Source organism: Erythrolamprus reginae, chromosome 2 (genome assembly GCF_031021105.1).
Source record: "Erythrolamprus reginae isolate rEryReg1 chromosome 2, rEryReg1.hap1, whole genome shotgun sequence".
NCBI classification, from domain to species: Eukaryota; Metazoa; Chordata; class Lepidosauria; order Squamata; family Dipsadidae; genus Erythrolamprus; species Erythrolamprus reginae.
The window spans coordinates 154,056,738-154,200,916 of NC_091951.1; positions in this window are offsets into that span (position 1 = coordinate 154,056,738).

The following is a 144,179-nucleotide window of genomic DNA, read 5'->3' on the forward strand; positions in this document are numbered from 1 at the left end:
GAAGCTTCTGGTTCTTGGATACTTAGTTTGGGATATGCAGCATCTGGAAAGAAATTGACAAGTCCTCTCTATGTTTTCTGTCTAAATTGAGTGACAGATCATAGATGCAATGGAGGCTCATGGGTCATTCTGAAAAGAAATTGCCCTTCAGATTCCTATAGTGGACGGATTGGGCTATTTCTGAACATAAATCTACCAAAAGTCTGGTGCCCACCTTGTGGAGCATTCTCTTTCTCATCCCAAAATCAGGTGGGCTTCATTTCTCTTGTTGTTCTGGAAATTACTCGAGACTTGGTGGCAAAGCCAGATCTTGAGGGATTTCCAGAGCAAAAAGAGCAATGAAGTTAACCCATTTCCACCCCTGGAGACTGCAGGGAACCAGAGATATGTCTCAGCAATTCCCCTATTGAAGTAAATGTATTCATTCTCTCTCTGCCTGGAGTTTCTACATTTTTACATTTTAATTAATTTTTAATGTTTCACTTCCTATGCTTTTTGAATATTTGCTTTTTTAAATTTAATTATTGTATGCCAGCCAGAGTCACATCTTACAAGATGAGCCAGCTATATAAATTTGATTGATAAATAAATAAGAGTCCAGTTGGTATGACATTGGAAGAGAAGAAGTGCGTAGGATGAAACCAGAGTAAGAAATAGCCCAAATGACAGTCTGAGACAGGTAATTTCCATGCTGGTCACTTATCAAAGGTGACTAATGAATGTATGCTGGACTCCCACCTACAGTCATCCATGCTCACCCTACCACTTGTTAAGGACAGTGATGAGTGGTTGCCTTCCCCACCAGCAGGGGATATGAAGTCAGGGAATCCAACAATCTCTTTCCTTAATTTGTCCCACCTTCATACAATCTTACTAAGCTATCTTCACTACTGAACCTGTCAGGGCAGCTCAATTTATATTAATATGCTTATCTGCCAGACAAAGGACTAAAGGAATGAATGCTGACGCAAATGTGAGGAAGAGCCCTAAGATATTTTTGGATGATAATAAAAAACTTGGAGGCTAGAAAAGGTGATGAGAGTGACTGATCAACCTTCCTTTTAGTCAATGACATTTTGTGACAAGTTATGGGTACCACCAGGGGTGGGTTCTAACTTACCTCGCTGTCGGTTCAATTTCTCCCATGCCTCGTGGGTGCGTCTCGTGGGCGTGTGTGCCTGTGCAGTGGCAAACAATCTGAATTTTTTAAAAAAAGAAACATCGAAACATAGAAGATTGACGGCAGAAAAAGACCTCATGGTGCTACTTATACTATTTCCTGTATTTTATCTTAGGATGGATATATATTTATCCTAGACATGTTTAAATTCAGTTACTGTGGATTTACCAACCACATCTGCTGGAAGTTTATTCCAAGGATCTACTACTCTTTCAGTAAAATAATATTTTCTCATGTTGCTTTTGATCTTTCCCCCAACTAACTTCAGATTGTGTCTCCTTGTTCTTGTATTCACTTTCCTATTAAAAACACTTCCCTCCTGAACCTTATTTAACCATTTAACATATTTAAATGTTTCGATCATGTACCCCATTTCCCTTCTGTCCTCCAGACTATACAGATTGAGTTCATGAAGTCTTTCCTGATAAGTTTTATGCTTAAGACCTTCCACCATTCTTGTAGCCCGTCTTTGGACCTGTTCAATTTTGTCAATATCTTTTTGTAGGTGAGGTCTCCAGAACTGAACACAGTATTCCAAATGTGGTCTCACCGGTGCTCTATATAGTGGGATCACAATCTCCCTCTTCCCGTTTGTTATACCTCTAGCTATGCAGCCAAGCATCCTACTTGCTTTTCCTCCCGCCCGACCACACTGCTCACCCATTTTGAGACTGTCAGAAATCACTACTCCTAAATCCTTCTCTTCTGAAGTTTTTGCTAACACAGAATTGCCAATACAATATTCAGATTGAGGATTCCTTTTCCCCAAGTGCATTATTTTACATTTGGAAACATTAAACTGCAGTTTCCATTGCTTTGACCATTTATCTAGTAAAGCTAAATCATTTACCATATTACAGACGTCTCCAGGAATATCAACCCTATTGCACACTTTAGAGTCATCGAGCCAAAGAGTCATAGAGCCAAAAACAAGATGGCAACGTATATGCAATGCTAGAAACTCAGCTTCTATGCACGTGCAGAAGAAAAAAAAACTGGAAAAAATGTTAAAAAAAATCAAAAGAATAAAAATAAAAAATAAATGTTTTTTTTAAAAAAGTGTCTGCTTCCATGGATCGCCATTGACCGATCTGGTTCCGTGACATCATTGTGATACAACCACTCATTACCATCCTTAACAAGTGGTAGGGCGAGCATGGATGACTGTAGTTGGAAGTCCAGAATGCATTTACTAGTCACCTTTGATAAGAGACCAGCATCGTGATGTCACCAGTGGTTTGTGCCAGTTCATTTGAACCAGTGCAAAGCAGGAGGAACCTACCTCTGGCTATCATTTTGTGAACCCTGCCCCCTCCCTCCAGGAGTCCTCACACACTCTGTTTTGGCTCTCAGGTAAGTGTAGGAAGGCCTACTAGGGGGTCCAGGGGTCGTGGTACAGCATCCCCCCCAGCCTGTTCTTTCTCCCAGGAGGTTGCAGGAGGCCTATTAGGCCCCAAATGGGGCACGGGAGTGTGCTGTGGGGGCCCCTGCAGCCTGTTTTTGCTCCCAATGGGTACAGGAGGCCAAGTGCTGCCTGTTACACCCCCTGACCATGCCCACTATGGCCACACCCACCCAGCTGGTCATTAGGGCAGAGAGCTGGTTGTTAAATTATTTTAATCCCACCGCTGGTTATAAGTAAACCTGAAAAACCATGAGCTCAGCTGGCACTGAGACTGTCAGGTCAATAGTGACCCAATGACATATCTGATGTGTACATTTGGGAGCAAAGAACAATGATACTTGGTTACATTTGCTGGCCTAAGCCTTTCATCTTTTTGAAGGCCTAGGCAGAAACTGGACTGATCCTCTTGTTTTATCTCTGCAACCGTTTAGGCTACACAGGATATACAGGATGAATGAGAGAGGAAGACCTAATATAGCAATTGTATTTACGATCCCTGGAGTGCTCAGTAATAGGAGTATACAGGACATTTAAAGTTTCTGAACAAAGTCATGTTGATTCAGACTGATTGGGAGACTATCCACTTCAATTTAGAACCCAGACAGAGGCATGGTTCTGAATTTTTCATACCTACTATGGGTAAATTCACATCAAAACCAACACGAAGAGGGAGAACAAACTTTTGGTTCTGAGGGGAGGAATGAAAACACCCCCACCCAGTTCCCAGAACCCCTGACCAATCCAGAAGTTCCACTTGATTTACCTTCTTCTAACATTGGTGGTAAATAACACACCATTTTAAAGTATGCTTTAAAAAAGGAAGTAACACACACATAATATACTTCAAAAAATAAAAATTTGTATCCCAAAAATACAGTGAGGCAAAAGTGATACAATAATGAATTACTGACAACAGAAAAAAATAAAGCATTTTTCGCAAAATTGGGGGCATTTTTGCCATCCCTGGGAGCTCTCTGCAGGCTTCCTGGACCCTTTGCCCAACCCCAGTTTTGCAAATAAATGGGTGAAAAATGCCTTCTAATTACCCCATATAACATGAATGGACGAGGAATTCTGAGAAGTCGACAATTCTTAAAGCTGTCATGTTTGAAATTTGTAAAAAGTATACATGGTTTTAAAAAATATTCTGCTACACTGGTATTTTATTAAATGATATATTACTACACTATTTGGTTCAGAATACTTTTTGCCTTGTTTTCCTCCTCTAAAATCTATGTGTGTCTTATATTCTGGTGTGTCTTATACTCCAAAAAATACAATGTATCTATCTCTATCTAATCTGTCTGTCCGTCTGTCCGTCTGTCCGTCTGTCCGTCTGTCCGTCTGTCCGTCTGTCCGTCTGTCCGTCTGTCCGTCTGTCCGTCTGTCCGTCTGTCCGTCTGTCCGTCTGTCCGTCTGTCCGTCTGTCCGTCTGTCCGTCTGTCTGTCTGTATGTATGTATCTATGCATGCATGTATGGCTGTATGTATGGATGTATGGATGTTCCAGAAAAACAAACTTGGTACACACATGATTTACTATCTGGTGACAAATACTGTGGGGGTAAAACACTCCAGCACCCCTAGGGGTAGCCTTTTGGAAGAATGGTCATGTTCTGTACATTGAGCCTAGCTCAACATTTTTCTGAAGAAGCCTAGGCCTCCCTTACACAGTAGGCCTATGAAGGAAACCTGATTAGGCCAATACAGAGGCCTATGATTGAGCGTTGCCATGGCCTAAGCGGATAGCCTGCCCCATCTCACTGTGGCAGCCCAATCTCGCTGGGAACAGCTTCGGCCTGTGTTTCCAGGACCATCCTTCTCACCAATGCAGGCCGAGGCCTCCCACACACAGTAGGCCTAGAAAGTGAAAAGAGACTAATTAGGCCAGTACAGGGGCCTTTGATTGAGTGCGCCACAGCTTAAGCAGATTGTCCACTCCCACATTACAGCTTGGACCCATTTTCCTTGGATCATTGTGCGAAGGGTGGGATCACCCAAACCAAGGCGAAACAAGTACGGAGGCCAGAGAGGAGACCCAGCCTATTTCACCAGGGTTGGAGGAGGTGCAGCATGGGCCAGCTCAGGGATTTATGTTCCAGTCAGTTTGAGGAAATGGTAAAATGGGTGGTGGCAGAGGGAAGGAGGTGGCCCTTCTGAATTCCCCAGGTGTCCACAGGTTCGGTAGCTGGGATCTGAACAAAGTCCTTATGCTTTTAAAACCCTGAAAATAACATTGCTTTGATTTGACACTATAGATGTAATTCATTCCTTTATCTGTCTAAAACAAGATTGGGATAAATAAATGCCCTGGCAATGCCAGGTAATCAGCTAGTTCTAAATTAAAAGTAACTGATAAAATATTACTGTACAGTCAGGATAATAATTTGATTCTTGGCGACTGCATGGAAAAGTCAATTTTGTTTCTTGGCCACAAGTTGTGGGCCACAACACAAAAATGGTTTGCTATTACCTTTTTCCAAGATACGTTTCAGCTTCCAAATCAAGTCATAGACAGAAGATATTCTGGTAGTTTATTGTCAAAATAGTCAGGCCTAGTTTTTCCAAGTCAGTTGATGAGATTTTACTGTCTATTGGCACCAGCGCTCTCATCAAGATGGATTCTTCAAATGTATCTGTGATGTATTTAGAGAGTATGTGCTTCTTGTATTTTTCTAATTTGTGGTGCAGTGCTTAGAATGCAGCATTGCAGGATAACTGCATTTCACTGTCAGGAGTTCGATTCTGGCCAGCTCACGGTTGTCTCAGCATTCCATCCTTCTAAGGTCAGTAAAATGAAGACTCAGATTGTTGAGAAAAATATGCATATATTTTGGGATCAATTTTATTGTATTGTGTTGTGCTGTGCTGTGCTGTGTTGTGTTGTATTGTATTGTATTTTATTGTCAAGCATGTATAAGATAACAGATATAAGTATAAGCATTTTTATGAATAAATGAAATGAATACAAATAAATGGAGAGATTAGGACAGGGATGGTAGGCACAATGGTCCACTTATCCCTTACAGAACTCATAGGAATGGGGCGAGGTCAACAATAGAGAGTCTTAAAGTTAAAGTTTTGGGGGTTTGGGGAAGAAACCAAAGAGTCAGGTAGTGCATTCCAGGCATTGATCATTCTGTTGCTGAAGTTGTATTTTCTGCAGTCGAGTTTGGAGTTGTTCATCTTAAGTTTGTATCTATTGGAGTGGTTCACCTTAAATTTGTATCTATTATGTGCTCATGTATTGTCCTGCTTGAAGCTGAAGTAGTCATTGACATGTAGGACATCGTAGCAGATAATTTTATGTAATACACTTACATTAGACCGAAGGGGTTGTAGTTCTAAGCTGTCTAAGAGACCTATAAGAGCACACAAGAGTTGGCAATGCAGGCTGGCGGGACTGCGGGGGAGGGCCTTTTCTGTTGCCGCCCCGGCTCTATAGAATCAACTTCCCTCGTATGTCTGTACTGCTCCCACCCTACTGGCGTTCTGTAAGGCCACGAAGACCTGGCTTTGCCAACAGGCCTGGGGGCCATGAACCAACAACAAAAATGGCCAAATTGTATGAATGATTAGTATGCATGTTGGTTTAGTTATTATGTTATTAGGGTTTTAATTAATGGTTTTATAAATCAGTTTTATATTTGACTTCTTTTCATTGTTTTGTATTTTATACTGTTGTAAGCCACCTTGAGTCCTTCGGGATTGGGTGGCATAGAAGTTGAATTAATAAAATGAATAATAAAATAAAATAAAACATTGGTAAACCATCATGGATATTACCTACTTCAGAGCTGTCATTTTGGGTATTTTTCACTGGCTTCATCCTGTACCCTCTCTCTCTTCCACCATCATATCAATTGGGCTGTTATTGATTTGTCTATCAATCAACTTTATGTAGCCACCCAGCTCTCAAGAATTCAACTGAAATTCAGCAAAGATCTCTTACTTACACGGTGCTCATTGGATCATTCACCATACCATTATGCCACATCTACTTCAGCATAAGAGCTAGATTACTAATTCTTCTTTCTTGATAAAACCAGCCACATCCAAATAGAGAACTGATCCCCCTTTCAACATTTCTAAAGTGAGTTACCATTCTGCTCTCAGTCCATAGACCCACCTCAGTGACTCACAATCTAAAAGAGTTAGCAATGCACAATTGCATACTAGTGAGGCAAGGAAATGTGGTTATCAGTGAGATACAGAGTCACTAGGGTTTTATTGACGTCAGCAGTTAAACTCTCCATAGTATCAATATACTGAGAATTCTGTGAAGTCATCCGGGGATACTTAATGGCCTAAATCTTTTACACTTTTAGACTAACATCAAAAAGACTGAATGATTTGTATCCTTTTGCTCCTACAGTTGGGAGCAGATGAACATTTGATTAAGAATTCAGCCACTGAGTTGCCACTCAAGCAGGGAAAAATTCTCTCTGCCAATCAGCAGTGACCAAACTTCTCCAGAGTAAAAGATTCTTTGAACTCTGCATCAAATCTACACCAGTAGCTCTTTCCAAATGTTAAGTCAAAGCCAAACTACTCATGACATGATTTCATTTACCCAATCTCAGAGGGGCTTGACATTTACAATGTGTACTCAAAAGCAAGTCTTGAGAAGGGGAAGATGAAAGCAACCAACAGAACCATATCTGCAAGGAAGCAACCACATACACATTTTATCCTGTTGGGAAGAAAGCTTCATAGATGTTTCATTAATAGCTGAAGTTGACCCAGAGAATCTAAAGTAGCATTATTTAACACTTTTCTTGTATTAATTGTTTATTCTAAAAAAAATAATAATCTACCGATACTTGACTTTTTTCTTGCATTTATTGCCCATTCCTTTTTTTAAACGCACAACCTCTTAATTTCAAGGCAAATAGTTGTGAAGATATCATTTTTATATTCAGAAGGATACATGAAATATGGAAAAGGAAGCCCTTAAGTAACATTATGTGTTTCTTACAAATGCATTTCAAATGTTCTGTATAGAGTTTGAAGAAGTCTTTAATTCATTTAATTACTCTAAGAGGTATATCTCATGGAGACTTTATATAGTTATGTTTTTTTTTATTAATTATAAAGCACCAAATTATAGAATAGAACAGAACAGGACAGGGTAGGGTAGGATAGGATAGAATTTATTGGCCAAGTGTGATTGGATACACAAGGAATTTGTCTTGGTGCACATAAACAACACATGTTATACAACATGCTAAACCATAAGCCTTATGACTGCATTTGTATATCACAGAAAGCCAAACCATTCAATTGACAGCCATCTGAATTAGCAGTATTAAGAGAATGAGGTTTTGACTATTCTCTTTTATTATGTTTGATAGCTGGGGAAGGACGTCAAAGTAGTGGTTTCTTTGGAACCATTCCCAATAGCTTTGCCATTGCACTGTATGACTAACTTATGAATTTTAGGATTTGTTTTTAAATTCATCAAGTGTAGAATATTCTATAGCAGTGATGGTGAACCTATGGCACGGATGCCACAGATGGCACGCAGAGCCATATCTGCTGGCACACGAGCCTTTGCCAATCTCAGCTCCAATGTGAATGTGTGCGCTAGCCAGCTGATTTTTGGCTCACACAGAGGCTCTGGGAGGGCAATTTTGGCTTCCAGAGAGCCTCTGGGGGGATGGGGGAGGGCGTTTTTACCCTCCCCGACTCCAGGGAAGGATTTGGAGCCTAGGGAGGGTGAAACACGAGCCTACTGGGCCCACCAGAAGTTGGGAGACAGGCTATTTCTGGCTTCCAGAGGACTTCTGGGGGTGGGGGTAGCTGTTTTTGCTCTCACCAGGCATTGAATTATGGGTGTGGGCACTCGCGCATGCACGATAGCGTGCACACACACTCTTTTGGAACCCGAGAGAAAAAAGGTTCATCATCACTGGTCTATAGCATCCTATTGAAAGTCTAAACTGTACTACATTTTTAACTTTCTTTCTCAATTTTAGTTCAAGAAAGTTTCCGTTATAAGTTTTTATTGAGAGCAGAGTGGGGCTTTTACATTGTTATATGAATGTTTTATATTTTGATATAATCTGCCTTGGGGATTAACCCTTAATATTTCTCCAGTTTTCCAGGGTTTTGTAAGCCCGGAAGATCCATCTCAGGAATCACTTTCCAAATATTCCTGGGTTAGAGAATGCTGTGGAACATCTAAGTCAGAATGCCAAGAGGAGAAACTTTGGATGACGTTCCCAGGTGATTCTTTTAAATCAGAGGAATGACCAGCAGAAGTTTTTCTTCCATCATCCTTGATCCTTGGCTATGCTGGCTAAGGTTCATGAGATTTAAATGCTACACAGCAATCTCCCATTCCTTATTCTGATCTACACCACATGGTATAAATTGATGTTGCTTGATTTTCTATTCCCCTAACAGAAGCCAAATGCATGAAAAGTGCATAATAAGCTGATAAATTGGGATGTCAGAAAGGTGTCTACGGACAATGAACTATGTGTGATCGTATTTGTGGTAAAATAAGGAAGCAATCTGCCTGCCTCATTAAAGTAGGAAATATCTATCAGTTGGGGATTAGAAAGAGGACAAGGCTGTGATATGTTTCAGAATGAGGCAGAAATGTCTAGATCTTCATATCGTTTTCAAAATTTCTGAGGTCTCCTCCCTGTTGTGTTTCTGTAAAACAACCCACGTATTGCTACATAAAGGGCTTCTTCCCTCTTCAGTGGGATTTAGAGCCAGGCTGGCGCAGCAGGTAAAGTGCTGTACTGCAGGCCACTGAAGCTGACTGTAGATCTGAAGGTCAGCAGTTCAAATCTCATCACCAGCTCAAAGTTGACTCAGCCTTCCATCCTTCCGAGGTGGGTAAAATGAGGACCCGGATTGTGGGGGCAATATGCCAGCTCTGTTAAAAAGTGCTATTGCTAACATGTTGTAAGCCGCCCTGAGTCTAAGGAGAAGGGCAGCATAAAAATTGAATGAATGAATGAATAAATAAATAAATAAATAAATAAATAAATTTGCAGTGTGTACTCCAGTTTCCCGTTCTGTGTTCAGATAGTGTATACCTCAGACTGGATAATATTTCCACCACAATTTGGATCCTAAATGATAGCTAATATTCCACCTGCAAGTTGGATCCCTTCTGTTCTTTGGGGAAAGAGAAGTTCTAAAACTACCTAAATTCTGTTTTCTCACCTATTTCTTTTATCCTCTTTAATTCCTCTGGCTAAAAGTAAATGCCATTTCTCTCTTGTATCGGACTACTAGATGGATTAACTATAAATATTATCAGTGGTATTTTCCCAGATCCTCAAGTACCATAATTAGTTTCTTAGAGACTATTCTAAGGACAGTTTCGCACGAGATGTTTGTATTGCTTCATAATCAGTTCTGGGGTTTTTTAAGGGAGTGGGGTGTTGATTGTTCCCATGGCACTGGGTGCATTAGAGAGCTGAGCTAATTTATTTCTGGCTTTCTTTATAAACCAAACTGTGAAGAAAAACAATTTCACTTCTGTAATATTAAAGCTCTGCACTGTTTCCAAGTGATCTATCCCCCCTCCCCCCATTGCAAAGCAGTCTTACTTCGACCTTTCTCACAACTTATGGATTTCAGGCTGCGTTGCACTGAACAACCTACGAAGGGGGAAAGTGGCAGGACAACTTGACAGCTCTCCCTCATAACAAGCACACACATTTCCTTTTTTTTTTTGATGGGGATAAGACAAGCAGGTAAATGCACTCTTCCTCAATCAATTTTTTAAAGAACAGGACTGACTAAGGACTGTTTTAACCCTTTGCAGTTCTTTGAAGCCTTTGTACAGGTGAAAAGAGTGTGGAAGAGAAACTAACATGTAAAGATAGTGTGTCACGCACCAGCTGCTTGGCTTCCTGGATGTGAAGGGTTGCAGTTTTGTTTACCCTTGTGTGGAACGGGTGTGTATGTGTGTGTGTGAAGAATTTTTGTTTCTCCAAGACCATCTCTTCCCAGTATAGCCAAGCTTTAGATTTCTGTTTCTGGTACTTGACTACAAGCATTTGTTATTAACTGTTTCTATACAGGTAGTATAGATCGACTTACAACCACAATTTATTTTATTTTATTTATTTATTTATTTTGTCAAACAATTATAGGGTGATGATAATTTGTACAAATAAAACATTAGATAAGTAATGATAAAAAGTAACAAAAGAAGACAATAGGACAGGGACGGTAGGCACAGTGGTGCGCTTATGCGCCCAGAATTTATATAACAATAACAATAACAATAATAATAATAATAATTTATATTATGAGCCCAGAATTTATATTGCTAAGTGAGAAATTGATTAAGTGAGTTTTGCCCCATTTTACAACTTTTCTGGATGCAGTTCAGGGGCGGATTGCTCTTACCTGCACTGCGTGAGCAGCACGAGGATTGTCGCGTGCGGTCACGCTACGCGCAGATGCATCCATCCATTCCCAGAGTGATTTTGCTTCTGTGCATGCTCAGGAAGCAAAAAAATACAAAAAATTAAAGAAAAAAAAGATGGCGGCACTCAAAGGACTGGCACCGTAGCAGTCGCACTCAAATTGTGCAATCTGGCAGCCGCTACAGGTGCGCAGTCGCCAGTGATGGGCTACCAAATTTTTTACGATCACACTGTGGGCGTTGCTTATGCATTTTGTTTCAACATCTTTCAGTGCAAATTGGGTGCTCTGGGATGGAGCTCCAAATTTTGCTACCGGAATTGTGTTCCTGATAGTACCCGTAGGAGCCCATCATTGGCAGTCGCCTACCGCACCGGTAGCAACCCATCACTGATGCAGTTGCGAAGTAAATCACTGCAGTCATTCAATTAGTAACATGGTTAAGTGAACCTTACTTCCCCCATGACTTTCCTTGTCAGACGTTTGCGAAAGATGATCACCTGACCCTGGGACGCTGCATAAATGTGAGACAGTGTTGTCCAGCATCTGAATGTAAATTACATGACCATGGGGATGCTGCAATGGTCATAGCCGTGAAAAATGGTCATAAGTTGCTTTTTTCAATGCTGTTGTAACTTTGAACAGTTCCCGAATGAACTCTTGTAAGTCAAAGACTGCCTATTCTACTCTACTACTTCTGCAATTACTGCACTTTGCACTGAATAGTAATAGTGATTTGCAAACTATCTAGCTGCAATTTTGCCTTGGTGATATCTTAATAAGTTTTTTAAATGCAGCTGAGGAATGAAGGCTTAGCATTTCTGCAGTTGTCCTTTTAAAACGGTGGGTCAGTTTTCCTCTCTTTGTAGGGGAACAGATAAATGCACAAAGGTTGTACTGGAAATATTGATTGGGGTGGTTTCAAACTACTTCCTCCTGCCCCATTGCACATAATATTAGTTGAGATACTTTTTATTGCCCCGAGGTCTTGGATAGTTTGAGCAAGGCACAGACAAAATAAAGTTGTTTGAGTTACACTTGAATGCTTATTTTAAAAAGACCTTTATGCCATGTCAACCTGATTGACTGTAGGCGATGCAGATCACAATGTATGCAGGAGTAATGCACGCAATGCATTCAACTGACAGAATAGTATTATTGCATCCCTATTGGTAACCTGGAGGGAGATAATTGATGAGCTGATGGCATTTATTTTATTTATTTATTAATCAAATTTGTATGCCGCCCCTCTCCGCAGACTCGGGGCGGCTAACAACAGTAATAAAACAATATAAATAAATCTAATATTTAAGTTAATTTTAAAAAGAAACCCCAATTTAAGAGACCCATCATACATACAGACATACCATGCATAAGATCTTTTATAAGCCATGGGGAAGGGAATATCTCATGCCTTCCTTTTCTTTGCATTTCAGAGGAAAGTGAAAGTAATTGTGAGGTTCACACTGGATTCTGTGAGATTGGTAGAAATGGTCCTATGTGATCATGCACAACAATCCACTTCCTTATATGTTTGTTTTTAATCTTGGGTTAAATTAAATTTATCTAGCTCGTAAAGGCGGTTATGGATCATTGGGGGGAAAAAATCAAATAATTGTGGAGTTAACTGTACTTCTCTTTCCAAGGTCTTACTTTATGGATCCTTCAAGAAGCGAATATGCAGATCATACTGATCATTGATTTAGCAATAGCTATAGCACTTAGAATGATATACTGCTTCATGGAGCTTTATAGTCCTCTCTAAGCGAGCTGTATTTCATTTTACAGAGTTGGCATATTGCCACCAGCAATCTAGGTCTTCATTTTACCCACCTCAGAAGTACAGAATCAAGCTTGAACTAGTCAGAATTGAACTGCTGATAGTGAGCGGAATTAGCCTGCAATACTGCATTCTAACCACTGCATCACCATGGCCATAGATTATAGGAATGAGTTCAGCTGTATGGACCACAAGGTTCTAGGAAGGAAATAATTACTTTCTTGGCCATGGTGACTGGATACCTAATCCATCTCAAGATGCAAGTTCTTCTTATCTCTGAGTAGGAGGTTCACCTGCCTTTGCTAGCCTTTGGTGATTCTACTAAGCTGATCTTAAGTAGCTCGTTCTTTTTCTTCTGCGGCACAACATCTCGAGAAGCATCCGCTTTGTTGCAGAAAGCATGTATTCAGTCAACTGTAACAAAAATTGCTATTTTCTTGAGGAATTCATTCATTTAGGGATTAAGTCTGTGCAGAGTTAACGAGGATGGATTGGAATGTATTTTGACTCACCTTGAAGTGGCTTTATATTTTTTCCCAGCATTTTTGCAGGAAAAGTAAACCCAGAGCTCTTTTGTTTCGAGAATATCTTTCCCCTACTTCTGAAGTGCTTTGGGGTGGTGGTGGGGGGGTTTCAAATAATGTTTTCCTGTAAATATTTCATTGCAAGCCAGAATTGCCTTCATTGAAGAGCAAAAATGTCAGATATGTTTTACAGTGGCAGCAGCCTGAGTTTTCCCATGCTAAAAATGACTTTGTGTGTGTGTAGATGTATGTGTGTGTAACATATTTTGCTGATAATGAACAGGAAGGGAGACTGGTATAGATCCATTTCAAGCTATTATGCTCTCATCAACTAGCTATACCCTTACCAGGATTTGAACCTGGGCAGCTTGCTTATACGGCAGTAGCTTTAACCTCTAAGCCACAGGCTCTCCCCTATATCAGCAGTACCAGGGAAGAATTATAAGGGTTTTTTTCATCTGAAAAAAACCCCATACATAATTCATTATCAGCAAAAATATGTTTCACATATAGAAAATAGTTTGTCGCCTAAATCAACAGTATTGCTTGGATGGCCCTGGAGGGGCCAAGAGGCAAATGGGCAAAAAGGAAGCAACATGTTCCCTCCCATATTTGGGTATGCCAGGAAGATGCTACAGAGAAAATAAAACATTATACACACACACACACACACGTGTGCGCGCGTGTGTGTGTGTATAGATCTATACTAGTCTCCCATCCTTTTCATTATCAGCAAAAATATGTTTTACACACATACAAGATTGAGTTCATATCTGCAAAATTGAATTCATGGGATGAAAGATCTCCAAAGCCATACTCTATCCTCTATATCCAAACCCATCTCCTTAATATTTTAACTCTGCCACCTGCCTTGGTATACAGTTTGATAATCACTGTGGCCACCATTTACCTTTGAAGGTGATACCTTTACCTAGTATCATATTCCCCAACCGTAATGTATGTAAGAAGCCCACTGCCCGGGCTTCTTATTGGAGAGAGAGAGAGAGGGAGACAGAGAGAGAGAGTGATCAGGAAGGGAAAAATTATAAAAAGAAAGCAAAGTCTATAGCACCATTTCCTGGTCCTGTAATACTGAGGCAATATTATGACTAGGGTGATCTCTGTCCTTTTTTTAGGGGGAGAAAAGAGAACTTTAAAAACTTTTTAATTTTCACCAGCCGCGTACAAAATAGCCAGTAAAGCAATATAGAAATGCCCAAATTACAGGGTTTTTGTTTTTTCAAAGGAATTGCCAACTCCTGAACAATGTACAGGACACTACATACCGTAGCTCTGAGTAGATTCCAAGAGGAATTTGGTCTGCAACTTCTATTTAGAAACCAAGATGCCATTTTGCATAGAACAGAGGAGAGACAATAAGTATTGAAGATGATAAATTAGTCTCAAACACACAGAAAAATAAATTAAACCCAGGCCAATTTTGAGCAATGTTTTCCCTAGTCCTTTAAACAATAGATGACCCTGGGAGCAGAGGCTATCTCTGTACCAATTTCTTACTTGCAAATTGCCACTCTAATTAAGCTTAAGAAAGCATCCTAGTTCTTTCTTTCTTCCACTCTCTCTCCCCCGCCTCCCATGCAGAGAAGTTTGCTCCTCTTCTCCTGAAGTTTTTAAAGATAATAATTGCTCTCCAGCAGAGAAAGAAGCAGGGAGTGACTTTTTTGTGACCCGGAACTGGCAGCTCTCTCTGAGATGTGCCTGGCTGACAGGGTGAAAGCTTTTCTACCTATTCATTATAATATACCTTATCCATCCCCCTGTTTTTTTACATATAAAAGTTGCTTCTAGCACTCGGTTTCACCCCAAGGTATAGCAATAAATCTCTTTCAAGATTTATACAGTAAAATCTAACCAGCAGAACAGGAAAGGGCCATATCTATGTAGCCGTTTAGCTTGCTTTGGAATTCGCAAGAAATTATGCCATTTCAAAGCATGGCGTCCCCACAACACAACCTTATGCTGTACCCAGAATAGTCCGTGCTGGGCTGCTGCCCTGAGTGCTTTGATTTACAACATTCCAAGAACTGGGATTGGCAATTTTCTTAGCTGAAATCCGGAGTTGCTCAACATTATCTGCCATATGTAAAGCCTCCTCCAATTGGGTATCCATCCTGTTCTACTTACTCTGTAGGTTCCATTCCTCTCCTCTCCTCTCCCTCATCATATCATTGACTGGCTAAAACTTTAAAATATCATCCCTTATGGATCAGCCAGTTAAGTACTTGGCCTTTAGAACATTAAGTGGCAGCAAGGAGTTAGACATTCTTTGTAGCTCTTGATTGCCATCTGGTGGTTGACTGGATTGGTGCAGTTCAGAAGGAGCCATTGGATAAGGGCTGAATGGCTGACGTTCAGAAAGAGAATCTGGAGATTGGTGATTTATATGGGAGCTTTAGATCACTATGAGAACATAACATGAGGCTATGAAGTGAGGGGGTCAGAGCTTTCTTGGGAACAGGACACACTAGGCAGGGAATTCCCCATGGTGCAATTTAGAGAAGTAAAATAACTGAGTACTGTCACTTCAACTAATGGAGTAATCCTTTTCTGACTTCTGCATTTTCTAGCTGGTCAACCAGTTGACCAAACAATATAAAGAAAGAAAGAGAGAGAGAGAGAGAGAGAGAGAGAGAGAGAGAGAGAGAGAGAGAGAGAAAGAAAGAAAGAAAGAAAGAAAGAAAGAAAGAAAGAAAGAAAGAAAGAGTAGCTGCTAAAGGCAGAGTCTGGTCTTTCTTGCAACCAAACCAACTCCAAAGAACAAATATGAAATTCAGGAACTGGATGAAAAGTGTGTGGGGTGGGGGTGGGGGGTGGGGCGCAGGAGACCTGATGACTCTTGATGACTATCCCTAGCTGCTTCACCATAGATCTGCTTCTTTGTGAGTGGTGATTGTCCAAGTGGGAGGTTTTGAGGCAAGATAAGAAGCAAAACACCATTTCAGCCTGGAGCTCTTTGAGACATTTTTCAAGCTGCCTCTTCCATAGGCTCATAAATAGACAGGGACATGTTTGCTGCAAACAGAGTGGCATCTATGCCCTGGACAAAGAGGGTCTGTGGATATGACCAGAGGTGGTATTCAGCCATTTCGCACTGGTTTGCATGAACTGTTGGCGGAAATTTGGCCAAGGTTGCCAAACTGGTAGAGATGGCTGGCTGGCCATGCCCATGAACCAGTCCCCAGGTCACTGCTTGCTTGCCACACCCACCATGTTTATCTCCACCATGTCCTTTGTGCACACACATTCGTTTGTCTTGCAAATCCAATGGGATGTGCATACATGAAGAACATGGCGGTGACGTCACAGCAGCAGCTTTTTCTGCAACCTCTGGTATTTTTCAGCAGCCTTTGGCCAGCCACCACAACCACAAAGCAGCTTCTTTGCCAACTGCTTTCTAGCAGCAGTGACTGACTGGGGGCCACCAAAAACTCTGGTCAACTTGCCTTCTGGACTCTGGACCAGCTGCCGTGGAAGGTAAGCAGCCTGAAAAAAAGAGGCAGTGGTGGGGGAGAAAGTAGGGCTAAGTTCGGGGCTGCTAAAGAAGGGGAAATGGTGGCAACTGGCAAAGGGAGGGCCAGATAGGTGGAAATTCCAAACATTCACCTACATTTTCCTGTGGGTATGGCCAGATGGGAAGGTCATGTGACTGAGTGGGCATTGGCATGAGTGACATCAAGTTGGCCATGCCCACTCAGTCACATGCCCCCTAGACATACCCACCAAACCGGTAGCGGAAATGTTTGAAACCCACCACTGGATATGACCCAAGACCCAGCTCAGACATATAAGTTACTTTTAGTGCAGACACAAGAAGAGTGAGTAACAAAGAAGATCTGCTACTGCAGAATCTGACAATCCAACTTGCTATAGATAATAGCCGCAAAGCTTCAGTCTTAGATTTCTTCCTCCTGTCTTTATGTGATAACTTTTTACAGCTTATTTCTCAACTTTGGAGGAGAAAGGCACCCACTGTGTTTCGAGAAAGATCCTGTCTGATCTCATCATCAATTGTAGAAGGGGAAATAAAGGAGTCCCTACAGATTTTACTCCACTAGTCATTGCTGACTCTAGGGGGCAGTGTTCATCTCCATTTCAAGGACATTGAACTAGTGCTGTCTGAAGACATTTCCATGGCCATGTGGCTAGCAAGACATCACAGAGCATTGTGATCTTTCCACCATAGTGGTGCCTATTTATCTAGTTGCATTTGCATGCTTTCGAACTGCTAAGTTGGCAGGAGCTGGGACAAGTAACGGGAGTTCACCTGTCCTGTGGTGCTTGAAGTCTCGAACCTGGGCTTCCGGGTTTCTGGTTGACAAGCCCAGAGTCTTAACCACTGAGCCACAGGGCTGCCTCATCATTTGTAGAAAAAGGGGTCAAAAGTTAGCAAAACCAAAAGATGGAACATAAATCTATCCCCTCCCCCTACGTTCTTCTTGCCAATTTTGATGTATCCTTCTGTGGACACTAGTGGTGTCATTCCAGCTTAGCTGCTTCAACTCTCACATCAGCTATTTTTCACCATCTGTCCCACCTGCTAGGTCAGGGGTGTTAAATTCACATTGTCAGGGCAGTGTCACGAGATGTGCCACAACTCCCCCCCTTCATTAAACTGGGTGTGGGTGTGGCCAGCCTGTGACACATTCTGTTCTTCCCTCAGTTACGAACATATCAAAACTCACCATTTTGAACGAACTTAGTTTAATCAACAAACCACTGCTAATAACTGGCTGAGCAGTGGACACACACACACACAAATCAAAAAGCAATTCTTTCTTGCAAAAAAGTCAGTTGCTAATTAATCTTCATTTGCAGCTGGCGTAATATCAGACACTTAAAGCAATGCAATTAATTCTGGTTATCTCACGGAATGTCCAAGGGCTGGACAAAATGCCCAGGAGTCTTCCCTGATAGGAAATCCAAAGCAGAGAAACAGGGAATTCACAAGACAATCATGACAGATACACAAGTCTGAACTATTGTTTCCTGCAGTCTTTCAGCTGCCTCTACTTTTCTTAAGTAGATGAATAGGGGAGTGACCAATTTGCCCCAAGTCTTACTCCCGAGGAGACCTCCTCTGGAGTAAACACTCCTGTCTCTTGGCAGCTCTGCGTGTTCTTGCATTAAGAAGAGGAGAAGCCTCTTCTTCCTCATCACTGCTGTAAGGTGCTGGAGGTTCCGAAGGCCCTGGCTGAACCTCTGCCTCTAGCACCGAGTCCTTGCCAGCCTCCTCACTGTCTGACTCGGGTGCCAGCTGCACAGGCTGCTTGTGGATCATCTCATCGGCCTCATTTCAGATGGGATCCACTGTCAGCTGCATGGGCTGCTGGCGAGCCACAACACATCCGACCCACGAGTTTGACAGCCCTATGCCATGGTAGCCACATAAAACTTATTTATGTTAAGAAACAGCTCTTCACTAAATGATCAGGTACAAAAGAGCCTTTTTACTTTAGGTAAAGGTAGAGAGAAAGAATGTGAGCATCTTCAGGCTTTTTTTGCCCTCCCAGCATGACAAGCGACTTTATTTCCAAATGGCTGCCTGACCCGTGTGTTAAAGGTTCAGCAGCCATCTTCAGGAATCACGAAAGTGTTTTAAATATCAGTGGGGGGCTGGAGAGGAAAAGACTCAAGGCGAGTACAATATTAAATTTTCATTTAAGTAACATATTTGAAAAAAGGCTTCTAACTTATATCCAGCTGAGAAGGAAGAGTTCGTGGGAGGAAAAGCTGGAAAGGTTTCCATTGCTCACTGTTAGCGAAAACTCTCTACCTATTTAAGAGGCTTCCGGATTTGGTCAGCCACAAAAGAATCCCATGTGATCTGTAGGGTTTTTTTTTATTAGCCCTAATTTATACACTGTGGATTTCAATGGGTCTACTCTAAATGTTAATCCAACCCATTAATGTCATGATAGCATTTTCTTTTACAACTAAGGCAGAGGAGGGTTGTACTTATCTTCCCTACCGGTTCGCATTGCAATGGAAAGTGCACATTTTGCATGCATCACTTCCTGGGAATGACCCTCTGTGCATTCTCAGTACTAAAAAAAAAAAATGCTTCTGCACATGCACAGAAGCAAAAAACAAGATGGCTCAGGGACATGGCAGGCCTGGGCTATTGCCGGTTTCAGCGACCCAGGCCGCCATATTACTATCAGTTCTATAGAATCGGTGGGAACCAGGAGGAACCCACCTCTGAATTAAGTTCTATTTCCAGAATGAACCAAATAAGTTGTAATAATCAGGGTTTTAGGGTTTTTAGAGCTGGGGTGGGCGTAGTAGTTAGAGTGCAGCACTGCAGGCTACTTCAGTCTTCGGAGAGAGGCGGCATTCAAATCTAATAAATTATTATTATTATTATTATTATTATTATTATTATTATTATTATTATTACTACTACTACTACTACTAGCTGTGGTGCAGCAATTCAAATCTCACCACCGGCTCAAAAGTTGATTCAGCCTTCCATCCTTCCAAGGTGGGTAAAATGAGCACCCAGTTTTTGGGGGGCAATGTGCTGCGTCTGCAAACAGCTTAGAGAGGGCTGTAAAAGCATTAAGAAGCAGTATTTAAGTCTAAATGCTGTTGCTGTTTTTTTTTAAATGGGCAATATATCTTCTTAATTGTCTAGCCTAGCCTGTAACAGTTGTTTCTGTTGCATGATGATGAAATGAGCAGTCTCCACAATTTAATAGGATATATCCCTGGTGATTTTTGCTTCCCCTATTTAAATGAAGACTCAATCATTCAGTTCAAAAGTACTGTATCTCAAATATGGAAACATGTTTTAACCTTTTTACATATTCCCTTCTTTATAGTTCCTTTTGCTATCATTGCATCTGCTTCCACAGAACTAGCCCATCTGGGTATCTTTAGTCCATTGGTGGCAGGGATCACATGGGAGTAGTAACACCATCCCATCAAGTAGCGTTAGATGAAAGTAGAGTTTGGATAATGGAACAAGATTGTCTACAATAGGCGTCTCCAACCTTTGGCAACTTTATGACTTGTGGACTTCAATTCCCAGAATTCTTCAGCAAACCATGCTCAGCTTGTGAACTTAAACACCATGCTGATTGAGGAATTCTGGGAATTGAAGTCTACAAGTCATAAAGTTGTCAAGGTTAGAGACTCCTGGTCTATAGTAGTGGCCTTGCAGCAATAAATCCTTGAGCTACTTAACAAAAGGTTCAGCAACCTCTTCAGGCTATGGATATGATGGCCCAAGCAGCCATAATATTGGATCATTTGGAAGTTTGTAAATGTTGTTAAATTTCAGCCTAAAATCTCATAAATTTCAGCCTAAAATCTCATGAATTCTTTTTTAAATATTCTGAGATATTACACAAGATTGCAGAATCTCATAAATGAGCCTGGCCTGGGCAAATTTTGGATGTTCTTAACTCTTAATTTAATTTTGGGAGCATTACTTCTGGAGGCAAGGAGAAATTACTACTGATATTGACTGTTATATAAGGCTGCCCTCATCTTTATCTTTATCCTAGCACCTGTTTACTATTTTCCTTCTTTTAAAAGCATGTGATTCTCTCTGCCTGTCTTTTTCATCTTTCCTTCCTCTGATTCTCCAGAATATGTTTACCTTTTCTCAGGCTTCCATTATGCATGACCACCAGGGCTGAATTGAAATGTCCTTGTTCCCACGGATTGGAAAGCGTCAGCAAGCAACGCCGAAAGCCCAAAGTGCTTTTAAAATGATATGCTATAAAGAAGGGCCATCGTTCCACAATGCCGCTATGACACGCTCCATGGCAAAAAGAAAAAAAAAAGGCACACAGTCTCCAAATGCCTCTTTAAAAGGCAAATGTCAGGTAAGTCTATGAAATACTAACTAACCTATAAACAATGTCCACCTTGGTGTGTATGGCTGTGATTTAGAGATACTTTGCCAGCTTGAAATGGAAACAGCTGCTCTCTGCTGGAAAGAGAAGGAAATCTTCTCATTAGCATTAAATTTAAATCAGGCTTTCTTCATTTGCATCTTTCTGTGGTGTTCTATTTCCCTAGAAGGGTAACTTGGGAGTGGCAATTTAGATCAAGGTTCAGCAATCAGGCTCTCCTTGGCTTCATGTCTTTGAAACATAAAACAATACTTTCCCCCCCTGCCTCATCTTACTAACAGGTGAGAATCTTCTTTGTCTGCAAATACATCTTCATGCATTGTCAATGCCATGGAGGGCATGGTTGCAAATAGCTCTCTGAGATCTTGATCTTCCCTATGGCCAATGACACTGACTCTGAACGTTCCCCACGCTAATCCCCAAATGTAATTAGACACAACAACAGAGGGGGGAAAATGGTTGCCTGCATCTTGATCCCTTTGGTCCTAAAGTCAAGGTCTCTAGTTCCTCTGTATGTGGATTTATGGAATCCAATTATGGAGAAATGGAAAGCACCGAAGGGCACAAATGCAAACGGTGAAACTTTGCAGGCCAACATAAAGTGTAGATACATTTTTCAAGAAGTTAGACTGGTTGTGTTTTCTTATGGTATGTCTTCCTTGCTTACAAAAGGCTTCGCACAGCATCATGGTTGAAATATCAATCATGAAATGTAAAATCTGAATATGACTGTTGTGAGCCGCTCCAAGTCTCCGGAGAGGGGGCGGCATATAAATCTAATAAATAATAATAATAATAATAATAATAATAATAATAATAATAATAATAATAATAAATGACCTAATGCAACAGGTGGAAAATCACACCCACCTTAAAGTCATCAAGACTGGCTATACTGTAATTCTCTGCTAGTATTTACTTGGTGATAAAACTATCTTTCCTCCATATCACATATGTTTAAGCCTTCATCCAGAATATGTGCTTGAACAGTGATGAGAGGCTGCTAATGGTGCCCATGACAATTCCCATCTCTAAGAACATTAATAGGTAGTTGAGGAGCCTGTATCAATTCTACACTGAAGAGAAGGGGAACCTAAAAATCTAATTAAGTAATATTATTATTATTATTATTATTATTATTATTATTATTATTATTATTAACAATAACAACAATAAAACAACAACAACAACAACAATAATAATGTGTCAGGTCAGCTTCTTTTCTGATGTGCTGGTCTGCAACTCTAATAAACTCCCAACTATTGTTTTTCCTGGGAATTATGTAAACTGAAGCCCAATACTTCTGAAATACAGCAAGCTGGAGTAATGTGACCTAGAGAAAATCATATCAGGCAATGGATTTACAGTAACTTCAAATATTTGAATTGGGGAGGTGTATTTCACCATCTACAGAAGCTTGCTTCAGAGCTGGGGAGTAAGTGCTTTCAAGTAATGTTGGTATTTCTCAGTTTGCCTCTTTGTGGGGCGGGCTTGATCCAGAGAGTCAACATCCAAAATCTACAGCTGATGTTTGCTGTAGTGATTTGAGAGGGATCTTGGTACTCGGAGAATGCACTTCCTGTGTAAACCTTTGGGGTGTCTGCCTTATGCAGGTGCCTGGCTACATGCATGACCAAAAGGAGCGGAAGATAAAAAGAAACTTTGCACGAGGCTGGGCTCCCACGGACACGTTCTTTTGATTCAGAAACTGTATTAAACCAGGCCATAGAGTATGAACTAAAAAAAAGAGGGCACCGCTTTAAACACCGCTGACACAAGGAGATTTAAATCTAGCCTCGGGGTAAATGTAGGGTGGAAAAAAAGGATCAGAAGGAAATAAAAGTCCTATCTGCAAAATGCTGCAAACTGATGCAAGCAGGGTTAGGATGATACCCAATAATGAGAAAGAGCCGTTTCTTTCTTCCAAGGCCCTGAAGGGCCGGGAGAGAGGCTGCTTGCTACCTAGGATCATTATTGACTGTGCATTTTAGCAAAACCACTTGCTCAAGTAGAGAACAACCTCACATTTCTCCTTGACATCAAATTTTGTCCCTTACCAGGGACGAAGTTGCTAAGGCTCACCACAAGGAAACCAGATGAATTTGAACATGTGTCATCCTGTGAGACGGTCATCAAACTGATATCATGTAATCCTTTATGTGTGTGTGTGTGTGTGTGTGTGTCTTCAAGTCAGCCTTGATTCTTGGTGACTGTCTGGACGGGTCACTGCATTTTCTTGGCAAGGTTTTTCAGAAATGGTTTGTCTTTGCCTCCTTCTTTCCAAAGGCTGAGAGAGAGACAGGCCCAGGGGCACCAACTGGCTTTGTGCCTAAGAACAGGACTCACACTCTCCCAGTTTCTAGCCTGGTGCCTTCACTGCTACAGCAAACTGGCTCTTTTGTGATGTAATACTAATGTCATCTTATTCCTGAACTGGAGGGTCTTTCTCGTTCAACTATCTTAGGAAACATTGACAATAAATACCAGTTTAACATTACATCTACTTGTGCAGGAGGCAAAAAAGGTTCAGATGCATTACACAACTGAAGAAATGAATCTGAATCAAATAAATAATATGGGAATGATTTAGATTGATTGAAAAACCTCCCAAGTGACCAGCGGGAAGCTATATTGCAGAAATCCATCCTTCTGCAATGCAGCTGCTGGGAAACGGAGAGGCACAATCTGTGAATGTGCACTAATTAGAAAACAAAACATTTGGGGAATTTTTACTTGAAACTGTAAGGTGAGGAGAAGTTTTACTAAGACCTAAATCCATTGGACCATTTAAAAAGACATAAGATGAGTAGAATAGAATAGAATTCTTTATTGGCCAAGTGTGATTGGACACACAAGGAATTTGTCTTGGTGCACATGTTCTCAGTGTACATAAAAGAAAAAAGATACATTTGTCAAGAATCATGTGGTACAACACTTAACGATTGTCATAGGGGTCAAATAAGCAATGAAGAAACAATCAATATTAATAAAAATCTTAAGGATACAAGCAACAAGTTACAGTCATACAGTCATAAGTGGGAGGAAATGGGTGATCAGAATGATGAGAAAAAACTAGTAGTAATAGAAGTGCAGACTTAGTAAATAGTTTGACAATGTTGAGGGAATTATTTGTTTAGCAGAGTGATGGCATTTAGGGAAAAAAACTGTTCTTTTGTCTAGTTGTCTTGGTGTGCAGTGCTCTATAGCGACATTTTGAGGGTAGGAGTTGAAACAGTTTGTGTCCAGGATGCAAGCAGTCAGTAAATATTTTCATGGTCCTCTTTTTGACTCGTGCAGTATACAGGTACTTAGTGGAAGACAGGATACGACAATAGATGAGTAGTAATTGAGACTATTATGGATTGAAGAGAATTGAACTCATAGATGTTGGCTGAATGTTCCTCTCAGCTTCTTCCCACTCCATGGAAAGCTAAGTTCTCGACTGCAACCTGCAAATTGATATTAATGCGCTCTATATTATTTTAATGATGTTTTATTTCAAAAGACCATTCATTATTGAGATTTCCCAGAAGACACATTAAGAGAAATGCATTCTGCATTGAGAATGGGTTCAGCCAAGGAAGTCTGATTAGAGAGATGTTGATGCTCAGGCACATGGAAAGCTTTCCTTCTGCAGGGCTGAAAAAAAGTGGAGACGTGTTTTTTGTATGCATCTTTGTAGATAGAGAGAAAAGACAGGGATTCCATAGAAACACTAAGCTCTGATTCAGCAAAGCTTTTAAGCAGGCACCTAAGCTCGGAGCTGGTTGAAAAACAAGTTAATCTTGAGGACTTCCTTTGTACTTATGTCAGAATTAGGTATATTGATAGGTTAATAGCTGGAGTCCTAGATAAGTGGTTGAGTCCATGCTTTGCATGAACATTTTCCCGAAAGGAAGAGAATTCTGTCTTCTGTCTCCTATCATCTTTCAGTGTAGATGGGCCTGATGTGAGCTGTAAACAGCCAATTCCTACCACCTATTTGTTTGTTTGTTTATTTATTTATTAGAGATGGAAGGGACCTAGTAGGTCATCTAGTCCAGTGTTTCCCAACCTTGGCAAACTTAAAGGTATTTGGACTTCAACTTCCAGAATTCTCCAGCCAGCGAATGCTGGCTGGGGAATTCTGGGAGTTGAAGTCCAGATATCTTCAAATTGCCAAGGTTGGGAAACACTGATCTAGTCCAACCCTCTGCTTGAGCAGGACATACCACTCATTTTCCTCCCATCTATTCCTAGATTGGGGTGCCTATCGTGTAGACGAATGAGATATATCATTTCACAAATAGTTTGGGAAAGGCTGAGTTTGTGTGACATTTTTAATTATATCATTCTTAAGCAGCAGGTGCAAGTTAGCCAGCTCTCCCCACCCTCTTTCCCTGATGGGAGCCGATTCCAGCTATTTCTTCCGCTTTGCAATAGGGATAGTTTATGTCTTACAGGATTCCAGTGGCAATATTTATTTTATTTTATTTTATTTGTTTATTAGAATTGGAAGGGACCTTTTAGGTCACCTAGTCCACTCCCACCCCCACTTGAGCAAGAGTTCATACACCAATTGAGACAGGTGGCAATCTAATCTCCTCTTGAAGGTCCACATGTGTTGGGGCTCTCACAACCTCTGTTGGCAAGCTGTTCCACTGGTTGATCGCTCTCACCATCAGAGAGTTTCTCCTCACTTCCAGTTTGAATCTCTCCTTGGTCAGCTTCCATCCATTATTCCTTGTTTGGATTAGAAAGGAGGGGGTCATACTGTTTTCTATGCCACTAGAAAGCCAAGCAATAGATGGAAGCTGACCAAGGAGAGATTCTTGGATGACAGTGGCTATACTTTTACTCCTGCCCTGCTGTCTCACTTGAGGCCACATTCAAGACCCAGCTGGGCAAATCTCCCTGAATTATTTGGAAAAATAATAAAGGCAGGATATATATAAACAGCGGTGGGCCACTAGACGGAACGCTAAATTGCGTTTGCCACCGGGGCTCGTAAGTGCTTGCGAGGCCAGCGCGATTTTGCTTCTGCACCCTTGGAGGTAGCAAAATCGCACAACGAGCTGCAGGTGTGCCCGTGTTTTGGTGAGTTTGTTTTGCTTCCGTGCATGCCAAAATACGGGCACACCCGTAGCTCCATGTGCGATTTTGCTATCTCCATAGGTGCAGAAGCAAAATCACGCTGGCCTCGCAAGCACTTACGAGCTTTGGCAGCGAGTGCAATTTAGCATTCTGGCTAGTAGCCTACCGCTGCATATAAATAAGGTAAAATAAAAACAAAAATCCTGTAATTCAACTTCAGGAAAATCTTAATAATACATATTAGCTTGGCCCTCGATCAGATCCTGGCTAAGGATGGCCTTATTAGAGACCAACCTGGATTTAAGTAGCAACGATGTGTTCAGTTGCAACATATAGGAGAAAGAGATAATTTTCTTCCTACAGGGTCAGAGGCACTCAATATTTTGACAGCCAGAAGCATTACAGTCAGAGTTGAGATTTAATTTGATGGCCAAGGCTGTGACATGCACGTTACAAAATCAGATGGAACAAGGATATATATGGTGCCTGGGAAGGACTTCTTTAAAAAGTGTTTTAAGTTGATCTAATGGCTGACAAATCTTCCTTCTTTAATCAGATAGGGCAGCCTTAATGAGTTTAGGACCACAAAACAAGAATTGGAGGATGCCCTAAACCAGTGATGGCGAACCTTTTTTTCCTCGGGTGCTGAAAGAGTGTGTGTGTGCGCTATCGCACATGTGTGAGTGCCCACACCCATAATTCAATGCCTGGGGAGCATGAAAACAGCTTTCCCTGCCCTCTGGAGGCCCTCTGGAGGCCAGAAATGGCCTGTTTCCCAACTTGTGGTTGGCCCAGTAAGCTCATGTTTTGCCCTCTCCAGGCTCCAAAGGCTTCCTGGAGCCAGGAGAGGGTAAAAACGCCCTCCCACATCCCCTGGAGGCTCTCTGGAAGCCAAAAATGCCCTCCCAGAACCTCTGTGCAAGCCAAAAATCAGCTGGCCAGCGCACACATGCATATTGGAGTTAAGCTAGGGCAATGGCTTGCCTTCCAGCAGATATGGCTCCACGTGCCACCTGTGGCACCCGTGCCATAGGTTTGCAATCACTGCCCTAAACCATGGGTGTCAAACTCGCTTGCTCATGTAATGTACAGTATTGCAATATTTTTCACTGTGCGGAGCTGGGGTGGGCATGGCCAGTGTGTGATGCATCTGGCCCATGGACTGCCAGTTTGAACACCCCTGATGTGGCCTAAACCCTTGCCTGTCCATCTCTGTTCTAGGTGCAGTAAAATGTAAAGGGAAAGGAGGAAATGATTTTTTGGGGATAGACAAAACGAAGCATTTAAGTATCTGACAAATGTTGAGAATGTTAAAAAGATATAAGAGATAAATGAAAACAAAAGGAAAATGAATATCCAAACCATTGGCTATTTTTCAACAACACCAAAGAGCATCTTACTCATACCGGATAATGGTTGAGTGGCAGACCCCAGAGAGTAATTAGGCTGGCAAGTGATTAAGGTGGCTTAGAAACCTAGCAGGGATAAGTGTAATGTTGGATTGGGCCCCAGAAAACCAGATTCAAGTTCCCACTTGACCATGGGTGATTCTGAATCGATGGTAATTTCTTAGTTCAGCCTCTGGCAGGCCTGCGGTTATGGTGATTAAATTAAGGGGTTCCTCCTATATACGTGTACAGTATATCACCTTGTGCTCCTTACTGGGTGGAAGGAGAGAATATCAAGCCAGTAAAAAAAACCCAAAACAGGTTCATATTGAATAAATCAAGCTGAAGGAAGATGATTAGTTTGTCTCTCCTGATCACTAAAGTTAGCTCGCATCTACCAGTAGAATCCATTCCCCACTTTCTGCAGCCTAGGAGCTTTCATCACAAAAACTTCTTATCACCTTAGAGACCAAGAGGTAGGATTTAGGAAAGTGTTAATTACATAGCAAGAGAATTCATACCTGACAGCTGAGAAGCCTTTGAGACGAGAAGACACATGTTAGTCAATCACAGTATGACTGGGAGTGGTTGTGTTTTCATCAAGGGAAACCTGTTGTCTTAAAGAAACTAATTACCAGGGAGCTGTAGTCCCACTCTCATCTTTAATCCCTGATTATGAGGCACTGCTAATTAATGGGGAAACAGCAGAGCAAGATAAAACAAAGATCTAACTCAGTAACTTACTGCTATTGGGATTCTGATTACCAATGCACCCAATTATTATCATCAATATCATTAACGAAGATTTGTATTTTTTAGAAACATCCATACAGCTAATCCTCTTTTCTATCCCATACCAGTACATCAACAAACTCTTGGGATAAGGAAGGCCAGCACATTACAACCCATTGACTTATCTTTAATTCTTGGGAACTATAGGAATCAGTCTACACAATTTTCTTGGCCACATTTTTGCCAGCACCTTCTTCCTAGGAGGGAGGGGGGAGGGGGAAGAGAGAGAGAGAAGGAGGGAGGGAGGGAGAGAGGGAGAGATAGATACTACTCCAGAATCACCCACCTGGCTTTCTTGCCTAGGGGAGGATTAAAATTCAGTTTCTGAACTTCTAATCCAGGGCCTTTAATCAATACATCAAGGTGACTCTCTTCCATGTTCTTCTAAATTAGAACATCTAATTACCTGCAATTTGGCAATTCAAATCCCAATAGGCTGAAGGTTTACTCAGACTTCCATCCTTCCGGGGTGGGTAAAATGACGACTCAAATTGTTGGGGGGCAATATGCTGACTTTGTAAACATCTTACAAAGGGCTCTAAAGCACTACGAAGCCCTATATAAATCTAAGTGCAATTGCTATCTGCCTTCAGCTCAGAAGTCAGTAGGTTACATTCACATCTTGATTTGGCTCGATCATCGTGTAGCATAACAAGCGTGGAATAAAATGGATGAGATTTAATAGGTCTGATTACTTTATTCTATGGTTATATCAGAAGATGAGATGGGATGAAAGCAGAGGTGGGTTCCTTCTGGTTCGGACCAGTTCTATAGAACCAGTAGTAAGTTGGTGGCCTGGGTCACTGGAACCAGCAGCAACCCAAACCTGCCACATCCCTGAACCGGCTCTTTCTTGTTTTTTGCTTCTGTGCATGCACAGAAGCTGGCTATTTAGCACTCTGCATGCAGCACATCAAGGAGCGAACTGGCTGCAATGTAAGTCACAACCCGCACATGGATGAAAGAAATAGCTAGTATACTCGAAAGAAAGTAGTCTCATGAAATATCAAAACTCTAGCTAGTGTCCTTTGTTCCTACTAAAGGACACTAGCTAAAGCCTCTTTAATTTGTTCTGCTCTTTATTATAGAAAGGTGTTTTTTTGGCATAGCCAGAAGCCTTCTCTGCAGGTGGTCCTCAAGTTACAACCGTCTGTGTAATGACAGTTTGAAGTTACACTAGCACTGAAAAAAGTAATTTGCAATTGGTCCTTACAGTCGTTCAATAATGGGAACCAGCTTGTATTTATGGTGGTCGCAGCATCCTGTCTGATTAGATTACCATGTGATTGTCACTGGCAACCTTTCCAGCCTGCCTCTGACCAGCAAAATCAATGGAAGTATCTGAATTCATTTAATGACCACATGATTCACTTAACAATTGCCATGATTTGCTTAAGGGCTGTGACAAAAAAAAGATCCTAAAATCAGACATGACTCAGTTCTCAACCACTAGTTTAACTACAGATATTCTATGTAGCTGCCATAGCATGTTAGGATAGGATTTGATATCTGGACTTCTAACAACAAATGCCTTATACACTCCGATTCCATTAGCCAGGAACAGGACTGCACGTAGGTCACAAAGTGAGTCTGCATTTCTGGTAAAATCTGCTTAGGAAGTGACTGGCCATAAAACGATTCAGTGGCTCTCCTCGAATAACAAGAATGTGTCAACAGGAAAAGAACTGTGTGATCAAAAGACGCAATTTACATTCCCTGGGGTAAACAGGACGAAGACTGCGATAAAAGACCTTGCTTTGTGGTAAACAGGAGATAGCTGTATTAACAACAAAGGGGCCCAGGAAATTGGCCATGAGAGACATTTGTACAGTAGAAACTAGTTACGTGCCATATGGAGATAGGAAGGACTCGGAAGTTGTGTCATATCTTAGAGTTACATTATTGGATGTTTGTATATCACTTGACATGTACGTATAATCATTCCCAATTTGCATATTCCCCCAATAAAGGGGCGTGCACCACTCAATGCTGTGTCATTTCACCCGGAGAGAAATGTTTCCAAGTTTTCTTTCTAGGATTCGCATTCGTGAGTGACCCCCCCATGGCTGGGGTTGCTCTAAGTCCCTCTGAAGACCTTGTTCCCCTCGAGGACTTTGCAGCACCCTCAATTCTACTCCCATCTGGAGAGGATTACCCGTACATAAAATCCATGTTACTAATTTAAGTTTAATTTCACAATTTCATGATGATCTTTTTGCAAAAATATGTTGCTCAAATGAAACTAAGGATCCCATCAAACTCCCCAAATTTAGTAAGAAAATCAGTCAGTTTGAAATGGGGAGAGATTTTATGGTGCTTTCCCAAAATGGTTGCAAGAGAGATTACAACCAGGCAAAAAAGATCTATCTTGGGGGGAAAAGTTGAAGTTATTGCTGGTATCTCCCTTAACATCCCATGTATGTGTCCATTTATTTTCATTTTTTTTTGAGAAAAGATCTTGGTCTGCATACACAAACACACACACACACACACACACACACACACACACACACACACACACACACTTTTCATTGCTTAAGAAGGATTCTGGATGTTATGTGGTACCCACAATCATGATTGGCACCATATATTTTGCTTGAGGCTGGCATTTGGCTTCACAGCATGCCAGCCTACCATTTATTCATTTAAATTAGAATATTTAAAAGATCAGGTGGGGCATACAATCTGTCAGGTACCAGGGAGGATAACTGCAAGCATATGTTTTCAACTGCATCCCTTGGATAAGTTTTGGGTAGTCCACAATTTCCTATGACTTCAAATTTTATAAAATTAAAGCAAGTCTTCTCTCCCCTCCCCTCCCTCCCTCCCTCCCTCCCTCCCTTTTACCAAAATATTAGTGTTGCATTTTTGTACACTGTATAATGTATATTGTTCTCAAAATTCCTCCATCGTTTCTAAAAACAGACTTATATACAAAAGTGGATTTTCTCCCTATCTACTCTTTCATGGACTGATCCAAGCTGGGGCCTAGTTTTGAACTGATTTTCACCTCAGAGCAGTGGTGGGTTCCTTCCGATTCGCCCGAACTGGTAGCAACCCACTGGTGGCATCACGATGACATCACCAAATTGTATCGGTTGGTGCTGTTCTGCAGGCGCTGGCATCTATTTTTTTTAATCATTTTTTTTTAGAACTTGAGTTTCTGGCACTGTGGTTGCCATCTTATTTTCGGCGGTAGTTTTTTTCCCTCTGGGCTTTTTGCACTGTGCATGTGTGCGCGCAGCCACAAGGCATGGGCACGTGACGTGGGAGGAATCGAACTGGCAGCGAAGGAAGTTGGAACTCAACCCTGCCTCAGATGGTTCTATAAAGATATTTTATACACTGATTTCTGAAGATACTTGCTTTTCAGAGCTTCATTCTCTAAAAAAATTACTGCAGCTTCTCTCGGCAACATCTTAATCGTGTAATTAGAAACAGACAACAAGCTCCATTGAAATATATGGGAGTACCCTTTTGCCTAATGTTGAAATGATGTTAAACATAAGTTGATGTGTTAAACATGGCAAAAAGCTTTATTGACTATGGCGAGACAGGCACATGGTTACAATTTAGTGTAATATTTTAGCTAGAGTATCTATATATTTAAGACGGAATTGCCTTTCCCAGGATTGTTTGCATAATTGGACCTCTTAATGGACCACGTGATGCTCCAAAAATCATAAAAATCACCACAGGGATAGGAATCCTTAAGCAATATTTAATACCTTCAGCATTTACATTTCTGTGAAGAATTACACACACATATCCCACCTCCATTTATGGTTTTTCTGAGTTTATGGATATCTCTCTCAATGAATATTATTAGAACTATACAGTATGCAGGTCCATAAAGAAACATTAATGAACAATTAAACCAGTTTAATTTAGTGTTTCAAACACTAGACTAGAAACCATAAAATTGTGAGCTCTAGTGACTAGTCCTGACTCAAGCATTGAAGCTGGCTGGGTAACTTGGGCTGGTCACTGTCCCAACTCACCTCACAAGTTTGATTCTGTGGAGAAAAGTGGAAGAGGGAGAGCATTAGGTATGTTTGCTGCCTTGAGTAATTTATAAACATAATAAAGGCAGGATATTAATTAATTAATTAATTAATTTTCTGCCTTTATTATGTTTATAACTGCGCCCACTGCGCCACCTCGGCTTAATTAATTAATTAATTAATTAATTACCTGGTTTAATTGTTGCAGTCAGCTTTATAAACATAATAAAGGTAGGATATTATTTATTTATTTATTTATTTATTTATTTATTTATTCATTCATTCATTCATTCATTTATTTATTTATTTATTTATTTATTTATTTATTATTTAGATTTATATGCCGCCCCTCTCCGCAGACTCCTTTATTATGTTTATAACTGTGCCCACTGCGCCACCTTGGCTTAATTAATTAATTAATTAATTAATTAATTAATTAATTAATTAAGCCGAGGTGGCACAGTGGGCACAGTTATAAACACAATAAAGGCAGGAAATTAATTAATTAATTAATTAATTAATTAATTAGTATCCTGCCTTTATTATGTTTATCAAGTTGACTGCAAGATCTGCAGGTCAGCGGTTCCCATCTCATCACCGGCTCAAGTTTGACTCAGCCTTCCATCCTTCCGAGGTGGGTAAAATTAGGACCCAGATTGTGGGGGCAATATGCCAGCTCTGTTAAAAAGTGCTATTGCTAACATGTTGTAAGCCGCCCTGAGTCTAAGGAGAAGGGTGGCATTAAAAAAAATTGAATTAATTAATTAATTAAAAGTCAGCGTTTGTGCTTGTTTCATATATTTCGTAAAGAAACTCAACTACTCATAAGATGCCCAGAAATGATTGGCCAAGTAAGTGTTTTTGAATAAATAAATACATTTCAAGTGCCTATGTGAAAAAATTAATTACCTCCCTAGTTACAATAACAGGTCGTAGCCTCTTTAGCTGCAGTAACTGCAACTATGTGTGTTCTGCAATTGGTGATCGATGTTCCGTGTCATTATTTAAGACTCTTGATCCACTGCAAAATGCTTCAACTCACTAACAATCGGCGTTCTCTTTCAGCATGAATTTCTTGATTTAGATTCTGTGGGGTTGAGATCTGGACTTTGGTTTGGCCATTCCAAAACATTGAATTTGTTCTTCTAAATGTGTTTATATGTTTGAGAACATTGTCTTGCTGCACGACACACTTGTGTTTAGCTTTGACTGATAGACGGGTGGCCTGCTATTCTTTTGTATAATTCTCTGATATAAAGCAGAATTCATGTTACTTTAACTGATGCCATGTCATCTGTTCCTGGCAATAATGAGTCCTCAACCTATGACACTAATCCATGCTCCATGCTTGATTGTTGGAATGAGTTCCTCATTGTGGAATTTGATGTTTGGTTTCCCCCAGACATAAAGGCATTAGGTAGCCCCCAAAATTTTACTTTTAGAAACACAGAAACATAGAAGACTGATGGCAGAAAAAGACCACATGGTCCATCTAATCTGCCATTATACTATTTCCTGTATTTTATCTTAGGATGGATATTTTGGGCATCCTCCTCAATCCACAGCTGACTCTAGGACATCACCTTACATCTGTGGTGAGGGGGGCATTTGCCCAGAGTTGCCTGGTGCATCAGTTGCAGCCCTATCTGGATAGGGAGTCCTTGCTCACAGTCACTCATGCCCTCATCACCTCGAGGTTCGACTACTGCAATGCTCTCTACATGGGACTACCTTTGAGGAGTGTTCGGAAACTTCAAATCGTGCAGAATGGAGCCGCGCAAGTGGTCATGGCGATGTCTAGGAGTGAACTAGATAAAGAAAAGACAAAGTCTGTCTTCATTAATATTATATGGGTCAGTAATGGTGAACCTTTTTGTCCTTGTGTGCCAAAAGTGTGTGTGCGTGCACGTGACAGAACACGTGCATGCCAGCATTCATAATGCAATGCACACCCACCTGCACAAACATGCCCTCCACCCTTCACATGTGCCCCGCACTGTACATGCACATGCCCCCTGTGCATGGGCGGCCCTGCGCTATTTTGGGTCTCAAAACCTTCCTGCACCAGGCCAGTGCGCCTCTTACTGTTTCCTGGCCAGTGCGCCTCTTACCGCAACTGCTTCCTGGCCAGTGGGCCTCCATGAGTGAGGAGTTGCACTCTCCTCCTGTCCTGGGAAAGCTCACCTCCCTGCCATTGGCATCTCCAGCAGGGAGGGAGGAAAGCCTTGGCTCACTGCTCCTGCTGCTACTGGGGATATAGCAGTGTGAGAACTGCCATCACCAGGGGCAAGGGGATGGCGGCAACAAGGACAGGCAGGCAACACCCCACACCCACATCATCCCCTATGGCAGGGTTGTCTCCCCTACCTTGGAAAAATCCCCAGAGATGAACCCCCTGCTTCCACCCTCCAACACACCTGAAGTCCAGAAAAGTTCCTGGCCGGGGCAATGGGACCAGAGCCACACATGCTCCTCGGCTCATCAGTTCTCCAGTGGGAACTGGCGAAGCCAAAGGACCAATGGCCAAGGTAGATCTCCATCAGCAATTCCCTGCCTGTGAGGGGGCAACACTCCCCCAGATCCTCCCTCCCAGGCACCCCCTTCTTGGCTTGGAAACTAGCCAGAGCTAGTCTCCTCTCCCTCCAAATCTTTTGTAGCGGAACATCCCAGTGCCAGTGCCATCCCCCTTGGCAAGGCGGCAGGATGCTGTCCCCAGCAAGATGGCTTCCAGGCGGGCAAGGAAAAAGGAGGCGTCCTGACCTTTACATCCCCAAAACTCCCCAGCCCCAGAGATGAATCCAAAGTGAAGCCAAAGAGCCAACAGCCAAGGCAGATCCACACCAGCTCCATCAGAGAGGGAAGGAAGCTTCTTCTTTAAAAGTGGGGAAGTCCTCCTCCAAGCAGCCTCCCCCCTTGTCACCCTCCTCTTTTATAAGGACCACACATAACCAAGAGCAACTTTTCAAGCTGGAGGAGATGCTTTTCCAAGCCAGAAGTGACACCCTCACATTCACACACTCCCAGGCAGGAAAAGAGTCTCCCCTGGATTGCAAAGTTGCTCTTGGTTGTGTGCAGTCCTTTAAAAGAGGTGGGGGACAAGAGGGAGCCAAGGCTGCTTGGAGGAGGACTCCTGCTCTTTTAAAGAAGAAGCTACCTTCCCCCTCTGCAAGAGGCCTGGGACCATGCAACAAACCTGCTTGGGTGGGGAGGGAGAGAAGCCCTGGCCTGCCCATCCTTGCTACCATGCCCCTGCACACCCTGTTTTGGTGCTAGCAGAGTTCCCTAAAGCTTCCCGAAACTAAAAATGGGCCGTGGAAGGGGCTGCTGCACTCCTCCTATGCATGCGTGCATGACCTCCACCCCCCTGCATACATGTGCATTTCTCGGCTGAGACCTGAAAATCAGCTGGCTGGCGGGAGGTGGTGCTGTGGAGCTGACTTGGATATCGGCTCATGTGCCCACAGTGATGGCCCCGTGTGTCCACCTGTAGCACATGTGCCATACGTTTGCCATCACACAGAGATAATAATAATAATAATAATAATAATAATAATAATAATAATAATAATAAGTAGTAGTAGTAGTAGTAGTAGTAGTAGTAGTAGTAGTAGTAGTAGTAGAAGTAGTATTTAGATTTGCATGCTGCCCTTCTCCAAAGACTCGGGGCATGCAATGGTTGGATAGAGTTAGAATACAAAATATCAGTGATGGCAAACCTATGGTACAGGTGCCACAGGTGGCACGTGGAGCCATATCTGCTGGCACCCGACCCATTGCCCGAGCTCAGCTCCAATGTGCATGTGTATGCCAGCCAACCAGCTGATTTTTGGCACACACAGAGGCTCTGGGAGGGCGTTTTTGGCTTCCAGAGAGCCTCGGGGGGGGGGGGGGATAGGGGAAGGCATTTTTACCCTCCCCTGGCTCCCAGGGAAGCCTTTGGAGCCCAGGGAGGGAAAAACACAAGCCTACTGGGCCCACCAGAAGTTGGGAAACAGACCATTTCTGGCCTCCAGAGGGCCTCTGAGGGGTGGGGGAAGCTGTATTCGCCCTCCCCAGGCACTGAATTATGGGTGTGGGCACTCATGCATGCATGGAAGCGTGTGTGCACACTCTTTTGGCACTGGAGGAAAAAACGCTTTGCCATCCCTGCACTATCTATTAGAATAGAGGAAAGGGTCTGTCTCTGTCCAGGAGGCAGGAGACAAGGGACTTCAGCAATAAATTGCTACAAGGAGGCAGAAGCATTCCAAGGCAGCCAGGCCATGTTTAGCCTAGACAATGATTTTTCCATGGTTCATTTTTCAGCATAGTATTCAAGTTAGAAGATCTCAAAGCCAGGGAGAAACTCAACCTCCTACCGTTCTCTGGAGAGTTCTCCTTTTTAACTAGGCTGCTGTCTCTGCACCTGAACCAGGGCTTCATTTTTCTCTTGTCTTTTGTTTGTCAGGCAGAGTTTGAAGATTCAATTACAGAGGGAACTGGCCAGCGTGGTGTTGTTGGCATGATGCTTCCCCACAGATTTCCAGGCTTGCTGGAGAATTTATGCTGTTTGTGCATCAAATTGCATTTTAAACAAAGATGATTGGGGGGGGGGGAATGACAGGATCATAGGAATTGAATTCTAGCAATAAAGCCAGCAGAAAGGTCTGAAGGCAGGAAAACTGTACGCAATGTGGTTTAAAAGGTTTAAAATGGAAAGAAGGAAGGAAAGGAAGGAAGGAAGGAAGGAAGGAAAGAAGGAAGGAAGGAAGGAAGGAAGGAAGGAAAGGAAGGAAGGAAGGAAGGTAGGAAGGAAGGTAGGAAGGAAGGAAGGTAGGAAGGAAGGAAGGAAGGTAAGAAGGTAGGAAGGAAGGTAGGTAGGAAGGAAGGAAGGTAGGAAGGAAGGAAGGTAGGAAGGAGGGAAGGAAGGAAGGAAGGAAGGAAAGAAGGAAGGAAGGAAGGAAGGAAGGAAGGAAAGGAAGGAAGGAAGGAAGGTAGGAAGGAAGGAAGGTAGGAAGGAAGGAAGGAAGGAAGGAAGGTAAGAAGGTAGGAAGGAAGGTAGGTAGGAAGGAAGGAAGGTAGGAAGGAAGGAAGGAAGGTAGGAAGGAGGGAAGGAAGGAAGGAAGGAAGGTAGGAAGGTAGGAAGGAAGGTAGGAAGGAAGGAAGGAAGGAAGGTAGGAAGGAAGGAAGGAAGGAAGGAAGGTAGGAAGGAAGGAAGGAAGGAAGGAAGGAAGGAAGGAAGGAAGGAAGGAAGGAGTTGAATATAAATACCACCTGAAATATGGATTTCTGTTCAGGACGTGTATTTCAGAGGGCTTTGAGGTTTGCTTCAAAGAAGAAATTAGCATCTCAATTATTTTCAAACAGAAAGCTTAGATGCTTAGATGCAAAATAATTCTCCTCCAGTCTTCCCTATCCATCAATCCCCCACTTTTATTTGCTGAAACCATCCATATTGGGATCCTGAGGCAGCTTCTCAAGGCCCTTTGATTGATGCAATCTTTGGAAAGGAAAAAGTAGAAAACTTCTTTCCTGGCTCTGCCCGTTGTGTTTCATGCTGGCTGTTGCCTTTGAGAAATCTAGGGGCCCTTTTCTGTCACTGGCCTTTTCATTCCCCAACCTTCAAAAATGCTTTGAAAATAAGCTCTGTTTTCACTTGTGCCCGCTTGAAACAAGGATAAGAAGCACAACTTTCCATCAGTCCCCTGATGCAGGTCTTTCTCCAATAAAAGTCCCCTTCCCTCTTCCTATTTTACACCAAAGTTGCAACTCATCTGGTCCTTTAAACAAGGAAGGAAAGTAATAAAATCCTTGCTGATTTTAAATCTGCTTATCCTAGCTATGGGGATCTGCAAAGCCATTACAAGGCTGCCCAAAATGAACCTGAATCTCAAGTTCTCTCCAGTAGAGAAAGAACAAGTGACTTAAACAAGCAAGTTTCCCAGAATTTTCTGTCGCTTTGCAACATAGCTTCAGTGCTGTGGTAGAAACACAGAACTGTTTTCACACGGACAAAGAATTCTGTATGTGAAAGTTATTAGAGTTTGTTGCAGAAAAAAAATCAATTTCCAGAATAATAATAAATACTTTATTGTTATTGTATGTGTATACACAGTATACACATACAATGGAAGTCACATGATGCTAGAGACCAGTCCCAACACACATAACAATCCAAAAAATTAAATTAAATTAAATTAAATTAAATTAAATTAAATTAAATTAAATTAAATTAAATTAAATTAAATTAAATTAAATTAAATTAAATTAAATTAAATTAAATTAAATTAAATTAAATTAAATTAAATTAAATTAAATTAAATTAAATTAAATTAAATTAAATTAAATTAAATTAAATTAAATTAAATTAAATTAAATTAAATTAAATTAAATTAAATTAAATTAAATTAAATTAAATTAAATTAAATTAAATTAAATTAAATTAAATTAAATTAAATTAAATTAAATTAAATTATTAAATTAAATTAAATTAAATTAAATTAAATTAAATTAAATTAAATTAAACTAAACTAAACTAAACTAAATTAAATTAAATTAAATCTTTTTTAAAAAGCACACACAGATGACTGGTTCAGCTGGAGTCATTAATTTCTTTATATATAAGAACATAGATGAGGTAAATTTTACAATACAATATAGATTCTTCAAGTAAACATAAGCAAGAGTTAGTTTCATTTCAGCAGCAGACAAGCACAGAGTGGACAAGAGAGTGGATTGAGTTCATGCCCAGCTTCAAGATTAAGCTTTCAGTTTTGATTGTATGCACAGACTCAGATATGTTTTACTCCCATTGGCTGACTTTGTTACTGTTGTGATTCAGCCTGAGGCTCCTCAGGGACCGGCTGGATCTCTGCCGGATCCATGCCCAGAGGAGGAGGACAGTGAACAGGAGGGGGAGGACCAGGCAGATGGGGGAGAGGAACGTCAGGACGAGGAGGAGGGAGAGCAGCCTGAGACCCCTGGGTGGGGGCTCTCCCCAGCTAGTAGCCTGGATTCATTGGATGAAGATGCACAGGCTATAATAGACATGAGGCAGCGACGAGCAGCTCAAAGACGGGGCCAATTAGAAAGGTATTTCCATCCCTGAATTGGCAACAGCTGGGTTTGGGTGTGGTTCTCCTCAGCAGGGTTGAAAAGGCAGGCCCGCCCTTACAGTCTTGTGGAGAGTTATCAATTGGGAGTCCTGTGACCTTGCTTCGATCCTCGGCGTCTCTGATCTTGGCTTGTGGCCTAGAAGTCTGGAAGACTTGGGGGAGGCGTGGGTTTTATTATCTCCAGTGTTGTTTTTGCCAGCAAGAATCCTGTTTTATTGCCTGGCCTTCGTGAAACCTCTGTGAAGCTTCATAGTGTTCCTGTCTGTAAGAACAGTTTTTGTTACCTGTGTTTGCTTTAAATTATATAAACTGCCTTTGCTTTTTACCAGTGTGTCTGGATACTCTTTTTGGTTGGTGTTGGCGTCTGGGGGGACCCAGACAGAACAGTTACTGTGCCTATTCATTGGCTAATCTTGTTACCATTGGCTGTCCTAGTTCATTAATATCTTAACAAAAGTGTCCCTAATTCCCAGAAGCTGTGCAGGTTGGCTTTTGAGAAGGTGAAAGAAGCATTTGGAAGAAAAGGATTAAAGAAGTTAAGGGAGAGTTTGGAAACTTGTAAGGAATAGTTCTGCTTTGGTTTAGGAATAATTTAGACTATTTCACAACCCTGGTGAACGAGATTTTTTTTTATTCTTTAACCCCAAGTCCAATGCAACTCTTAGACAATTCTTTGCTTTTGCATGACACATTCGAATGAGCAAAAATAAAAAGCCTTGTCTTTTCTCAACCTGTTCAGGTTTCAACACTTTCTGTATAGACAGGGTTGCTTCTGCCAAAGAGATAAGAGATGACTTACTATTTGATGGCATTAATCCAAGAATGAGTAAATGATATGAAAGAACCTGTGAGCTCAATTTCAGTTACTCGCCACAAATTTCTGGCTGAAAATGTGGGGAAGAGACAACTGCGAGCCTAAATTGTAAAGATGCTGGATCCATTAGTGGAGTTTTCAAACTGTTCTATAGAAACAAACAGCAGCAATAACAGCAGCCATCTTGGCTGTGAGGATGTGGGGGTGGGAGTAGGGGGAATCATAATTGGAGCTGTGAGCTCCGCCACCTGTTTACTGGATCCGTGTCCCTCTTGGTTGGTTTCAGCCAGTCGAGAGGTGACACGGAGCTGGGCCCAGGAGATTGTCAACACCTCCTTGGGGAGGGGGTCCTTTCCGGTCCTTTATAAGGAGGCAGTTGTGCGCCCCCTCCTCAAGAAGCCTTCCCTGGACCCAGCCGTGCTTAATAACTACTGTCCAGTCTCCAATCTTCCCTTTATGGGGAAGGTTGTCGAGAAGGTGGTGGCGCTCCAACTCCAGTGGTCCTTGGAAGAAGCCGATTATCTAGGTCCTCAGCAGTCTGGATTCAAGCCCGGCTACAGCATGGAAACTGCTTTGGTCGTGTTGATGGATGATCTCTGGCAGGCCCGGGACAGGGGCTTGTCCTCTGTCTTGGTGCTTCTTGACCTCTCAGCGGCTTTCGATACCATCGACCATGGTATCCTTCTGCGCTGGCTGGAGGGGTTGGGAGTGAGAGGCACTGTCCTTCAGTGGTTCTCCTCCTACCTCTCCGGTCGGTCGCAGTCGGTGTTAGTGGGGGGGTCAGAGGTCGACCTCTAGGTTCCTCCCTTGTGGGGTGCCTCAGGGGTCGGTCCTCTTCCCCCTGCTATTTAACATCTACATGAAACCGCTGGGTGAGATCATCCAAGGGCATGGGGTGAGGTATCATCAATATGCCGATGATACCCAGCTATACATCTCCACCCCATGTCCAGTCAGCGAAGCAGTGGAAGTGATGTGCCGGTGCCTGGAGGCTGTTGGGGCCTGGATGGGTGTTAACAAACTCAAACTCAACCCAGACAAGACGGAGTGGCTGTGGGTCTTGCCTCCCAAGGACAATTCCATCTGTCCGTCCATCACCCTGGGGGGAGAACCATTGACCCCCTCAGAGAGGGTTCACAACTTGGGCGTCCTCCTCGATCCACAGCTCACATTAGAGAAACACCTTTCAGCTGTGGCGAGGGGGGCGTTCGCCCAGGTTCGCTTGGTGCATCAGTTGCGACCCTATCTGGACTGGGAGTCACTGCCCACAGTCACTCATGCCCTCATCACCTCGAGGCTCGACTACTGTAATGCTCTCTACATGGGGCTACCTTTGAAAAGTGTTCGGAAACTTCAGATCGTGCAGAATGCAGCTGCGAGAGCAATCATGGGCTTCCCTAAATATGCCCATGTCACACCAACACTCCGCAGTCTGCATTGGTTGTCGATCAGTTTCCGGTCACAATTCAAAGTGTTGGTTATGACCTATAAAGCCCTTCATGGCACCGGACCAGATTACCTCAGGGACCGCCTTCTGCCGCACAAATCCCAGCGGCCAGTTAGGTCCCACAGAGTGGGTCTTCTCCGGGTCCTGTCAACTAAACAATGCCACTTGGCGGGACCCAGGGGAAGAGCCTTCTCTGTGGCGGCCCCGGCCCTCTGGAACCAACTCCCCCCAGAGATTAGAATTGCCCCCACCCTCCTTGCCTTTCGTAAGCTACTTAAAACCCACCTCTGCCACCAGGCATGGGGGAATTAAGACTTTTTCTCCCCCTTGGCCGTTACAACTGTATACATGGTATGTTTGTATGTATGTTTGGTTTTTATATATTAATGGGTTTTAATTTACTTTTAGTATTGGATTTTATTGTATATTGTTCATGATTGTTGTTAGCCGCCCCGAGTTTTTGGAGAGGGGCGGCATATAAATCCAATAAAATAAATAAATAAATAAATAAACTGAGACAGCAACTTTATCAACAATTGAAATTTCAAAAACAGTTGCAAATAATTCTGAGTTTTCAAAACTATTAGGCAAACTTGATTAAAATCCAGGAAAGAATGTACATTTTTGGTTGAAGGAGAACCTCTAACCTGCAAACCTGAATTTTCTTGGATAGAGAAAGGGTACACCAAGGATAATGTGACCAGATGTCCCACTCTCTGTGGGACAGTCACGCCTTTTCATAATCTGTCATGTGTCCCGTGTCGTTTCAGAAATGTCCCAATTTTCTTTGTTCCTTCTTCTCTCCCTCTCCCTCGCCCCCTCTCTCTTTCTCTCTCCATGGTGAGGGCAGAATGAAACAGCAAAGCTTCTTGGGGTCATCCTGGGCAGGTTCTACTTCCTGTGTCTCCCAGCTCCCAGGCCTTGCGCTCGTGATGAGCTTTTTGAAGAATTCTTCTTCAGAACTGAGTGAGGGGAGGGAGGATGAAAGAGAGAAAAAAATAAAGATTTTTTTTTTGCCCACCCACCCACCCACTGCCCCCCATCAATGGTGTCCCGCTTTAGCAATATAAAAATCTGGTCACTTTAACCAAGGATGATCTTCATGTCAAAAATGGCTGGGCCTCCATTTTAATTCTCTGAGCCTGAAGTTGTTCCACTGCTTAGACAGGCTTTCCCACCTTCTGCTCAGCTAAGTTGAGTTTCACAGTCATGTTCAAATATGTGGTGGAGGCACTCCAAGGAAAAGCTTTCTGCTGATCCCCCCCCCCCCAGCAAGCAAGCATGTTCCTAAGTGTCTGAAGACATGCATCTCGGTTTCACACTTTACATATTTATTGCGCCAACTTATCATTGCTTATAGCAACTATACACAGGACTACGAGTGTGGCATAAAGTGTGAACCACTATTCCTAACACCAGCAGATTCTTTAATGTGGTAAAAGACTGGAATGAGATAAAGTGTTTTAGGTTAAACTCAAATTTAATAAAGTTTTCTAATGCCTAGCCAGGTAGAAGCATCCAGGGGACTTGAACTCCTCTTGAAATGCCAAAGAAGGTTGCACCTGGTTAGTTCTTGTATGAGAGACAAAAGCTAAGAGGTATAGAGTAGATTGGGAGATAAAGCAACCAAATAAGTCAGTAACAAAGCACTTCTCTATTGTTCCCAAGGAGACAATGTGGGATATCCATAAAGCCCCCTTGAAGAAGCTTTATTAAATAGGAGAAGAAAGATCCAAATCTATCATTGCAAACCAAAAAGACTGAGAGATTATTTGGGGAAAATAAATTCAGATTTTTTAATAACAAAAACAAAAACTGGCTGCCTTTATGCTGTATTACTTCTGGATTCCACATCTTAAGAGTCACGGTGGTGCAGTGGTTAGAGTGCAGTAGAGCAGGCTACTTCTGCTGATCACCAGCTGGCAGCAATTTGGCAGATCAGATCTCACCAGGCTCAAGTTTGACTCAGCCTTGCAGCCTTCCGAGGTGGGTAAAATGAGGACCCAGATTATTGGGGGCAACCTATGCTGACTCTGTAAACCGCTTAGGGAGAGAGGGCTGTAAAGCACTGTGAAGCGGTATATAAATCTAAATGCTAAATGCTATTAAAACTGGAGTTGTTCAAATTAACTCACAAACTACACCAGGCATCAAAAGAAGAGCCAGATGGCAGCAAAGAGCATCACCAACCCTCTCCCCCCCCCCCCCTCACGCAAACACACATAGCACTGGACAAAATAAAACAGCCAAAGAAACAGCAGAGTTAGAAACATGCTGACTACATCCAGAGAAAGATGAGGATGATCCAACTATTTTCAGTAGAGAAAAGATGACATCACTGCGAAGAAAGTATTGTCACAGATACTGTCTTTGAAAGTAACGGTATGTGAAACAGGGACCCAACAGATGAAACAAAAGCTTAATACTTAAGAATAGGCATTTTTATCTGGGCTGAGATAGACTTTTAAGCTACTTTGGCCTTTTAAAGGGATTATTTAAATCGTACATGGAAATGAACTGCCAACCAGATCTCTGATTTAGTAAAAGGGGCCCACTACTTCATCCTGGTCAAAATCTAGCCACAGCATCTGACAGCAGTCCAAGCACATTTCAGAGAGCTAACAGTGTGAGCAAACAGTCATTATTGATTAATGACAGATTTCACTTGTAATCAGCTTAAAGTTTAGCAAACTGTAAAGCATAAGTAAAACTCTGCTGGAAGTATCTGTTCCAGCTTAAACTTGGGTATGCTGACCAAATATAGATAGCAGTGTGGCACTCAAGGTGCATTTGACGAACTCACAAATATGATGGGTAAAAAAGCCAACTGTTCTCTTCCATAATTGCTGCTTGGCAGCTGGAATACAAAGTGTGAGTTGGAGCTAGCTGGCAGTCACCAGGACTACGAATGGCTGACAATCCAGTTCTTCCTCATCTTGTCCAGTTTTATTTTAAACTGGGAGTCATTATTTCTTCTTCTTCTTCTTCTTCTTCTTCTTCTTCTTCTTCTTCTTCTTCTTCTTCTTCTTCTTCTCCTTCTTCTCCTTCTTCTCCTTTTTCTCCTCCTCCTCCTCCTCCACCACCACCACCTCCTCCTCCTCCTCCTTCTTTTTTTGCATTTTTTTCTTCACAATAAAACATGCTTATAAGATCATATACCTTCCATACAGCTCAAACATATATCTTCTTTTCAAAATGACATATCCATATCTTGTTCTTTGATATATAATGCTTAACTTATGCTTCCTCCTTTTCTAATTTTGTCATCCGGATAACCAAATTATCTTCCAATTAACTTTACTGCTACATTTCTCTTTACCTATTAAGTAATACTGTGTATCTCTAACTTCTTAAATCTAAGTCATAGTGCCTCCTACTTATCTTTATTTATTTTCCTAATAACTAAAAACTCTTGTCTCTTAAATATCCACATTTACTTATAATATTCAACAACAAACACAATATAAATTCTATGTATGTAATTTTCTAATTAATAACGTAACTAATAAGTTTCTAAAATATCATATCCTTCATTTCATCATAATTTATCTTCCTCCTGGTAGTACCATATACTGTATATTCATTAATTCAAGATTTTATCCAAATCTAATTGATCTTCATTCAAATTACATAAGTTTATATAGACTATTACCACTACTCATCCTGAGCCAGTTAGTCAAATTTATATCAATTTATACCCTATTAATATATTCCATTTATTTAACATAACGGGGGAAAATTCAAACACAAAAATAAATTATTACATAATAATCATCCATTAACATAACATTTACTTTACTTAAATCTAACTTTCTTCTGATAACTTATAAATATTTAGCAACTGAAGGCATAATAAAAGAGCAAAAAGAGGTTATTGTCTAATCAGTCATTTTCCTCTAACTTCAATTTTCCCTTTCTATTTGCCCCCAATTTCTTTCTTGTCACCTTGTAACCCCACTTTATTTCCCCTTTCTTTTTCCTTCTCCTCTTTATGTATATCATTTCTTTAAATTATCTTCCTATTCTTGTCACTCTCTTCCCTCTATTTATTTCCTCTTTTTAAATTTTCTATATCCAATATTCCTGTCCATTCCCTATCCTTTTCTTATCAATATTTACCCCAGTGTAATAATCATTAGCCTGTCCATTTAAAAAATGGTGTGAACAGGGGTGTGTATGTTGGACTAGATGATCTACAAGGTCCCTTCCAACTCTAATAATAATCCTAATCTAATCTAATCATGCTGGAAGCATCACCATTAGTAGAGTTTTCCTAAAAAGTACTGACATCTTAATACTCCTCAAGCAGATCCATGAGGTAAAGACAAAGAAAACCTAGGGATAGAAAATGAGAAGTGAAACATCTTCAAAGAAAAACCAGAAAATTCCAGTTGCCTCTTGAAAAAGCATCTTTGGGACAAGTTCACCATCCCCTTACAAGCCTCTTCTAAATGCCAGCCTGAATGCAAACCATGGCTTTGAAATTTCATTGCCTGAAATAGTGAAGGACCTCCCTCCCAGTCACAAGAATGGCAACCATTAGAGCCATAGGTTTGCAGTTGTGAGGTAAAATCCCACATGAGGCAGCTTCCCCAATTTGATGTCCTCTAGATGTTTTAAACATCAGTTACTATGACTCCTCATCCAATGCTATCTGAAGAGCACCAAGATGGGGAAAGTTGTTTTAAATACTTCTAAAATTCACTGAGTTTGATAATGTGTTTTGCAGGATGGGATGTTCAGTACTGCACCTTCTTTTGATACACAGAACATAATTTTATTTGACTCTGTTTAGGGGATAAGTGGAAGGATACGTTCTGAATTGTTTCGTTTTCTTGTTAAGCAAGTTGCTTTGGTTTCCACTAAAGTATTTTATTTCTAAAGCTGATATGTTCTAAATACAGCATATGGGTTTTATCTAGATACTGTAAAATGAGAATAAAAATATTTTTAAAGCTCTGTAATCTGTTGATTAATTTTCATAGTGTTTTCACACCTATATTTCATAATTGTTACAGTAGGTAATTTCCTCCTTAAACGATGCTGGAACTAAGCAGACAGCAATACTTATCCACTGGTACTTTCTGCTATTAAACAGCTATTAAAAAAAAGGCCAACTCATGGATGACAATGATTATTACCCAGGCACACCTAATTGAGCATTGTAAGTTTCTCATTTGTTCACTTTCTTGTTCTTCCTTGTTGTTGAGAGAGAATGTAGGTATATCAACTCAGAGATTAGATTAGATTAGATTTATTGGATTTATATGCCGCCCCTCTCCGCAAACTCGGGGCGGCTCACAACAACAATAAAACAGTACATAATAACAAATCCAATGCCCACCAATCTAATTACAGTTTAAAATTAATAAATTTATAAAACAATCCCAATGTATATAAAAACAGACACACAGTCAATCAATCAATGGCAAAACAACATGGGCAAGGGGGAGATGTTTAGTTCCCCCATGCCTGACGGCAGAGGTGGGTCTTAAGGAGTTTACGAAAGGCAGGGAGGGTGGGGGCAATCCTAATCTCAGGGGGGAGCTGGTTCCAGAGGGTCGGGGCCCCCACAGAGAAGGCTCTTCCCCTGGGTCCCGCCAGACGGCATTGTTTGGTCGACGGGACCCGGAGAAGGCCGACTCTGTGGGACCTAACCGGTTGCTGGGATTCGTGCGGCAGGAGGCGGTCCCGAAGATATTCTGGTCCGGTGCCATGAAGGGCTTTATATAGAGGAAGTAGCATTATGTAAAGCACAGAAAAGGAATCAGCCCTAGTAAGGCAAATCAAGGGGACTTGAGAAAAGAGAAGCAAATAGAGTTAAATTTAGTTCACCCTTACTCCATTCACTGTGCCTTTCCATACCTTTTACACCCACACAATTCATTACACCTCTCTCTGCCTCCAACACATCCATGCACTGATTCATTCATTGTTTTTTATTTTTTAGATACTCAACCTCTATTGGAGGATATCAGCACCCTCCAGACACATTTTTTCATTCCCCCTCCCCAATCTTCTCTTTCCTCTCAGCCCATTCATTCTTCGCTCATATAGTTCTATCTATCTATCTATCTATCTATCTATCTATCTATCTATCTATCTATCTATCTATCTATCTATCTATCTATCTATCTATCTATTCATTTATTTAAATTTGTCAAACAAAAATGACAAGAATAAGAGAATAAAAATACAATGACGGGGACGATAATGTGTCTATCATCCCTGTCATTGTATTTATGCAAGCCCCACTCTATGATTTACATTGAGTTTAAACCAGTTTTTGGCCCACATATTATTGCAATTAAAACAGAAAAATATGGATTTATCTACTCCCATTAATTCTCATTTTCATTTCTTCTTGCTTTAGCACACACAATTCTGAAGTATCCCATTCACATCATTTGCATACCTTAAATTTCTCCAATCATTTCCCCAATTTAGTAAATATACACCCACATACAGACAACTTGAACCCATTCAGCCCTTTTTCCCTTTCAAAACCAGATAACTTGGTCTTTGTTAAATTAATTTTCAGATCCACCCTGCTTGTACCATACCATTTGACATTTATTGTAAATCATTTGGATTGTGAACTAGTAACATGGCTCTGTTACATGGGAGGACATGCCTCTAACTTTCACATCTCTAACACCACCACAAACATTATTTAGATTTCATTGATGCATGAAACTATTTGTCTTTCTCCTTGTCCATTATTGAAACTATCCACCAAGTTCTACAGAGGAATTATTGAGTTTGTCATTTGTACTTCTATAACTGTAGAACTTCTATAACTGTAATACAAACTGTCATTTGTACTTCTATAACAAATAGGACAGGTACAGACTACAACAGATAGTTAGGACTGCAGAAGAAACAACTGCAACTAGCCTGCCTTCTATTGAAGACCTGCATATGGTATTATTATCATGCAGAATGGTATTATAGATTCGGTACCATATCCTGCATATGGTATTATAGATCGTGCAGAATGCAGCTGCGAGAGCAGTCATGGGCTTACCTAGGTATGCCCATGTTTCACCATCACTCCGCAGTCTGCATTGGCTGCCGATCAGTTTCCGGTCACAATTCAAAGTGTTGGTTATGACCTTTAAAGCCCTTCATGGCATTGGACCAGAATATCTCAGAGACCGCCTCCTGCCGCACGAATCCCAGCGACCGATTAGGTCCCACAGAGTGGGCCTTCTCCGGGTCCCGTCAACTAAACCAGTGTTTCCCAACCTTTTTTGAGCCGCGGCACATTATTCGTATTTTCAAAATCCTGGGGAACACTGAAAGGGGGGGGGGGGGCGGGCTAAAGAAAAGTTTGGACAAAAAAACCCTCTCTCTTCCTCCCTTTCGCTCTATTTCTCCCTCTTTCTCTCTTTTCCTTCCTTCCCTTCATTCTCTCTCTCTCCATCCCTCTTTCTTTCTTTCTTCCTCTCTTTTTTGCTCTCTTTCTCTCTCCCTCCTTCCCTTCCTCTATGTATTTCTCTCTCCCTTGCTCTCTCTCTCTGTCTCTCTTGCTATCTCTTTCTTGCTTTTTTCTCTCTCTCTTGCTCTCTCTCTCTCTTTCACTGTCTTGCTATATGTCTCTTTCTTTCTCTTTGCCTCTCTTGCTATCTCTCTTTCTCTCTCTGTCTCTCTTGCTATGTCTCTCTTTCTTTCTCTTTCTCTCTCTCTCTGTGCCTCTCTTGCTAAGTCTCTCCTTTTCTCTTGCTATGTCTCTCTTTCTTTTTCTCTCTCTCTGCCTCTCTTGCTATGTCTCTCTTTCTCTCTCTCTTTCTCTATCTCTCTTTCTCTGCCTCTCTTGCTGTCTCTCTTTCTTGCTCTGTCTCTCTTTCTCTGCCTCTCTTGCTATGTCTCTCTTTCTCTCTCTCTCTGCCTCTTATATGTCTCTCTTTCTCTCTCTCTCTCAGCTGACTGCAAGCGGGAGCCCTGACGGCGGCAGCTGGACGTGGTGCTGGACACCGTATATGCCAGGCACGCAGCGCCAGCATGTATGACGTCCAGCAACACGTCCAACCGCCACCGTCAGGGCTCCCACTTGCAGTCAGCTGAGAGAGAGAGAGCGAGCGATCCCTCTCGCCGCCGCCATCTCCCCCGACTGCCTGCGGCCGCTGCGGCCACCCCCCCTCCCATCAGACACTTGCCGTCGAGAGAGAGAGAGAGAGAGCGATCCCTCTCGCCGCCGCAATCTCCCCCGACTGCCTGCGGCCGCTGCGCCCCCCCCGCTCCCATCGGACACTTGCCGTCGACGCCAGAGGAGCTCCAGCTGGGCGGGGCGCTGCCGGTACTTCCGTCCTGGGGCTCCCGCTCGCAGCTGTCCCCCGCCTCCTGCTCGATGCCGCGATTTTCGGCGCTCTCCTGCTGGGCCCCAAAGAAAGAAGGCGGGAAAAAGGTGCGAAGAACGGAGCTCTCCTTCTTCCTGCCTTCCTTCTTTGGGGCCGAGCAGGAGAGCGCCGAAAACTGCGGCATCGAGTAGGAGGCGGGGGACAGCTGCGAGCGGGAGCCCCAGGACAGAAGTACCGGCAGCGCCCCGCCCAGCTGAAGCTTGGCGGCACACCTGGCCATGTCTCGCGGCACACCAGTGTGCCGCGGCACACCGGTTGGGAAACGCTGAACTAAACAATGTTGGTTGGCGGGCCCCAGGGGAAGAGCCTTCTCTGTGGCGGCACCGGCCCTCTGGAACCAACTCCCCCCGGAGATTAGAACTGCCCCTACTCTTCCTGCCTTCCGTAAACTCCTTAAAACCCACCTTTGCCGTCAGGCATGGGGGAACTGAAACATCTTCCCCTGGGCATGTTTAATTTATATATGGTATGCTTGTGTCTATGTCTGTTAGTATATGGGGTCTTTTAAATCTTTAAAATTTTAAATTTAGATTATTTATGATTTGTTTCCACGTGTTGTGAGCCGCTCCGAGTCTTCGGAGAGGGGCGGCATACAAATCTAAGTAATAAATAATAAATAAATAAATAAATAAATTATTATCCTTCTCATTTTTTCTCATACCTTCTTCTCTTGGTTCCTTATGATTATATTATCTTGTTGTTTATACATATTCTTATTGTTTGCATCTACATATTGCTTGTATATATATATACTGATTATACAGTATTATCTTATTTAAATGTATGCTGTGAGTTTATCCATTGTGCTTTGCATACTTGGGTTTGTGTCCCACCTTCGTCACCAGTGTTCCATAGGGTGAATGGAAAAGTCAGACAGAAGTGACTTCAAAACAACAGCTCTTTATTTAGCAACTATTTACAACCCAGCAAAGGCTCTGTCTGACAGCCAGCCCTTTTATAGGGAGCTGCCAGACGGTCTAGCCCAGTGGTAGGCAAAGTTGGCTCTTCTATGACTTGTGGACTTCAACTCCCAGAATTCCTGAGCCAATCATGCTAGCTCAGGAATTTTGGGAGTTGAAATCTACATGTCATAGAAGAGCCAGCTTTGCCTACTCCTGTCCTAGCCCATCAGCAGTCAGTATTTTCCCTCTAGAATGGAGGACCTGACTGAAGCCTGTGTGCTTCAGTCTGAGAATGGAACAGTCTTGAAACCATTGTGCACAGTTTCACTCTTAATACATTGTGCACAAATAAGTCACTCAGCTTTTCCACTAGCAAAGTACAGTTTGACAGTTCACCAGTTATACAATCTCCTTCTGAAATTGTGCTCAATCCCACACTCGTGCTCCAGAGCCGTGGAGCCGTGCACAATTAACCGCTCCAGCAGCAGCCCATCTCTGATATATAATGCAAAATACAACACATATAATATGTGCTGCATTTTGTATTGTATTTTATTCCCATTTTGTAAGCCACCATGAGTCTGCGGAGAAGGGTGGCATAGAAATCCAAACAAACAAACAAACCAAATGCCTTTCATTCAAATTTTTGCAGCAGTTATGTGCTTCTCGGATAGGTCTCTTGTCTAATGTAGGATGCCCTGCATCTTGAGACTATTCAACCAACAAACTTCTTTGACTATTGTTGATTGAACTTTTTTCATTTTTAAATTGTAATAGGTGCATCACAGAGCATTATGCGGTTCTTCTTATGCTTGTAAACGACTCCTGCAGGCAAAGATAGTTAATGACATATAAACATTTCAAAACAACCAAATCTTTAAGGAATACCGAATGTAAACAAGAGCACCTGCAAAGTTGATGCACAAGAAAAATAAGGCCCACTAGATTGACTTTAGGACACTAGTACTTTAGGAAATGCTAAGGTCTTGGATTGTTTTTCCCAACTGGGTGCTAATCCAAATATATTATTGTGTTTCATAACTTCCAGGAACCAGGCCTATTGCCTATGTATGACTGAGTTTTAGTCCAATTCATCAGAAGGAGCCTAGTTGGGAAGTTGGTTGGCATATTTTTCCTTCATGATTATGGAGATTCTCAATCATCCAGGTCAAGGTTGTCCCAAATGTGCTTTTTCAAAAGGCACCTGGACTTGGCTTTCCTTTGAAGACATTTCGCTTCTCAGCTAAGACACTTCTGACTTAACTGAAGTCAGAACTGAAGAAGCTTCTGGGATGAGAAGCAAAATGTCTTCAAGGAAAAACCAAGTGCAGTTGCCTTTTGAAAAAGCATCTTTGGGATTACTCCTTCTCTTTGGAAAGTGCAATAGTTTCATGATGAAAAGGACAGAGAGAGAGACAGAGACAGAGAGAAAGAGTGAGAGAGAGAGCAAGCAAGCGAGAGATACAGTTTCTCACTAGGTAAGTCAATGTGAAAAGAAATGGCAAGGAAGTGTGAAAGCCACATTCTTACGGGAGAGAAAATTATCCATTATCATTGCCTTGCTGTGGAAGCTGCTGGGAGCCTTAGTGTATTGCATCTACTACATATATCTCTTCGAATAGTGATGGCGAACCTATGGCAGGTGCCACAGGTGGCATGCGGAGCCATATCTGCTGGCATGTGAGCCGTTGCCCTAGCTCAGCTCCAACATGCATGTGTGTGCTGGCCAGCTGATTTTTGGCTCACACACAGGCTCTGGGAGGATGTTTTTGGCTTCCGGAAAGCCTCCAGGGAGCTGGGATAGGGAACTTATACCCTTCCCAGGTTCCAGGGAAGCCTTTGGAGCCTGGGGAGGGTGAACCACGAGCCTATTGGGCCACAACAGGTTATGAAACAGGCTGTTTCCTGCCTCCAAAGGGCTTCCAGGCGACATGGGAAGCTGATTTTGCCCTCCCCAAGCATTGAATTATTAGTGTGGGAATTGTACATGTGCGATAGCACAGGCATATGCTGTTTTGACACCAAGGAAAAAAAAGGTTCACCATCACTGTCCTAGAACATTTTATTCTGATAATTACTTACAGATAGTCCTTGATTTACAACATTGCATTTAGTGACCATTCAAAGTTACAGGGGCACTGGAAAAAGTGACTTCTGATTGTTCTTTTCATACTTACAACCATGGCAGCATCCCCATGATCATGTGATCAAAAATTGGATGCTTGGCAACTGGCTCATATTTATGATGGTTGCAGGGTATGATCAGCTTTTGCGACCTTCAGACAAGCAAAGTCTTCCAACAACTGGGTTACTATCTTGAACAATCACAGTGATTCATTCAACAACTGTGGCAAGAAAGGTTATAAAAAATGGAGCAAAACTCACTTAACAAGCATCTCGCTTAGAAAATAGAAATTTTGGGCTCAGTTGTGGTCGTAAATTGAGGACTCCCTGAATAGTTACTGATGCTACGCTTTCGAAGTGCCACAAAGCTGTATGATTTAAACATTTAATAGGCTACAAGCCTTGGAAATAGTGACGTCAATAATATCATTGAAAGAAATCTCCAACATTTCAGGTACTCTAAAAAAGAACTTGAAAATGATAGTCACATACTAAGTTTACACAGGTAAAGAAGGGAAGACAATGTTATTATAATCAGAAAAGGATGCAATTAAGAGCTATGGTGGGGCACCCCAGCTGGTTAGAATGGAATACTGCGGGCTAACTCTGCCCACTGCCAGCAGTTCATTCCTGACCACTCAAGGTTGATTCAGCCTTCCATCCTTCTGAGGTTGTTAAAACGAGGGCCCAGATTATTGGGGGCAATATGCTGATTCTATAAATTGCTTAGAGAGGATGGTAAAAGCATTATGAAGCGGTATTTAAGTCTAAGGGCTAAGGGCTATTATGGAAAAAACAAAACAGAAGCTCTCACAAATTTAACCCCCATGTTCTGTTCGTGAAAGTATTACACTTGTACTGTTCCCGGGTCAATATGACCCGGACTAAAAATGGTTTATTTTAGGTACTTAAATTTTGTCTTTTTGAAAAAAAAATTTTCACTGGGATACTAATTTGAACATTTCTGAACACAATGAAATCAAAATTGAAATGAAAAAAATAATGCTTATATTTTTATTTTGCTCCTAAAAGCATGTCCCCCGTTTTTGTGCAATTGTGTTCATTTCTATCTAGATTAGACTGCCAGTTCCAACTTTTTTGAAACCTTTTTGCATTTCCTTACTAGTTTGAACATTTCTGAACATAATTAAATGAAAAATTAACTGAAAAAAGTGAGGCTTATTTGTTTATTTTGCTCAGAAAAGGGCCAACCCTCATTTTTTTTCAATCATTTGCACTTTATTTTTTTTTAGGCTCCAAATCCCAAATATTTTTTTAAAACTTTGCCATTGGTATACTAAATTGAACATTTCTGAACACAACCAAATGAAAATTGAAATGATAAAAAATTGATGCTTATTTGTTCATTTTGCTCAGAAAACACCCCCACTAGTCTGTGCGCAATATTTTTAATTTATATATAGATTATGCTCTAAATTCAAAATTACATCCTTGTTTTTAGTAAAATGGATTTCTTTCATAAAATTAATTGTCTGGGTAACATCTACTTACTTTGCAAAAGGACATTCAAAATATTTCCAGCCTATATAAAAAGTGAAAATAATTGCAAATAACAATTTTTAGTCCGGGTCATATTGACCCGGGAACAGTACAAGTGTAACTTTTTTTGCCCAGCCTAAACTAAGCCCCCCCAAAAAAATACTCATAGAAAGAACCCCTAAAATTATGCAAAGTCATAAAATTTCAAGTTTCAGATATGCAGGGAATTTTTTTTACAGGGTCTCAAACTTTGTTTCAGGTCAAATAGACCCGAATAGAACAGCAGTTAAATGACAAATTTCCTGGAAGATTCTTTTTTTAAAAATGCTTTTGCAGTCATATATTAAAAAATAAATTTCAAAAGCCAGGTAAACGACTGGAAAATGTGTGTTTGTGAAAGGGGGGGGGGAGTCTCCAGGAACTCTTGCTTACAACTGACTTTTTTGATACTACCAACGGGACATTTTTTCTTTCATAAGAAAGAAGAGGGGGTCTATGAATTGCAGATTTGACTCAGCTAAAAGGTGCCCAACTTCAGAATGGTTGCTACTGAGCAATGCCGTTTTCAGGCACTTTCTGCTGCCAATTTCAAAGCAAGGGCTTCCTATCTCTTAAAAAGAAAACGCTTTCTTATTTGGCCAGACAGACACTCCAGCTGTGATACCACCATTATATTCCAGGAGCCTGCAGGAGGCTGTGGAGAGTTGGCTTCCTATCTCGGGAGAGAAGGGTTGGAGCGGCCGGTAATCTGTTGCCAAATATCTTTCCTTTTTTTAATCAGCAGAATATCTTTTATTTCAGAGCAACACTATTCCTGGAATTCAAGAGGCAGGGAAGACAGAGCATATTGCGGAACAGATTCCATGGCTTCAAAGTACCCCTTTGTCTGGGGAAGAGCCTCTTTTGTCTTTCATTCAACTGATCTACCAGTTGGAGAAGCTGCGACTATTCAAACGGTCTGTCCCACATAACAGTTGCTGCTCAGATATGTGTAGCCAGGAATTGCATACCTTGCTTTTTGGGGGCTAAGGGCTAGCTAAGGAATGGAAAGGTCTATATGTCCATAGAACTCGGGGTGTTCAAGGAAAATCTCAAGATCTTGCAAATGTATAGAGGGAACTATGTGCACAGGGAAGTTTTATGCCACTATGATGACCCCATTGTGTCAAGCAAAGAATTTATAGAAATTGTAAGGGGAAATCCGATTGGACCTAGAAATGCATCTCAGGAGTTAAATAATTGCCCTTCCAGACTCCAAAGCCAGGGCAGAACTCTAAGCTCATATTGGGGGCATTTTTTGTCAGATATGACGACTTCTTCCCAGCCATTTTCCATATCCTAAAAAATTAAAAATAAAAATCTTCTCTATCTAAACCTTGCAGGGATTGGTGCTGCTGAGAAAGATCCATTAAATATAGTTCCCATGTTTCCTTTCATGGAGGGAACATGTTACAGTAGCCTAAAATCTATATACAGGAAAAAATAAAATAAAAAGGATAATTCTCTTGTACTTATTGTCTTGATAATGTGTAACGGTGTCCTGTGACTCATCCATAAAAGAAACCAGCAACAGACAATCCTGCTCCTGAATTATGAAAGGAATGTGGTCTAACTGAAGAACAATTTGAAAACCGCAGGCTTGATGAACAATTTATTGGCTAACAATAAGACCCTGATCATAAATGTACTAGCAACTATGCTTAATAGAACAGGGCAGATTTTACTTCGAAGTGCAGGAGGGATGATCAGGTGAGGAATGTTGCAGTGATGATGGATTTTTTTAAAACAAAAAGATCCTAAGAACCATGAAAAAGAAGAATAAGGAAGAGGAGGAGGAGGAGGAAGAGGGGGTCGAGGCTCTTTAGGTGATTCTGCATTTGAAATGAATGAGACTCAGACAGGAGTACAAGATGGTTCCGTTTATTCAGCTCTCTCGAAAGTGACTTCAGCAAGGAACGCATCTGAGCTGTCAGTGTCAGAACAGCCCTTTTTATACCTTTAAGGCTCGCGCCTAAAAGAAACGGCCGTGCGTCTTAGCCAATCAGACGCGGCCAAGGTTTATTCACAGTTTAAACAGTATTTACAAGGCATTTTCTTTTACAGATTTTACATTGGTTATATACAGACTTAACACCCCTCCCTCATTAGTTGAGACAACTGTCACTCAGTGAGCCAAGTGACGTAGTCCTCCAATCGATTGGGCCGGCGTGACGTGCGCTCAGACCTGCGCAGATCATTACCGGCTGGTATGTCTATGGTGGAGGTTGGTTCGTTGTTGTCTCCTGTCCGCGGCTGGGCCCAAGTTGGGGCTCTGGCCTGCGGAGATAAGTATGCTGATGGTGCACCGTGCCCAGAAGAGGAGGAAGGCTCGGCATCGCTGGAGGAGGCATCTGGCCGTGGTAAGTCCTTTTGTAATTCCAAAAGTTCGAGTTGCGAATTAATGTCTGCTTGGGGGGAAGAATTTCCGTTAGCGGCCGGCATTCCATTTGATGTTATGCGCCCCCTTAAATGATCGATGTGCCGCCTCCATGTGCGGCCATCTTCCAGTTGAACCACATAAGACTTTGGGGCTGTTTGTTGCAATATTTTTCCTTTCAGCCAACTCAACCCCCCATCAAAATTTCTAGCAAAAACAAGTTGCCCTAAGTACATATTTCTTTCAGGTGTTATACATGTTTCATTATTTACATTTTGAGTACAATAACGAGGGTGCAACCTGTCCAGGGGGGACCTTATTTTTCGACCCATTAAAATCTCTGCTGGGCTTTTATTTGTGATAGAATTTGGGGTGATATGCTGCATTAATAGAAACTGATCTAATTTGTGTTGTATTTCCCCTGGGCCTGCCCTGCGCAAGGCTTCTTTGGCCACACGTACATAACGTTCTGCAAGGCCATTAACTCATGGCGAGTAAGGGGATGTGAGTGCGTGTCTGACCCCCAAGTTGCTCAAAAAACACTCAAATTGTCTGGCAGTCAATTGTGGCCCGTTATCTGAAACTAGGATGTCTGGGCACCCATGTGTGGCAAACAAATGATATAGTGCCTTGATGGTGGCACAAGTAGTAATGTTTTGCATAGCAATGATTTCCACCCATCTGGAGAACGCGTCTACCACAATTAAAAAGTTTTGGGTTCCAATAGGCCCTGCGAAGTCAATATGAATGCGGGACCATGGCCCAGTGGGTCTTTCCCATTCCAGAGGTGTTGTTTTCGGGGGATTGGGTCGTGACTCCTGGCAAGGGTCACAGTTTGCTACCCATTGCTCAATGTCCCTATCTAAACCTGGCCACCACAAATAGCCCCTGGCCAACCCTTTCATTCTGACAATGCCTGGGTGGCCTGCATGCAACATACTTAGTACCTTCTGTTTTAAGGTATTGGGAATGACCACCCTGTCACCCCATAACACGCATCCCTTCAAGTAGGATAATTCCAACCTTTTAGATTTGAATTCTGACAGCCCAGTTTCTTCAGAGTCTCCCAACCATCCTTTTAGAATACAATTGATTACTTTTAACAATAGTAAATCCTTCTTGGTGTGCTCAGCCACCTCTTTGGCAGTGGTCAGGCAGTTTTCCTCAAGGTCAATTAGTAAGACATCCTCTGTGGGGGTTGGATCTGAGACTAACTCGGGCATGGGGCATCTACTTAACCCGTCAGCATGATTTATTGATTTTCCCCCCTTATGTGTTAGATGGTATTGGTATCCTGACAGGAAAAGGGCCCATCTTATTAATCTGGGGGACATGAAGGGAGGAGTTGGTTTATTGGCAGCTAGAAGACCAAGCAGGGGTTTGTGATCTGTTATTAGTTCAAAACTCCTCCCACAGAGATAATAATGGAATTTCTTAACGCTAGAGACTAGGGCCAATGCCTCTTTGTCTAATTGGCTGTAGTTTCTCTCTGCCATGGACAATGTTTTAGAAAAGAAGGCGATGGGGGCCTCTGTATTGTTTGGCATTATGTGAGCTAATACCCCACCTACCCCATACGCCGAAGCATCGCACGTGAGCCTTATTGGCAAAGTTGAGCTATATTGAACCACTACGCTCTTAGAGGTCAATAACTGTTTTATTTTATGAAAAGCTTCGCGCTCCATTGTGCCCCAGGTCCAGGGAACTCCCTTCTGCAGCAGTCGGTGTAGTGGTTCTGCTGCCGTTGCCTTCTGTTTAAGGAAGACAGAATAAAAATTAAGGAGGCCCAGAAATGCTTGGAGTTCTGTCTTATTATTTGGCTCGGGTGCTTTGGTTATGGCCTCTAGTTTGTCTGCTGTGGGGTGTATTCCCTCACTGTCTATTCTATAGCCCAGAAATTCTATGCTACTTGCTCCCCACACACACTTGTCTGGTTTTACTTTTAACCCCTTAGCTTGCAGTCTAGCCAATACTTCTCTGATGCGCATGTTTAATTCTGCTTGGTTTTTTCCTGATATAAATATATCGTCAAAATATGGGGAGGTTCCTTTTATACCTGCCAATAATCGTTCCATGAAACTTTGGAAAATACCTGGGGCGGTACTGACCCCAAATTGCAGGCGGGTGCACCTAAAAGCACCCCTATGGGTTACTATGGTCTGGGCCAGGGATGTGGCCTCATCGACCGGAAGCTGTTGGTATGCCTGTGCCAGGTCGATTTTCGAAAATACTCTCCCTTCCCCCAAAGAATGAAGCAATTGTTGGACCACTGGGATCGGGTATGGATGGTGTTGAAGGGCCTTATTGATAGTGGCTTTGTAGTCTGCACAGACCCTTAAGGAGCCATCAGGTTTAACTGGAGTGACAATGGGGGTTTCCCATGGCGCTTGTTCTACAGGGACTAAGATGCCCTGGGCAATCAATTTGTCTAATTGGATGTCTAGTTTAGGCAATAGTGGTAGGGGTACCCTACGAGGCTTAAGTCTGACTGGGGGTACCTTGGGATCTAGAGAGAAGGAGATAGGGGCCCCATTATAGGTGCCCAAAGTAGGGCTAAAAACCTCAGGAAATTCTTGGATAAAGTTAGGAATATCAGGTTCAGCATTTACATGACAAAGACCCAGTATTTCAATTCCCAAAGGAGACATCCATGTTAACCCCAGGAGGGAGTGTTTGGCTCCCTCAACCACAATCAGAGGAAGAAAATATTCACAATTTTTAAATTTCACAGGCACATCTACTTTTCCCAAAACAGGTATGACATTACCTTGAAAATCCCTTATTATTAAAGTTGAGTTAACAAAATCAGTTTTAAGAAAATTTGGCATATACATTTTGAATTTGTCCCAAGGCATAATAGAATGCTTAGAGCCTGTATCTAATTCTAGGTTACAAGGTTTGTTATTTAAAAGTAGTGAGATGATAATCTTGTTCCCTCCTTTAGCAGTTGCGCAATTTACGTAAGTTTGTGCTTTACCTCGTGCGTAGTCACGGTTAGCGGTAGAGTCGTTTCTGCGATTGAAGCCTCTGGAAAATTTGTTGTCTCGCGGTTGTTGTGCCTGGTTGTTGAAACGTTGTTGGCGGGGTGTAGAGAAGGACTCCTCTGGAAGGGGCGCTCTGCAAGCCTCGGCGATGTGCCCGCGTCGATTGCAGCGGCGGCAAATGGCGTCCCTGAAGGGGCAGCGCTGTCGTGGGTGATTTCCTCGGCAACCGGGGCATGGGTTGGAGGGGCGTTGGTATCTGGGTTGTCTGGCTTGCTCGGAAGGCAGCAGGAGACAGGTGTCGTCGTCCGTGGCAGCTGGGCTGAGGTCATCTGTGGTCTCGGCGCGGGAAACAGCAACGGAGATTTTGGAGACGGTGTCTTTCTTTTCGTGTTCCTTGAGTTCTTTGGCGGCCGCGTCAGCTACTTCGGCTGTTTGAGCCAGCTTGATGACTGACTGAAGTGTTGGGTCGTCCTCTGTTAGGATTTTGTTCCGGACGGTCGCATTCTTCATTCCGAAGATCAGAGCGTCTGTGAGGCGAGCTTCTGGGCTGTCAAATTTGCACTTTGACAGCACCGTGCGAAGTCTCGTGGCGAATTGATTGATTGTCTCAGACTCACGCTGGGTCATCCTGGAAAATTGATGTCTGTAGACTACGGCAGGCTTCGTTGGTTTGAAGTGGTTTGCCAGTCTTGCTTGGAGGTCGTCCCACGGAACGGATTTAGCTGGAAGCGGGTCGGTAAGCGTTTGGACGAGGTCAAAAATCTCAGTCCCGCAATAGTTCAAGAAGATCGCCCGCTTCCTGTCGTCTTCAGCTTCTCCCATTCCTGCCGCTTCCAGGAAGATTTCGAATTTCGCCATGTAGGCGTCCCAAGACGACTTCTCGGGGTCGAAGTAGTCGGGAGCCCGGCCGATCTGGAGGTGATTCATGCTTGACTCGTGGATTCTTCGTTCTCTCGTCGCCAGTGAAATGAATGAGACTCAGACAGGAGTACAAGATGGTTCCGTTTATTCAGCTCTCTCGAAAGTGACTTCAGCAAGGAACGCATCTGAGCTGTCAGTGTCAGAACAGCCCTTTTTATACCTTTAAGGCTCGCGCCTAAAAGAAACGGCCGTGCGTCTTAGCCAATCAGACGCGGCCAAGGTTTATTCACAGTTTAAACAGTATTTACAAGGCATTTTCTTTTACAGATTTTACATTGGTTATATACAGACTTAACAGCATTCCATTGTTTTTTGCATTCCATAACTTTTGAAAGTGCCTTCTCACCCTCATGACATGACATGAGAAGAGGATTTTCCACTGACTTTTATGATCAGGACACAGTTTAAGTTAAATAATTATATTGTTTTGTCTGTTTGGTTTCCAGGATGAAGGTGAGGCCTGGAGAACCATGCCATTCACCCAAGTGAGTCACCCAAAAGATTCTTTATGAAACTTACTACCTATGATGGAATCTAGTAATGTATTGATCTACTTTGTCCTTGAGGATAAAAACAGTGTCAAAACAGAAGCCATTTTGACATCTCTTAAGGTAAGTAGCAATTGTCTGCATTGTTGACTTTAGACTGCCATCCCGAAAGAATATTCGACCAGATGGAACTTTTAGAAAGAACTGTATGTGCTTTCTCCCACAGTTATTTCATAGGGAAAAATGGAAAGATATTTCTTACATAAGGATTACCAGAAGGATTAAAAATATAGATATTCTCAATAAGGAAGATTTTCTAATATCATTATGAAAAGAAAAGAGACAACCTCCTCATTATTCCTGCCCTAAAAATGAGCACTGCTAACTTGTAATAGCAAAAATCTATCACTGCAAAATTATCTTTTTGAAAAGAATATCTGAAGACAAGTTTCATTCTTTTTTTACAGGAAAGCTGTATTATTATTATTATTATTATTATTATTATTATTATTATTATTATTATTATTGCTGTTGGCATATGACTGGAAAAACCTGCAAAGGGATTTTAATAAGGTGGGATAATATTTCTGATCAGTTCTCCAAAGTACAAGCTGAACCCTCCTCTAGGAAGCTGCCTCAGCTGTTCCCTTATAAATTGTATTTGGAATAGACATCTGCTCATTCCGAGACTTAAAAAATGAAGCAGAGATTCAGTTTCATCCGCAGTGTCTTCTGTGATCAGCGGCACCACAATTCCTATATAACTGTTTATTCAGATTCTACAATATTATTAAGATGCCGTTCCAGGACAGGTAAGCAGCCCGCTCAGTTCTCAGCCGCAACTTCAGTGGAACTGACAGCAAATTCCACTGAGAGAATAATTGCTTTGGCTTTTACAAATTTAGGTTACTCATAATGATGTGCCTGAGAGAACCAATATGTGCTGGCTTGAGTAATGCCTATTAACTTCAACCCAGGCATACGATCCACAATTTTCTCCAGATAATGTAATGGTATGTAGGAATGATACTGGGAGACAGGAGGAAGAGCTGCAGACTAGACACTTTCTGATAAGTGACAGCTGAGCCCACAGAAGGAAAGGGGCATGGCAAAGGTCTCATGAGGGACTCTCCCTAGTTTCTTGGATGACCCAAAAAGAGGTTGGGGGGAAGGATTCATTTTCAGACTTGCAAGATTCTATTGATGTAACCAGTAATGGGCAGCCAAAATTTTTACTGCCACATTGTGGGTGTGGCTTATTTTGTGGCCGTGGCTTGATGGCCATGTGACTGGGTAGGAGTGGCTTGCCAGACGTGTGACCAGGTGGGAGTGGCTTGAACAGTCATCATCGTTCAAGTGAACTGTTAAGTCCGCGACTTCCAACCTCACCAGTGTCGCTCTCTGGGGTGACAATTTGCTTCGTGTTTTCCGCGCTCGCTCTCTTTCCTGGGTCACTCCCTGCCTCAGGCTGGGTAGCTAGGCAAATGGGTGCCAATCAGCTGTTGAGAAAAGATGAGGGAGGAAATGGGCCTTTTGTACCTCCTGCCGGTGCTGGTCTCCCTGTCGCTTTCCAAGGAGGAGGAGGAGGAGGAGGATGGGATGGTCAGCTGGAGCTGGGTACACAGCTTCATTTATGTTGTGAGCTGCCCCAAGTCCTCGGACAGGGGCGGCATACAAATCCAATAAATAAATAAATAAATAAATTTCCACTGGTGGAACTGTGTTCCACCCCGTTCTGTCTGCTGCCCACCCTTGAATGTAACCTTACAATAAAGATAAAGCTATCAATTCTGGGTGTGCTTCTTGCCTGGCCGACAGTTAAAGAGAGCAGAGTCAATTTGCTGGTTCTTGTGAATCTATCTCTCTTCCCACCTCCATTTGGTTGAGCTCTACACCTTTCTACAGCATTGCCCTGCCCTGTCCTTTCTTTCTGCTACTTGGGTAAAGTTCTATTCATGGTCAATAGTCAGGGGTCCCCAAACTTTTTACACAGGGGGTCAGTTCACTGTCCCCCGGACTGTTGGAGGGCCGGACTATAAAAAAAAACTATGAACAAATCCCTATGCACACTGCACATACCTTGTTTTAAAGTAAAAAACAAAATGGGAATGTACTATTTAGAGGGGGGAGAAGATCTGAAATTCATATATGTTTAGGTTTTTTTTAAATTTTCTTTTGTTAACATCTGATTGGCTATACAAGGTTTTCTTGGCTTATGAAAAATGTATAAAGAAAGAAGGAAGCACTTTGGCATAATGGCTAATAAGTTAGAAATATAATTGGTGTTGCACTTTTTGAAGGAACATTAAGGAGGGAATTTAATTAAAAGAAAATGAATGTAACTGGATGACAAAATCAGAAAAAAACCCTCTTGCAACTTTTTTGATGATTGATATTAGTTACTAACAAAATACCACATTTTACTCATGGAAAATTAGATGGTACACTGTGTTGTTTGAATGTATGTTGAGAGAAAAATTAAAAAAATTACCCCCCCCCCAAAACAGTCCTTCCTTCCTCTGTCCCTCCATTTCATCCTTCCTTCCTTCCTTCCTTCCTTCCTTCCTTCCTTCCTTCCTTTCTTCCTTTCTTCCTTGTTCTCTCCATTTCTCCTTCTTTCCCTCCTTCCTTCCTCTCCACTTCTCCTTCCCTCCCTCTCTTTCCCTTTTCTTTCTTTCTCTCTCTCTTTTCCCTGTGCTCTTGTCACTCACTGGCGGGCCGGATAAATGGCCTCATTGGGCCGCATGTGGCCCGCGGGCCGTAGTTTGGGGACCACTGGTCAATAGTCATTAGCTTTTGTTCTTAGTGGAGAAGCAGTGGCCTCCTTTGGAGAATGAGCAGTTTCCTTGCCACCTCCATTGAAACACAACTGCTCTTTGTAACAATGCACTTGTGCTCAATTTGTCTAGAGCAGAAGTCTTCAAACTTGGCAACTTTAAGACTTATGGACTTCAATTCCTGGCTGGAGCATTCTGGGAGTTGAAGTCCACAAGTCTTAAAGTTGCCAAGTTTGAAGACCTCTGGTCTAGAGACACAAACTCATATTTCCCCCCAAATGCCCTTAAAAATCACCGGCGCAATTAAAAAGGCTTAAAGTTAGAATGTAATGCCTATCAGATTCTAACAGTGATGGTGAAGTTTTAGACACGGAGTGGCCCAACTGCACACACTGCATGCCCAAATTGAAAGGTGTGTGTGCATGAGTGCATGAACATGCACACAGACATGTGTGGACGTGCAGCAGAGAACGTTCTGGTCACCGCACCTCAAGAAGGATATAATGGAATTGGAAAAGGTGCAAAAAAGGGCAAGAAGAATGATCCAGGAAATGGAGCACCTCCCTTATGAAACCAGGTTGCAACACCTTGGTCTCTTCAGCCTTGAAAGACGGTGTTTAAGGGGTGACTTGATCGAAGTGTGTAAAATCATGCATGGGATAGAAAAGGTGGATAGAGAAAAATTCTTTTCCCTATCACACAATAGTAGGACAAGTGGGCACTCCCTAAAGCTCACAGGTAAGAAAGTGAGTACAAATCAAGGGAAATATTTCTTCACCCAGAGGGTCATTGGTTTATGGAATTCACTTCCAGAAGAGTCCGTGGCAGCTGTCAGTCTTGATAGCTTCAAGGCAGGGTTAGACAGATTCATGGATGCCAAGCATATTGCAGGTTATTGAAACGGATGTCCATGTCGGAAAGGGGATCTTACCGGCAGAGTGCTCAGCCTGTTAAAACTGAAGTAAGGCTTTCCGGAGGTCGATGGATATTAAAGCACAAGCATTCATTGTAAAAATGAATCAAACTTTTATTAGAAAAAGTAGAAAAACTGAGTTTAGACAGAGAGGCTTAACTATGCGTCCTACATCTTTAATAGACAAAGAACAGAATGGCTGCTAATAGCTTCTCTTCCTGCAAGCAGGAGGAAGTGAGCAAAGCAGGGTTACATCATAGAAAGGGAGGAGCTACATTAATAAACAGAGTTAACCATTTAACTACAGGATGTTTCTTAATGTCTTTGGAGGCTGTCAATCCACAGCGTGACAGTCCAAGTGCTGCCTCTATGTTGGTTGAGGCAGGCAGGATTCCCTTGAGTGCCACTTGTTGGGGGTCAAGAGACAGGGAGGGTCTTGCCTTCTCTTTCTGCTCAAGATCCCCATGGACAATTGGTGGGCCACTGTGTGACACAGAATGCTGGACTCAATGGGCTTTGGCCTGATTCAGCTTGGCTCTTCTTATGTTCTTATCAGACGATGGTTTCGGGAAAGGTGAGATCATGTGTAACTTGGATATTTTTTAGGTTTAGTGTCTTTTTGTAGAATATAGCTACTCCCCCTCCTCTGCGGGTTTCAAGTTCAGACCAGAATACAAGGTAGTTTCTTGCTGTGGTGATGGAGTCAGGGAGGGAGGCATTTAGCCATGTTTTGGAGACAAAAATAATGTCGAAGGTGTCAGTGTTTAGTAAGAGGAGGAAGTCAGACATCTTGTTAATTACGCTTCTTGCATTGATGAGTTTTCATTTGAGATTAGTATTGCATTGGATTGAGGAAGTAAGGGCCATACTTTCCTAGTCTTGGTTGGTGGTGTGTGGGATGTTGATTTGTTGTTGGGGGATGGTGGGTTGCTCATAGGTAAGAAAGTGAGGACAAATAAAGGGTCGTTCACCCAGAGGGTCCTTGGTTTATGGAATTCACTTCCAGAAGAGGTTGTGACAGCTGTCAGCCTGGATAGCTTCAAGGCAGGATTAGACAGATTCATGGATGCCAAGTGTATTGGTGGTTATTGAAACGGATGTCCATGTGCCGCTTCTATGTTGGTTGAGGCAGGCAGGATTCCCTTGAGTACCATTTGTTGGGGGTCAAGGGAAAGGGAGGGTTTTGCCTTCTCCTTCTGCTCAAGATCCCCATGGACAATTGGTGGGCCACTGTGTGACACAGAATGCTGGACTCGATGGGCTTTGGCCTAATTCAGCATGGCTCTTCTTATGTTCTTATGTTCTAGAACCGAGACTAGCTGGCTGGTGGGAAGTGGGGCTTCACAACACCGGCAGCGCAGCAAGAGGGAAGATCTTTTTCTTTCATGAGCTTCTGTTTTGCCATTTTCAGGGAAACAGAAGCTCGTGAAAGAAACGCCAAGGAGATCTGACCTGGAGTGATGGTGCGTGTTCCAGCAGAGAAGGCTCTCTGTGCCACTTTTGGCCCATGTGCTATAGGTTTGCCATTGCAGAATTATAACACGCATTGCCACGTAGCCCTGAGTGTTTCAAGAGGTTTGGAGTTCATTCTGATAAATGAGACTTCTGAACTTCTCTGCATAATAGTGTTTTCCTTGATGGCACCACATACCAAAAGGGTTCAACCCTGCTTAGCATTTTAAGATCTGCCAATATTGATTTAGGTGCTGCTCTGCTCTAATGAAGCGTCTCATTTCCAGCCTCCTGGTTCTCTTTTACTCAGAGGTTTTAATGCAAACATTAACATAAGGAAAGCCGAATCGTGCAAATTAGCTGAAGATTAATCCCTCTGATCCCATCTCCCCTGCTTTTTTGGGACTTTGCAGTCAGAAAGTGAGATCTCCAACTTCTGTGGGTCACACATTCATCTTGGTCCACTGCCTGCAGGCACTAGCTTTGTATGCCACTCCGAGTCTTCGGAGAGGGGCAGCATACCAATCTAATAAATTATTATTATTATTGGTGACTGCATCTTAGCTTCAACGTTGGAATCCAGGATGGGAGGGTTAGGGATAGCAAAAGGCCCTCTTATTAAGAGCTAGTGGCCTTGACACACTCAGGACTTATTCTTATCCAGTTCCCTGGAAGAGAATCCATCTATGAATATCAGGACGATATAAACTTAGCTTTATTTCTGTGTGAAAACTAAAATACTATCCTGTTTGCCCTTATGGATCCTCCTCTCCCCCTACATGTACATCACCCCTATCCAGGAGATTCCACTGGCAGTGGAGAGTCATCACCTTCTTCTTCTTCTTCTTCTTCTTCTTCTTCTTCTTCTTCTTCTTCTTCTTCTTCTTCTTCTTCTTCTTCTCCTCCTCCTCCTCCTCCTCTTCCTCCTCCTTCTTCTTCATCATCATTCCTCTGTGTACACTGTGTCCCTGCACCATCTGGGTCACCCTCTGCTCAGAAATATTTCCATTTCCCTACTAGGCTTACAGTATAATTAGGTGGCTAGAATACTGGGTAAAGCTGATGAACATGACCTCATTAGACGCTTAAAGAAGCAGAGAAATGTTATTCACTCATTTCTATCTCAAAGCTCTGATTCCTTTGCATTTAGTTTTTGTGGTTACTCTGCCTTTTCCCTGAAGTTGACAGGATTTTGATTCCTGTTCCTTTCTGTCACTCCTTTCTGTGACAGCAGCACAGTTTCAATAAAGTTCAGAATAAGCCTAGATATATATGTATATATTTGAAATGTTTCCTTCATATTCAGTTAGCTACACTCTGAAATTAATGTTATGGAAGCTGGAGAAATGTCCGTGTTGCTGCATTGGCTGCATACGAAATAAGCATTGGTAAGCTCTGCAGCATTAATCATGACAACATCAGCCTAGCCCAAATTTTGTTGTTGTTCTCCCCTAATGTCCAATGACCAAAAAGAATCAAAATTGGGGGTAAAATAATATTACAGTTTTTAAAAATGCAGTGATAGATAATTACCAATACAGTGATCCCTCGATTATCGCAAGGGTTCCGTTCCAAGACCCCTCGCGATAATCGATTTTTCGCGATGTAGGGTTGTGGAAGTAAAAACACCATCTGCGCATGCGCGCCCTTTTTTCATGGCCACGCATGCGCAGATGGTGGAGTTTGCGTGGGCGGTGGGGAAGACCCAGGGAAGGTTCCTTCGGCCGCCCAGCAGCTGATCTGCTCGGCAGCGCAGCAGCAGCGAGCAGACGAAGATCGGGGTTTCCCCGCCGCCCATGCAAAGGGGAAACCCCGATCTTCGTCTGCTCGCTGCTGCTGCAGCCGCCCAGCAGATCAGCTGCTGGGCGGCCGAAGGAACCTTCCCTGGGTCTTCCTCGCTGATGCCCCCGCTCGCCCGCCCGCCCACCCGCCCGCCCGCCGCCCGCCAGCAAGAGGGGGAGAGATAGAGAAAGAGAGAGAAGGAAAGAAAGAGATGAGAGAGGGAGGAAAAGAGTGTGAGAGAGGAAGAAGCAAGATAGAGAAAGAGAGAGAGAAAGAAAGATGAGAAAGGAAGGAAGAGAATGACGTCATCGGGTGGGAAAAATCGCGATATAGCGTTTCGCGAAGAACGAGATCGCGAAAATCGAGGGATCACTGTAGTGGAATTCCTTCAGCAACAACTCACTATTTCACCTACAGTAGCCCTCTGGCTGGATAGGTAGCAAATAAATATAATAATAACAATAACAACAACAATAATAATAATGGTAATAATTTCCATGGGGCTATGATATGACATAGCCAAGACTTGAGAAAACTTGAGAAAAGTCAACAAGGGTGAAGCCAGCTTGACCGTGTGGATGGGGGGCGGGGTGTGGGAGGCACTATCTTTGGTGCCCCACCAGAGGGAGCTCTTTCCCAGAGGGGACATGCAACATGCCTCTTCTGCTGGATCTATTGGGGTGGATAAATGTAATTGGGAAGAGTCAATCTGTCATATAAATCCAATTAAATCTAAATCTAACTCAGTCCTATGGTACGGAGGGCTTTAAAAGTTAACAAGACATAAGCATTCATGAGCTCACTTCAGGGATAATGGAATGTCTAAATTAGTTCGAGATTTAATTTGGGATGAGGTGTGAGGCAGGGAAGAAGCCGCCCTGAGTTTTTGGAGAAGGGCAGCATACAAATCCAATAAATAATAATAATAAAGAGAAAGACCGGGTTATGCTGATTCAGGGTACACACGAGACAAATTCCAGTCCATGTTCCATAGCCAGTCAACGAAGCAGTGGAAGTGATGTGTCAGTGCCTGGAGGCTGTTGGGGTCTGGATGGGTGTCAACAGACTCAAACTCAACCCACACAAGACAGAGTGGCTGTGGGTTTTGCCTCCCAAGGACAATTCCATCTGTCCGTCCATCACCCAGGGGGGTGAACTATTGACCCCCTCAGAGAGGGTCCGCAACTTGGGCGTCTTCCTCGATCCACAGCTCACATTAGAGAACCATCTTTCAGCTGTGGCAAGGGGGGTGTTTGCCCAGGTTCACCTGGTGCACCAGTTGCGGCCCTATCTGGACCGGGAGTCACTGCTCACAGTCACTCATGCCCTCATCACCTCGAGGCTTGACTACTGTAACACTCTCTACATGGGGCTACCTTTGAAGATTGTTCGGAAACTTCAGATCGTGCAAAATACAGCTGCGAGAACAATCATGGGCTTCCCTAGGTATGCCCATGTAACACCAACACTCCGCAGTCTGCATTGGTTGCCAACCAGTTTCTGGTCACAATTCAAAGTGTTGGTTATGACCTGTAAAGCCCTTTATGGCATCGGAGCAGAATATCTCCGAGACCGCCTTCTGCCGCACGAATCCCAGCGACCGGTTAGGTCCCACAGAGTTGGCCTTCTCCGGGTCCCGTTGAATAAACAATGTCAAAGAGGGGAAGAGCCTTCTCTGTGGTGGCCCCGACCCTCTGGAACCAGCTCCTCCCAGAGATTAGGATTGCCCCCACCCTTCTTGCCTTTTGCAAACCTCTTAAAACCCACCTCTGCCATCAGGCATGGGGGAATTGAGACATCTCCCCCAGGTTTATGTAGTTTTATGTATGGTATGATTGTGTTGTATGTTTTTATAATAATGGGTTTTTAGATATCTTTTAAATATTAGCTTTGTTTATTACATACGAGTATGCAGAGAGGGGCGGCACACAAATCTAATAAATAAATACATACATAAATAAATAAATTGCAAATACCTTAGCAACTAACAATTGAAATGCATAGAAAATCCATTGTGTATGTTGAGATGATCAGAGCTAGTTTGAAATGTTTTGAGTATGTGAATTTGGCAATCTTTCATTCAGTTTTGCTGGCAAAGTTTCTTTTTTCCAAGATGGCTCCTTGAGAACTGTAATTGAGTATCTTGGGAGTCGAAATGCTCTAATATATTGTAACTTTGATCTTGTTTGGATTCCTGATGTCAGATGGGTCCATTAATTATCTTGCATAAAGTCTACCCTTATTTGTCCTACGCTGACTCCAGCGGGCATTGCTAGCAAACAATGGCATATGTCACAAGAAAGAAAGAGTATGAGAAAAATCCTCTAATTTTCGGTGTGCAATTGTTAGAGCCTGTGATAGTACAGTGATCCCCCGGGTATTGTGACCCCGATCATTGCGAAACGGCTATATGGCGATTTTTCAACCCGGAAGTCAAAACACCATCTGCGCATGCGTGCCCTTTTTTTCTATGGCCACGCATGCGTAGATGGCGCCGGGCAGATCAGCTGCTGGGCGGCTTCCCTGGGTCTTCCCCCTCTTGCTGGCGGGAGGGCGAGCGGCGGGCATCAGCGAGGAGTTTCCCCACCGCCCACGCAAACTCCTCGCTGCTGCCGCACCCGCCGCTTGTCTTGTCCGCCGCCTGCCTGCCCGCGCGCCCGCCCTTCGCCCGCCCACGCCGTTCGCTCGCGCCGCTTCCCAGCTGATTCCTGAAGCGAATTGACTTCAGGACTCAGCTGGGAAGCGGCGCGAGCGAGCGGCGTGGGCGGGCGAAGGGTGGGCGAGTGGCAGCGAGGAGTTTGCGTGGGCGGTGGGGAAACCCCAGCGCCGCTTCCCAGCTGAGTCCCCTTCCCAGGAACCCCAATCTTCGGCTCCTCGCTAGCGCTGCGGAAGTAAAAACACCATCTGCGCATGCGCAGATGGTGTTTTTACTTCCGCAGCGCTACTTCGCGAAAACCCAATCATTGCTAGGGGTCCTGGAACGGAACCCTCGCAATGATCGGGGGATCACTGTATTACTGGTGCATATGTGGACCAATGTTAACATCTGAGTCTGTTGCTTGGTCTGGTTCCCATGGTAGCATTGCTATTCTGTTATTTCTTGTTCTTTGTGAGAATCTGCTTCAGATGGGTGTTTGTCTATATACAAGTATGGGTTTGCCATCTGTGCCTAAGAAAGTATAGTGTCATTGTCTAGAATAGACAATAGCTTATAAATAATGTGTTCTGGTGGCTTGAGCTGTGAGTTGCAGGTGACAACCAGCGAGTACTACTTTTGGGTCTGCCTTTAACACATTCTCTCTGAGAATCAATCTGGCTATTGATTTATCTATTGATCTCACTGGCTGGGAGGTTGTCTTCTATGTTCCTGAGTCCTTCAGGATTGGTCGGCATAGAAGTCAAAAAAATAAATAGATCTACTGTAAAGCCTGGCTGCAGATGATAGGTTTGTTGGTATGTATCGGATGGAAGATGGAAACATGTAAGTATGCATAGCGGTCTGTAATTCTGCTAGATAATATGACATTCATGGCCCCATTGCGCGGTTTTTATCCTGACATTAAGAAAATGGATTTGTTCTGTAGATAGTTTGAGGCTCAGGTTGCTAAGAGGGGTGGAAAGTACTGAGCTTATAATGGAGTTTGATATTTGTTCTCCTTCTCAGGCCGGGAGAACTTTCCAAATTAAACTATTTATTGCTTTACAAACATTTTGTATGCCACCTACTCACAAAGTTCTAGGCATTCTCTAAGGAAAATATTTTTTTAAAAAAACGCAAGCACAATACATCCAGTACAATCAGATAACTCAGCACATCACTGTTGTCAATTACTGAAAGCCTCCCATTCCAACGCTATTTGGAATTGTGATCATGATTTTATCTCTTTATTATTGTTTTTACTTTTTAGAAATATAAATTGCCCAGAGTTGCTCTGGAATTGAGCAGCTTGTCTCTTTTCGGTGCAAAGTATTTCATTTCTTGCATGAGCAAAAGGTGGAGGCTTGTGTCCAGTATTACATTTATACGCAACATACGCCCTATCATAACTGAAATGATTTTTGCACCTGTGCTTCTGCAGAGGTCTGAGTGGAGAAGATCAAGATTCAGATATAATGCAAAAAATTTTTTAAAATTTTTTTTTATTTTCATTAGGTTTTTTTTTTTTAAAAAAAAGGAAGATGCAAACTAGTAGAAAATGTAAGGAAAAGGAAGAAATCAAAGAAAAAGTTAAAAGTGCAAGGAATAAAGAAAAATTAAAAAGAAAAGAAAAATAGAAAAAAGATATGAAGAAGTAGCTTCCGATCTTCTTTATTATTTTTATTTTTCTTAACTTTTTAATTGTTTGTACTATTTTTACCCTTGTTTATATTTTATTCTGTAAGCCGTCCTGAGTCTGTGAGGAGAATAATAAATAATAATAATAATAATAATAAAATAAAGAGAGTAGAAAAAGTTCAAAGTTCAAAAAAGAAAGAAAAGTTAAAAAGAAAAGTAGAAAAAAGAAGCTTCCAATCTTCTTTCAAATTACCTCTTATTCTATGTTTACAACATATCTGTTTTCTTTCTCTAATCTATTATATCTAAATCATCAGAACCATAAATTATAAATAAGTTCATTTTTTTCTGTTTCACATAAAAAAGTCTGTAAGGGGTTTGAGGCAGCAATATATGTAGGCATTACTTTGCCTATCCCTCTACTACCATTTCCTCTCTTGATTTACATTTCTTTTGACAAAATTATTATCATGATAAACTAGTCATTTGCATTTGCCTACTGTTTCTTATCTATAAAATGTATTTTTGCATTGAGACCCATAATGGTGATTTTGGAGCACCATCATTCCCAACATAACATGGCAAATATAATTTTTAAAGTCCACATTAACTTTGACTTTATCATGCCACAAATATCCAAGCTATTCCAATCTCGGGCTATGTCCTTCTAATTATGAAACCCTTATATTTTTCAAGAGAGCAACATTCTTTCATCCCAACTAAGCAGCAAGCAACAAAATACAATTTCAAATCAGATAAACTAAATCTTCCTGTTTCCTTAGCACCTTATATTTAACTCATGGTTTACTGCCCCAGCATACAAATTTGGATTTGGGCACTATTTGAATGGTGTATAAATTGTCAAAATAGGTATTGTCTGAAACAAAACTATCACTTTAGGTAAGACTTTTATTTCATTTTTCTTTATTATTTATTTTTATTTTATTTAATTGCCAAGTACACTTTGGTAGTATACAAAGATATGTATTCTGTTTATATACATGATATTGATGCTAGTAAGAGGGAAACATTAGGACAGGGACGGTAGGCATGCTGGTGCACTTATGCACGTCCCTTACTAACCTTTTAGGAATCGGGTGAGATCAACAGCGGATAGTCTAGAGGTAAAGTTTTGAGAGTTTGGTGATGAAACTACAGAGTCCGGTAATGAGTTCCATGCAGTGGGCTACCAAAATTTTTACTACCACTCTGTGGGCGTGGCTTATGCATTTTGTTTCAACATCTTTCAGTGCAAATTGGGTGCTCTGGGGTGGAGTTCTAAATTTTGCTACCGGAACTGCGTTCCTGACCCTTTCCGTAGGAGCCCATCACTGGTTCCATGCATTAACTACTCTATAGAGGGAAAAGGGTTCTTGCTATATTTGTTTACTTAATTTATTGGCGGTCAAACTCCGGTGTATTCATTACTACTGAAAAGTGCAGATATATGGAAGTAAGATGAATAAAACGGTGATAAATTACCTTCCCTGGAGTGGCAAGAACAGGAACAGAAAAAGGATCTGAGAATGATTTCATCTGACAGTGGATGTTCTAGATGTCCCATTGATAAGGTTCCAGTCTAGGCAAACTTCCAGAAAACACAGTCACAAAAAGGAAGAAACCCTTTGGGAACTGCAGTTAGCTCCCTTCTTTTGACCCTGTAGTACAGCAGAAACAAGCACATTTTTTTAGCCAGGCTTTTAAATGTTAACTACTTTATTGTGTGCATTGTAAGAGCTTTGTTTTGAACTCTCTGTACTTCTTATTATATTATACTGTGAGCAGCCTTGAGCACTGAAGGTGTAATTCACGTTGAGTAAGTGGTGCAATGATGAACAATAATTTTTGAAGTGCAGGAAGGTTTGTTGAGAAGGAGTGGCTCTAGTTAAATGGGATCATTGTGTTTCTGTGCAGTATAGCCTGAAGATTCCAATATAATTATGATTGGATTAAAAAAAGTAGAAAGTTCACAGCAAGAGTAGTGCAGAAATAGTAGTTACCATTTAATTTCCTGATACAGTTCTTACAAACTTTTGATTGCATAACACAAGCAGACAGATCAAACCTCTGACACATTTTTCTGTTTATAGGGTATATCTGAAGCTTTATTGGTAGTCTTCAACTTACAACCACAACTGAGCCTCAAATTTCTGTTAAGTGAGACATTCGTTAAGTGAATTTTGCCCCAGTTTGCCCCAGTTGTTAAATGAAAGTTAGTTACCTGGCTTCCTCATTGACTTTGCTTGACAGAAGGTTGCAACAGGGGATCACATGACCTTGGGACATAGCAACGGACATAAATATAAACCAGTTGCCAAGCCTCTGAATTTTGATCACATGATCAAAAAGGGATGCTGCAAAGGTCATAACTTTGAAAAACAGTCATAAGTCACATTTTTCAGTGCCACTGTAATTTTGAATGGTTACTAAATGAACTGTTGTAAATCAAGGATTACCTGTATTTGCAGCAGATTAGACTAACACCTTCAGATTCATGCTTCCAAAGACACAATTTTAAAAATTGTAGACCAGGGGTTTTAATTTTAAATCTCATGGATCCTAATTCATAATATTAAGTCTCGCAGACCACTAATATGATTTTTTTAAAAAAAGAGATAAATATATTTGTAAAATAATGATCAGAGACCTTCCATTTTATTCATATGAAATGCACCTATTTAATATAACAAAATTATAAATGCTTATTTAATTATAACAAAATCATAAATGCTTATTTAATCATAACAAAATCTTTAAAGGTTGTTTCATTTTAATAAAATAATTAAAGTTAGTGCAATTATTACAAAATAATTGAATCTTATTTGACGGTGCCTTGCTGATGTTGTTGGGAAAGTCACTCCCATATTCCAGAGTTGTAGCTGTAGTCCCTTTCCTTTCCTTTCCTTTCCTCTCCTCTCCTCCCCAATGAAATGCTGGTATCATCATCTGTAGTGAATCTCTTTCTATGATTACAGAAAAGTATTTTCCAGAATTGTAAAAGGAACTGCTTGACATTGTTGCTACAGCATGAACTCAGGGAGCTAACTAATTTCTTCTACCTAAGGTCCGTAGATATTTAGGATACCATCGGGGTACTGTAAGTAGACTTGAAAGAAGCAGGATTGAAAGAGTATTGATGCTTTTGAATTTTGGTGTTGCAGAAGACATTTGAGAATATTGTGAACAGCCAAGAAATAGAACAGAACAGAACAGAACTTTATTGGCCAAGTGTGATTGGACACATAAAAAAAATGTCTTTGGTGCATACGCTCTCAGTGTACATAAAAGAAAAGAAAAGAATCATAAGGTACGACACTTAATGATTGTCATAGGGTACAAATAAGCAATGAGGAAACAATCAATATTAATAAAAATCTTAAGGATACAAGCAACAAGCTCCAGTCATATAGTCATAAGTGGGAGGAGATAGGTGATTAAAACGATGAGAAGATTAATAGGAGTGCAAACTTAGGAAATAGTTTGACAATGGTGAGGGAATTATTTATTTACCAGAGTGATGGCATTGAAGTTGTTCTGGTGTGCAGTGTTCTATAGCGTCGTTTTGAGGGTAGGAGTGGAAGCAGTTTGTGTCTAGGATGTGAGGTGTCTCTAAATATTTTCACAGATCATTGAACAAGTAAACACAGTGTTTTACTAGAGGCACAAGTGGCAGGGCTCAAACTATGCTCCTTGGACATATTATCCATAGACCCAGTTGTAATGTTGGGAAAGGTAGAAGGAAATAGAAGGAAAGAATGACAAGAGTTACCTTGAGGTAAGATGAGTGACCTATAAATTTTATAAACAAACAAACAAACAAACAAAACAAACAAACAATAAATACTGTAAATAAAATTTTAAAAAATGAGCAGTAGGGTAGACTTAATTACAGAAGTGATGAGTAGATTGTTGGGAGAGATGGATGAATAAGCTGGGGATAGAATTGGAGAAAATTTATGAGTAAGTGTTCTACATAACCGTAAAAACAACTTAATGGCATATAATCAATCAATTAATCAATCGGATTTGGGATAGATGGTTTATTTATTTATTTTATTTATTATTGAACCCAGAAAAGATGATTTATTGAAAAGACAGTTAAAAGATAAAGTCAGAACTGTAATAGAATATTTGCAACACCATCATGAAAAACAATGTTATTTTTAAATTTTATTTTATTTTAGATGCTAAGAAAGTTTTTTGCAATTTGAACTGCTACTTCTTGTCTAAAGTTGTTGAAGGTATGGACTTTGATGAGAATTTTTTTAATGGAATCAAATTGATATATACAGTGATCCCCCGGGTATTGCGATCCCGATCATTGCGAAACGGTTATATGGCGATTTTTCAACCCGGAAGTAAAAACACCATCTGCGCATGCGTGCCCTTTTTTCTATGGGCACGCATGCGTAGATGGCGCCGGGCAGATCAGCTGCTGGGCGGCTTCCCTGGGTCTTCCCCCTCTTGCTGGCGGGAGGGCGAGCGGCGGGCATCAGAGAGGAGTTTCCCCACCGCCCACGCAAACTCCTCGCTGCCGCTCGCCCGCCCTTCGCCCGCCCACGCCGTTCATTCTCGCCGCTTCCCAGCGGAGTCCTGAAGCGAATTGGCTTCAGGACTCAGCTGGGAAGCGGCGCGAGCGAGCGGCGTGGGCGGGCGAAGGGCGGGCGAGCGGCAGCGAGGAGTTTGCGTGGGCGGTGGGGAAACCCCAGCGCCGCTTCCCAGCTGAGTCCCCTTCCCAGGAACCCCACTCTTCGGCTCCTCGCTAGCGCTGCGGAAGTAAAAACACCATCTGCGCATGCGCAGATGGTGTTTTTACTTCCGCAGCGCTACTTCGCGAAAAACCGATCATTGCGGGGGGTCCTGGAACGGAACCCTCACAATGATCGGGGGATCACTGTACATCCAAAAAGACTCAAATTATAGTCAATTTGATGAAAACATGTGGTATTCAGAAGTGGACAAGACAAGATTGACCCTTCTATCTCCATTGTTGTTTAACTCAAACTCAACCCAGACAAGACGGAGTGGCTGTGGATCTTGCCTCCCAAGAAGGACAATTCCATCTGTCCATCCATTATCTTGGGGAGAGAACTATTGACCCCCTCAGAGAGGGTCCGCAACTTGGGCGTCCTCCTCGATCCACAGCTGACATTGGAACATCATCTTTCGGCTGTGGTGAGGAGGGCGTTTGCCCAGGTTCGCCTGGTGCACCAGTTGCGGCCCTATTTGGACAGGGAATCATTGCTCACAGTCACTCATGCCCTCATCACCTCGAGGTTCGATTACTGCAATGCTCTCTACATGGGGCTACCTTAGAAAAGTTTTCAGAAACTTCAGATCGTGCAGAATGCGGCCGCGAGAGCCATTGTGGGGCTTCCTAGATTCGCCCATGTTTCTGCAACACTCCGCGGCCTGCACTGCCTGCACTGGCTGCTGATCTGTTTCCGGTCACAATCCAAAGTGTTGGTCATGACCTTTAAAGCCCTACATGGCATTGGGCCAGAATACATCCGGAACCGCCTTCTACCGCACGAATCCCAGCGGCCGATAAGGTCCCACAGAGTTGGCCTTCTCTGGGTCCCGTCGACCAAACAATGTCATTTGGTGGGCCCCAGGGGAAGAGCCTCTGTGGCAGCCCCGGCCCTCTGGAATCAACTCCCCCCAGAGATTAGAACGGCCCCCACCCTCCTTGTCTTTTGCAAATTACTCAAGACCCACCTTTGTCACCAGGCATGGGGGAGTTAGGATATTCCTTCCCCTAGGCCATTACAAGTTATGTATGGTATGTTTGTGTGTATGTTTGGTTTTTATAATAAGGGTTTTTAGTTGTTTTATTAAATTGGATTGTTACATGTTGTTTTTTTATCATTGTTGTTAGCTGCCCAGAGTCTGCGGAGGGGGGCGGCATACAAATCCAAGAAATAAAAATAAAAATAAATGTTGGTTCTTAAAGTTTTGAACAGAGATACTTGACAAATATAATGGGTCCAAATGTATACCCCTTGCTTCCAACTATTAATTTTTAAATTAAGCCTTGTCCACTATTAATAATAATTATCACAATGTAATATACCATAATAATACTAATACTAAATATTACTAAAATATTAAATAATACTAAAATGTTAGGAAAAAAAGAACATCTATTTCCTCTGTATCTTCAATCATCCATTTTCTTTTGATTTCCAATCCCCTTTTCTTAATTTCTAATAAACAATATGACTATATGAGCCTCTCCGAGTCTCCGAAGAGGGGCGGCATACAAATCTAATAAAATAATAATAATAATAATAATAATAATAATAATAATAATAATAATATTGAATTTAAAAAGATTTTCTCTTTCTGATTACACTTTATATTAGATTGATGTAAGACTGGTTGTACCAAATTAACTTCTAGCTCAACTGTTGGAAGAAAGTTTAAACTGTAAAGTTATTATTTTTTATACATAAGATATGTTTGATATAGGATGTGTATATTCCATAAATTCGATACAATTCACTGAAGGAATTTTGATGATTATTGATGTTACCGGGGTAAAAATAAGATGTTAGAATGAATAATCATTATTAATATGAGCTTTAACATAAGTTGAGTTGATTTTTTTTACTGGGCATTTAGAAATGGTTGAAATAAGAAAAAATAAAAGCTGAATAAAGATATCAAAGAAGGAGATGAAGCAATATGGCCTAAAATTAAGAAATGTGACATAATAACTAGTTTATAAAGTTAAGCCATAACAATTAATTTGGAAGGAAAATTGAATTATTTGATGGTAGACCCAGGAGACAAAACTAGGCTAAAAGGCAGCATTAGATTGGTGTAACATGTACCCAGACTATAGAATTATAAATATAGAAATGATGCAAAACAATAATTTTAGGAGTGGCACTGTTAGATTAAAAGTTGGAATATAACAGTCTGTCAAATATGAGGTGAGTGAGGATGAGAAGCACTCAAGGAAAGAGGGAGGAACAGGAAGTAGAAAGTGAAGGGAGAGGAAAAGGAGTGGAAGGAAGTAGAAGGAGGAGAGAAAGTATAGATGGAAATAGAGGGTAGATGAAGGAAGAGAGCTAGCAAAGAGATTAATCCATGGAGGGAAGTAGGAGGGGGAAAGAAGGAGTAAGAAAGTAGGAAGTGGAGGTGAAGGTAGAGGGTGGGGAGTATAAGAGACACACCGATGATTAGGAGCTAAAATTGGTGCAAAATAAGATATTGGTTTATGACTGACTGAATCAAAATGTATGTATATGTAGGCTATTTACATATTTTTAGGTATGTGTGTATTGATATATAAAAGGGGAAAAAATTAAAGAAGAAACCTTTAAATTGAGAGCTTTTGCTGACAATTTGGTTATGATCTTTCAAGAGGCTCTGAAAGGGATTTTTTAATTAAAAATAAAAGTCTTTTGTGCACTTGCAGACTTTAAGATTAATAAATAAAGAAACAAAGATATTGATAAAATATGACTGTAACATCAAGACGTTTTGATGTAGAAATCAGGTTTTAAAATTGAGAAAATGTTAATATTGTGATGTTAGTTTTATATGAGGTGAATGTTGTCTTAAAGATCAAGTTATGAAATAAAGTTAAAAAAGACATGCAAAGACGGAAAAAAATTACAACTGTTATTGTTGGGAAGAATTTTTGTGATTAAAATGAATATTAGAATATTATTCCTATTTCAGACCATATTGACAATTTATATACCATTTAGGCAACTATAAAAAGATATTTCTAAATTTGTTTGGCATCAAATAAAAACTCTTTCAGGATGCTAAAGAGAGAGTGAGGTCAGGATTAACAAATTTAAATTTATAATTTGCAGTTTCTTGGTTGGTTTGGATGAAAGAGTGGGTGACTTTAAGAAATAGGACGTTATTGGATTTGAAAAGATATAATTTAAAATTTGGATAGCCAAATATCTGTCATAGTAGAACCATCCTTGACTTCAAACTTAAGGTGAAAATATATTTCAAAAATCATTTTATTAGATTTGACATATTGAGAATTTGTAGTGGGTATAAGACAAAACTGATTCCTAAATTGCTTTATGGTTCCTACCCTAAGAAACCTTTTTTTCCATAAGGGAAATAATAGTTAAACAAAATCGTTAACATATGCTGATGTGCTGAATTTCTCCTAAGAGTTTAGCTTAAAAACAACAGAAAATTTGGAGCCAGGAGTTTTTACATGCCATTGATTTCCTTAAGCTCAGCTAATGGAAAGAGTTAAGTAGGATAAAAAGAATTATCAATCTGAAAAGGGTAAGACTGAATTTGATGCAGAGCTTTGTATAAATGATCATATTGCTAAGATGCATGAATTTTTATAAAAAATGGAACAAAGGATTAACAAATTAAAGATTATATGTTAAAATAGGCAAAAAAGAGAGATATAATATACAGTACAATTGGACTAATGGAAGGATGTGTGGAAGAAAGTGCTGAAATTTATAAAATTTAAAATTATAATCTTAAAAATATTTTTTATAAATGCTGATACTGTTGGTACATGACACCAGCTACATTGTTAAAAATGTAAGGAAATTTCAAATATTTATTGGAAATGTAATCATGTTAAGGTATCCATCTTTGGTGGTCATATAATAAAGCTAGAAAATACTGGGATAAGTATATATCCTAACAAGCAGGAAGCAGAAGTTGAAGCTAGGCAAAATCACACCAGATACCTAAACAATTAGCACAGGGGCCCCACAAGGCTGTGTGCTCTTTTCAGTTCTCTCTCTATACCAATGACTGCATTTCTAATGATCCATCTGTTAAGCTATTGAAGTTCGCAGATGATACAAAAGTGATCGGAATCATTCAAGACAATGATGAATCCTTATACAGATGGGAGATTGAACAACTAACCTTGTGGTGAGACTGGAACAATGTGGAACTGAATAGACTCAAAACCATAGAAATGGTGATAGACTTTATGAGAAACATTGCCACCTCTTATAATACTGGACAACACAGTATAAACCGACACATTATAAACAGTAGAGACCATCAAATTTCTAGGTTTGACCATATTACAAGATCTAAAGATCTCCCACTTAGGACTGCATGACTGTAACTTGTTGCTTGTATGCTAAGGTTTTTATTAATACTGATTGTTTCTCTATTGCTTATTTGACCCCTATGACAATCATTAAGTGTTGTACCAGATGATTCTTGACAAATGTATCTTTTTCTTTTATGTATGCTGAGAGCATATGCACCAAGACAAATTTCTTGTGTGTCCAATCACACTTGGCCAATAAAATTCTATTCTATTCTATTCTAAAAAGGTTCACCTAACATCAAAAACATCATCAAAAAAGCACAACAAAGAATGTTCTTTCTGTGCCAACTCAGAAAGCTCAAACTGCCCAAGGAGCTGCTGATACAGTTCTACAGAGGAATTATTGAGTCTGTCATCTGCACCTCTATAACTGTCTGGTTTGGTTCTGCAACCCACAGACTTCAGAGGATAATTAGATCTGCAGAAAAAAAAATGTTACCAACCTGCCTTCCATTGCGGACCTGTATAGTGCACGAGTCAAAAAGAGAGCTGTGAAAATATTTACAGACACCTCACATCCTGGACACAAACTGCTTCAACTCCTACCCTCAAAACAACACTATAGAGCGCTGCACACCAGAAGAACCAGACACAAGAACAGTTTTTTTCCAAACACCATCACTCTGCTAAGCAAATAATATTTACAAAGTCTGCACTACTATTAATCTTCTCATTGTTCCCATCGCCCATCTCCTCCCACTAATGAAGATATGACTGTAACTTTGTTGCTTGTATCCTTACAATTTGTATCGACTGGTTCCTAATATGATTTGATTGCTTATTTGTACCTGAACTATCATTAAGTGTTCTGTTCTATTCTATTCTATTCTATTTTATTAATACAGAAGAATTTAAAACTAAATGTACAATTGAAACAAGAGACTCTTATTTTGTCTTTAATGGATAAACAAATGGAAGCAAGCTTATGGAGCTCGGTTTATATATATGATTTAAATCAAGGACAGAAGCACCAGCCTGAAGATGACGAGTGAGACCTCGTCGAAACGTCGCCAGAAATTTCCAAATCCTACACGGGAAGAAACCTGAATATGCCAAGACCGTCATACCTGTACCCGTGAAAATCTACGAATATAGCTGTGATGTTCCTTCAATACACCAGGGTGATTCGACACAAAAATATGTAACCCTTCCCTGGTGCAGAGCTGAAGGGATTGGATACTGTAGCCTAGAGGATAATTCTCTGCCTTACAAGGCAAAGGTTGCAGGTTCAAGTCCCAGTGGGTATGGCTAGCTGATGAGGCCAAAATAAGGCCGAAATAGATCTATCCTAGTCTCCCTTAATTTTCAAATTCAGCAAAAAAAACCATGTGACATATATATAAGTTGGTGGAATTGGCTGAGAAACTCCTGCTCCAGCAAAATGCTAAAGCTGTGAAGAGAAAACGTCCTGCTGATAGAAATTTGTCCCACTGGAACTGTCTTTTTTTTTTTTGTTTGTTATCAGATAGTAGGTTTCTGGGCTTCCTCTCGTCTTTCCACGATAGAGAAGAAACTTTCTAGAGAAGCAGCTTCCCTGCTCTCCTTACGGTAGCCACCTTGTCATGGCTGCTTGGTCTCAAGGCAAGGATTATCAGACTCTAGTGTTGGGTCCTTCGGTCATTAGGTGGGTGGGAAGGATGCTTGTCAGCTCTTTGAGGTAGGCCAGATCAGGAAATAGACACCACAAGAATTTTTGGGATTCTGTTATTCTAGAATATATACAGAGACTGTTGAAAGCCTGACAGATTTTCTCTCTTTCTTCTCACACCAAAGAGAGCCAAGACAGAGTGATCTATATTTTTTTCCTCACTCTATTCTGTCATTCTGGGCCAACCTGATGTTTCTGTAGTGTCTGCCAGGCTATCCGGGCATTTCTTCATAGTGCTCCCTACCTCAAAATTATTCTTATTCTTACTCTTACTCTTACTCTTACTCTTACTCTTACTCTTACTCTTACTCTTACTCTTACTCTTACTCTTACTCTTACTCTTACTCTTACTCTTACTCTTACTCTTACTCTTACTCTTACTCTTACTCTTACTCTTACTCTTACTCTTACTCTTACTCTTACTCTTACTCTTATTCTATTAGATTTGTATGCCGCCCCTCTCCGTAGACAGTTATTGGGTGTAACCCACTGCCAAAAAAATTACCCTTATAGTTATATAGTGAAAGTTGGAGCAAAGCCAGTGGTTGCTTGAAAGGGGTTCTAGACTCTTACATTATTTGCATCCCGTTCATAAGGAAATGACAGAGCAATGTAATTTCATGTATTATCTAATAGTTTTTCCACCAGTCTATTAATGATGACATAAACAACAATAAGCAGCTGGCAGTTCAAACCGCTCCTTTATTGGTCCAAATTTCCCCAAATGCTCCCACATTTTTGGCAAGTCCCAGAGCAAAGTGATGACACATGCCTCCAGCAACCTCTGGCTGCAACTAGTGCAGCCCTATGCTGTAAACACAACAGCTGCAAAGCAAGAAATCCAGCATGGTAAGTCAATGAGTCCAGGAAGCGAAAGACCAAGGTAATTAATCCAGGAACCAGGAAGAAAGCAGGAAATCCAGAAAACTACAAACTTTGGCAATGGCACTCAGCATTCCAGGAATTCAACATTTGTTCCCTACAAATGCCCCTCCCCACCGCATCTCCTTAAGTCTCAGTCCCCAGGTGTGGCTTGTGAAGAGGGGTGGTGTGCTCTCCTCCTGTTCCTGCTGTTGTGGTATGTCCATGTCCCACTCAGCTGGTCACGGATCCTGAGGATTGAGAGGCAGTTGTGACATGGTACCATCGGCCCATGCACCTGGCACCAGTGTCCAATAGCAAGGAGCCCAAAGAGGATTTGGTATCAGAGGCTGAAAGCCAACTTAGGCCTTCTGCATCTCTTGAGGTGCATATGAGTGAGTCAGGAGAAGAGGAAGAGCCTCTTGATGCTAGGGCATACAGGGCTGTTAGAAGGCAAGAGTGGCTCTACAAGAGGAGGTATCTTCATGAATAGAGCAGCAGGCTAACTGGCCGTGCCCTTAAACCATTTGTGGCTTAGTCACTCAGTGAAGATGACAACGTTGTTTCATTCAAGATTTTTGTTCGTCTCTCTCTCTCTCTGACATTCTTTTTCAGCTTGTGATTTCAAAACGGCATTCCTGCTTTTGCTAATGACCTCTGAGCTTTCTGCCAATCTTTCATAAGTCTCAGTGAAGAATATCTGCTTGGGCTCTGGCCAGTTGTTAAGTCATTAATTAGCAACTGGCTCCTTGAAAAGACTTATTTATGATTTCCTGAAATTTAATACAACTTAATACAACATACATTTTTAAAAATCCCTCCCTCATTTATTCCACACAATATTTTGCCTGCATATAGCTTCTTCTGAAGTTGCAATCTGTTTTTCCTGATGTAAATATTGCCCCTTTCAAAAATGCCTACATTCTAAATGTATTCTAATAGAGTGTATTTCAAAAGATGTAATATGTGTATTTTTCCAAAAACCATGGAGCAGTGAAGCAGTGATTTTTTTAAACCACTATTAATATCGATCATATTTCATATAACATGCATACATTTTCTACCTTTTGATGTTATTTTATCATAAATATTTATGCAAGAGCAAAACAGATCCCATATGTGACCTACGGAAACCACAGCACTGAGAACAGCAAGAATGTGAGCGGTTCTAAATCACTGTAACGTTTCAAGAGTCCCCAACCTCTGGTCCTAGAGGGCCCATTTGAACTTAAGTACACAAATGTTCTTCACATTCTCCAGAGAAGGATTGCCATTGGAAGGGTGGGTGGGCCTGTCCATTCATAAAACGACCTCCTTGCAAGATATAACACGTTGCCTCTCCTTCCTTTGTCTTCTGTCCCCCAGGCTACTTCTCAGTCCCCCTGCTTCATGAAATGAAGCTGATGCTTTTTAGAAACATAGAAACATAGAAGACTGATGGCAGAAAAAGACCTCATGGTCCATCTAGTCTGCCCTTATACTATTTCCTGTATTTTATCTTACAATGGATATATGTTTATCCCAGGCATGTTTAAATTCAGTTACTGTGGATTTACCAACCACGTCTGCTGGAAGTTTGTTCCAAGGATCTACTACTCTTTCAGTAAAATAATATTTTCTCACGTTGCTTTTGATCTTTCCCCCAACTAACTTCAGATTGTGTCCCCTTGTTCTTGTGTTCACTTTCCTATTAAAAACACTTCCCTCCTGAACCTTATTTAACCCTTTAACATATTTAAATGTTTCGATCATGTCCTCCCTTTTCCTTCTGTCCTCCAGACTATACAGATTGAGTTCATTAAGTCTTTCCTGATACGTTTTATGCTTAAGACCTTCCACCATTCTTGTAACCCGTCTTTGGACCCGTTCAATTTTGTCAATATCTTTTTGTAGGTGAGGTCTCCAGAACTGAACACAGTATTCCAAATGTGGTCTCACCAGCACTCTATATAGCAGGATCGCAATCTCCCTCTTCCTGCTTGTTATACCTCTAGCTATGCAGCCAAGCATCCTACTTGCTTTTCCTACCGCCCGACCACACTTCTCACCCATTTTGAGACTGTCAGAAATCACTACCCCAGTTTCCCCATTTATATTAAATATATTATATCAGTTTCCCCGTTTATATTAAAAAGCAGCCATTTTTTTTTAAAAAAATACAAACTTGCATTATTGTATTCAGATCCTGCCTTCATTTTGTACATACAGTCCAAGGTGGCATACATTATTTCCCTCCCTCCCATTTTCTGCGCACCATGGCCTTTGGAGGTGGGTCAGGCTGATTGAAAGTGACTAGCCCAAAGTCACCTAGCCAGCTTTTATGACAATCTGGAGGCTAGAACTCACAATCTCAGTTTCCAAGCCCACACCTTAACTACCACACCAAACTGGGTCTCAGTTGAGACTAGAAATGTGGCAGGTTCCAAGCGAGATGCTCATGTTAGTACTTGCAACCACCAATGAAACGTTTCCTTCAATAAGCAGATGAGACAGTTTTCTGCAACTTCACTTGATTGAATAGATATTACAGTGATCCCTCGATTTTCGCGATCTCGTTCTTCGCGAAATGCTATATCGCGATTTTTCCCACCCGACGACGTCACTCTCTTCCTTCCTTTCTCATCTTTCTTTCTCTCTTTCTCTATCTTGCTTCTTCCTCTCTCACACTCTTTTCCTCCCTCTCTCATCTCTTTCTTTCCTTCTCTCTCTTTCTCTATCTCTCCCCCTCTTGCTGGCGGGCGGGCGGGCGGGCAAGCGGGGGCATCAGCGAGGAAGACCCAGGGAAGGTTCCTTCGGCCGCCCAGCAGCTGATCTGCTCGGCAGCACGGCAGCAGCGAGGAGCCAAATCGGGGTTTCCCCTTTGCATGGGCGGCGGGGAAACCCCGATCTTCGTCTGCTCGCTGCTGCTGCGCTGCCGAGCAGATCAGCTGCTGGGCGGCCGAAGGAACCTTCCCTGGGTCTTCCCCGCCGCCCACGCAAACTCCACCATCTGCGCATGCGTGGCCATGAAAAAAAGGGCGCGCATGCGCAGATGGTGTTTTTACTTCTGCAACCCTACATCGCGAAAAATCGATTATCGCGAGGGGTCTTGGAACGGAACCCTCGCGATAATCGAGGGATCACTGTATATCCTTTCATCCTTTACTGTTCCTTCTCTTGCCTGTCTATTCAGAAAGAACAAACCACCAGCTTATTATTTTGGCCTCTATTCTGATCTCCCCAGGTTGGATAGATTTTTTTTAAAGCAATTATCTTGTCCTGAGCTTTAACTCTCTCTTCCCCCCCCCCTTGCTATTTCTTTTCAGAGAACCTCTCCTTTTCTGCTCATCATATATGAGTGTTTTTAAATCAAGGGTTTTTAACTGTTTTCCTGTTTTAATCATTGGATTTGTATTTTGTATTCTTGTTGTGAGCTGCTCCGAGTCTTTGGAGAGGGGTGGCACACAAATCTAATAAATAAATAAATAAAATCACTTGCATTGTTTTCTTTTTTCAACCAGTCCTTTTTAAGCCAGAGAATGACACTTTAGATTAAAAGCCTCAAAATAGGGGAAAATAGGCATTGCTGAATTAAAATTAGCAACAAGACTTTGGTTATCTCAATGTTTGTTATTCTTTTTCTCTCACCAATTATGATGTATCCATACATCATTAAGATGTATTAATTAATACATCTTATATTTATATTTTTTTCCATAGCTTTCCTTCAAGATCCCAGTGTTATAGATGAAATACTGCAAGTCCAACCTCAGTAGAGGGCAGCACCTGGCTGGTCCTGACTGATTTTATAAGACATACAGGATTATCCCTGGTTAATATTTGGATGGAGGACCAACTACAACTTGGAGCTGTAGGCTAGAGCAGTGATTTTCAACCTTTTTTTGAGCCGCGGCACATATTTTACATTTGCAAAATCCTGGGGCACACCACCAACCAAAATGACACTCTAAGATACTCTCCTCTCTTTTTCCATCCCTGTCTCCTCCCCTCTTGTGTGTATGTGTGTGTGTGCACGTGTATACACACTCTTGAACCATTTCCAAAACAGGTGAGAGCTGGGTTTTTTCTCTCTTATTCTTTTCAAAAACAGGTGAGGGCTGGGATTTTTCTCTCTCTTTGGGTGCTTTTTATCATATGCTTTAAATCAAGAGCCACTTCTCTCTCTCTCTTTTGTTTCTCTCTCGTTCCTTTCATTCTGCCTCAATCATTTTCTCATTTCTCTGTTTTTCTCCCCTTTTTGCTCTCATTTCTCTCTCTCTCCCCCTTCCTCTCCTTTTCTCTCTCTCTCATGCTTTTCTCTCTCACTCTTGCTTTCTCTCTCTCTCTTTCTCTCTCACTCTCTCTCTCTTGCTTTCTTTCTCTCTTCCTTTCTCTCTCTCTCACGCACACTCTCTTGCTTTCTTTCTTTCTCTTGCTTTCTTTCTTTCTCTCTTCCCCTCTTTTTATCTCTCTCTCTTGCTCTCTCTCTCTGTGTGTCACTATCTTTCTCTCTCCCTCTCTCTCTCTTGCTCTCTCGTATACCACGCCGACAACAGCGGCATCGGGCAGTAGCCGTGGGGTGGCAGCATGGCAGTCAACTGCGAGCGGGAGCCCTGACAGTGGTAGCTGGACATGTTACTGGATGCTGTACATGCCGGCAGCATGTGCGGCGTTCACCAACACGTCCAGCCACTGCCGTCGGTGCCTCTGCCCTGGAGCTCCCACTCGCAGCTGACTGCCCTACTGCCGCCCTGTGGCTACTGCCTGATGCCACTGTTGCCAGTGTGGTGTATGCTGTTGCCGACCACTCACAGCTGCCACCACGTGGCATACCTGCCCGATGCCGCTGCTGCCAGCACCCTCCCACTCCCGTTGCCTTCCCACCGGGTCCCAAAGCTCTCAGCAAAAAGTTGCGAGACCGGAACCTGAGCTTCCTTCTTCGCGGCATTCTTGACTATGTCTAGTGTGCCGCACACACTGGTTGAAAAACACTGGGCTAGAGTGGAAGCTGGGGCAGGGGGAAAAAAAAGAATTCTGGAGGGTTTTGGAATTGGAACAGCAAACCAATCCCCTAACTTTGCCAATAAAACTATAGTCCCCAGGAATCCAGCTCCTTTGAAAATCTCTCTTTGTTATATTGGAGACAACTAGCCATCCCTATATATGAAGAAGGTGCTCAGGATTATACCACTATTACTTCACTGTTCTGGACTGTAGGCAATCCTCCTTTTGTGTTCACCTTGTATAGCACTAATGTGTGTGTGTGTGGGGGGGGACCCCATCAGCATAGAATTTGGTTGAGATTCAACCTTACTCTTTAGCTTGCTATAAACTGCTAAGACATGGAAGGGTGTAAATGCACTCTGATTCTTAGTGACACTAAGCTTGGCCAATAGCATCAACACATATCAAGCTAAACTAGCTTGAAATGTCTTGGGTGTAGCTTTCTCTTCCATTCCAAGAATAGTCACCTATCACTTTGGGGCATCAAAAAAAATTGCAATGACCTTTATGTGGGCAGTGCCAACAAATAACCTATCATTTCCTGGATTGCCAGTCTCTTCCCTCCCTCCCACTTCACAATTGCAGGAAGCATACTGGTTAAAATTTGAAGCACCAAAACTAGCTGCAAAAATTTGCAAACCCACAAAACAGCACAAAGAGATGCAAAAGTCGATATTGTAACTGTGGCCTATTGCCTACCAGTAACTGGGATATTGCAACAAGGCCTGGGTACTTTAAGCAAAATTGCAGACACCCAAGTTCTTTGCCGATCTCTTTGAATGATATACGTGTATATAAACTCTGGCCTCTGACAATGGTGACAAAATAGACAAGAGGAAGAAATAATCAATACTGGACACTATTCTGACCAATGAGATCCTGCAGTTAGCTGCCTGTATATAAAACTGCAGGGACTTGTCCAGGCAATATCTTGAGAACCAGGCGTGTTTGAGCAAGGGAAAAGTTGATGTGCTATTTACTCCCTTGAGCACAACAAGGAACAAATTACTGGCTTTGAGATATATACAGTATATATATAGTCTTATATAACCTTTATTACCTAAAATTGTTTGCAGCCTAACTGACTAGCCCTCAGAATGCTTGGGTGTGCAGTAAATTGACTCAAAGAGTGACTCAGCCTTCCATCCTTCCAAGGTGGGTAAAATGAGGACCCAGATTGTTGGGGGCAATATGTTGACTCTCTGTAAACTACTTAGAGAGCACTGTGAAGCGGTATATAAGTCTCAATGCTATTTATTAATTGGATTTCTATGCTGTCCCTCTCCGAGGACACGGGGTGGCTATTGTTATAAATGCTATAAATTGTGTGACTTATCAACTTGTATGCATCTAAGAAAGTGAAGGAATGAAGGCTGGAGCCAGGCATCCTTGGCACTAGACTGAAAAGAAGACATTCAAACTCAGATTTACCCAGAATTTTTATTGTACCGCCAGTTATCATTAGGCAAAGTTATTTCGCATGCTTCAGTTTCCCCGTGACAGCTTCAGATTCATAACTGTGCTGTTCTTTTTTGGGGGGAGGGGGGAGGTAAGCTGCTGCTGCTGTATTATATTTTGCCTGCTGCCTTGATTCCTGCTGTTATCTTCCGCTGCAGATAGGAGAAATGTGGTGTTAGAGAGGGGGAATCCTGGAGTTGCTTCTTCAACCGTTTCTGTTCCCTCCTCCGAGCTAAGCAGGTGCTTTTTTCCACGATGCCTATTGCATCACTGGGAGCCCCAGTTACCAGGCAATCGCTGGTTCCGTTTCTTGGACCGGCCCTTCCCCTTAAATAGCACTAGGGGCTAAGCGCGCCCAGCCAGGAGGAAATCATTTTTCCTCAGGGTCGCGACCCCGTTATCGCCTTCGCCCGAAGAAGTGGGGGGGGGGAGGGGGGAGAATCCCGCATGCATTTCCAAGCACTAGGCGAGAGGCGAATATTGCCCCGCCCCAACCGCTGGCCGGAACGTCTTTCTTGAGGGCCGCTTTGGGCAGGCGGGCGGGGTCTCTCCTCGTCCCATCTGCGAGGGAAGGAAAACCGGGGGGAGGGGGTTAAGAGAAGGTGCGCGACTCTTCTTCGAATCGCGCTTGCTTGGACGGGGGCTCTCCTTTCCTTCCTGCCCGCCGGCTTCTTCCTCAGCCGGCGTTTTGGGCGCGTTCAAGGCTTCCCCGGAACCTCCCTGGCTCCCTTCAGCAAAATAAATAAATAAATAAATAAATAAATAAATAAATAAATAAATAATAAATCCGCCTCGCAAGCCCTGGAAGCACGGCTGTCCTCGTTTGGCTTCGTTTCCCGAAGAGGGGCTATGTGTGACCCTCCTCCTCCTCCTTCCCGCCACTCACGCCCCCGCTCGGAAAAGCCCGTGTCCCGATGCGCGAACCTTTCAAAGTCCCTCCCACGAGTGAACTTCGCAAGCGGCGGGCGAGCGCTTCACGCGGCGGGACCCGTCCGTCCCCCCCCCCCCTTCATTTTAAAGGCCCACCCGCGGGGGTCGGCCTCCCCCTTCTTGCCCCACTGGCTCGCCTCGGCCCCCTTATGGGCTGGAGGCAGAGAGGGGGAGACTAAGGAACCGCGGCGGATTCCAGCGGTGCCTCTCCTCGCGCCCTCGTCCTCCCCGCGGCCGAAGGGGGCGGAGCCGCGGCGCTCCAAGGTCGCTGCCGATTGGCGGGCGCCGCCGCTCCGAGGTGGAGCTCCTGGCTTGAAGTTGGAGTGAGGGATCCAGCTGTGAGGTGCGCCGAGAGCTTTCCGCTCGGGTCTCCCGGCCGACCAAGGCGGCGGCGGCGAGGAGACGGCGGCATAGCGTCGGTTCTGCTGCAGCTTCGGTTCCCGCTGGCTTTTTCTTCTTCCTCTACCCCGCCCCGCCTCCAGTTAATTCCCTCAGCCGGGAGGAGCCCGAATTCCCCGGGGGGAGCCGCCGAGAACCTGGTTTTCTCTGCTTCCTTCTCCCCAGACAGACCCTGAGAGGACGCTGAAGAATGAGGCTGAAGCCGGGAGCCCCGAAACCCCGTCGGACTTGAAAAGGGCAGCGCCTAACACCCCGAGCCCCCAAATTACCTCACCTTCCCCACCGCCCCCCAACCCAAAAGCGAGGACCTTCTCCTTGCTGGCGCTGCAGCTCAAATTTCTGACTGCTTTGCTCATCCAACGACCGCACTGCTGCCTCCTCCTTCCCCTTCCTCAGGTTCGCTCTTCCCGGCTGGTTCGGGATCTGGGAGAAGGGGGGGGGGGGGGAGACGGCAAAGTGACGCGAAACACCCAGCCCGGCTCCGCCTGGATCCCAATGGGGCGAGAAGAACCGAGGCAGCTGCCCGGCTGGGAGCCCAAGAAGCCCGGCCGGTTTTGAAGCCCGTTTCTTTCTTCCCCCCCCCCCCCCCCGGTCTCCCCCTGCTCCGCCCATGGCCGGCGGGGTTTGACGCCTGCCGGCTCTCTCCCGCTCCCCTCAGCATCTTTTCCTTCTGCCGCTTGGCGCGGAGCGGAGGTGGGGTGGGGGTCTGCTGGCCGGAGGATGGACGAGGATGTTCCGCGAGGAGCCGAGGAGCCGGATCCCGAGGAGGACGCCCACTCCAAAACCTTCGTCCGCCTTAACGATCTCTCCGGAGATGGAGATCGCTCGGTGGCCGGGGACAAAGAGAAAGATCCGGGCAGTGGGGACTCGGACGGGGAAGCGCTCCCTTATCCCGCCCTGGCCCCGACCGTCTTCTTCTACCTGAGCCAGCACAGCCGCCCCAGGAGCTGGTGTCTGAAGATGGTGTGCAACCCATATCCTTTTTTCCCCAAAACGAGCAGCCGGCCTCTGGGCTGGCGCTGCCAAGGGGGCACCCTCTACCCAAGATGTACGGGGCCGCCAAGGTAAGTCAGCGAAGTTCTTCCTGGACCTCGAAACTGGGGCCCCTGCGGAAGGGGAAGCTTCGCACCAGCAAATCACCCCCCCTCCCCTGGATGCATCTGTAGGTGTGTTATTAGGGGATTCGGGACAGTCCAAGTAGATTTTGTGCTGGTCCCCGGGCACCCCAACCTCGGGAGGTTTGGGCAGCCTGGGGCCCGGCAGGCGCCCTATTTGCAATTGCCAAACTTTGAGAAAGCCTCGTTTTCTCGCAGACTCGTGTGTGTGTGTGTTCGTGCGCGCGCGCGCTCTCTCTCATGTTTGCTTGCACGCGCCTCTGTGTGTTTGTGTGTGTGTTGGTTGCATCAGTGGCAAGATCTCCGCCGCTGTGTCTCTCCCGGACGCCTGTCTCCAATTCGTTCCTTGGAAGTTCTTCCAAAAAATCTGTGGAAGGGGGTTTCTCAATCTTTCCTGCTCTACTTAGGCTGGGATTTCTCTCTAGGGTTGAAGTCATAACATAAAATTCCAGGGGAAAAATATATACTAGAAAATGGAAACAATATGTAACTCTTTCTCCCTGCGCGCGCGCGTGTGTGTGGAAAGAAGAACTGCGGGAAGAAAACAAGAAGCAGGTCCCTCTGGTGCGCTCGCTCCCCCTCCGAGGCGGATTTGCTGGATTCCCTCTTGCATCGCCTCCTCTCCCCCCCTTCTCCTCCCCTTTCCTTTCTCAGCCTCTGGTCGAGGTGGAGAAGGGAGAAAAGGTGAACGATCCTGCAACGGATCAATCATAAAATTCACTGCACCGGACCCATCCCCTTCGGCGGGATGAGTTTAATGACGGTGGGAGTTCTAAAAAGTTCCTCCCCTTCCTTTAAAAATGATTTTGTTTGTGTGTGTGTGGATTCTGGTTCAGATCGTGTTTCAGTTCTCCGAAGCGGTCTTGCTCAGGAAAGCCTTTGGCACGGAAAAGAGCAATGCATCAATTTATTCGTACCTGCACATTACATCCCTCCTGCAATCCCTATTCATTCTCTACCCGGATCTCAAATGTATTAAAGTTAGTGTTCTCCAGACATCCCCCTCCCCATTTTTATACTAAGCTCTAGCTAGAGGTAGGCAAAACCATACATAAAATCTTCCCACCTTTCTTTCTTTCTCCCAACAATGCAGCCGGAGTGGAGCTAAAAAAGTAAGGGGAGAAAAGGAGGGAGACCTGGAACATTGAGTTTGGGAAAGGTCTCCTCCACTGCAGCTTCAAGGGGGGATTCTGTTCTTCTGCTTCAAAATATAATTGCAGCATTTGCATGACAAAAAAAGAAAGTCTTTCTGGCAAAATATATACACAAAGCTGTTCCTAGCAGTGGCTCTTTTCGCAGGCATGCTATATATTATAAGATATGATTACAATTTAAGAAGGCAGAGACATGGAAGCTCTGAAAGGCGGAAAGCTGTTTGAAATGTAGTGTTACATCTGTTATTACAAGAGAGGAGGAGGAAACCAATTAGATGGGAAGAAAGACATTTTCCTATTATAGCTTGATTTTCTTCCTACAATAAATCCAACTGAGATTAACAGGAAAACTATACTATAGAGTTTCCATTTATTTGGTAGTGTGTCCACAGTTCATGTAGTTCAAATGCATAATAATAAATTAGCTGCAGAAATGGAGCCTAAATATTAATTCACAAAAAAATAAAAGGCTGCAACTATACTGTAGGTTGCTCAGCCTGTTTTGGCCTAAGAACCAGCAGAGTCTGTCTGTCTTCCTAGGGTTTTCTCTCTCCTTATTATTTTCTTTTCTTTTTATTTATAAACAGTCTAATCATATGGATACCCTAGAGAAAATAATCCTACAGGACAACTCCGCCATTTTGCCCAGCAAGATAAATTCAGATACACCAAACTCTAGCACAATTTTTTGAATTAAAAACTTTTTGAAATATTTTAATGGCTATGATTTTTTTAAAGATTCTTGATGGCTATAGTTGAAAGACAGCTGACATTAGTCAGCTAAGTAACTAAGTAACTCGCTTAGTTACTATAAGAGAGGCAATTGAATTCATTTTTATTACACATTAACAGCTAATCCATATTGTTCCACCCCACCAAATGTATCAAAGAGAGTTAAGTAAGTTTGGACATGGGATAAATTTATGATGTAGACGAGGTGGATATGCGTAACCGGAAGACTAGAAAATAGACAGTAGCATTCTTTTGATGTTCAGGTGATTTAACTAATCACAGATATAAACAAGAACCATTCTATTAAACGGTATCAGATGTGAATCTTTATATGAGCCAAATGTGCTGGTGTTTTCTCAAATGTATGGAATATCATATTTAAACAAGAGAGATTCACTCTGATCATGAGCAGAAAATTGACTCTTCAGGATTGATCAATCACAGCAAGGGAAATACAATTAAGATGAAATTAATCTCCAGATCAATGGTTATAATCAGAAGCTGAATTTCATATCTTTCTTTTAGGAACTTCATTAGATTGGGAAGAATCTTTGTTCCAGATGTATTTTATTTGTTGTATTGTATTCAAATACTTTAACGGACAGTAGGAGCAAATGAAGTGCAGTATTCCATACTGTGCATACTCCCATATTGGTAGCAGAAAATGAAATTATGGTTCAGAAAACTTTGCTAGTCCATCTCCCATTGCAAGAATTGTTCAAATCCAATCGATCTGTAGGTGGACCTATAGGATGGTATGCTTTAAAAAAGATTGAAACAGATCTTTGTGCAAGTTCCAGTATGGCCATTCCAAACATCAAGTTTACATGTCGTATCTGGGTTCTGCATTTTGCATTTCAACTGGGTCAGTTTTCTGTGGAGGAAAAGTGAGGCATTTTTATGAAGCATTTCTGTCTGTAACTATTTTATTCTGATCCTAAATGAAACCTAACTTGAGGAAACCCCCCGAAATTCTCTTGCAATTTGGACTTCTTAATAACAGGCAGCTGTACGGTCTTCACTTTTCAGTCTTGTACAGAGTTTCTGAATTGACAGAATTTCTGAAGTAGCAGCTCTAAGTGCACATCTGTAAATCACTACTGAAGTAAAACTACCCAAAGTATATTTTTTCCACCAATGCTCTTTATATTTTCAATGAACAGTATATAGCAGCCAAAAGGGTGAGCACACCTGAAACAGCACACACGTGTGTGCCCAAACTCATAATGCAATGCCACCCGCCCTACGCATGCATATACACAATTGGCACCCCCGCGCACATGTGCAGACCTCACTGAAGCCCTTGGATTTCTGGTAGGCTGGTTGGGCTGTTTTATGCCCTCCCCATGCTTCAGGAAAGCCTCTGGAGCCTGTGGATGGTGAAAACCAGGCCCAATGGGCCTACCAGACTTCCTGAAGCCTAGGGAGGATGAAAAATGGGCCTAACTTCTGGTAGAACCATTGGGCCTATTTTTTGCCCTCCACAGGCTTTGGAGGCTTTCCTGAAGATCGGGGAGGGTGAAAACGGCCTCCCCCACCCTCTGAAAGGCTGAAAATCAGCCGACATGGGGAAACAACTCGCATGCCCTCAGAAAGGGCTCCACACGCCACCTGTGGCACTCATGCCATAAGTTCGCCATCACAGGTATATGGTATCTAGAACAGTTCAATTGAATGTGACATTTTAGACAGAAAACCCAGGAGCAGCTTTCCTCTCATCCTAGTTCTAAAATTATAATAATAGCAAGCAAAGAAGTTAACAACTTGCTGTCTTTTAACACTGCCCCAAATCAATTGCCTAAGGTCACTCTGCCAAGTTGTAAGACCATCCCTTTAATAAAGAGTGAGCAAGCCTCTCTGATTTCATTTGAATGTGATGTGTGATGGTGAGTCAAGGACTGAGAGCTCATGTGCTTGAGATATTTGAGGGGGGGGGATTTGGGGCGAGGGTGCATGTTTTTTGGTTTGTAATCCCAGCAGAAACTAATGTGCATTGAAACCCAAGGCTAAAATAATCCCCAAATATACTTTTGCAACTTTGGAAAGTTCTAACATATTGTTCTTAAAAACATATATTTTGGGCTAACCCCATCAACAGTTTCACTGTCTCGGAAATTGATCCAAGCAATTCTTCTCAGAGGTTCATAGGCAAGGAAAGATGTTTTTCAGCATTCATTTCTTGTTGATAATGATCAACGTTACAGCTTGCGGTGTTGGCAGTTTATTACTGGGCACTGTAATTAGTCTATTCTCCCAGAGAGGTCTTTTGTAATTTTTTTTAAAATGGCATATTTGAATCCCAACGTTTTCATCTGTTTTAATTGAAAACTTTTTAAAAAATGTATTCCATTAATATTCCTGGATTTATTTTTTCTCACTTTTTCACTTTGTTAATATTTTGTTCTTTCTTCGTTTTTTCCAGCCTGTAAGTTGAACAGTTGTTATGATCCTGAAAACAAAATTATTACTATTTAATTCTTCATTATTCATGTATACGGCAGATACTTTATCTTACCATTTCCCAAGAAAAATGCAGCAGCACAGTTTGTTTCCAGGATGTTGCTAAATGGATGATAAATAGAGGATTAAAATGTTAGAGCTTGAAAATGCTAATATATAGCCTGATTGAGTTGTAGAGTTATCTATGCTTTGCACCATCATCAGTATACTTTTACAATCTCTGTAAAATGGGAATACATAAAATTTTTAAATGATACATAAATACATTAAAAAAAAACAAACTTAAAGAGCAGACTCAATGGACAAGTAGCTCTTTCTTCTTTCATCAGTTTTCTATGTTGTAAGCCGGCATGTGAAATTTCACCATAAAGGGAAATAGAAAGGAAAGCTGATATTATGGGAATGATGTGACCAATAAAGCTAGTCTTGTGATGAGGTAGTGTGATTATTATATCTAGAAGGGTATCTGATTTTAGTTGTCTTCCCATTTATAATCCACCAGCATGTTTACTCAAAAGTAAACTATGCCGGACTTACAAGTAAGAGTGATGTTCAAGTTCACTTATTTAGGATTAGTTTGTAAGCCTGGGTGACATTTGCAAATTGACTTGGTTTTCTAAGTCACACAATGTTCTTTCTTCTTAAAGCCCAGCACCGGATTGCTCAGGTCAGGATAATGCTTTTTTTAAGTAATGTGACCCTAAGAAACAAATCAACAAGGCAAAACTGATAGCCTTTCTATTATTTAAAAAGGCTCCCACTGGGCACCTGCAGGCAGTGGTTCAAAGCAAGGCAGTTGCTAATCACAGGCTGGCAAGCCAGAGACAAAGTAAAGAGTAGGGGAATCACGGGGCCACGCTGAGCAGAAGACGTGGGGAAGCAGAAGTTGTTTGCAGCAACATCAAAGAAAATTAAAAAGTATAATGCATGCTTTGCCTTGTGAAGAGCAAGGGGACTGTTCTTTTTCTTCTCGGAGTATTGATCAGCGCTTGCAGAAAAGATTTAAATAAATGCCATTAAATCAGTTGGCATCCCCTTTCCTTTTGGAAGTATATGACTCCTTTTCATTTTAATTAGTGTTTGCTGCTGGGAGCTTTGGATGTTTGCTTGTTTATGGCTTTCCTTGCCACCTCATTAGTTTACTTGTTTTAAAAAGTATCTTGCTGCATACCAATATTGAAAATTCGTGTGAATGAATGAATCAAATCCCAATTTGGATGCAGTCAGGGTAACTTCAGTTTCTCCAATCTATTTGGCAGTTCTACGAAGGGGAGATGGGCTAGATTTCAGGTGTTTTGTGACCCTAAAACACCTTCCGATCCACAATTGTTGAGAAGAGACGAAGACATCAACATTATAGAGTCAAACTTACAGGGCGATATAAAAATTTAATAAATCAAATCATAAAACAGTAGATAGTGGAAGCTTTGGCTTATGCTGTTTTGCCCTTTGGGAAAAGTTATCTAAAGCAGGGGTGGCAAGTTTAAGACTTGTGGACTTCAACTCCCAGAATTCCCCAGCTAGCTGTACTGAAAATCTAAAACAAAAGAGATTTTATAATCCTACCCAACTGTACAGAATGATCAGAGGCATATAAAGTAGGATGTGATTCCTTCAAATATCATGAAAGGTATTGGGCAAAATGTTTGAAGTCATGTAAGGAATCTGACCACAGATAACTCAGCCTTCCATCCTTCCGAGGTGGGTAAAATGAGGACCTGGATTGTGGTGGCAATATGCTGGCTCTGTTAAAATGTGCTATTGCTTGAGGGTTATGATTTTATTGGTTATTATTAGTCCTAAATATTTGGTCTTTTTTGTGGTTTGAAGGTTCGTAATTTCTTCCAATTTCTTAATTTGCCCTGTATTCATATTTTTTGTCATTAGCATTGTCTTTTGTTTATTAATTTTTAATCCTGAGAATTCACCGAAATTTTCTATTTCTTTAATTAACTCAGGGCCAGAGCTTATAGGATCTTCCAAAAAAAAAAAAAAAAGACTATGTCATCTGCATATGCCTGCAATTTATATTCTTCATCCTTTATTTTGATTCCTTTTATCTCTTTATTATACCTTATTTTATTTAATAATACTTCTTGTGTTAATATAAATAGAAGAGGTGACATTGGGCAACCTTGGCGTACTCTTTTTTCTATAGAAATTGGTTTTGTCATGTCGCTGTTTATTATTGCTCTGGCCGATTGGGTAGTATATATTGCTAACATGTTGTAAGCCGCCCTGAGTCTAAGGAGAAGGGTGGCATAAAAATCGAATGAATGAATGAATGAATTAATTAATGTAAAGAATGTAGGTGTTCTCTTGAAAATCCCCAATCTTGCCAACTGTGGACCATTTCAGAGGATGGGCTCACTGACACAATGATGAGAAGATAACTATTATGCAAAGTTCAGATGTTGAGCTCTCGTGGAAGGAAGCCATCTGCTTCCTTCCTATTTACCTTCATCAGTTCCCCCTTGCTCTTTATTAATTCAATTAATTTGCCAGCTTTTATTTGTCAGTCAAGGACAGATTGCGGAAACACAGTCCCCCAGTTTGGCAGTCCTTCCTTACCCGTGTGGGCTTTTGTCATATGGTAATATAAATGATAAAAGTTTGCCATTTTCTTGGGGGTCTGGGTGTTCTGCCAGTCCTGGTCCTGTGCCCCTGGCTTCCTTTTTGTGTCCCTGAGCAAGTCTTGGAAATAAACTACACTTGGCTGGAGCAAGTTGTGATCATCTACAAAAGGACTAAAGATGGAGACATTTTCCCATACAGCTTCTTCAAAGCTAAGAGCTATTTATTTTTCCCTTAAAATTCGCTGAAAATAAAAGCATCCTTCCCTCTCTATCTTACTCATGTATATATAGTTGCAGTTTTAGGTTGCAACCAGAAGAACTCACAGTACTACAGAACTACATCTGGAGGAATTCTATGTGATGCAGCAAATATTTGAACTGGTACTTAACTGTACCAATCCCAAATCCTGTCATCCAAATGGAGCTTTCAGAATGCAAATTAGCATAATAATTTTCTTGACGTTCCTGAAAATGTTTCAGGGCATGGTCATAAATCAAAGAATATTTCCTTTAGATTGTGAATTGGATTTCCTAACGTGCCAGATTCTCTGGTTGGCAGATTAAAGGCAGCCCGAATGCCTGCTCTCTGCAATTTCCCCTCAACTTAGTTTGGGCTATGTAAAATAAAAAAAATAAAAAAAATTGAATGGAGAGGCCAGATCCCATTAAACACTATTGATTGATTGATTGATTGCATTAATTTTATTTATTAATTTTATTTTATTTATTAGATTGTATGCCGCCCCTCTCCGCAAACTCGGGGTCTCTAATATGCTGCTCACTCTAAAATGGACTCTGAGTGGCTAACAACAGTTATAAACACAATATAAGTGAAACTTGCATGTAGCCTAATCATACAACTTGCATGTAGCCTAATCATATAGTTCAAAAAATGTCCTGAATTTAGGATAATTTATTGCCATCGGGTTTTTTGAAGTTGCATTGTGTTACAGTTTAATCTAGGGTTTATTTATACATTTACCTTTAGTCCTCAAAATTCCTCCCTTCATTGCCCTTTGATGTTAATAGTGGCATATAATATTATCTTAACTACAGTGAAATGTACTTTTCCATGAAACTCATCTTCAGGAGCTTTGGAAGAAGCATCTTATAGAGAACAGTGCATAACTCGAGTAAGGATTTAGCTGCCCGTCAGATGTTCTTGTGGATAGCTCCAATCATCCCCGACTATAGACTTCACTGATTGGGGCTGACAGAAGCCGTCTGATAACATCTGGATGCCTGAGGATTCTATATCTATGGGCTACCTTATTCTTGTGTTGGCTCTTCTCTGTTTTTAAAAGATCCAGGAGGTGAAATATTCTTCCTATCACAGCTAAGAGGACATAGCTCCATTTTATTTTGGCTTGCTCTGGAATCAAAATATAGATCCTCCATTGTCAAGTGCCCGGGTCATCTCCTACACTCCATGAGGAAAAGGAGATTTTACCTGTATATACTATATGCTCAGTGAAGGGCTGCAAAAGATTTTACTACCACAATGTGGGTGTGGCTTGATGGTCATGTGACTGGGTAGAGTGGCTTGACAATCATGTGACCGGGGGTGTGTGTGACTTAAAGGTCATGTAACTGGGTGGGAGTGGCTTGCCGACCAAGATAGGTTTTCAAATAGGTGCTTGGACTCTTTTTCAGTTGATTAAGTCACATTATTTGAATAGCTACAAAAAGGACAAGTGATAGCACAATATGTTGAGGAGCACAGTGACATTTTAAGGTTTTGTACTGAACCCACAAAGTTCAGCATGATAACAGATTAGGCAAGTAGCACAATTTTCTTTACTTAATATAAAATTTCAGTTCTAGATAATGATTAAAATTATTAAAGCGTTTATGGGAAAAAACATACTATTGAATTATTTTCTATTTTAAAAGTAATTAAGGATCATACTAAGGTACTAAAGAAGGAAGGACAATTAAAAAAAACTATTAAGTATTCAATAAATAGTGCATAAAATTACTACCCCCACTGCGTCCCTGCGTAATGGGCTGTGGGGGCAGCAGCCCATTACTGAATATGCTATTCTCTCTCTCTCTCTCTTTCTCTCTCTCTCTGCCTCCCTCCCACATCTACCCACCCACCCACCAGGAGACACTAGGTTCTAGTCTCACCGTAGCCATGAAGTAGGCAGGATGATTCTGGACCAGTCACTCTCTCTCAGCCCAACTCACCTTACAGTGAAAACCAATTTACTGGTTCCACGGGCATGGCTTGGTGGGTGTGGCAAAGGAAGGATATTGCAAAATCTCCATTCCCACTCCACTCCAGAGGAAGGATATTGCAAAATCCCCATTCTTGGGCCAGCCAGAGGTGGTATTTGCCAATTATCTGAACTACTCAAAAATTCTGCTCCCAGTTCTGCAGAACCTGTCAGAACCTCTTGGATTTCACCCCTGCCTTACTGGGTTGATGTTGTGGGCAAAATAGGAAAAAGAAGGAATATTGTGTGTGTTTGCTGCCTTGAAGTTACTTCTAAAAAATGACAAAGGCAGGATACAGATAGATAACCAAATAATAAAATTAATGAAAGAAAACAAATAAGTTCTTGATCATTGGACTAATAAAGTTGAGAAGGCAAAAAGAGGGTTTTTCTAACTGGGAGCCAGAGACAAAAATAACTTTATTCCTGCTCCTTGAAAGAAGACCTTGGAGGAAACTTACTTTGATATTTGGCTGTGTCTTCTTGCGGAAAGCAGTGGCATCCTATTGGCTCCAGTCTCTGGAAACCACAAAAAACAGGGAAAGGAAGAAAATGCAGCAGATCTATCAATGAACAGTCAAATGCTTCTCACAACAACTTTGCAGCTCCTTTTTTCAGTAGGAAAGGAAAGATGTTGCAGCATCTGGGAAAAGCTGATCCTGGTGTCCTCCAGCCGAATACCTCAGACAGACAAGCCGAAAAGTGTCGGTATAAAGCAGCTGGTGGGGGATTATCTGTCAAACTCAAAACTCTGGAGAAATCAACTGTGCATTGTCTTCAAGGATGCTTCTCCAGCAACCTTATTGAATTCTGCCTTGTCTCCTTACCACTCAAAACAGATGGGTACAGAGATTGTGAGATTCGGCTAAGCCCTGGGATGCTGCAAACAACAACAAAAACAAGGGGCAGCTTTCTGCCATGATTGATCTTCAAGAAAAAAGAAAAACAAGAATGATTCAAGCTATCAATCAGCTGTTAGAAATAGGTATCAGGGTCTACCGATATGAGAGCTACTCTCTTTTCACCTTTTTAAAAACCATCTCAAAACCGAAGAAAATTCTGAACCACAAAGTGATCAGCCAGCTCATCAGAAAATGTTCAAGATTAAGAGCCCTGAAAATCAAAGACAGATACAATCAAAGACAGATACAATCAAAGACTGATACAATCTGCCTCTGGGTTTGAACAGGCAGTTCCAGTGTCTCTCCGCTAGATGTTTGGCCAGGTTAGTGTTAACTAACTCCATGTTGAAAATTAAACACTGGCATGTATCGGCATAGATGGTCAGTTTCTAATTAGAGCAACACCCAAGTGTAGGACTTCATTGAGTATACAGTTCGTTTTATCTTCTACATAGGACCATGGATTTGTAGAGGACACAGTCAATGACTTCCCTCCACTCAAATGAATGCTACACCTAAGAGTCCTATAGAGAAGAAGCTTTTCCTGTCTCCCATGGAACAAGGGACAGAACTACAATGGGAAATAATAGCAATTCTCATCTCACTATGTCCACTTCTCACGAAACTGGCTCACTTCCAGGGGATTATAGTTTACAGAGACTTGATTGGATAGTTGTGTCAGTGTGTCCTTACTCTCTCCAAAGGCTTCTGCTGTTGCCACCAGAAAGGATACAATTCCCACAACAGAAGGCTAAATATCTATGTTGGTATTTGATAGCAGCCCATCTCTTTTAGGAAGTCCTGCTCAAGTAAATAATGCCAGATTTTCTGGTTAGGGAGATACTCACTTAGGTAATCCATCAGTCCAGGGTCTTATCGGTAAAGTATTAAATGTTACTCCTCATCATTTGGTGGTAATCAGAGCAATCTCTGTGGCTCTAGTTAGCTTAGAATTACAGTGTTATGTCTTGGTGTACCTGAATAACAGGAGCACAACAAAAATTACTATGCAGGTTCCAGATTCAAAGAATTAAGGAATGGTCCACTTAATGTCACAAACACAGAGAAATTTTCATTCGGTATTGTCAGCTTGCAAACAAAAAACAAACAAACATACAGTGATCCACAACTGCCACAGTGGATTAGTCAAATCAAGAGTTGACCTCTTTAGAAATGCACATAGTGGAGAAATAAAATGCCGCTTCTCTCAGTTTCATGGCAACACTGCTGAAGAGGTAAATCAATTCTCATCACCACTGCTTCTGATCCTATTCTAAGTTTCCCCTCTGGTTTCAGCATTCACCAGAATGATGTGCAAGAGGCTATGATAAGTCCAACTAACAAATTCATTCTGATGATCCCACTGTTGGAAAAATTGAATATACAAAGGCAGTTTTTTTTTTAAAAAAAAAGTCTACTATGTTTCATCTTTAGCCCTTTCCAGAGGGGACAGCGAGTAACATATACATATACAGTACATATACATATACATATACATACACATACACATACACATACACATACACACATACACATACACATACACATACACATACACATATACACATACACATACACATACACATACACATATACATATACATATATATGCGTACATACATACACCGTATTTTTCAGAGTATAAGATACACCTTACTTTGGGGGGGAGGAAAATAGGGGGCGTGAGAAATGGACCTACCAGGTTTTCATCTGGTTAGCATCCTTAGTCTGTTCAGCTTCAGCACATTATTTTATCCCCTGGTTAGGGCTGAAAAAGCCTTTTTCAGAGAGAGTAGGAATGAAAACAAGCCTGCAAAGACTTAGGGCAGGAAAATAGCCTTCTTTGGTGAGAATAAGAAGCCAGGAAGTTCATTAGCAACAAGTTAGAACTGAAAAAAAAAAGCTTTGAGAAAGCTACATTCAGAATATAAGACACGCTCAATTTTTCAGCCTCTTTTAGGGAGGAAAAAAGTGTGTCTTATACTCCAAAAAAATATACACAGTGTGGTTTTTGTGTTTGTATGTGTGTGTGTGCATCCACGGACATACATACATGCATACATACATACATATGGCTCCTAACTTCACTGAAAAAAGTCCAATCATTTTATTGCATGTTGAACTGCCTTGCATTGTTCTGCTTCTGATCTTTGTAAAACACAGCTCTTCAATAAATAAAAAAGGAATAAATGCATAGATATTAATCTTGAAGAATATTTCCCTATAATATGACATAGACATATTCAACCAATCCTTAGTGCAAAAGAAGACAACCTGTTGCCCTGCAAATACGAGATAGAAATCCCACTGGCCGGGGACAACTGGCTGGGGCTAGTGACGCTTCCTGCCAAACATCTGGCATTTGTCTTGTTTGCTCTGCCCTTACATTGCCTGCTGAAAATATTCCCCAGCAGTGTGCCTAGCAAAGACTATGCCTGGAACTTCTTGCTGGCCAGTTGATGGGGATCCTAATTAGGGTTTTCTTTGTGGCTAATGCTTCAGATATTAGTTGTCCATCCTAGAATTGGCCTGTGTGTTGTTCAGTTTGGGTGGCAATACATCATTTTTCTCTGATAAACAATTGGGGATGCCATGCCAGCAGGTAGTTCTAACATGTTTTTTTATTACTTTCTTTATATCAGTGCCCCCTCCCAACCTTTTGGGTACCATGGATCAGTCTCATGGAGAGAGATTTTTCTGAAGACTGCTGGGGATGTGGTTTTGTGCTCTATATGATTGGTTTATTGTTATTTTATTATTATTATTTATTAGATTTGTATGCCGCCCCTCTCTGTAGACTCAGGGCAGCTCACAACAATAACAAGAACAATGTAAAAACAAATCTAATAATTTAAAAAACACTACAAGCCCCATTATTAAAAGCAAACACATACACAAACATTCCATGTATAAACTGTATAAGCCCGGGGGAGATGTGTCAGTTCCCCCATGCCTGACGACAGAGATGGGTCTTAAGAACTTTACGAAAGGCAAGAGGGTGGGGGCAACTCTGATATCAGGGGGGAGTTGGTTCCAAAGGGTCGGGGCTGCCACAGAGAAGGCTCTTCCCCTGGGTCCCGCCAAACAACATTGTTTAGTTGACGGGACCCGGAGAAGGCCAACTCTGTGGGACCTAACTGGTCGCTGGGATTCGTGCGGCAGAAGGTGGTCCCGGAGATATTCTGGTCCGGTGCCATGAAGGGCTTTATAGGTCATAACCAACACTTTGAATTGTGACCGGAAACTGATCGGCAACCAATGCAGACTGCGGAGTGTTGGTGTGACATGGGCATATTTAGGAAAGCCCATGATAGCTCTCGCAGCTGCATTCTGCACGATCTGAAGTTTCCGAACACTTTTCAAAGGTAGCCCCAGGTAGAGAGCATTACAATAGTCGAGCCTCGAGGTGATGAGGGCATGAGTGACTGTGAGCAGTGACACCCGGTCCAAATAGGGCTGCAACTGGTGCACCAGGCGAACCTGGGCAAACGCCCCCCTCGCCACAGCTGAAAAATGTTTCTCTAATGTGAGCTGTGGATCGAGGAGGACACCCAAGTTGCAAACCCTCTCTGAGGGGGTTAGTGATTCCCCCCCCCAGGGTAATGGATGGACAGATGGAATTGTCCTTGGGAGGCAAAACCCACAGCCACTCCATCTTATCCGGGTTGAGCTTGAGTCTGTTGACACTCATCCAGACCCCAACAGCCTCCAGGCACCGGCACATCACTTCCACTGCTTCGCTGACTGGACATTGGGTGGAGATGTAAAGCTGGGTATCATCTGCATATTGATGATACCTCACCCCATGCCCTTGGATGATCTCACCCAGCAGTTTCATGTAGATATTAAATAGTAGGGGGGAGAGGACGACCCCTGAGGCACCCCACAAGGGAGTAACCTAGAGGTCGACCTCTGACCCCTCCACTAACACCTACTGCGACCGACCGGAGAGGTAGGAGGAGAACCACTGAAGAACAGTGCCTCCCACTCCCAACCCCTCCAGCCGGTGCAGAAGGATACCATGGTCGATGGTATCGAAAGCCGCTGAGAGGTCAAGAAGCACCAGGACAGAGGATAAACCCCTGTCCCGGGCCCGCCAGAGATCATCCATCAGCGTGACCAAAGCAGTTTCCGTGCTGTAGCCGGGCCTGAATCCTGACTGTTGAGGACCTAGATAATCGGTTTCTTCCAAGGACCACTGGAGCTGGAGCACCACCACCTTCTCAACAACCTTCCCCATAAAGGGAAGGTTGGAGACTGGTCGATAGTTGTTGAGAATGGCTGGGTCCAGGGAAGGTTTCTTGAGGAGGGGGCGCACAAGTGCCTCCTTGTAGGGATCCGGGAAGGACCCCCTCCCCAAAGAAGCATTGACAATCTCCTGGACCCAGCTCCGTGTCACCTCCCTGCTGGCCGAAACCAGCCAGGAGGGACACGGATCCAGTAAACAGGTGGCGGAACTCACAGCTCCAATGGCCTTGTCCACTTCATCAGGTGTCACCAGATCAAACTCTTCCCAGACAGGTGGACAAGTACGTGCCCCAGTCACCTCGACTGACTCGTTGTCAGTCGACTCTGTATTCCAATTGGAGTCGAGGTCCGCTCGGATCCGAGTGATTCTATCAGCGAAAAACGTGTTAAATTCCTCGGCACTACTCTGCAAGAGCTCCCCAACTCCCCCCTGATTAAGAAGGGAGCGGGTCACCCTAAACAGAGCGGCCAGGCAGGATTCCGCTGATGCAATTAAGGCGGCATGATACGCGCATCTTGCCGCCTTGAGCGCCACTTTGTAAGTCTTAATAAAAGCTCTTACAAGTGTTCGATCGGATTCGGACTTACTCTTCCTCCATCGCTTCTCTAGACGTCTCTTCTGGCATTTCAACTCCTGGAGCTCCTCATTGAACCATGGAGCTCTACGGGGTCTAGTGCCGCGGAGAGGTCGCAACGGTGCAATTCGGTCAAGGGCCTCCGCTGCAGCCTTGTTCCAGGCCTCAGCCAGAGACTCTGCCAAACTGTGGACGAGTGCATCTGGAAGAACCCCAAGTGCCTTCTGAAAACCCTCTGGATCCATCAGGCATCTGGGGCGGAACAATTTAATCGATTCCGCCTCCCTGCGGGGGAGGATTGGAGCCAGGAAGTCAAGCCGCAGTAGAAAATGGTCTGACCATGACAAAGGCAACACTTCTAAGACCCTTAGTCTCAGACCATTACTCAGTTGCTCAGAGAGGAATACCATGTCGAGTGCGTGCCCCCCCTCGTGAGTCGGACCCTGTACTACTTGGGTTTGTAGCTGTTTTATCCTAGTTTGTACCAGATTAGTCCTTGGGGCGGGGGAGGAAAGGTGGCATATATACAATAAAGTATTAGTACTGGATTGTGAGCCATCAGATTTGGCTAGATTAACATATCACATTAAGCTTTAGACCTCTTCTGACTGTATGGTCAATCCACCTGGCCACCAGCCTAGTTGGTTCTCCTCAGCAGTGAATTTGGCAGCACACAGTCATACTGAAGTTTCTCCACACTGTTGCCAAACAATAACTTGCATTCTATAATCTCTCTCAGTGAGATGGTTTTAGCAAGGTTTTATATCATTACTAGTAAGGCTACCTTGTTTGGGCTGCAGAAGATGACCACTAGATGGTAGCCAAGAGGTAAGGAAACTCAACTTAATACCCTCTGCTGCCCTCTAGTTACGAATATGCATTTCTTCAGTCCTGAATCACAGACTCTTCTTTATCAGGCAGGCAGCAATAGGCGTGATTTGGACACTGTGGTTAACTAGTGTTAACCAATGAGGAAGCTTAGATTTTCAAGCTTTGCTTCTCTTGGAAGATTAAATATGCAAAACAGGCAATTTGTTGTGTTCTCACAACATAACTGAATGGGTGAAGTTAGCTTAATTGGTGAATGTATGATGCTGTTTTGAGTTGAAATCCAACCCCATGGGTGGTAGTACAGTGTTTCCCAACCTTTTTTGAGCCGCAGCACATTATTCACATTTACAAAATCCTGGGGAACATTGAGCAGGGGGGTGGGGGGCGGGTGTGTGTGTGTAAAAAAAAGTTTGGACAAAAATATCTCTCTTCCTCCCTTTCGCTCTATTTTTCTCTCTCTTTCTCTCTCTCTTTCCCTTCCCTCCTCTTTCTTTCCCCTCTCTCTCCCTCTCTCCCTTCCTTCCTCTCTTTTTTGCCCTCCTTCTCTCTCCCTCCTTCCCTCTCTGTGTCTTTCCCTCACCCTCCTTCCCCCCTCTTTCTCTCTCTCTCTTGCTTTCTCTCTCTTGCTGTCTTTCTCTCTTTCTCTCTTCCCCTCTCTCTCCCTCTCTCTTTCTCTCTCTTTCTCTTTTTTTTGCTTTCTCTCTTTCTCTCCCCCTCTCTCTCCCTCTCTCTTGCTATCTCTCTTTCTCTCTCTCTCTTTTGCTTTCTCTCTTTCTCTATCCCCTCTCTCTCCTTCTTTCTCTCCCCCTCTCTCCCTCTCTCTCCCTCTCTTGCTATCTCTTTCTCTCCCCCTCTCTCCCTCTCTCCTTCTCTCTCTCCCTCTCTTGCTATCTCTTTCTCTCTCTTTCTATCCCGCCCTCTCTTCCTCTCTCTTTCTCTCTCTACCTCTCTTGCTATCTCTTTCTCTCTCTTTCTCTCCCCCCTCTCTTCCTCTCTTTCTCTCTCTCCCTCTCTTGCTATATCTTTCTCTCGCTTTCTCTCCCCCCTCTCTTCCTCTCTCTTTCTCTCTCTCCCTCTCTTGCTTTCTCTTTCTCTCCCCCCTCTCTCCCTCTCTCTTTCTCCCAGTAGCCGTGGGGCGACGGCAGGGTGATCAGCTGTGAAGCGGAGCTCCAGAATGGAGGCACAGACGGCGGTGGCTAGACGCCGTACATTTCTGGCGTTGTGCTGGGCATGGACGTGGGGCTTGAGCCTCCGTCCTGGTCCAGCCAGCAGGCAAGTGCCAGCCACGCAATTCCAGCATTTCCAGCCGCCACCGTCGGTGCCTCTGTTCCTCTGTTCCGTAGCTCCGCCTTACAGCTGATCTCCCTGACGTCGCCCCACAGCTACTGGGAGAAAGAGAGAGGGAGAGAGGGGGGAGAGAAAGAGAAAGCAAGAGAGGGGGGGAGAGAGAGGGACCACCCTGCCACCGCCCCACGGCATGGCTCCTGCCCGCTGCCGCCGCCATCACCCTCCCGCTGCGCGCCACCCTCCCGCTGTGCACCGCCCTCCCCGCTGCCGCTGCCCTCCCACCAAGCCCCAAAGCTCACCTGCTGACAGGGAAGCTCCAGCCGGGCGGGGCGCCGCAGCTGCTGGAAAACTTGGAAGGTGCAAAGAAGCAAGCTCAGCTTCCGGTCTCACAACTTTTTTCTCTTCGCAAAAAGTTGCGAGACCAGAAGCTGAGCTTATTTCTTCGCGGCACACCTGACCATGTCTCACGGCACACCAGTGTGCCACGGCACACCGGTTGGGAAACACTGTGGTAGTAGATGTTTGAGGCATTTGACTCTTTTGGGTGTTTCCACAATGCTTTAAGCCTGTTCTAGGTCAATAATGTGTTTCTTGACTTTAGCTGTAGCATTAGAGTGCTGAATTTTGGTCAACAAATTATGTATGTTAGATTAGCTTGATGTGTGAATTTATAAGACTGGTTCATGTGTACAGTTGAGCAGAGTTCAGTGAAACCAGGCATGGCAATCTCCTCATAATTGTGTAGTTACAGAATGTTTTTCATGGACCGTAATTATAGTTCAATTATATTGCGCCAATATAATAATTAAGAAACGACCATTGCACTGTAAAGAGGAGATGATGCAAAGTGCTTGTTGTGAGATGCTACTTTACAAAGCTTATTTTGTGGAGAAAATCTCCAAACACGTAGTACATATATTCTGGCTTCCCACAATTTGAATGCAGGTGGTAGCACTGATGTTTGAATCACAATTTTATAAAGGAAACTATTTGAGTGTGCTTTTGGTTGTAATGGGTAATTGTAATCTTCAGTAATTTTTGTAATGGATTGTGTGCAATTTTCCATTTTTCTTATTACCTCACGAATGATGCAATTATGGTTGAAAAGCTAAGGTTTTTTTTTAATAAAAAAACATTACTCTCTATATCTGGAGCCTTTGTGGTTGCAGAGAGAAGGTTGAAAGCCTGATGGCAGTGTATGCTAAATGCTCAGCAAAAACCCGAGACATTAACTTCCTATAGCAAAGGTCTTCAAACTTGGCAACTTTAAGACTTGTGGACTTCAACTCCCAGAAATCTCTAGCCAGCTATGCTGAATTCTGGGAGTTGAAGTCCACAAGTTTTAAAGTTGCCAAGTTTCACTTGCCACTTCAGCAAGCGAAGAATATTTCCTACTGATTTATAGAGCTCAATTTAAAATCTGAAATCAGTTTCTATTTCAACTACATTTCTGATTTGGATGGTTTGAAATAATGTTGTTTTATTATCTTGTGGTGTATAGGAGCTCAGAATTCTGAACAAATTTCTAGTATCCGTTTTGTGGCATTGATGCTTCACGGTGTAAATTATAAGTAGACCTTCCATTAAAGCAGTAACATCCTTTGCAAAACCGAACCAGTTTCTTTGAATAGTTATCCATTCAAATTTTCTAGCTGTTGGGTTGATTTGTACGTTCTCTTTATAGCTTCCTGTAGCATAAAAGTGTCTAAGTACAAAACCTTTTTCATCTAAAGGTTTTAATTATTCTTCAAAGGCCACTTAGATGTATACATGATGGTATTCATACTTATTTCTTTTGACAGCTGTTACACATCAGAAGGATGTTATGTCAGATGTATTAGGAGAAATGTTGTTCCTGGGAGTGAAAGATGAAATTGTTCCCATTGTAGCCTTAGTAACAATATCTAATTTTCTGATCATCTATGTCTCGGTTTATCTCTGCTAAGGCATATTACCTCATCCAACCCTGTACTGTATAATTTGGAAAGTTTTGTGCTTGATGCTTTGGCCAACAAATGGCATTAGCACCTTGCAGGATTGAGGCCTTTGACTTGAACTGGGAAATAGATCAAGTCCTCTTGTCCAATTGAGCAGTAGCCAAATTTGGAATAGTGGAGCCCAGCCAGCTTGGATGCCTTCCCTACGTCTGAAATCATAGCTGACCTTGCAAGGGTCAAGCAGCTGGGATATAAAAGACTGACTTCCCCAACAGTATTCCAGTCAATGACCAAAGCTTGGGTTTTCCCTTTATCACAGAGATAGCTTCTGTAATTTGATGCACCAGGGATTTGTTAAATACTAGAACTCAGATGTGCATGCCAGAATATACAGCAACAGAGAATAACAGCCAGTGGCTTGCTTATAATCCTAGCTCATTTCTGAATCAGCAATAGCATTGCTAGCACTGGAGCTATAATTATTTGTTCTTCTGAAATCTGTAGGGAAATGCACCATTCTGGCTTCCCATAGTGACAGCTGATAATTCGACTTTGAGAAAACTTTTCAGTGGATTTCACAGAGTCTAATCTCATCTCAAAGGTTTTGATGATGTCTCTTTCCTCCCTCCACCCACTCCGTAACACCACACACATCGTATAAGCCTGGAACACAGCATTCATCTATATTTTTTTTATAAGCAAATGTTGCAAAATGGGGCACCCAGAATGCTGTTTCCCAACAATTACACTTCAAAAGATACTGTAGAAGCCAAATCCAAGAATAATCTTCTATAAAAGTGGTTCATTTGGTCCCGTGCATAATGAAACCTATGTGAAATAATAAAGCATTTTGCATGGATTCGTATTGCTTGGATTAATGTAGCTGTAATGCAACCAGAAGATTGGGATTTGCTGAGTCATGTGCATCACAATCTTCTTATGTGTCTATGATGCTGGAACAGTGTATATTTTGCTAATGATGTGGAGGAAATGCTTCAGACACCTCATGCCAACATTGCCCCTCTCTACCATTCCTAAAGTGGGCATGCCCCCCCCCCCCCTGATTTGAACAGGTGCCTGAAAAATTGGGTCTGCTGAAATGAATACGATGCCCATGTGAATTCAGAATCTCTCAATCTATGTCCAAAGAACCTTCTGACCAGACCATTGCCATTGGCTTGGCAAGACTGAACATCCTCATTTCTAAAGACTTCAGCAGATACGTTTTAGTCCAATGGAATGAAAATATCTTTCAAAATAGCATGGACATGTCACACAAAGGATGATGTCACATAGCAATGCAAACAAGAATCAACCAATTCCCCCCCCCCCCCCTAAACTTAGAAAGCCACATAAGATGCAAGGATTCACCTGGGGAAGGGGGAAAATACCAAGCCATTCATAGGCATATATTTGGCTTGTTCGGAATTCACCCAGGCAGGGCAATAAATTTCTCTCCCTGCAGAAACTCGGCCTTGCATTCAGTAACTAGACAACAGCAGAGGCTTCCCAGCCAAGGTTTGACTTCCTCCTGCTTTATTGTAGATAGGAAAGTAGTCATAGGCACAATGAAAGCTGCCTGCTGCACAACAGGAAATCAAACCCTGGATTTAAGCAGCCCCAGAGTTTAAATCCTAAACGTTTCCCTCCCATCCTTTCAAGTCAATGGATGGTTGGCCTTCCTACTTTAGAGCCTTGAAATTGGGAGCCCCTGCTCTCGTTTACACAGGGATTATTTATGGCCTGAGCACTGCTGTTTTCTACCCTTCAGCTTCAGTCTTTACTGCTAGTCAACCAATATTGGCTCTTAATAAGACTAGAGCACTGAGTGAGGGCCTATTTTTTAATTTCCCAGACCTTTGCAAGTCTACATTTGAAAACTGATGTATATTGTTCGTACATTGAAATTCAAGGTTTAAAAATTCCCATTTCTAAAAATAAAATAAAATAAAAAAAGAGGCTACACTAATTTTCATAGAATTTTAACTTTGCATTTATCCCTGACTAATACTTCTGCAAAATGTTTTGTGTGCGTGCAAAGACCTACTTCAATATTTAATTATAACATGGACTTCTCACATTCTGCTTTCAGGATTTTGGTGCTTTCATCCTGTGCTTAGTAAGACCCCAAAATGGTTACAATTGGTCTATGAAGCTTTTATTAAAACTCTTTAAAAAAGGCATATCCAAATCCAACAATGATTCTTCATAGGGATATACAGTAAAATGATTTCAACATAAATTCTACAGAAACAAATTCTTTTTGTTCCTAGAAAAATCCATGGCAGCCTACATACAAGTATCATGTTGATTCTTTATAGTGATGTATGAGTGTAGCATAGATTCTATTTGCTATGCTTGATGGTTAATAGGATGCCCACAAGCAATACACCACAAATAAATTAATGTATAATAAATATTTATGCAAACATGCATTGTCTAGTTCTAATATATACACATTCACATCATGTGAGCATGAGTTATAGCATTTTCCTTTTGGATAGAAGTTATTTTGCATATTCACTTTATTTTGCAAGTTTTGTTGGCCTTTATGTTCATGTTCTATTCAGTTATACACAAACTTATTAGGAGGCAATGGGCAACTTGAATGGACCTACATATTGTACTTTCATTGACACAAAGAAAGTGGCAATACAAAGTTGAAAGGCAATCATTTGCCATTTATTATAAAATAGTTTGAAGAGTTTATCTCCCTTTCTCCAGTCTAACAAACATTTCACTATCAAGAGTCCCTGTGGAAGACTCTTTAGAAATTTCAATGGTTAGGCTGGCTTTTTTTCTTTTAACCCTATTGCGGTGTAAACTGGAAGGCTAAAAGTTAAATGGAATAATATTGTATGAAGAAATGGAATTGGACTTTGGAGCTTTACAGTGCTTCAGGTTTGATTCCAGAAAAATGCTTCAGAACCTACAGATAGTCCTCAACATATGATTGTAGTACAGTCTGTGCGTTACAGTTGTGTAGCGTAATGGTCATAAAGTGGGCCATGTGGTTAGCAACCAAATGCTGTGGTTGTTAAGCAAACCCCACAGTCCTTAAGCAAACATGATGGTTTTTAAGAGAACAAATGGTTCACTATAGGCAGAGGTTTGGTGAAAACTGGAAGTAAATGCTAATTTTCAGTGAAACTGACATAAAACGTGATCACGTGACTGCGGGATGTTGCAAATGGCTATAAAAAGAGAAATGTTGTCAAGTGCCTCAAATTCAGTCACTTGACTTTGGAGATGTTCTGTCGGGCTCTCTGGTAGAATCCTCCCAAAAATTCACAGGTACAAATTTCAGACACACACACGTTTGAAAAATCAAAACAATGTTCTTTATAATGAAAATTCACTTAAACTAAGCCCTCTTTTGGTATAGCAAAGAGCACTCGTCTCCAAACAAACTGGTAATTTATACAAGTCCCTCATCAGTCCTGTGATACTTAGCTTGCAGCTGTGAGGTAATTCAAAGTCCTTTTTTCACAAAGTGAAACACACTTTGCTCTGGTTTAGGTTCAAAGCAGGGAAAAATCAGCACACAAAAAGTCAAAGTCAGGAAAGCAGTCATGAAACATAACGATAAGATAATCCTCCACAATGGCCAAACCCACAGGCTGCTATTTATAGCAGACTCACTAATTACCACAGCCCCACCCAACCACAGGTGGCCTCATTTTCGTTGATAATAATCTCTCAGTTGTTGTTGCCTATGCATCACTCTCCGCATGCGTGGCTGTATCATTAACTCTTGTTCTGAATCCAAGGAGGAGCTAGATAATTGATCTCCTTCTGAGCTGTCTGCCACACTCTCCTCCTCCCTGTCACTCATGTCTTCTTGGTCAGAGGAGCCTTCATCATCAGATTCCACCAGGGGCAAAACAGGCCTGCAGCTTGTGGATGTTTCCCCCACATCCACAGTCCTTGGGGCAGGAGCTGGGCCAGAGCTAACCACAACAGGAGAGGGCCTTTTTTTCTGGTCAGTCATAAGTGACCAGTTGCTATTTGAGGACCACCTGTATGTGTAACACCTGCTTCCAACAGGCTTTAAATCAGAAAACTCCCCACCCCTCAGCTTTGTGGAGTCACTTCAAAGAGCTTCAGAAGATGGATGGGGGCTCCCATGTCCTCTGAAGAACTTTTTTGGAACTAAATCGAAACTTTCCCACAATCTTAACATATCAACCAAATTAAAATAAAATAAAACATACAAATTTACAGAACACTTATACATTCTAATTCACATGGCCAATTTCAAAATACCATGCCTGCAGTTTAAATAGAAGCACAATAAACCATACTGAAGGGAAACCAACTATGTGAATTGTGGGCCTGATCAAAGCATCACCAAGGAAATGTTGATCAAATTTTGAAGCAGACAACACTTAAACTAAAGATTAGAAAGTCCAGTTGCCTCTTGAAAAAGCACCTTTGGGACAACCATCACCTGGATGACTGAGAATCTCCATAGATACTTAAACTTAAAACAAGACTCCCTTTTGTAAAATAAGATACCTGGCCACCCAACAAGGAAAGCAGTTTGTATGATACAAGTGCTAGAATATGACAAACCTTCTAGATATTAAATAACTGGATAAGAGAATTATTAGATTAAGGGAAGGTTCATCTAATTCAGATGATCAGATCAGATCAGACAATTAGAGTTGGATGGGACCTTGTAGGTCATCTAGTTCAACCCCACCCTCAAGCAGAGTCCTTACACTATTTCAGACAAATGGCAGTCCAATCTCCCTTTGAAAGTCTCAAGTGTTGGAGCTCTCACAACCTCCACAAACAGGCAAGCAGGCAAACTGTTCCACTGGTTGACTGCTCTCACCATCAGAATGTTCCTCCTTATTTCCCGGTTGAATCTTTCCTTGGTCAGCTTCCATCCATTATCCCTTGTCTGGCCTTCTGCTGCTTTTGAAAACAGCCTGACCCTCCCCCCTCTCTGCGGCAGCCTCTCAAGTATTGGAACACTGTTATGTCAATCCTGATCCTTCTCTTCACCAGACTGGCCATGCCCAGTTCCTGCAACTGTTCTTCGTATGTTTTAGTTTCCAGTCCCCTTATTATTCTGGTTGCTCTCTTCTGCACTTTCTCTAGAGTTTCAATGTCTCTTTTGCAATGTGGTGACCAGAACTGGATGCAATACTCTAGTTGTGGTCTAACTAGGGCGTTATAGTGTGGCTTTATGATGCACTGCAGATGATTTTTACTGCATCTCCATAATCATTTACCATGGTCCATATACTGGGTCAAACTGATGGAACTGAACTCTAAAATCTTTGGAGGGTAGCAGGTTGCTTCTTTTGCATTAACTAAGATTGAATCCTTAAGAAAGAAGATGGCTATATGCAAAGGCGGATGTAGAGAACCAAAGATTTAGATCTCTCTTAAGAGAAGAAGTTTGGTTTCTTTTGTGAACTTCCAACAATGCTAATTTGTTCATGAGTGAGATAAAAAAGAACTGGAGCTTTAAAAAATTGGGGATGAAAGCCAAACTGATAGATTGGTTATCTAAATTGAAATATGTGAGTACTTAGTTCTTTAAAATGTGGATTCAAACTCCTGGGCATTTTGATGGTGAATTAGAATTGTCTAATAAGATTTTCCCAGTTGGTTGTACATCTTTTAAATGGCAGATAGAGATACCTCCTTGGCTGTCAGCTTTTGCTGGTATGAATGGATATCAATTTACTATGGTTTGTTAGTTGAGAAGAATTTACAAATTGCATGATTTTTTCAAAATATTTAAAATAGCAAATGAGGAAGAAAGAGAAGTATACAATTACAACCAGTCTAATTCATATTCAGGTCCATGTAGAAGCTGGGAACCTGGATAATTATGTTTAGTCGAGAGTCTATAATAATGAGATATATTGTATTTCAATTAGCTGGGATAGAATTTTCTTTTAACAAGAGAAAAACATGTCTTTTGATGTATAGTGGAGAATGGGGGGAGAAAAACCTTGCTATTTTTTTCCCAGTCTTCCTTTCCTGCTTCTTAGAACATTGCAAGCTTGAATCAAAACTGTATTTGATTCGTAGTACATTATTATTTGTTGCACAGTCAGCCAGATGTTTAGACTATACTTGTAGTTTTTATCCACCTATCAAGTCCTTCCCAAGGACCTGAGATAGGCAGATGTTCTTGTCTGATAGTGTTAAAGGTATTGTTGGAAGATGTAAGCTGTTCTGTGTAAAGCTGTGTTTTGCAATTGATTGATGGTGATTTTGTCAATGCTAATCATGTTCAAGTGATGCTCCAGTTCTTTAGGATTACACCCAAGGAACCTATTACTATAATTATTATTTTTATTAAATTGATATGTCACTCACCTCAATATCAAGCAGTTCTGGGCAGCATCATAAAAGCACAATGTAAAATAAATAGAAGATTCAAATGAAAACATTAAAACATTAAAATTGGGAAAAGGGTAAATTAGTAAAATAGGTGGTGCTTGGATCGTCTCCTAATCTATTTACCACCTGCAGAGTGGGACATCCCCATCAGGGTGCCAAGGCAGTTGGCAAACCAGGTTTTCAGGCCCTTTGAGAAGGCTAAGAATCTAGAGGCGGATCTCATCTTGAGGGGCATAATATTCCAAAGGGCAGAAAAGGTTTTTCTCCTGGACTCTGCCAGCCGATATTCCTTGGCTGACAGGGTTCATAGCATAACCCTTCTGCCAAAACAATTGGGCTGTGCCAATCACATTGAGGGGAGACAATTCCTCAGCTAGCCGAGACACATGCCTCAAAAGGCTTTAAAGATGATAAGCAGACCTAGAATGGGATTTGGAAGTCCTAAAACACTGATGGCAAACAAAGCCATATCTGAGGGCACGCAAGGCATTGCCCTATATCATCTCCAGCATGCATGTGCACGCTGGGCAGCTGATTTCTGGACTTCGTTTTGGCCATTTTCGCCATCCCCAGGGTTCAGAAAAGCCTCTGAAGTCTGGGGATGGCAAAAAACAGCCAAATGGCCCAACCGGAAGTTCAGAAACATTTGACCATTTTTCACAGTCCCCAGGCTTCAGGAGGCTTTCCTGAATCCTGAAGAGAGCGAAAAATAGCCTACCTATGGGCATACCGGAAGTCTGGAGGCCTCAGTGTGTGCATGGACATGGGGGAGAGCACAGGAGGTTTGTGCACATGCATGGAAGGACATTGCACTATGGGTGTGGACAGTTGCACTGCTACCGCATGCACACACACTCTTTTAGCACCAGAGAGAGAAAAAAAGGTTTGCCATCACTGCCCTAAAATGGTCAGATTCTTGCATTCTCTGCTAGCTGTAGTTTCCGATTACTTTTCAAGGTTAGCTCCATGTAGAGTGCATTGTAGTAATCCAAACACAAAAGGTTCTTCACAAAAGCTCAATAATTAAAACACAACAGACATAATCAGGGGAAAAAAAATCACCTTTTCCTTAGAAGTCAACAGATCTCTCATTGTATCCGAGTAAATGTCAATCAAAAATATACAGATATGCTCCAAAGGTAAACAAATGTCTTTTACCATCTGATAAAATTAAAGTTCCCAAGGTAATTCATTATTGGATTATATACCTTTCCGTGTGTGTGTGTGTGAGAGAGAGAGAGTGTGTGTGTCTGTCTATCTATACACACACACACACACACACACACACACACATGTATGTAAGTATATAACACATATTATATATATCTACAATTTGAAATACATTACTATTTCATTGGATGGGTGCTCATTTGATTTTTGAGCTTATGTATACATTTTTGAAGGAGCCATGGTCATAAATTCCCTCCTTCCGGGAGGTTGTGTCACATCTGGAAGTTTGTATAGGAGTTTATCCAAGCACTGCAGCACAGTTACAGCTTTTTCTCATTTAAAAATCATAGACTGGCATTTTGAATTGAGGGCTGGGGGAAGAAGGAGGTTGGAGGGGGGGGGGGGAAAGCTATCAGCCAAATGGGAGGCTAGAGGAGGATTGAAAATGGTTTCCAGAAGTTTTCCTGGGCACACTTTCTTTCTGGTTGTTTTTTTTTTGAAACAGTACATGCGTCTAAATGAAATTATGTATTTGCCACTGTTACCTTTTCTTCTTAGGTTTTACTGAATTTACTTCTTTTAGTCACTGAAGGTTGCCATGCAGTAGAACTTGAGCAAGGAAGTTGAGAAGTGGGAGTTTTGTTTCAAGGATAAGAATCTTTGGGAAAAATGCCTCTTAAAGATACTGGTGGCACTGCAGATATGGAAAAGCAGAATTGCACTCTTTGGATCTGTGATAGTCAAGATAGGAAATCCAGAACAGGAAATCCAGAACAGGGATTCCAACAAGTTATTATGACTAAAGGCAGAGACTTCTGAAGTGGTCTGGCATTAATTTGTTCAAGTGAAAGGAATTTCTGAAATTTTAGTTTTTAAAGCTGGTTTGCCTGCTCTTTTGGATAAGGGAATTGCTACACTTCATCTGCATATGCTAATACATTTAAATGATATTGATATATACAACGAGGAGCTAGTCAAATTGATTGAAAACATGCCAGGTTGCAAGCTAAGTTATTATTGTCATCAGTGCTTAAAGAAAAGTTTTTGTTACATTCGGCAAGTTTTTTCCCCTGCAGCAGCCGTAACAGGAGCTCAGGATTCAGAAAATTTGAAGAAGGTACCAGTGCCAAACAATGTAGGTGATAGACTGTTTAGTGGAATTCCTCCATCACATGTATTGTAATTTTACTGGCCATTGATTTACTGTTATGCATTTTTGAATTGTGCATAACTGACCATGACTTATTTGACAACTGGTAAACAAATAGTAGTTTATCACAAAGTGTGAACTCAATCATCTTCTTAACATGACCTGGAAACTCTTGAACTTTAATTTGTGTGCACTTGGGGGATGAACTATATTATCAATGGGTTTAGTGGTGAAATCCATTTTTTTACTACCAGTTCTGTGGGCGTGGCTTGGTGGGCATGGCATGGGAAAAATTACTACAAAATTCCCATTTTGTCCCTACTCCTGGGGGAAGCATATTGCAAAATCTCCATTCCCACTGCTGAATTTCACTCGAATGGGTTGTAGAGTATGTGAAAGTATTCTTGGATTCACTGAAGATTCCTTGATCCAAGGAAGGTGCCCATGGATTTCCTTGCTTTGTTATTCCCGTTATTTTCAATTTTGCTTCATCATGGGCACCAGGTATTTCACACAAAAAGAGAGTGAGCAAATCCATTTCCCTGGATCTTACATTCATAGAATTCTGTGAGTTGAAGTCCACACATTTCTTTCAAAATTAGGAAATACTATTTTAGTAGATGATAAAGCCAGCTGTGAATGGGATGCAGCCCCATGTCTTAAATTATAACTATAATAGCAAACTTATATACCACAGTGTTTTATAGCCCTCTCTAAGCAGTTTCAAGAGTCAGCATCTTGCCCCCAACAATCTGGGCCCTCATTTTACCATATGTGGAAAGATGGAAGGCTGAGACAACCTTGAGTTGGTCAAGATCGAACTGCTGGCACTTGTCCGAATTAGCCTGCAGTATTGCATTCTAACTACTGTGTCACCACATTACTTTCAAATGCTATTAAATGATTTTATCAATATTTTTTGGGAGGGGGGGGGAATGTTTTAAAAATTTCTAGCCATATTCAACCCAACATCAGGACCAACTTTATAAATCAAGAAGCAAACAGAAATAAATCTTTAATTGTAGATAATGAATAAGTAACCTCTATAGGGAATGTGCAGGTGGTGACACAAATCAATTTTAGCTAATTTTTAGCAAGTTCAAAGGCTCCAAGTGTGATATATTACAGGCAGTCCTCAACTTATGACCACAACTGAGCCCAAAATTTATGTTAATAAGTGAGATGTTCGTTAAGTGATTTTTACTGGATTTTACAACCTTTCTTGCCACAGTTGTTAAATGAATCACTGCAGCTGATAAATTATTAACCTGGTTGTTAAATGAATCTGACTACCTCATTGTCTTTGCTTGTTAGGAGGTCAGAAAAAGTAACCTTCATATGACCTTGGGTCATAAATATGAACCAGGTGCCAAGCCTCTGAATTTTGATCATGCAATCATGGGTATTGTGATGATCTGGGGTGTGTCACAAAGGTAATACAGCCAGATAATAACTATGAGTCTCTTTATTAACTCCAACTTTGTTCCCAATGTCCCTTTTACTCTTCAGTATGGAGAAAAACTCTTCCACAAACCAGTAACAGCCTTTGGCTAAAAATATTCCAGTCCAATTGTTATAAGCAGAAAACTTCTAACTATAAATCCAAAAGGGCAAGATAAGGTATTTAATCCCTCAGGACAAGCAAGATAAGGAGTTCCAGAGGTGAAGTATCATGGCAGTAAATCAAACCAGTTGGGAGGATGCCAGGAACTCAGATAAAGCAGTTAACATAAGATTAATTCAGCATTTGTGCCTGACAACCGCCACTCTCATTTGTCTCTCCTTTAAACTCCATCCCCAGGTGTGCCTTGTGAAGGGAATTGTGGCTCTTTCCTCCCTTGTAAGCCACGCAACTCACATTGCTCTCTTCTCTATTCTCCCCTGTGTGCCCTAGGATGAGGAAGGGGTGGGCCTTGGTCTTCATCTGAATTCCCTCTCCCTTGCTCTACCTCTCCCCTGCTCTTTCCAGCCTGACTTTGCCCTTCCCCAGTTTTCTCCACAGCCAATGGAGCCACTCTCCCACACTTCATCAGCTGTTTGTCTTCCCCATCAGATTCCAATTCCGATGGGGGCATGATAGGTATGCTGCAAAGATCGTACCCGTGAAAAACAGTCATAAGTCAATTTTGACTTTTAATGGTCACTAAATGAACTATTTTAGTTGAGTAGTACCTTTAGTTAGCTTTTCCTTTTCAGCTGTTAGAATATCTACTTTATGATTTTATCCAAGTTCCAGCAATATTTCTCCTTTATGTATTTTGGGTTTCAATTTGTGAATTCCATCAAGTACATAGCGTACCAACCAACCTCAGTCAAGACTGAGCAGTCGAAAAAACATCCTTGAGAAGGACAATGCCAAGTTCCAGCCACTTCCAAAATGCTACCAGTAGAGAGGTTACTCAGTAAGTGGCTGGCACCAAGCTTGATTCAAGGGAGTTTTAGCTTTTCACGAAGCCAAACAGGGAATTGGTTAGACCAAACACCATTTTTATACCTGTATATTATACTATTTTATATGTTTTTCAGAAGGCAGTGCACAATTTCCAAAATTCAAACCTAAAGGAGAAATGAACTTAGCTTAGATATGCTAGCAATGGGAAAGGCAAAGTTGAGTAACATTTTGATGTTGCACTTTGTTTGTTTCAACAGCTCCACAACACAGCAATATTCCTGGAATAGTTTTAAAACAGATTAGAGCAGTGATGGGAAGCTTTGGGGATTTTCAGGATCCTTTGAAGACCACACTGGGGAAATACAGGCTATGAAACCTGGGCAATTTTTCACTTCCACTGCATCTCTTGCTGATGCTTGAGGAGTTAAATTATTTATATAATTAAAAACATACCATCCATGTAGACCAAGGAGGCCTTGGTGGATTTGGCATGAAGCATCCCAAGGCTTCTAAAGGTGAAAACACATCCCAAAGACGAACAACATGGGAACGAAGCTTCTTCCATGGGTTGTTACAAGGGCCATGGGAAAAGAAATGTAAGAAAGTTTGCCTGCTTGGCTGGAACTTAACTGGAGGGTTCTATATGATAACATTTAGTCTCAAGTCCCACTCATCAACAGCAGTCAAGCCATGATAGATGCTTCCAAGCATTGTGCTTAGAGGCACAATCTGACATGAATTGGCTTGCTCATAGATTTATAGAGTCCACTGGGAGAACTTTCTACTATTGGAAACATGTTACCAGGCTGCCTATGCAGGAGTGAGCAACACAACTCACTGAAATGTCAGTATCAGATTCCCTATAATGTACTGTGACACACATAGAAACCTTCCTTCCTTCCTTCCTTCCTCCCTACCTCCCCCTTCCCCCCTCCCCCCTCCCCCCTCCTATATGGGCAGACTCTTTTGAAATTGTATGATTTCTATGTTCTAGAACAGTGATGGCGAACCTTTTTGGGTTGTATGCCAAAAGTGTGTGTGAGTGTGAGTGTGTGTGTGTGTGCTAGCACGCATGTGCCCACAGCCATTCCCTCCCCCCATGCATGCGCACCCTCCCATGCTGCCCCTGCACATATGCACAATCCTCCCTCATTCTCGTAAATGTGCTGAAGCCTGTGATAGTGAAAAAAACCGGCCAACTTGGCAAACTGGAATTTTGGAAAAAAAAGTACTTCCGGTTTGCCCATTGTGCTGTTTTCTTGCACTCCGGAGCCTTTAGGAAAGCTTCCTGAAGCCCCAGAGTACAAAACACAGCATAATAGGCAAACCAGAAGTCCATTTTTCCGAACTTCCAGTTTAACCATTGGGGCTTCAGGGAACCTTCTCTGAAGCTTCCGGAGGGCAAAATGGCCTTCCCCAGACTGAAAATCAGCTGGCTAGCACGCACATGCGTACTGGAGCTGACATAGGGCAATGTCTTGTGTGCCCTCTGATATGGCTCTGTGTGCCACCTGTGGCATGTATGCTATAGGTTCACCATCATGGTACTAGCACAAGAAATTATATTTCAGCTATGTATGTATGTATGTAGGTAGGTATGGAGGGAGGTATGTGTGTATGTATTTATTTAGATTGATAAGCCACCCATCTCCTGACAGACTCAGGTAAAATTAGGGGTGTCAAACTCAACTTCATATGTTTGACCTCCGGGGGAAGGGGCTGAGTGGGCATGGCCAGGGTGGGTGTGGTCAGCCCAATATCCTGCAGCCCCCTGCTAGGGACAATATAACTCCAATTTCGCTGGCAGAGGCACCCCAGGCCAGTTTTTGCTGTATGCAGGTGGCCCAATGGGCCAAATCTAAGCACCCTGCAGGCTGAATCTGGTTTCACAGACTTGCGAAAATATTGTTCATTCATTTTAATTTAAAAAAAACGTCTTTGGGGCAACCAGCAACAATGGATTATGGGGCATTCATTCCATCCCTAGAAATATTCCATCCGTAGAAATATAGAAACATTTAAACATGGTAAAGGAGTATGGTCTTTATTTTCTTAATTTGTATGTATAGGCCATTATCTAAACAAAAGCAAGTAAATATTTTAAAGCAAAAAAGAGAGAGAGAAAAGACTGTGGGTTTCTTAATCTCAAACAGTAGAATTCCAGGTCATACAACAAACCAGTTCTAAAGCAAAGAATCTTTCAGAAGAAATTGTACACACAGAATTGTAGAATCAGAAAAAAAAGGTGATAATAAGGAAATACCCAATAAAGCATTTGGGGCTAATTTGAAACTGCATATTTAGAGTCTTTGTATTGGGAACTGTTTGTAAAAACACAAACACAAACAGGGAAACGTCTCTATCAGCGGTTGCTTTATCCCTACAACTCCTCTCTCTTTATAAATAAGTAATTGCTTTGTGTCATATGTGAATCCAGCCACTGGAAATCATCCAGAGCAAAAAAACAAAAACAAACTTAATATGATTTATTTAGCTTTAGCTTTATTTACCCTTTAGCTTGCAGCTCAACTGTTGTCCATTGCCGTTTATTCAAAAACCTTTGGCTAAATACTTCTGGCTTCACCCGATATATAAACCAGGCTGTTGATTTTAAGGCTGCACTGGACTTAGGATAGAATTGACTGTAGTTTATTTTTGCCGTCCCCAACTTTTTGGGCATTAGGGACTGGTTGCATGAAGAGAGGTTTTTCCATTGACTGGAGGGGGCATGGTTTCATGTACTGCCTGAATCCGACGGATGGGGCTTTGCTTGTTTTCATGGCCTGGTTGCTGGCATGCCGTGGACCGGTGCTGTTCCACAGACCGGGTGGTGGTGGTGGTGGTTGGGGACTCTTGGTTTATTTAATTAAAACAGAGAAATTTATTTAGTTAAATCAGACTGACTGACTGGATGATAGGAAAGCATGCAACTGAAGACATGTGGTAGCAGGTTATATGCACGGCACAGGGTAGCACATGCATATGACTGTGATGTGCTTTCGAAAATGTGTTTTTTGTTATCTGCTCCACATTTCTGGATTGGCCAATTTACTGTGAATCTGGTGGGTTCCCATTTCCTCCAATTTATGACTGTATTACTGTAACTTGCTGCTTGTATCCTTAAGATTTTTATTAATATTGATTGTTTCCTCATTGCTAATTTGTACCCTATGACAATCCTTAAGTGCTGTACTTCCTGATTCTTGACAAATGTATCTTTTTCTTTTATGTACACTGAGAGCACATGCACCAAAGACAAATCCCTTGGCCAATTGGCAATCACACTTGGCCAATAAAGAATTCTGTTCTGTTCCGTTCTGTTCTATTCTATTCTAATGGGATAGACAGTGAGAAACTGCAAAAGGAGGAAGTTTTCAAGTGTTTTTAATTGTTTCATTCCAATCAGTGGAGGAAACACATCGGCACTTACCGTACATTCTGGCTCTTTTGCATTCTTCCAGGGCTTTGTGCCGATTCCCAGCAGTCTTCCAGATCTTTGGCTCTGCTGCTTTTCCCAGAACAAAATGGATTTTCAAGCCTCGCTGTTAAGACAATGCTAACAAAAGAGAACATTACTTTTTGAAAAAGGTTTTTTTAAATATATTTTTATTCCCATACAGACATTTCATATACTGTATTTATCATTTCACTTATCAATTCATTCTTTATACATATACAGTATTCTATATTTATCTTATTGCTTTATTAGTTCAAGTTTGCTTTTTTACCATTCTCCCTTCCAATCTCATACAGCCCTTCTCTTTCTCCTTACCTTACTTCCTCTTCCTCTTTCTAAACCTACTTCCCTTCTCTCTCTCTCCTTCTCTTCTCTACTTCCCCTCCTTCCCTCTCTCCTACCCTCTCCTCTTCTTTCCTCCTTTTTCTTTCTTCTTATTCCTCTCTTCCCTTCCCCCTTCCTTTGCTGAATTTTCTCCATTTTTCTGGGATGGTATTCCAGCAACCTTGAATTCTTTTACACAGCCTTACATTTTTTCATATTTTTATTCCATAGATATTCCTTTCATCTGTTTCTTTTCTGTTTCTGTGTTTGTCCATTAATACACTTTGAATTTAAGATTTTCTTCCCCGTCTTCCAGGGGTGGGTTCCAGTTGAATTTTGCTACCGGTGCGCATGCGCGCGCACACATCCCACCATGTGATTTCACTTCCCCACAGGCTCAGGACATTACAAACCGAAACACAGCTGGGGATCTTCTCAGCTGTGCTTCAGACGAAGAATAAAGGTCTGCATTAAGACAAGGCTGGGCGGGAGGGCTTCTTCCGACATGGAAACTCAAGCAAAGAAAAAATCACCAAAAATTGCATCATCAGTGGGTTCCTACTGGTACGGTGCTTTGGACCGCATTGATAAGAACCCACCACTGCCCTCTTCCCCGTCCCCTCTCATGTCATGAGCATTTGCTTTAATACCTCCATATAGTATTCTTAACCATATTTTTGTTTTTAAAATAATTACAATCCATTTCATCCATTTCATTTTCAATACAACTCTCAGCTTTCTTTTCTTCCTAATATCTGTTTTTAGTCATCTTCCCCTCCTATTTTATCACTATTTTAATTCCAGCATCTAAGCTGTGGTCATTTCCCAATTTATATGTTTCTAATATTAATATATTTTGCTTCTCTTATTTCCTATACATTAATCAATAATCACCTTATAATTTCTTTATCCTCTTCTTATTTCATTATTTTTCCCATACAAAATATATTTCAAAAGTGCCTATTTCAATCTTCATCTTTTTCATTTCTTCTTATACTATTCTAATAACTTTTATTCATACATTTATTTTATAATTATTACAATAAGCTTTACATGCAAAACATATTTTAAAAATTCATATTTTCAACCTTCATCGTTTCCATCATCCAACTTACATTCAAAAATATATTACACATTTCAATCTATCTATTTTCTTCTATTTTTCAATCTTCATCTTTCCTTGTGTGGTTTTATAAATCCATACATATGTATTTTATCCTTATTATGGTGAACAAATTATTCATATCCCATGTTTTCTATCATCTAACATACATTCAAAGATGTTACTTTTCTTTTTTTCTTATATAAAACATATTTAAAATTTAATCTTCATATTTTCTATTATCAAATTTATATTCAAACATATTACTACTAATTATACATACACATTTTAATTTTAATTTTATACCTTCTCAACAAAATAGAACATTATTATAGGTGAATAGAGAACCCACATGTTAGAATGCTTTTGTGATGTTGTCACAAGTGGAACTCCAATTTATTCAATTAGAAAAATTTTAGCCTGCATCTCAGTAACATATTTTCTAGGAAAAGCATACCTTAAGTCACACCAGCCCCTGATTAATGGAGATCTCTGTCACTTAACCACAAGCTATATCACCTGTACCTTGAGACTGTCTTTTAAGTTTCCTTTCAGAATGATATTTAGCTATCCCTGCATAATTCCCTGTCCAAAAAATAATAATTCCTTTGGTCAGCTGGGTGCTGTCCTCTGCTTTGCAGAATCTATTTCTAAAGACCTGTGCCTTGGATACATTATTGCTATTGTGATGAGGAAGAATTTTTATCAACCAATATGAAAATAATGTGTGTCATTCATATGAATGATTTAATCACAAGTTACTGTTTTTATTGCATGGGAGAACATATTCAAATAGCTGTCAAGGAAAATGGGAGTCCCAAAATATTTAGATTGGAATATAATGGATGATCATGACTATATTTTCTGTTCCTTATTATGGCTTTTGTTAACCCACTTGGAGGTCTCAATCAAGGTCGAGCTTTTTTAAGGCGAGAGGCACAGTTGCAAACTAGTGTGAAAATTTAGGAGGTTTAGGTGAAGAGATAAAACTTTGCTCCTTGGCATTCCCCTGTGGGGTTTGCCTACTGTTATGGATCTGCTGGGAAGAGATGATGTGAAGTATGAACCCGGGGTGGGTTCCACTTACCTTCGCCACCAGTTTGCATCGCTACGCTAGCGTGCATGTATATGTCCCCTCATGCAATTTTTTTTTTTGAAAATAAATTTATTAAATATATACAATAAAAACCAAATACAGAAAGACAAAAGAGATATGCATATTGTACATTTTTTACACTCTACTTATGTAGTAATTGGGGAGTGGGAGAAGGGGGTTGTGAAGGGAGGGAAGTAGATATAGAAGGAAGGAGGATAGGGAGAAGAAGGAGGGGGGGATAGAGAAGCGAAAACCAGCGTTAGAGCTGGGTCTTTCATGATTTGCGGCCTGTAGTTTGAGTTCGTAGTTGGTGTGTTTTACCCTAAGGCTTTATCGATATGTTTTGAATGTAGTTTTTAGTGCCAATATATATAGTTCATTTAGGGGTTTATTTTCTTTGTAAAGAAAGAAAATCATGCAATTCTGCTTCTGTGCATGCTCAGTAGCTATAATCAGCCCAAAACACAGCTGAGGAGACGATCAGCTGTGCATCAGGTGAAGGAATAAAGCTAAGTATAAACCGGTGTAGGGCTACAAATTTTTTTACTACCACTGTGGGCATGGCTTATTTTGTGGGTGTGGCTTACCATCCATGTGACCAGGTAGGAGTGGCTTGCTGTCCATGTGACCAGGTGGGAGTACCTTGACAGTCATGTGACTTGACCAAGAATTTTCCAAGAACCTCAAAACAATACCCATATCAATGGACTCAAAACAAGCAGGTCATCGAATTCACCCACATCCTAGAAGTGAGCAGCTATAGAACAGTGAAATGACAGAAGCATCTCACTTAGAATTTTGAAAGCACATTTTGTGCCTTGTCATAAAGGTGCCTTCATGATTAATAAAATGAATAATCACTTACTCAAAGGCAACAAATCTAAAGTGTTCCTTGCTACTTTCACAGCCCAAGTAAATATTCCCCAATGCTCCATTCCACATAACAGTGTTAACACCCCCCCCTTCCTGCAGACTACCAAACAAAATCAAGGTTTCTGGCAAAATATTAGGTTTCAAACATTATTTAGAAAGGAGGGGGAGGCAGAAACCTAGATCACATAGAATTAATTACAGATCTTATCTCCTTATACTTTTCCTAGATACTTTTGTTTGTAGCAGAATCACTGGCTTTGGGGTTTTTAAACGCTTTTGGGAAGAACACAGAGGCTGCCAAAAGAGGATGCCCTGCATTTTCTTTCAACGTCTCTTGGTGCAAATTGGGTGCTCTGGGGTGTAGCTCCATTTTTGCTACCCCACTGCATTCCCTCCCATCCGGGCAGCAGCCCATCCCTGGTATAAACATAATGAGGTGGGCAGCAGGGCCCTTTTTCAAGTAGCAGCAGAGGAAAAAACTTCCAAATAGTAAAAAATTTGGGTGGGAAAATCCAAAAAAAGGATGGCGGCTCCCACAGACCAGCACTGACCAAACTGGATCTGTGATGCCATGACATCACCGGAGGGTTGCTACCGGTTCAGGTGATCTGGTCCAAACCAGGAGGAACCTACCCCTGGTATGAACCAAATAGAAATTTGAATTGAAAAACTTCCCTCAAGCTTATCTCCAAGAGTCAGATTTTACACTCTTGCTGAGCTTAAGCAGTGCACCAAGCCAGAATATATTTGGGTGAACCTTAGCATAGTGTGCATTGTAAACCCAATCTTACAGTTTGTAAACCAATAATTCAAAGAGTCTTAGAAAAAAAGGCAACTGGAATGACACAATAAATTTTGCCACCCAAAATTAGAGCAAGTCGGTTGGTAGGCCTGAAAATTGCAAGCAGTACCAAAAGACACATTTACATTATGTTTTCCATTTAACATTGTTCTGCAAGGCTTGCTAATAGGTGGGGCTGACTCCTTCAGTAGACCTTGAGGGTTAAAGAGTCCATGTCCAATCAGGAACTGAACAAAACCACTTCCTTCTTTTCCTCTTTTTAAAGGAAATACTGAATTCTGATTCTGACCCAGGATGCTTCATGTTCTCACCATATTAGCCATAGTTTGCACCCTAGAGTAGATCTTTACATGCAAGTCGATAGTTTGCTGAAGCCCAACTATCTGTTTTGAATTCTGCTGAAACCTCATGCCTAGATGCATCCTTGAGAATTACCAGTGATACTACTGTAAAAAAGATAATTTCTTGTGTTTTTCAAATGATCTTTGTAAGGTATAAAAACATAAAGTAGCACAAACCAAACTAGCAGTCCAATAGTCAATAACAGGATCATAATTATTCCTGGCAGGAAGTGAAAGGTAATTGTTGTGGTTAGCTCTGGCCCAGCTCCTGCCCCAAGGACTGTGAATGTGGGGGAGACATCCACATGCTGCAGGCCTGTTTTGCCCCCAGTGGAATCTGCTGATGAAGGCTCCTCTGACCAAGAAGACATGAGTGACAGGGAGGAGGAGAGTGTGGCAGACAGCTCAGAAGGAGATCAATTATCTAGCTCCTCCTTGGATTCAGAACAAGAGTTAATGATACAGCCACGCTTGCGGAGAGCGATGCATAGGCAACAACAACTGAGATTATTATCAAAGAAAATGAGGCCACCTATGGTTGGGTTGGGCTGTGGTGATTAGTGAGGCTGCTATAAATAGCAGCCTGTGGGTTTGGCCATTGTGGAGGATTATCTGATTGTTGTGTTTCGTGACCGCTTTACTGACTTTGACCTTTTGTGTGGTGATTTTTCCCCGCTTTGAAACTAAACCAGAGCAAAGTGTGTTTCACTTTGTGAAAGAAGAAGGACTGTGAATTGCCTCACAGCTGCAAGCTAAGTATCTCAGAACTGATAAGGGACTTGTTCAAATTACCAGTTTGTTTGGAGACGAGTGCTCTTTGCTATACCAAAAGAGGGCTTAGGTTAAGTGAATTTTCCTTATAAAGAACATTGTTTTGAATTTTCAAACGTCTGTGTGTCTGAAATTTGTACCTGTGAATTTTTGGGAGGAGTCTACCAGAGAGCCCCACAGAACAGGTAATGGACAATATTTTGTTCTGGGTGTTTGTAATAACTTGATTCTACCTAGAGAAGAAAGAAATCTTGGAGTTAATAACTGCTATTGATTGAATTATAGTACTTAGATTAATGTTTATATGGACAGATAAGTAGGAATAGAATTAATTTAATAATATACAGTATTTCTTACTGAAGCTCAGACAGACCACATATTGATCAACTTTGCATATAATTTGCAAATCTACTAATTTGGGCTTTGGACATTAAACATGAAATCCAGACTTCTGGTTAGTAATGATGATATGCTGAATTTATTATCTCATTCCTTCTCCATTTAAGGGGCTTCCCTGTCATCTTTCGATTGCTTTATTGCTGACCCAGTAAGTGGAAATCATATTGATTGACTCAAATAAATTCACCCAACTTGAGAATGTGATAAGCAGCATGTCAGAGATGTTGAAGCTATGTTGTAATAAGGACATTCAAGATGAAATGAGCAGTTTATAGGGTCTAATTTAAAGAGATTATTTACAATTTTTAGACATTTCTTACATTGTGGACCAGGATGAATCTGTAACTATATTTATAGAAAAATATATATGTGAGATCTTTTCCCCCAAACTAAAATAGAGGCTGGAAATTAAAAGATTTTTTTTTTCTGAGGATTTCCATTTTCATTCACTACAGAAGCCTCATAATATCTGTAGTTAAATTTGTAATCTACGACATAGAATCATATCCAACATTTATCCCAGTAAGCAGGACATTTGTAGTGAAATAAAAAGAAGATTATGTTTTCTTTCCAAGTATGTCTCCACAACTGGCTCTAGATCATAAGCTGCTGAACAAAACTTGTTCGGCCACACACAAAAAAAGGATATTATATATCTTGATTTTTCCAGAGTTTTCTTGTTTTACCCCTTTTTATTTATCTAATTTCTCTGTTCAGAATTTTTTGATCCAGATGTTGCAAATTTGAAATAATTTGAAGAAAAGACATTTTGATTTCTAATATTATTTTAAAAATATAAGGAGAACGGAAGCCACTTTGCATTAGAAGGAATTCCTGTACTTTTCCATATTTTCAGTGCAACATTTCCAAAATAATCTACAGAATTTGGGAGGGGGGGATTATTGCTGCATCTACTGTTCCAAGTCTTTCTTTTAAGTGTGCGTTTATTTTGGTTTTTTATGGTTTCATAATTTTAAAATTAATTACTTTTTTAAAAAAGAGAACATGAACAGGCAAAAATAAAGAAAAGGAAAAATAATAAATGCAAAGATCAGTAAGAGGCCAATGAAGTTATATATGTTGTATAGTTACCGTATTTTGGGAGTATAAGATGCACTGGAGTATCTTAGTTTTTGGGAAGGAAAATAGGGGAAAACAATCTACCTACCAGGTATTCATCTGGCTAGTGTCCTTAGTCTGGTCAGCTTCAGCACATTATTATATCCCATGGTTAGGGCTTTAAAAAGCCTTATTTGGAGGAGTAACAATGAAAAAGTCTGCAAGCCGGTAGAGCTGGGAAGATCATTATCACCTCATTAGGGCTGGATTTTTTTTTTGAAAAAGCTACATTCAGACTATAAGACACACCCTAATTTTCAGCCTCAGATAATTGTGTCTTATTCTCTGAAACATACATTAGTGCTCAGTGTATTGTTAATGAAAAGATTAAACACAAAAAAGCCAAATTACCATAAGTTATTTTAAACAACTAGGAAAGTTATTTGAGAGGTCTTTTTCAATATACGAGTTGAGTGGCAAATGGTATGTAAAAATAAAAAAAGGAGAAAGAAGAAAAATTACTAAAAATATTATGAGTAAAATATTTAGTTTTCAGCACCCTCTTTGATATATTCTGATATTTAATATTGATAAACATATAATTTTTAATGTATTTTTGATTTCAGTTCTTTTAACAACACTTTTTCCCCTTTAAAAAACATACTTTAAATACAGATAATTTAGTTTGTCTCCTTTAGTTTTTGAAACTATTTGATCTAGTGATTAAGACATAAGAGTCAACACCAAGAAACTCTGAATTCTATTCCCACTCTAGGCATGAAAGCCAACCTCTTGGCTTTGGGCCAGTTCCTCTCAGGTCAATCTGCTTCACAGGGTTGTTGCTGTAGGGAAATTAGGAGAAGGAAGGAGTATTAGGTATGTTTTCTGCTTTGAGTTATTTATAAAACATAAAGATACCCCGAAGTATGTTGCTTGGGATTTCCAGGGTTTTTTTTGTTCTAGGTGCTTTTTCAATACTTTTTTTTCTCAATGAAAATAATATTATCTTTTTTGTCTCCTTGCCCTTTGGAAATACTGTATTGTTTTTTCTCTATACAGTTAATTCACCCACGTTGTCTTTTGGTTTTTTTTCCCACCTGGAATTTAATAGGCCTTAGATATCCTTTCAAGATTTTGCAGATATTAATTGGTCGATAGATGACTATGTGCCATCAAGTTGTTGACTCTTAGCAACCAGATTTTATTTATTTATTTATTGGATTTGTATGCCGCCCCTCTCTGTGGACTCGGGGCAGCTAATAACAGTGACAAAAAACAGAATGTAAAAATCCAATACTACAACAGCTAAAACCCCTTGTTATAAAACCAATCATACATACAAACATACCATGCATAAATTGTAGAAGCCTAGGGGGAAAGATTATCTTAATTCCCCCATGCCTGACGGCAGAGGTGGGTTTTGAGCAGCTTACGAAAGGCAAGGAGGGTGGGAGGTATTCTAATCTCTGGGGGAGTTGGTTCCAGAGGGTTGGGGCCGCCACAGAGAAGGCTCTTCTGCTGGGCCCCGCCAACCAACATTGTTTAATTCAGCGTTTCCCAACCGGTGTGCCGCAGCACACTAGTGTGCCGCGAGACATGGCCAGGTGTGCCGCCCAGCTCCAGCTGGGCGGGGCGCTGCCGGTACTTCCGTCCTGGGGCTCCCGCTTGCAGCTGTCCCCCAGCTCCTGCTCGATGCCGTGGTTTTCGGAGCTCTCCTGCTGGGCCTCAAAGAAGGAAGGCAGGAAGAAAGAAGGAGAGCTCCATTCTTCGCGCCTTTTTCCCGCCTTCCTTCTTTGGGGCCCAGCAGGAGAGCGCCGAAAACCGCGGCATTGAGCAGGAGGCGGGGGACAGCTGCGAGCGGGAGCCCCAGGACGGAAGTACCGGCAGCGCCCCGCCCAGCTGGAGCTTCTCTGGCGTCGACGGCAAGTGTCCTTTGTGGCACGGTGGGAGGGCACTGGCGATGGGAGCGGGGGGGGGGGGGCGGCCGCAGCGGCCACAGGCAGTCGCGGGGAGATGGCGGCGGCGAGAGGGATCGCTCTCTCTCTCTCAGCTGACTGCAAGCGGGAGCCCTGACGGTGGCGGTTGGACGTGTTGCTGGACGTCGTACATGCTGGCGCTGCGTGCCTGGCATATATGGTGTCCAGCAGCACGTCCAGCTGCCGCCGTCAGGGCTCCTGCTTGCAGTCAGCTGAGAGAGAGAGAGAAAGAAAGAGAGACATATAAGAGAGGCAGAGAGAGAGAGAAAGAGAGACATAGCAAGAGAGGCAGAGAAAGAGAGACAGAGCGAGAAAGAGAGACAGCAAGAGAGGCAGAGAAAGAGAGATAAAGAGAGAGAGAAAGAGAGACATAGCAAGAGAGGCAGAGGGAGAGAAAAAGAAAGAGAGACATAGCAAGAGAGGCACAGAGAGAGAGAGAAAGAGAAAGAAAGAGAGACATAGCAAGAGAGACAGAGAGAGAGAAAGAGAGAGAAGGAAAGACATAGCAAGAGAGACAGAGAGAGAGAAAGAGAGAGAAAGAAAGAGAGATAGCAAGAGAGGCAAAGAGAAAGAAAGAGACATATAGCAAGACAGTGAAAAAGAGCAAGAGAGAGAGAAAAAAGCAAGAAAGAGATAGCAAGAAAGACAGAGAGAGAGAGAGCAAGGGAGAGAGAAAGACATAGAGGAAGGGAAGGAGGGAGAGAGAAAGAGAGCAAAAAAGAGAGGAAGAAAGAAAGAAAGAGGGATGGAGAGAGAGAAAGAAGGGAAGGAAGGAAAAGAGAGAAAGAGGGAGAAATAGAGTGAAAGGGAGGAAGAGAGAGGGTTTTTTTGTCCAAACTTTTCTTTAGCCCGCCCCCCCCTTTCAGTGTTCCCCAGGATTTTGAAAATATGAATAATGTGCCGCGGCTCAAAAAAGGTTGGGAAACACTGGTTTAATTGACGGGACCCAGAGAAGGCCCACTCTGTGGGACCTAACTGGTCGCTGGGATTCGTGCGGCAGAAGGTGGTCCCTGAGATAATTTTCCCCATGAATTAATGGATTAGCAGATTAAATATTTGATGGAATTTAAAATCTGCTCTAATGTAGGAAGTTTCATACATAAGCCTGCAAAATTCATAAAAAAAAAAGGTAACCTATAACCCAAAGCAGCTCCAGGTAGAACAAGAAGCAATGGTGAAAATTAAACAAGGAGAGAAATAACTTAGAACTAAGGAGAAATTTCCTGATAGTTAGAACAATTAATCAGTGGAACATCTTATTATTTATTTATTATTTAGATTTGTATGCCGCCCCTCTCCGCAGACTCAGGGTGGCATACAAATCTTGCCTCCAGAAGTTGTGAATGCTCCAACACTGGAAGTTTAAAGAAGATGTTGGATAACCATTTGTCTGAAGTATTGTAAGGTTTCCTTCCTAAGCAGGAGGTTGGATTAGAAGGCCTCCAAGGTCTTCCAGCATTGTTGTTGTTGTTGTTATAAATGATACAGGACAATATTTTTTTTAGAATGACAATTAATAATTCAAAATAATTTTGAATTTGTTAATTACTATGGTCCAACTAAGAGTAATTCAAAAGCTTTAAAAAACATTTTGAATATCGTTTTTGGCTATGATTTAGATAAATATGGCCTATATGTTATCAAATTTTAAACCTTTTGTTAAATTGTAACACTGTTTCATCTGAATTTAATTCTGTAAACTGTAGCTTAAAATGGCTGCTGTAAATAACTTTTAAATCCTTCAGAAAAGAATAAACATTTTTAAAAATTATATATCAGAGTTCTTCCTGACTTGATTATTTTTTGGTATCTCAGTCACATTTAGATTGGTTAGGTGAAATTAATATAGATTGTATCACAGCTTGTGATCAGGCACCAATAATATTAACATGCATTAAAAGAAAAACATACTATTTTTAAACTTGGATTTAATGCCTCATTATTAAGGGATTGCTTTTACATAAAATAGGCAAAAGATGTTAATTTTAAAAAAATCAATAGGTTATTTGCACATTTAGTGGAGGATTTTTAATGGATTTGAGATACTTTGCATTTATAATGGTATCTTTGCAAATGTTTTATGAGAAAAGTAAAAAAAACATAAAGTCTAGTAAGACAATTTATACTGAAATAGGGTAATGCTTTTAAGTCTTTTATGTTGGAATTTAAGCCCTTTTATGCATCTAACATAAAATATTACTGTAATTGAATAATCTAAAGCAAAGATATTGGGAATGAGAAAAAAATAAGGTAAATTACTGGGTTCTCGTTTGCAAGAGCAGTGGCAAAACAATATCATTCCTACTGTTAAAAGATGTTTGGGAAAATGTATATAGAGCTTCTGATGTAATCAGAAAATTTTGAAATATACTTTGACTTTATATTCAGATGATTGGAGAAGAGATCAATCATTTCTTAAATAGTATAGCCCTTCCAAAGATTATACATAACCAAGCTGTTTGGCCAGCTGCACATTTATCTCTGCAGGAAATAATATGACTATTTCAAACATGAAAACAGGAAAAGCTCCTGATGGTTACCCTTTTGGTTGATGTAAGACAACAACTGGATTTTTAAAAAATTCCTATCTTATTAAGGGCTTAGAAATCATATATATATATATATATACAGTATATATATATATATATATATAGATAGATAGACAGACAGACAGACAGACAGACAGACAGACAGACAGACAGACAGACAAATACTTTAATGAATGAAGATTTTTCATCTTTCTTTCCTGAGGCCTTATTGTTGCTTAGAGTCTCCTGAGCCAAAAGATGAGTGGCAAATAAATTTGATAAGTAAATATCACTGTGATTTTAAAGACTGGTAAAAATTCTACCGATCGTACAAGCTATTCCATGATTTGTCTTTTAACTGATAATATTAGATTATTGTAATAGGTATGCATTCATTTTTAAAAGAACTTGAATCTTCTCTAATGATTTTATTAGATGCAGAAAAGGCCTTTGATATGGTATGGTTTAGATTTTTGGGACAACTTTAAGCCAAGTACAGATTGTTATGTATTATATCAATGGTGAAATTCAGCAGGTTCTCACAAGTTCTGTAGAACTGGTAGCAGAAATTTTGAGTAGTTTGAAGAACCGGCAAATATCACCTCTGGCTGGCCCCAGCGTGGGGTGGGAATGGGGATTTTGCAATATCCTTCCCCTGCCACGCCCACAGAACCAGTGGGGAATTTGACCCCTATATAATATATTGTATATATTGTGATGTGTCATACAGTCAGCCAGATATTTAGTCTAGATTTGGCATTTTATCCACCTATCAGTTCCTTTCCAAAGACCCAGGATAGGCAGATATTGTTGTTTATTGATTTGAAAAGTGTGTAAGCTGTTCTTAGAAATTGGCTGAAGGTAATTTAGCCAATGATAATGGTATTGAAGAGTTCCAGATGTTCTGGGATTGCACCCAAGAGTGCTGCTTACCATTATTATTACTATTTGCATTAGAGTGTGTTATTCTAAGTTATTTTTACTTATTTACTCAATTACTCAAGATTCTTTGTGGCATTTTTAAAGCATACTTTTAATCTATGGTTAAACTTAATTTGATAAGGGAACCACTGGTGTGATTATCACTAAGACAAAAGACATTCTGAGACTAGAAGTCCATGGCACTAAATATAGATATAGTGTACAACCAGGGATGGGCTGCTGCCAGGATGGGGGGGGGGGGGGTACGCAGTTGGGTAGCGAAAATGGAGCTTCACCCCAAAGCACCCAATTTGCACTGAAAGATGAAAGAAAACGCCGGGCATCCTGCATAAGCCATGCCCACAATGTGGTAGTAAAAATGTTGGTAGCCCTTCACTGTGTACATTTTTTAAAGACATCTGGCCCACTAGATTTAGCACATAGAGTGTCTGAGTCTCTTCCATCAAAAAGTGGCATCCTGTTAGCCCTAGGAGCCACACTTTCTCTGTGTCCATGCTTGTCCTGTAGAACAGCATCTCTCTGGAGTCCAGATCTTCCTAACTCATGTATCTTTCATAAGGGTCTGAACATCTGTTCATTTTTCTGGATCTATTAACTAGGAGGTTAAGTGATTTCTGCTGGTAATGCTGCTTTTATTATTTGAGTTTTTGTTTTAACCTTAGATGTCATGGCTTAGCAGTTAAATGTTATTTTAATTCTATAAAGGCACTGTTGTCAAATGAGCAGTTATATACATCAGATATTTCAGGCATGTTGATATATCATTAACAGTTTGCATGGAAAAGACCAAACCCACAGATTTTCTTTGTCTTAATTATGATTTCCATATGGATTTTCAGTTTTATCACTCAGCATACATTTTAGCTTTCATTTCTTCCCCTGTGATCATCCAAAAACAATGATGGGTGCATTTTAAAAAATTATTACTTTTGATATTATGATAGGGCCTTTTTTTCCTCTTTCCGTCACAATTTGTTTGGAAGATATTGGGACAGAAATACATTTTAATTCTTATTCACATGAAAAACTTTGAAATAATCCCTTGTTGAAAATAGCAAATAAGATTTAAAAAAAAAGAATTCAAGAATTCTTTAAATTAGTTTATTGCCAATCAAGTCTATAAAGCATTGGAGTTACTGTAAGAGATATTTGAATTGTCGGCAGAATCACAGTATATTTCATAACAATATCTTATGAATGATTCTGAAGCTAAAGTTTGTTTGTTTTTATTATAAATTAAGAAGTACTTTTAAGATGAATGTCATTGTAAGAACTAGAAAGTTAGGAAATCAATTAAAGTTCTTAAAATATTTTAATGCTCTTTAATATCATTAGTGAAATACAGAGAAAACAGAAACATAGAATATTGATGGAAGAAAAAGACCTCATGGTCCATCTAGTCTACCCTTATACTATTTCCTGTATTTAGTCTACCCTTAGTCTACCCTTATACTATTTCCTGTATTTAGTCTACCCTTAGTCTACCCTTATACTATTTCCTGTATTCCTTAGGATGGATATATGTTTATCCCAGGCATAATAGTAATTAAAATAAATTAAAATGTTCCATTTCTGATTATCTTAAACTGAGTCTAATTCAAGAAAAGACTTTTCTCATTATGCTGAAAATAGAAAATAATAGAAAGAATAGTTACCTGCCATATTTTTCAGACTTTAAGACATACCATTTCCTCCCTAAAAGAGGCTGAAAATTTGGGTGCATTTTATATTTTGAATATAGCTTTTTTGGAAGCTTCTTTTTCAGACCTAACTAGGTGCTTACAATTTTCCCAGCTCTTACTTTGCAGGCTTTTTCATTGTTACTCTCTCCAAAGAATGTTTTTCTAGTCCTAAATCTTTGCCAGTTTTCTTTCATTGCTGTACTTGCTCTGAATGAGTTTCTTTCCAGCCCTAACAAGCTGCTAGCAATGTTCCGAATTCTTACCGGCTCTTTCATTGTTACTCTCTCCAAATAAGGTTTTTACTTAAGTCCTAAACAGGGGATAAAATAATGTGATGAAGCTGACCAGACTAAGGATGCTAGTCAGATGAATACCTGTGGTGAATACCCCCCCTATTTTCCTCCCCCAAAACTTATACTCTGGTGCATCTCACACTCCCAAAAATATGGTATATGAATGGAAGTAGGTTTGGGTTTCTTTACTGTTCAATTTTGACAAGTTTTAAATTTTGGGAAGAATAATTTAGCTTAAATGTTAATGTGATTTGAAGCTTTATCTCAAAAAAAATATCTGTTCTGTTCTTCATTGTAATAATACATACATGTATTCTAAATAATAAAAAATCCATGCAAACTGTTCTGCGCATGAGCAGAAGCAAAAAACTAAGATGGCAGCACCTATGGCACCGCTGGGAGAATCAGCTCGGGGATGTGGCAGGCCTGGATTGCTTCGGGTTCTAGAAACCCAGGCTGCCAAATTACTACCAGTTCTATAAAACCAGCCCAAACTGGGAGGCAACCACTTCTGCTGTATGGTGTGGGTGTATATAGAGCTCTTTTTAATTTTTTCAATCATTTAATTTTTTTAACTTTTCATATACTAACACAGTTTTAAAACTGTTTTAAAAATCAATTTTAACTAATAACTGATGTATCTAATGACACGGAGAGTTTGGTCTTCCGCTGGTAATTCCCTTAAATGAATGAATGTGTTTGCTCTGCAAACAGAAACGTGTTCCGTATGTGTAAAGCCAAGCTGATAAAACACCTAGTCCCTAATTGCTATGTTTTTGAACAAATTAATAATATAAAAGTGATTTAGAAGCCTTTCCACATAGATAATTTGCTTAAAATACAGCCATAATTTTGAACCAGTGGTTCCCTGATACTGCTGTCTGGCATAGTTACTTAGAAATAATTCTTCCCAAACATGTGGATCTTCTGAATGAAAATGTAAATGTGCTGTTGCATAGATAATCTCCTGAATAAAATAATTTTTCTCAGCCTAGGGCCCTCTAGATGGATTGGAACTGCAATTCCCAGAATCCTTTGGAAGCATACATGCTTTGGGACAGGGGTGGGTTCTAACTTATCTTGCTGTTGGTTCGCTTCCTCCCGTGCCACGTGTGTGTGTGCATGTTTTACACATGTGCAGTGCCAAAAAATTTAACTGCCCTCCCCCAAAGCCGAGAACAGTGCACTGCCAGAAACTTGGCTTATGCGCATGTGCAGAGGAAAAAAAGCCAGCTTTTTTTAAAAAAGTCAAAAACAAGATGGCAGCATATGTGTGGTGCCAGAAATTTGGCTTATGTGCATGCACAGAAGGAAAATATCAGCAAAAAAATTCCCCCCCAAAATATCAAAAAACAAGATGGTTGGGTATGTATAGTGCTAGAAACTCCACTTCTGTGCATGTACAGAAGAAAAAAAAATCAGCAAAAAAAATCCCCTCTCCCAAAAGATGCAAAAAGAGAGAGAGAGAGAGGAGAGAGAGAGAGAGAGAGAGAGAGAGAGAGAGAGAGAGAGAGAGAGAGAGAGATGGCAGTATCCACAGAGTGGCACCAACAGAAGTGGCTCCATAACGTCACTGTGACATCACCAATGACTTGCTACCGGTTCTATAGAACTGGTGCGAACTGAAAGGAACCCACCACTGACTTATCAAATGCACCAGATGAAGGAAGTCTGTATAAGCTTTATAAGAACAATTTGGGGGACTTTTCTCTGTCGTGCCCCCCCCCCTTTTCTTTGTGTGTGGTGAATTATTCATTTGTATTTTACGTCTTTTTCTTTGAATATAAATAAATAATAAATAAATATATAGTATTTCTCCATTTATTAGACATTCAATCTCCATTCTCTCCCCCAACTATATTTTGCAAAGTTCCACGAGACTCAAAAGCAGCTCTTGCTTCTTGTAACAAAGTAGGGAAAGGAACACAGGCTGTTTGTCTGCTGCACAAATACAATAACATATGTAATTAGTTAGTCCTTCTGTTGGGCACTTCTTAATGCCAATCATTCAGTTGGGAGTTAGAAGAAAATTATGCCTTGCAGAGCTGCCAGATGGTATGAAACATAGGCACCTCATCTGCCTTGTGGAAATTCAGCATGATTGCGACATGCATGCAGTATTTCGTGTTTTTACTTTTGCTTTAATGAGATCAAAAGGCAATGGAAAGGCATTACATCCAGAAGGTGGCAGAAATGGGAGTGAATGAGATGTTTCGTTTTGGCCCTTTTGAAAATAAATGGCATGTCTTGAACAAATAGGACTAAACAGCCACCTCCCTCTCTATATCAAGACTTTCTTTCATTTTTCCCCTTTCTCTTGGCTGATGCTGTTGGAGCAAAATTAGCATTCTGGTGCTAAAGTGTGAAACTCAGATTATGACAATTATATGCCCTGCAAAGAAGACATTGCTTAGATTTGGCCCGAGTGTAGGACGGACACATTGAAAATGTGAGGTTTTATTGGCTTTTGCATTGATTCCCTCCTGAAGGAGATAGAAAGGCTCAGAAGCTTGTTAGCTATTTGCTACTTACAAAAGCCCTGGCCTGTCAATTGCCTTTGCCAGTTGGAGAGCTTTGTGTCCATCTGCAGGAGAGTTTATGGAAGGTGTGTTTGTTCTCATGGATGAAAAGCAAAATCTCTGCACAAGGGAACAAGACAGCTCTGCTCAAGATAGCTAAGGCCCTGCAGGGGGTCTCAGGGACTTGATCCAGTCCTGTGGCTTGTGCTCCGAGTGAAAGAAATGCTGTGAGTCAGTCTCTACACAGGCAATATAAAGCATTAATATCTTTCCATCTATGTTCCTTCATAGAAACTTATCTCCATGTTGAATCTCTCCTTGGTCAGCTTCCAGCCGTTGTTCCTCGTCTGGCCCTCTGGTGCCCTGGAGAATAAAGTGATCCCCTCCTCTCTGTGACATCCCCTCGTATACTTGTAGACTGCTATCATGTCCACTCTGGCCCTCCTTTTCTCTAGGCTATCCATGCCAAGTTCCCTCAGTCTCTCTTCGTAAGTCTTGATTTCCAATCCCTTAATCATCTTGGTTGCTCTTTTTTGCACCTTCTCCAGAGTTTCAATGTCTCTTTTGAAGTGTGGTGACCAGAACTGAATACAGTACTCCAGGTGTGGTCGGACCAGGGCGTAGTTGAGTGGTATTAAGACTTCCCTGGTCTTGGAGTGTATTCCCCTGTTGATGCAGCTTAGGATTGTGTTGGCTTTTTTAGCTGCTGCTGCACATTGTTGGCTCATGTTTAGTTGATTGTCCACCAAGACTCCGAGGTCTCTTTCGCAGTCGCTACTGCTAAGAGGGGTTTCTCCCAGGTTGTATCTTACCTTGCTTACCTTTCAGGCAAGATACTGCAGTAGAATAAATATTGTTATTATTG